We start from the raw sequence: 122811 nt of genomic DNA on the forward strand, positions 1-122811 counted from the left end.
GAGCATCCCCAAAGCTGCAGCTCTTGTGGGGTGTTCCCGGTCTGCAGTGGTCAGTACCTACCCAAAGAAAAACGGTGAACCGGCAACAGGGTCATGGGCTTCCAAGGCTCACTGATGCACGTGGCCTGTGTGGTCTGATCCAACAGAACAGCTACTGTAGCTCAAACTGCTGAAAAAGTGAATGCTGGTTCTGATAGAAAGGTGTCAGAACACAGTGCATCACAGTTTGTTTTGTATGGGGCTGCGCAGCCACAGTCTGGTCAGGTTGCCCATGCTGACCCCTGTCCACCGCCGAAAGTACCTACACTGGGCACATGAGCATCAGAACTGGACCACGGAGCAATGGAAGAAGGTGGCCTGGTCTGATGAATCACGTTTTCTTTAACATCATGTGGCTGGTCGGGTGCGTGTGCGTCACTTACCTGGGGAAGACTTGGCCCCAGGGTGCCCTATGGGAAAAAGGCAAGCCGGCGGAGGCAGTGTGATGCTTTGGGCAATGTTCTGCTGGGAAACCTGAGGTCCTGCTATGCATGTGGATGTTCCATTGACATGTACCACCTACATAAACATTGTTGGAGACCAAGTACACCCCTTCATGGAAACAGTATTCCCTAATGGCAGTGGCCTCTTTCAGCAGCATAATGCGCCCTGCCATACTGCAAACATGGTTCATCTGCGGGATGTGCTAGATAAACAAGTCCGATCCATGGACGCCCCACCTCGCGACTTACATGACTTAAAGGATGTTAAAGGATCTGCTGCTAACGTCTTGGTGCCAGCACACCTTCAGAGGTCTAATGGAGTCCATGCTTTGACAGGTCAGGGCTGTTTTGGCCACAAAAGGGAGACGTACACAATATTAGGCAGGTGGTCATAATGTTTTGGCCGTTCAGTGTATGACTTGACACTGCAGTAAAATCGCAGGTGTTACTGATTAAAGTAACGACACCTCTGTTTATTTAAGCAATCAGCTCAATAGGATTCAGCCATCGTTAATTTGATCATTTACACCTGTGCTCTTCTAACGAGGACGTATCAAGACCATTGTATAACTAGAGCTACTTCAAGAAAACAGCCTGACCTGGTGTATTTATTGTGAGTGGAGCATATCCGAACAGCGTAGAGACTGGTCGCAGCCCCTTCATTATGTGCCACATATACCGGCAAAATATCCTCTCAGTTCAAATACAGCTAATCATAGTTCAAAGTCCAATCAGCCGCTGCCACGTCTAGTGACAATATGCTTTAATTTCACTCGGTCCTGACCTGCAATCCACGACTCTGGAGACAAAATTTAACAAAGTGCACAGCAGGAGTTCGACAGCAATTGCTAACTGAGGACTGTTTTTTTCTTTTCATTGTGATGAGTGTAACCAATCAGCAAACAGATGTCAATTGTGCATCAGCTTTATTTTCAACACAGATAAGCAAAGGCCGAGGCATAAAAGAAGCAGGTCCACATAGCTTAAATACAATATGAACAGACTTGTTGATTCATATGACTTTCTTTCCCAAGGCTGGCAGAATCAATAGACTTTGTGTCCAATTCAAGTATGTCAACAGACTGCTGTCTAAAGCTGAATAAAAAAAAAAGGAGTTTTCATTACTGTTTTTTTTATTTAAGCTTCGGCCGTTCTTCTTGTATATGTGTGGCAAAACACTCTGCAGGCGCACAAAAGGCCAGGTTATGGTCTTAGTACTGAATTAGTTGTTTGTGAGTTCTGCACACTCGGTATGAAGCCGGCTTTGAGTGGTTATATAAATGGTTTTATTAATAATACTAACAGGTATATTAATACTTTTAGAACAACAGTAGCCTGAGTAATTCTTTTGGTTTTGAGGGTTGTTAAAACTAATATTTCTTTTACATTTAAAACAATAGGATCCATCTCATAAATCAATAGCTGACTGTAAACAGATGATCAACTGAGTAACAAATATAAGCCAAAGAGCTCAAATATACTTTACACAATGGTGTCAGTTGTAGCCATTATCTGCCAAGACTACGTTTAGCTGTATAAAAGACGCATCAGGCTTTTGCGACACAGCCAAATGCATAATAAAATAGTGTGCTCTTTTAAGGTCACTGGTGTAACTGACTGGCTGCAACACAAAGCTGAAAGCTTTGAATGTTGTGGCAACTTGGCTGTGAATAAGATCAATATTTTAACTGTTAAAAGCAGATTCTGATCTCAAACTCCAATGGGAGGAAGCTGTTAATACATGAAGCTATTCAATGAAGGAGCAAGTTATTTGGATTAGGGAAGCTACTAATTAAGTTATTAGAAATTATCTATTTCTAAAATGTAAATAAAGGCATTAAGAAGGAAGAATGTGTGCAGAAACTACACACTTGAAAGTTTAGAGTCTTGGCAATAGAAATCGAATGAGAAGGGGACAGCAACTGTCAAGATATCGCTGTGCTCCAAAGCCCGCTCGCTGCCTCAGTGGGCTCTAACAGCTTATCAGACTTCCTTTCGATGTTAAATGCAGCCTCGTCTCAAAGTGAATTGCTGATTCTCAGTTTTGACTGGGCCTATTACAGAGAAGGACTGGTGTTAGAGGGAAAACACGGACCAGCTGAACTGAGCTGTCTGTAGGGTCCCATATAAAGCCCTCATTGAGACACTTCAGGCCACTCATATCTGATCAGGAGTCTGTCAGGAGTCGGTTTTTTCAACAGAAATTGTCTCCTCTTCAAGTAGAGCACTAATAATTAATAATGTATAACTATAAGCGGTTGGATGTTAATGTAATACAGCTTCCAGCTAATTCAACTCTAATAGACAGCGCCTTACGAGAGCGGGTACAGTCTCATGAAGCTTAACATCCTTACAGCTTATTCCGAGTACTTCATTCTAGTCTATTAATTGTATTTATTTATTTATTTATTTACCAGGAACGAGGCACATTAATCAACATTTCAGTTCACACATCAATTTTAATCAGCCATCAGATTTCCAGGGGGGCCCAGGCCACCCTTGGCCACCCTCTGGATCCGCCCCTGAGTGCATCCCGCAGACAGTCAAACATCAGTGACATGAGTGAACACAGCATGAGCGGTGGAAACGCGAGTTTATTAACCACTACTAAATTTGCATCCTTAATTGTTGAAATGAAATCCGTGGTGACGGACTAGTTGCTGTTGTAGCGAGACTGCACACGGGCTGCACAAGCGAGACTGCACACAGGCTCGTCTGCGCCAATTAGACGCACAGAGGGTTGAAACAGCCGTGCTCTGACAGCCGGGTTTCTTTCACTCATTACTGTGATTTTTAAAACGAGTTTGTACCTAGCAACATCACTGATATGAAAACAGAATAGTGGTGATGACGGTGACTGGGTCCAGCCCACGGTTGGCGTCACATAACCGCAGTTACCGTGACAACCCTAATAACAATTATATAAAAATCAGTTATTATTATACGTGAAATTATGGTTTTACAGTTCTGAAGTCCTTAGAGTCAACAAACTTAACTTTTCAATAACTTAATGCATTCCCTGACTCCCTGACTTTAATATGACGCAAACCCCACTGGCACTGTGTCAGACTGGTGAGTGCCAAGATGCTGTGTAAGACAACCAGCACCACACAGCAGACGCACAGCTGACACACCACAAAAACAAAAAGTGAGGACAGAGGCAGAAACTAAATCCACAGATACATCCAAGACCAGACCCAAGGATTCAATCTATATCTGAGTCAAGGGACTCCTACAGTGCTCACGCTCTGGAGGCAGGAAACACCATGCCTTATGCAGTCTGCTGTGTAATCAAAGATTTGTATCTTAGCATACACGAATGAGGATGCAGCAGTTAATACTACACTAACTTCTCATCCAGGAGGGAGATTGTCAGAGTAGAGATAATCTATAGTGCTGACTATTAGCAAAATCCTATTTAGAAATGACTGAACTGTTGGGCAACATTTAGTCACATTGAGCAAAGGGTGACTGACATTAGCTTCAGCATAATAGTGCATTATCAGGTGGGATTAATTCAGTGTTATCTGCAGGCAAATTCCTTAAGCCATTAAAAATTAATAGTACCTCGTTATGCGGTGTAAAGTTAGTATCTGGAGCAATAAAATAGTGTAGTTATATCTTTGGTAATATAATAATCATCAGCTTAGTTAATGGGCCTGTGCAAATGTGTAATAAATGCAGTGAAACTGTTGAGCGGAAAATGACGCAAATCATAAGCTGTATTACGATTCCCCATTGAATCCTGCTTTCTAAAACACAATTACCACTCCTTCCAATACAGTGATGGTTTTACTGCCCCAAATCTCTGCTGATGACATTGCAGTCGCACACAAAAAAACTGAATCCAGGGGCCCGCGCTAAATCTGATTACAGCCAGCCTTGGTGAGAGCGAGAGAGCAAGGGAGAAAAAGAGAGGGGTTTGAAATCACTCACTTTTTCTCCGTTGGCCCGCAGCCAGGAAGTGGGATCTACAGTACAAATGTCAAAGACTGGGGCACAGGCAGGAAGTGAGGCCAAGTTATTGCTGAGTTTTAGGGACTCTACAGGCGAATGGAGCGTTGCTTTGATCTAAAAATACAGAGAAGACATGAGTAGAAAACACTCTTCCTTCATGTGCAGTACAATCTTATCTTATCTGCACTGACAAGGACTTCTGAGCATCAAGAATGTGAAGTCTCACTCCACTTAACATTCTTTCTGAAGGAGAGAATGGGGATGTGGTTAAAACTCAGCTGTAACCCATTGTTGTTGCAAACAGATGGTTGTTCAATCATACATGTCATAGCGGTCACTCTTACATGGCGGAGGATTTTCACAGTACCAAGAAGGCGTGCCTGGTTGCGGGTTTGTTTGGCCTCTGTCTGTCTTAACCCAGCCAGTATTGGGAGGCTGCTACTTCCCGGTAGTCAAAAGCTCCAGTGCTAGCCTTGAAGTATAAAGTTAATACTACCCCCGTGCTCTGAGCTTCCAGCTGTGGCATTCAGCCAGCTACTTAATGGAAACGACTAAGCAAGCTTTCCATCAGGAAACTCTACACGGAGTTTAGAATCAGCAGCCAGGGAAAACCAAAAAATATTTGCTCCATACAATGTCACCACAACGGTAAATAAAGTTAGAAAGTAGAATCAGTGAGGCTGGCCCTCTGCACAAAGCCACACTTTCTAATAAACCTTTAAGTAGTCTTTTCTTGAGAGTGTGCCTGCTTCGAGCGAGGAGGGCCAAGTGGCAACCTCCAGTGTTGAAAAATGAAGCCGATGCGGAAGTGCAAAAAAACTGCAGTTCCTCGAGTGACCACTCGAGGCTGGCTCCAGGAAGCAAGAAATAACATTACGGCGGATGGGAAAAGGCAAATTTTTACAGCAGAAATAAACATGTTTACAGCCTGGTACAAAAAACGGTTTGTTATAAATAGCTAATTATTCTGTTCAAGATAACTGTACGGTGGGTTTCTTTTATAACACACCTGTTTTAATTAAATTAGGCCTTAAATCATAGGGGCCAGCTCACTTGAGTGACAGGTGGGAACTGCTGGCAGACAGACACCGTCACTGAACTTGAGCCTTTTGGGGATTGTTTCATTCAAAGTTTGGACAAATAATTTGTCTCTCTCTGTGATTTATGGAACTTTCTGGCCGTGCAAGAAGTCTGAGCTCCAGCATTTTGGTGAGTTAACTCCTATATACTATATATATTTTTAGCACTACGTAGCAGGCCATAGCTGGCTTGTTAGTCTGTTCAGTGCTTATCAAACGTTTATTTAATCATCCACCAGTAACAAGGAGTCAGAAGTTGTTGGCTTTTCCCAGGAGAGATTACAGTGGACCATAGTGATGAGAGGACCAGTTATCTTACGTTTCCTGATACGTGTCGTTCACTCGCCGCTGTCTCACAGGGCGAGTGAGGGCGAGTCCACTACTTCCTTAGTCTGATAAATAAACAACTGCAGTCAGTCACTGTCACAATAAGAATCTCCTCTGTGGCAAACACAAAGTTAACCTAGCTCCTTCACCAGCTAATGAATCAGCCACAGACGCAGACTGTTTAGCTTTGGTAACTTGCCGTTTGCAAACCCCTTGCAGCTCCACCCTCTCATCCAAATTTGGTCACTTCAGGCTCCAGTAAACCAACATGGCGGCGGCCATATTTCAGCTTCATTTACGCAGTCGAGAGACCAATGCATGACGTCACGGTGGCTACGTCCGTTCTTTATACAGTCTATGAGGATAACACATGACCAGGAATTTCAACGGCAGTCAAATTACATTGACGAATAGCCAACAGTGAATTATTTTCATGCATTGTCAAAGTGGGGAACAATGTGGCTGATCAGTACTGTCAGGAAATGACTGTATGAAATATAACATTGTGAAAGTATACAGGAGTGGGGCTTATACTTGAATCTGAAGAATCCTGTCCAAACCACAAAGAAATCTTTATCTTGCTTTTTCTTTTCACATAATGCCAAACCACCTCCATCATTTCCACAATGCTGCTTTGGGAAAGTAGGTGTCAAGAGGATATTGCTGTACGGCTGACTCAAGAGCTGGACAAGGAGTAGAAATTGATTTTGTCTGGAAACAACAAAGAGGAAGTGTGTATCTATCTGGAGTCTCTGATTTTATGTTATTTTAGATTCAGTCCTGCACTGCCTCAGCTTTAATATCATTAGAGGTTTAAAACGGAGGGGAAAGAGGGAAAGCTAGAAAGGGAGTAAGAAAAAAAAAAGTGGACAGATAGATGGCATGCAGACGGGATAAGAGGTTGACGGGGTGGGTTGAGGGGTAAGAGAATGACACAGCGGCTGCCAGGATTGGAAGATGAGGAAATGCGACAGATGCGGTAAAAAGAACTATAGATGGCTCAATACAGAGCTGCCAGGGAGCACTGTAATGAGATGCATTTGATCAGAAGTACCTCCAAGAGTCAGGATGTTCATTCAGAGAGACAGGTAAGTTGGAGTGGAGTTCAACCAAGAGTCAAGACAGAAATATTGGCAGAATAAAAAAGTGAAGTCAACAAAATATGTCCTGGCCAAGTGTGTAACACCCACACGTACAGCAGGCCAACAAAAGTGAAGCTTAGAACCTGAAAGTAGTCTTTCCAGGCAAACAGTTGCCGCTGGTATAAGATTTAACAGTTACATGGCCTCTAGTCTTCTGGGGTCTGAGGTTTTTTTTTTTTTTTTTAATGAAAATACACATCTGGAGTAGGGATGAGAATTTCAAGCAAAAAAACTATTCAATATTCACTGGTAACTTTTCTACCATTATTCGAGGGACGAAGGAAGGTTTTATTTGTTCTCAAATGACTCGCAAAGTTTGCACTTGACCTCATTTCCATTTATTTTTTGGAAGGAGTCCCACACATAACTCTGACGGCTGCAGAAGTCTTTGCATTTCTTTTTGTTTTACTGGCAGTAAAGCTTTCTTCTTCTTTTGTTATTTAACGGTGGGTTAGCAAACAGCTTTTCTGCATAACAGCCACCGTCTGACAGCAGTACCGCATTACAACCCGGAGCCGGTAAAAACAATGGGAAAAATGTTTTATAAAGATGAGATAATAGTCGCGTGAACTCATAATGACCCATCCCTTGTCTGGAGACAACCATGACAGCATTATGAATCTCATTCTGTTCTAATTATCTGTTTTCTTGGTTTCCTTAGCTCTCTAATATATTGTAAAACAAATGTCTCCAGGTTTTGAAGATATCACCTTTGGGTTTCAGGAGTATTTTTCTGACTTTGAGATTATACCTTTTTAAAGTCTGTCAAATATCAGCAAAGACTTTCATTTAAATAAATGTCTGTTAAGTCACTATCTATCGCTGAATGAGGTAACACAATGGCGATTGAACCTATGACCCACTCTTGCAAGCCTTTGGATAATTTGCAGTATATTGTATTATTATGGACTGGGTGTCATTTGCGACAGTCACAGGAAAAATCACAAGCGGCGCCCAGTTAGTGACACGTTTTCCATCACCCAGCAGTGGTTGATCTGCCAGAGAGGGTAGGCGGAGCTAAGCGGCTGCTTTACTGGTCTCTGTAACTGTTGAAAATCCAAAGAAAAAAAACACATTTGACGCTCAGATGAAGGCAAACAAGCAAACATACAACCGTAGAAAAGGAAGCCAAGCGTAGACGTCTGGTTATCTGGAACGTAAGCGCCCGCAATTGCTACTTATTGCCATAAGGTGCCGCCAAATAGAACGAAACTGAAAACTTCGAGATCATCAGTTTAAGGATGACTCAACTAAATCATTGACAGAACCAAATAATTGTTTGTTACAATAAGTGTATGCCCACCAATAAATAACTAGAATTTGAAGTACAGAAAGATATGTTTATCACATTGTAACCGTAACATGTCTCACTGTACACACAGGTCAGTTAGAATTCCTTATCTGGCATTTGTCTGTTAATAGAAATACTGTTTAATCAATCATTATCATATGTTTTTGAACCTTGAATACAGATATTATCTGTTGTGCTCTAGTTACAACAATACCCAGCAGAGAACATATGCAGCTGCCACTACCCCATCAATTAATTGCACTGCCAGCCCAGTGATGCCTGCTAGGGCAAACATGTCTCATGAGGAATGTTCATTATCAACACTTGCAGTGTGTTCCCCATTAATATGACACGCGTCTGCATAATTTACTGAAGTCCATAGTGCTGACTTTTCACTCATACTAATGGTGTTAATTAACCGGGCATGATGTATTAGTTTGAGCATCAGCTACACAGTTCCTTAAATTGGTTTGGAGATTTCACTCGTGGTTCACTATGTCATTGTTCCCACACACATTTAGGCCAAAACACACAGCAGTTATCCCAAGACATGTGTACCTCTGTAGCTGGCCCCTCCACATAGCACCCCAGGCCGCCATCCAGACTGCTCCCATTAGTCCAGGCTGAGGTCCAACAGGACAGAGCAGAGACCCGAGCTCACAGGCTCCCTGCTGCCCAGGAACAGCCTCTGAGCTCGCCTCATAATTATTCTGTGGCCCTGTTAAGAAGCCAAAGACTCTCTCCCTGCTCCATTACTCACACACTGCCAGAGACGCTGCACAGAGGCTCCCCAGGCTGCATCATCACACAGCTACGACTGTGTAGGAAGTGGCACACCTGTAAACAAACAGAGCAGACCCAAGTTGTATTTTAATTTCAGGCAGTCTCTCGTTACTACACACAGTTGTGGGAAGAATGCTTTTCTCACAACAGCCTAAAGTTCTTAGGCTAACTGATGATAAAATGTGTTGTGTTTTACACATATCTGCAAATGCTGAACAACATCTAAGTACAAAAGCTCAAGTGGCTTTATGAGCAATAGGGCTGAGCTGGTGGAACAAGAATGAATGGCGGTTTGCAATTACGAATTCATTGGAATATTTGGCGAGCACTTAAAGTCTTTATTATTATTATTCCACAACATGCAACACATGGATTCAGCACTGTGACACTGTAGGTTGCTGATAATTACTTTTAATTTGTCAGAATGCTTCATAGTGACAATAGCTAGTTCTGCCACCTTGCGTTAAATCCACCCTTTGAAAGCTTTTACACAATATACTGAAAATCAACCCATGCACCTGATACGTAGTGGAAGTTAATCCAGAAATTTTTACTCTGCATTTCTAGCAAAGAGGGACATTACCAACCAAGTGAGTAACCCCACTATGAGTAATGGCGTGTGGTTCTTACTTTTCATGTCTATGAGTTAAAGCTCCTGTGAGGAACTTTTGGTTTGTGTTGATTTTGGCGCCCCCTGTGGACAAAGCTGTACCTCTTATCTCTTTGCTGATTTTGTCCTGTACGTGCTGAAGTGGTTGTTTTTAACAAAAAATCTCCTCCTGCTTTCTTTAACAGTCACTCAATCACTCTAAATGTTTGCCCTGGAAAATGTAAACAAAAGCAGCGTGCAGTTAATCGCTTCATCTGACACCTACCCCCCGCCAGCGGTTTCAGACATTAAAAAATACTTTAAGGAAATAATCAATCTTGTCGCTGATTGTCTGGTTTGTTTTTGTAGGTCATATAGAGACATCAGAATTAATTTCAGTCAAACCAGCAAAAAAACTCCTCAAAGTAACTTGAAAACGTTGGAAGATTTGTTTCACAAAAAGGACAAGACAGTCAAGAAAATGTTTAACACATAACTACCTGTAAGACACCGCATCATTTCATATAAAGCTTTTAACGTAAGCGGTCTTGAATACATGCTTGCAGATCGAGAGATGTTTTACGTCCTGATGGTAAAGTATAGAGTGATAATAACCCTGGTATAGGCCAAGATGTTGACATTATCAGAAACCTAATTCTCACACATTAAGCATCCTAACCAGCTGCTCACATGAACACTGAAAAAGCGGCAATTCAAAGAGAAAATGAGTCACAAGCTGTCAACTGCCATATGTTAACCTGTCATCCTGTCATCTGACAGTGACATGGAGGGAAAAAAAACTGATTGCAACATTTACAATCTGCTACATGTCATAAGGACCCCCTGTGGCTCAGGAGGTACAGAGAGTCGTCCACTAATCAGGCGAACCAAAGATGGACGATTCGATTACCAGCTCTGCAGTCCGATCAGGAGGTGTCCACGGACTACTGAACCCCAAACTATTTCTGAAAGCTGTACCATCAGTGTGTGAGTAAGGATAACACTGTAACCTGAGGAGCCTTGAGACGTCATCAGTGTATGAATGGGATGAATGGCATGCAGGATAAAGTGCTTTGAGTGGTTGGATGGCCAGAAAAGCACTATATAAGTGCAGTATATTTACCATACATAATAAAGGGAATGTTAAGCCTTGGTGATAACATATCTAAAAAGTGTAATTGAGAAGGTATTAAAATTGTTAAACCCCAAATTACCCTTGAGGTGGCCACTTGAATCACCCTGTAGAGATTGATGTAGGGGTAAGGCCACTCTGTAAGACACTATATGTTAAGTAAAGACTACAAATGTCCTCACTAGACATACTGTGTTGAAAAACAGACATATATTGACGTCTGAGTTATTTAAAGAAAGCATTTAAATAACAGTCTCATGCAGTAACCCAGTTGCCTGTGAACTACACCTTCTTCTTCAGTGTAGAAATTATAAATGCAGTTTGGGCTCCCACAGCACTGCAGAGTGTCAGACAGGAGGACATCAGGAGAAGGGACTGCACTAAAAGGGGTGTGGGCAAAAAAAGGAAAACGCATACAGGCACAGGAGAGCCACAGAGTAGTTATTCAAACAACAGCTCCATCTAGTGGAGCAGGAGATTCAAACTGCAGCAGTGAATGGATGGGAGGTTTGGGTTTCTGGTGTCATGCTTTAAGTTACTATTCAGAGGTTTTGGTTTGGGGTCCTCACTCCCATTTGGGGTTATTTGGGCTTTAAAAATACCCTAATGTCTAGTTTTGTGTGTAACCTTTTGTGTGTTTGGGGGTTGGGGAATGTATGTTGTGCTCTTTTAATGTCTAGTCTTCTTATAATGTCTATGTCTTCCTACTATTTTATTATTTTACTGAACTGCCCAGGGACTAAGGGTGGAAAATAGCAATTTGCTAAAACCTGGTACAATACATCTCTCTTTGATAAATCTCTTTGAAGATTTATGATCTTTGTACATTGTCCCTCCTCAAATAAAGACACATAAAGACAATGAGCGTGAAGCTCTACTGTAAAACCTGTATCAAAAAATAGGAATAGTAAGGTAAAGGCTGAAAATACACCGAATTCTCATAGTAACTCATGTTTTAGGCATTAAAAATAACTATATAGAAATAATAAATCTTATAGCTGATGGTCTGGTTTGCTTTTGTAGGTCATATAGAGTAATCTCAATTAATTTAATAACCAGTGAAAAACTCCACAGGAGCAAAAATAGAGGATAACATACCCGTCAGAATACTGGTAATTCACTATAGAATATGAATATGTCACACTATTACTTATTAGCTCACTCAACAACATAAATAGAAGTTTAAGATTTAAACATAACAAACACAAGAACAATGGCTGTCATTTATTGCAAACATTAAGTTATGCTTTGCCTGTTTATGGTTACATTTGAACCAATTGCCAGCCAGACGAGCATAATGTTGCACCTGAACACAACCCTCGCTGAATGGAGGCGACAGGTAGCTAACAGGTGTCTTCATGATAAAAGTTAGCCATAAAGCTGTAGCTAATGTAAGATGGGACTTGTTGGAGAAACAGCCCGGCAATGTATTGCTTTCCGTAAGTACAAAATTAATAAGTAATTTAACAAAAAATAAAGTTAAAACGTAGTAGTTGAGATGCTCAAACTACATTACTAACGGCTATATTAACCGGTACAAATTTGGTGTTTAAGCTAATATTAATGTGCATGCTAGCCATCTCACATAACTTAAATTTGTTTTTTTCATTGAGAGAATGCAAAAGCTAATCCCAGACATTTGTAAACAACACTTACCAGTGTTTTGTAGAGATTTCCAGACTGCCGCATCATGTCACTTCTCTTTGAAGACTTTTAAATTGTGCTGGAAGTTCTTCTGACTTAATTGCTGCGTAAACATATATGGCAGCCGGAAGTGACATCATATTTCTTGCTCGTCTAATATCATGCAAAACCACAGTCAAACCCCCAGATGCATCGCCAAGACCTTTAAAACTTTATAGTGCATAATCTAATAATTATTACATATACCTCAATTATAATTAAATATTCTCTTTAATCTTATTTTCTTTGTCTCCCTTTTCATTATAACATAATCATGCTTGATCACCTCCATGCTACCAACTTTATTTGGTTTAAGAAGTCAATAACTTAACTTAGGAAGCCATTGAAATTTCAATTGCAGAGCTGATGGAATACTTATACTAATCTGAAGGGAAACCAGAAAGGCGCACACGTAGCCTTGGTCCTGTTAAGTTGTGTGAAATTTGGCAATAAAGACATGAACAATCTCATGCTTAGTATTACAGGATTCTTTTGATTAAAAGTACTATAATGCTAAAATTATATTTGCAGGCTATAATTGCTCAAAATGTCTAGAAAAGTTTCTTTAAAAAACTACTCATTTAGTTGTCCATAATAGTGCTGAAATTGACAACTAAGGATTAAAGAAAGGTGCAAGCCTGCATGTATTTAGAAAGGTATTATCTGTTTTCCATTTCGTATGATTGAAACAAAAGAAGAAAATTAACACCATGCACCGGACATAATCTTACTCTTACAATGAAATGTATTTCTATTCCATCATCTGTTATTTCCGTCTTGAGTTCCCATTCATTATTTAAAACCATAGTGAAGAAACACAAAGCATGCATAAGAGGTTGGATTTTATTTAGTCCACTTTTAAAATTTACATTTTCTGTCGAGATTCATTAAAAAAGATAAAGCATCATCAGCTTTGCAGACCATATCACAAAGAGACTGCAAAAAGGAAAGAGTGAAGTAGAATGAAGATGACTTATTAGGCACATTTTTCAAATGATACATGTTAATCTAATTGATGGCAAAATATGTACAGCAATGATTTTACCTTGTGGTAGCACATGCTTGAGACTTCTGAGTGACAGTTCACAGGTTAGTAAAGCAGAGATTTATGCAGACATAAGGCCTTTTTCACTGTATACAAAAGATGTTGACTATGTGAGGCAGCTAGTTTCCTAAAACTGCATGCCAGTTCAATTTGAAATAAATTAAACCAACAAGGAGAGAGAAATGAGGACTACCAATGAACGTGTGAAACAAATTGACCAGCTTGTGAAACTTAGCACTTTGAGTTTAGCAAAAGTTCCTCCATATGAATAAAGAATACTGAGCTAAAAGTGGACACGACATCCACCCGATGAAATAACTTAAGAAAAAAATTAGAAATGGATAGTTGTTAGTTTGCATTTATAAAGAGTACCTGAATTTTCTCTCTCTAGCCTAAGTTTGATACCTTTGCATAACTTATAGAAAACCTGTCACGTTCTTTTAAAAACTCACAGTAATTCATTCATTAAGCACAAGTCCTGATACCACCACAGACAGGCACAGGATTCTACCCTGCAGAATCCACATACCTTCAACTACACACTGGATATTCCATACAAATAAAGGACACTTTTCCTGTTTATATACATAACACTTTTGTACAGTCTTTGCACTTCCATTATAACAGATTGAAGCATCTCCACGTACAAAGTTAATGGAAATCAAATCATGTTCAGTGGATTAAACCTTGAGTGAATCCAAAGCTTAAATTAAGCACTTGGTTATATGTGAAATTAAGTTCAACTGCCTTTGCATTGAAAGAAAAAAAGTTATAAAACTCTGTCGTACGGGGTTATCCTAGGGATCAGGTTTGAAGTTTGCCTTGGACACAGCTCAAGGTCAGTTTCAGCCTTCCACCATAACTTTAGTTTAGATATTGTAAAACTGACCTGTGAACGGTTCCCATGGAAACTTCAACCTGTTCAAACAGGAGAAGCTGAAAAATCCCCATTATTAACCAGCTATGCTAACTAGTCGAGTGTTGCATTGATAAAGTACTGTGACCATGTTATCAAGTGATTTCACTTACACTCCAAAACAACATCAAACAGCATTATAATTTAAGGAAATGTTAAGTCTGGATCAGCCCACCGGCCATTGAAAGGTGAACAACAGAACAAAAAAACTCTAATCCGGTATAGGAGGCAGTGAATGTTCAAAGTTTGAGTCCGCTTTAGTCAAACCCCGTTGACATGTCCAGTCATTCCACCTGCTTTCATACTGCATTCAGCTTATTCCTGGCTCACACACCATCCTACAACTGTACACACAGTGCTGTCCTAGGCCTGACAGCAGCGTAAACTTAACACAGTTGAGTGGCTATGAAGTACCACTGGCCCCTACACACTAAGGATCTTGCTGAGGTGGAAGGGGACTGCTGGACTGTCCAAAAGCACAAACCAGAGCCTTCATCGGTGTGAAAGGCCCAGCAGTTTGGGGGTTTGGTGGCTGGGCTTGGTTTGTGGACGACAGGGTCACTTGGGTCCTTTGGAAGGGGTGTCTGTCTCTGTGGATTGGCGGCCATCGTTCCAGGCCTCCCGGGTGCTCTTTAGGGCTTGTGTCCTTTGCTGGTCCACAACCACGTAGTCAACACGCTCATCTGATGCAGCCATGCCAGTTCCATTGCTTTTCATCTGAAGAACGATAAACTAAAAGTTAGTTTTAATTCTTCTAAATTTCAGCAAGTGGTTCAGCATGCATGGGTTGACAAATTCCTACCTTCCGAGGTGGGGTAGACTTGCCGGAGTCAAGATCCAAATCCAGGTACTCCACCTGTTTGTCTCCCTTAGGCTTCACCATTGGGCTGCTCCCACCATCCGCAGTCATGGGCGCACTAAGCTTCATGTTCTACAGGAGCCGGGAAAGGATGCTTTTATTGACAGAAAGATAAACACTGAGGCACTGTCCCAGTGACACAAAGCTCATATTTAAATACAATCTAGCATTGTCACAATAACCAGCGTTTGCTTTGATTGAAACAGATTTGCCTCGTACTGCCTGATATATGAGCATTTGGTCCCCTTGCTGGTCCAATTTCTGAAAGGCAGCAGACTGAGTTAGTTAGTCTCTGAATGTACCATTTGGCTAATATAGCCAACAAAAGTGGGCACCAATGCATCATGCCAAAAGCTCCAGTTGCTTCAAAGCTGTCCATTTGAAAGTTCTTTTTAGACTTAATTTCAATTTGTGTTTTTTTTCCAAATTATTACGTCTAAAAAAGCAATGGTTCATTCACATTACTTTGTGTTTTCCCTTCTTTTTGCCATGAAATGTTAAGACCAAATCTAATAACAGGTTAAAGAGCTTTTATGTTGGAAGAAAAGTCAAACCTCTGGTATTGTGACAACACTACAGTACATGTTACCTATACCTATAGGTCGTGTTATTTTCTAACTATAAGTGGGGTGGAGTTATTAGAACTAGGATGGTGACAAAACTAGGAAATACTAATCACATCATAACATCAAAAAATCACTGCAAACTGTGCATCCAAGCCAAAGTTTCTACATGGTGTTGGAGAGTTATCAAACGCACAGCAAAGTTTGTTCTTGCTGAATTTCTGATCTGACAATTACATCTCAAACTGGCAACCTCTGGTGTGCTGACAGGGCAGGCCATGCACGTCTAATCTGGCAACCCTGCTCACCTCCTCTATGGTGTCAAGTTCCTCCACCTCCCTCTTTACAGGGGTGATGGGGACTGTGCAGTAGAAGGACTCCTCTCTACACAGAGTGAGAAGGAAGTGGTGACAAAAGGAAAAACAAGAGAAGAGCAGATGGTCAAGAACAAAATGCAGGAGAAAGAAAAATGGAGGAAGAAGCCAGAGGAATGAGGAGCTAGGAGAAAAGGAATAAACATGAGTGGTAAAAGAACAGGAGGTTAGCAGACAATATCGAAGCAAATGTTGGAAATAGGTTAAATTGTTACAGAGAGAAAAAAAGAAAAAAGGTACATTTAATACCCAAACTGTGAGAGAAAGAATCCCTTTAGACTAAAGGTGTGCAGCTGATGTGACCTATATCATTTTGGGTACACTAACGGCTTGTGTCTGTTTGACCCCCCAAAAGCGAGTCAGTTTCAACCAGAGCCCAGATAACAAAAAGGGATATTTTCAACTACAGTCAGGGTACAGATATGACAAAGCGTACATTTTTTTTAAAGTGATAATCTCGAAGATTTTCATTTAAATAAATGTCTGTTAAGTCACTATCTATCGCCGAATGAGGTAACGCATTGGTGATTGAGCCTTTGGCCCACTGATGAAAGCCTTTGCATTTGCAGTATATTGTATAGTATTATTATGGACTGGGTGTCTGTGGCGACTTTTGTGGAAAAAAATCACAAGTGGCGCCCAGTTAGTGACGCGTTTTCCATCACCCAGCAGTGGTTGGTCTGTCAGAGAGGTAAGGCGGAGCTAAGCGGCTGCTTTTCCGGTCTCTACAAGTGTTGCGAGTAAACAGTAATCTACTATGGCTGAACAAACAAAGAAAAGATCGATGACTACAGATTAATTAATCCAAAAGGCAACTGGACTTGGTTGAAGTTCTAAAGTTCTTCAAGAACTTCAACCAAGTTGATTAAGCTTAGAATTACCATGACCTGGATGACTGAGAACCTTCTCAGACTTCAACAAATTCGATGCTCAGATGAAGGCAAACAGTCTAAAAAGGAAAGCGACCGTCAGCGAGGAAAATCAAGTTTGAGTTACAACCGGAGCCAACCGTGGACGTCACATACACCGCAATTACCGTCTATCGCCCTAGGCGCCGCCAAACAGAATGAAACCGAGATCTTCGAGATTACGAATCCAAAGAAAACAATACCTGAAAGGAATAGGAACAAAAATAGAGAATAAAGGAAGCAGAGCAGCAGGACAAGAGAAAACTGCCAAAAGAAGAGTTGAGGTGACGAGGAGTCCGTCTGCGGCGACCAGTATTTTGCCCACGCTAAGTTCTGCCTTTCTTTACAACAACACAACTTCACATTCCAGGTTGCTTGGTGTTCACACTTTTTCTGCCATGTATTTGTTATGCTTCTGTTATGAAAACTATCTTATATGATGACATAAAATAGGTTCAATAAACCATAAAAACACATCACAATAAAAAAACAAAGAAGAAATTTGGCACATTTTCTCTTTAGCTTTGATTATCTGTGATTTGATAAGTACAGCAAAAAATAATGATGCAGCTTCTTATATCAGAGGATAGTTGTGTGTTACATACTGGTTCATCTGTGGACATATTAGAGACCATGGCTACATAATTCTCATCACAGTCTTCGGAGTCAGTGCTGGAGGCCGTACTATGCACTGACAGGGGTCTTGACGGCATTGGAAACCTAGAGAGACTGAGCAGCATTCACAATGTTTACACACCGACTTCCAGGCAAATGCAGTCTCTGATGAACACAAAGTTTAACACACACATAACAGGAACAGCTTTAAACCACTGCAGCCAGAGGAGCCTCTGCGGCAGTAAGCACAGAAATAGACCTCATCCCAGATAAGCCAACAAGCACGTTCTGTAATGTAGCCCTGAGACACATCCCAGACTGGTTTGTATGAGCAGTGCTACGTCATACATACATACATCGAGTGACTACAGTAATGCATGAAGTGTTAGTGCCTACTTCTTAAGTTAATTGTATCTACTACAAAAGGGAATGTTCACACTATACACCCTTTTTCCTGTTTTGTGTTGGTAATGTAACAAACAGGACATTAGCCGCTTCAGTAAGGTAGAGATGAAGTGCAGCAACTTATTTTATATTGTCCCAAGCCTATTTGTCCTCTAAAAAGTTGCTTTTTCTCCACTTTGAAAAGCATTCAGTGTCTTCTGAGTCATCCCTCACTTGACTTCAAACTACACAATAAAAAAACAGGGCTGATAGGAAAGCAAACTAGTGTGAACACACCCTTAGGTGTTAGCATAATGTAGAATTGCACAGAAAGATTTAGATACTCACTCCCGAGCGAATGACCGTGTGACAGGTGAGCGGACAGGCGTGCAGGGCTCCTCCCATTCAGGCAGTGGTTTAATCTCCAGTGGAGCGGGTTTTGCTGAAGGAAGGTAAACATGACAGTCAATCACTCACACAAGACACATAGTTAAGCCACATGTAAGTAGAGCTAACCAAGGTCAACGACAGAAAAGATGTTAGGGTAGCCTACGTGGTATTTTTGAGTTTTAAATGTTTAAATTGTTTTTAAGGCAGATCAAGACTAATGCCAGCAACATGAATTAATATGTAGAGAACACAAGCAGCTCATTCTTTTCAGCTTTAATTTTGAAAAAAAGAATCTGAATATATCTGCTTAAGAAGGGTAAAAAATTACACCCAAACATTGCCTTGTGTACAATTGAAGATTGTGTGTAATGTAGCAGTTTATCTGTTTTCAGAGCCTAACGTGGTTACTCACTTTAGAGTAGAAGTTCACCATAAATGCTCATTATTATAGGCGCCTGAAGAGTTTAAAATTACACACTTAAAGGGAGGGTATCATGCTAATTTCAAGCTTCATATTTCACTCTCTGATGCCTGTGGAGTAGCTTAGCATCATTTACAGTTAAAAAAAACTACTCATTTTTCTCACACTGGTGCTCTGCGCAGGCCCTCATACAGCCTCTGCCTGAAACGACTCAGTCAGCTCTGTCTCTTTAAGAAACCCCGCCCCTAAAAGCCCAATTTCTTCTGATTGACCAGCTCTCCAAAGCCTGCTTTTGTGACATCACAAAGTGCAGCCTAAGCAGGCTTCGGAGAGTTGACCTACAGATTTGAAACTTCACCCAGGTTTGGTCTGGACAACATTGTAACATTATATATATATGTGTGTGTGTGTCTTAAAATGTGAAACAGCATAATACCGCCTCTTTAATAAAAATGTAGCCACTGCTAGTGCATGGTGCATGTACACAAGCTGGAGAGTAGATATGGTCATTTCTATGAGTCTGTCTTTCATTAGATGATATCGTTGTTCAATTTCCTCCTGGAGAGGTACCTGCCGACTCTCAAAGACGTGTGAGTGTCTTTGGGACAATAATTCGGTCGTGGCCGTGTTTGTTTGGGAAGCACAATATGTTAAACTGAAAACACAAAAAGAAATGTTTGGTGTGAGGTATGTTAGTAAGTTATCTAATAGACTGGACTGTATAAGAAGTCACATCAAAGTAGGAGGATATTCATGAGCTCCAGAAACTGTATGAAGTGTAATCCACCATGCGTGAGGTGCACACTCATCCCCCCTCCTGCTGGGATTAAAAATAATAAGACTGGATTAATGCAATGGCTCTGACACCCATGTTATATATTAAACCTATTTTGGGAGCTCTGAAAATATTAAAGGTACAGTTTAATTGATTCTGTTTGCAGTTAAATCCCTTACAGAACCAGCAGACCTGAGAAACAAGAGAAACCACAGTACACTTCTACCGCATGCAAAGAGTCAAGATGAAGTAGAGAAGGGGACAAATCAAACAATTGAAAGTTTTCACACACAATGGCGGTTCAATGCAGAGTACCTACCCTTGCGTCGTCCCCTCGGGAATTCACCTACGGTTTGAGAGTCGGTTCGCTCTAAACCAACACCTTTTGCTCTTATTATTTTAGGACTCTGACCTGATTGGTGAAAGAAGACTTTGCTTATTACAAAATTTTTGGGGTGATCACAACAGTTCAGCCCTACAGTAACAGCTGCCCTGCCATGCAAAGCAACAGACGAGACTTTTCTGAATAAACCAAACTACACCATCGCGTAATCCCAATCACAGTTTTGTGCAGCACAGTTATCAAGAGGATGATTGTCATGACAACAGCAGACCCGTACTGCCCAACATGCACCTCGCTCCATGCACCACGGCTTCCCACACAAAGACTGACATCACAGCTGTGCATGCACGACGAGCTGTGTTTAAGCACTGAGAGATCACTGAGAAATCATGTTGAGAAGAGCACATACAAATCCACAGAGAAGACTTCCTGATGTAGCAGAACACACTGATCTAAACTTGTTATTTTTTGCAGTGCATACAAGAGAAAAAAAACTTAAATGTGCCACAAACTCAAAGTAAGTTAATTATTTTCAGTGATTGATTTATCAGAGGGTTAATAATTAAGTTAAAGCAGTTTGCTGGCCTTGACCACGCAATGTCAAAGCCTTCACACTAACGGCTGAGACAACCGAAGCAGAGACAAGTGTACAGAAGATGAACATAGCTGTTAGTGAGTCAGTACTGAAGAAGTTTGCATGGCTCATGGTAGATACAGAAATGATACAGAACACACTCTCGAGTTTCAGATGATCAGCAGATGTTTCTAAAACATCCAAAACTGTGGCTATACTAGACATGATGCAGTAATAAAACCAAAACAAATATGGCAAAGACACAGTCTAATAAAATGACGTGCTTAAAAGTGCTAGAAGTTCATTTAAATTGAACAAAGAAGAGGGAAAAATTGGTTTTCTAGACAAAAAGTAGGTGATAGATAGTATAAAAAACTAACAACAGCAATAGTTTTTTCTGTCTTGCCTAGGGGTGGGAATCGCAGAATAAGTCAGGATACCATAGGCGATACGTGGCTCACGATAATATCCAGGCGTGGACAGTAACAAAGTAAATTTACTTGAGTACTGTACTTAAGCAAAGTACAGATACTCAAAAAATGTACTTGAATATTTTTTGTTTGGGAAACTTACCACTTTGACTCCGCTACATTTGAAAGACAAATATCGTTTCCCTTTGCTCTGAAGTCAGCTGATGAATTTCTTTTTCTTTTCTAAAATCCAAAAAACAACAAACTGCGTTCGTGTAGTTGTGCTTTGGGTTTGTCTAAGCGGTGTTGCCGTACCTGTACCTCGCGCGTCTCCATGGTTGAACATACAGCAAACGCAGAGCAAACATCACTCAGATCATTCAGTTCATTTAGTGGTGCTAATGACGGCTACGGCTGACATTGTCCCTGGTCATCGGGTATTTTTGGTTGTTCCTTTCATTGTTTCTATTATTTTGGAGCTGCAAATCTGGAAATCTGTAGCATGTGAGTTTAAAAATGTAAATACTGATTTCTAAGTAAACATAATGTAGCAGAATGTGCACTCATGTATTCTTGACTGCACACGTGCGTTGTAACAATACAATGTTTTGAGAATTTTTTCAATGCCTATCGATAATTGTATTGCACGAGTCAGAACGCTGAATATATATTGCCGTATCGTATATTATAGAGGGCAAACCCAGTTCTATGAGCAGTGGATTAAGACCCTAGCTGGCCTGTATTAAAGCAGATAAATGGTTTGGAGTTATACAGTTCTTTTTTTAACCTGTTGGCATGGTAGTCCGGAGATGATGCATGCCAAAATTGGAGATGACTTCCTCAAAAGGTCACGGAAAAAAAAGACCACAAGTCGTGCATGGGAGGACTCCCTACTGGGAAACATAAAACTCCACAACATGTCCTATTTTGTTCAGTGACAAAAACAACCTTGGCTTTTGGTTTGACTACGTGATGACTCCCTGTCCCCCTGACGTTCTTCAATTCTTTCTCCCTTTTTGCCCACTGCTCAGCCTTTCAATATGCCCAGAGTGTAATTCCCCCTTGCTATTAGGTCTTTCATCAAAGAGCTCCATTCAGACGAAGGGAACAAAGGGGATGGAGGTGACCACTCCGGGCTTCGGTCACTCCATGGCACAGGGACCGGCCCCCTCCAAAACGGTCTACAGGGCCTCTTGAGCTCGGGACAAAAGTGCTTTTGACAAGGAGCTTACTGTGTTGGATGTAAGAGGATGTAGCAGGCGCTAAACTAATTCATCAAGAGGTGAAATAAACTGGTCAAGGACGGGCGAAAAGGAAGATTGTGTATATAATAAACCAGACAAATCAAGGGAGATTAAATGAGAGAAAACGCACGGAACACATTACTACTGGCAGCTCAAGTACGATGAAATAAGACACTGCTCGGAGAATGATGAAATCCTGTACAGATTGCTTTATGACCATGAGCCAGCACTGTGAGAATAACAGCTGAGTGTGAGACAAAGCATCGTCAGTAGTTGCATTAGTGATTATCGAGCATACTGAAGGATGTTAAGTGCAACAGTAAACTCCAGCACACATCTACCCCGCAGCAAACTGGACGAACCTACCAAAAACTGAACGACGTCACAGCTACACATGCATGCACACCCGCCGTCTACTCACCTTTGCGGTCAGGTTTGAGATTTCGGTCCACAGGCGGGGGCTGGCAGTCGCTGAGCATGGGCCTGCGAGGCGGGGTCTTCGGACTGGAGCGAAAGCCCATGTGGGCAGGAGGGGGGACCTGCTTTCCCAGCGAGGAGAACTCCATGGTGCCCGGGGTCATGGGCACGTAGTTCGGTTCGTGCATCGGCTCTGGCAAACTGCCCGAGTGATGATGTGACGGAGAGTTGGCACTCATGGGTACGTAGTTCTGGTCTACCTCCTCTGTGGACTGGCTACCAACTGGCATCATTCCTTTGTTTTTCTGAGGGTGAGACGGCAAACATGTTCAAACACTGAGGACAGTCAAGGCTGATATAGGGATGTGTCTAAACACAGGTCACAGGGGAACAGTAAAGATGTCCAACAATATCTTTACAGAATAGCTGTCGTCTCATGGGAGTCATTCTAGGATGAACACAACGAAACCACCACTGCTAGAACGTACAAGTCTGTGGATTTAGATACCAGCCAGCATACATTACACCAGCAAGAAGTTGCAGCACAAGCAGTAAATCTAACCAGATGCAACTCAGGTTGGAATAATGATGACAATGCTGTTATGTTTAATTTAAAGAGGGGGTATTATGCTGTTTCACATGTTAAGACACACATATATATATATATATAATGTTACAGTGTTGGATGTCCAGACTAAACATGTGTGAAGTTTCAAATCTGTAGGTAAAAGTATGTTGGAGTAATCCCCAGGCTTCTCAGCTCAGTCTGCAGGCTGCTGTGAACGCCAGGTTTCACACGGGTTTTTCTACACGCTGCACTTTGTGACCTCGGCAGGGTTCGGAGAGCTGGCCAATCAGAAGAAAGCGGGCTTGTAGGGGCGGGGTTTCTTAAAGGGACAGAGCAGACTGAGTCTTTTCAGGCAGAGGCTGTATGAGGGCCAGAGCACCAGTGTGAGAAAAATTATGAGTTTTTTAAACTGTAAATGATGCTAAGCTACTCCACAGGTATCACAGAGTGAAATATGAAACTTGAAATTAGCATAATACCCCCATTAATGAACATCTTTGTATGAATCTAGCAGTGTACTAAGACTTTGTTACAGTATTTCTTTGCTCTCTTTTATTTTTCATGGTTTCTTTATCCCCACAAAACTGATAGCATCTTCTGTGCTCACAAACGTTAGAAAAGACCTAGAAATACTGCATGTAGCAGGCTTGTTTATGTAGCAGTGTAGCAGTGAAAAACACATTCATAAATGGCTTTCCCTGCCACCCTAAGCAGGTTTTTATAACTACATCGTGGTTCTATTTCGCGTCATAGGGCACTTGCAGTTAGTTTTGGGTATTGTGGGATTAACTGAGAAAATCTGAACCTTATTGCAAACAGAAAGAAGCCTTTCCTTAGCTGATTTGTGTGATTTGAAAAGGTTACATCTGTAATCCATCAGCCCTAGTAATAACATGAAAACTTCCCTTTACGCAGTCAGCCAATGCTTGAAAGCAGGCCAGTGTTCTACAGAAATTTGAGCGAATAAAGCAGAAAAACGTGGGAAAACACTTACAAAGTAGCTGTTGAAACTTTCATTGAAGTCAAACGAGCAGCTTTTGTCGGAGGGGAATGATCTCGGAATGTCATAGCAGTCCTGGGAACCAAAATCTGCAAAAGAGAAATAAAGTTACCAAATATTGACATGGTTTGTAAACCTTTACTGCAACTTTATGGGACTTTGAAAATCAGTAACTTGATTAGTAAAAGAGGATTAGCCTTCTTTTTTTCAGGGCTATATGCTAAACTTAAAACCCAGTGATGCACACAGTAGAAGCCTAATAAAAATGCTGTATGTGTTTCCATGGGAGATCATTTTCTTCAGTGGGAGTTCAGCAGCTATATGAAGGGCTTTACTGTGGAGCATTACTTTTGTTTCTTACATTCTCATTAGGCACTGATGTGGTCGCTAATGCATTTCTCTTATGGCCATATGTCCTCATGAGGAGTGCTTGTAAAAGCTTGTAAGGCAAATGAGAGTGTCAGCTGAGTAAGACTTAGTGGGGGGAAGCCAGGATGGGGGATAGTTGCAAAGAGGGATGCGGTTTCTTTGGACCGGCCAAAAGAAAACAAATTGTTTTATATGGGTCTGAACAAGACCTGTGCTTTTTGCAGCACTAATATTAACTGGATAATAATGGGAAGAGTTACAACTTTTTAACAGCTTGTTTCATTTTGGTTACCCTCGCAAAAATCTGAAGCAAATCCCTAAACCCAATCACATACTGGGAAGAAACAGTCATAACTCCATTCGAGATAAATTCACACCACACACCATCCGATGATCTTGGGATATGCACAGACTGTTTGCGCAATGACTGCTAGTTTGAAAGCTTTCACAAGAGTCTAGCACAGGTAAGACTACTGAGGTCCACCAAGGATTAGAGACTCTCTTGTGGCCTTGAAAACATCCTGTGTTATCTTGCCACTAATACCCTTGTAATTACATTTGTCACCACAAGAGGGAGGATTTAGTGGAAGACTATATTAAGTTATGTATATCCTTCCTCCAAAAGTTTCCCTCTTATTAAGAGCAAGTCATTTGTTGTCATTAGTGGTAGTTGTTTTAAGCTTTTCTACAAAGGATGTAGTGTGTCAATTTAAGATGTTAATTTTATTGTTGGATGTACTTTACTTTCTACAGTAGTTCTAATCCACTGTAGAACACATGATGATGAATCCCAGATATTATGTTCTATGAACTTATAACTACCTACTTTAATAGATAAAAACGACTTCTCAACATCACATGCATGTGTCCAGCTGGTGTTGTTTGATTTAAACGACAGCACTAATGCTCCCAAGGTTAGTGATGTTATACAACAGTATTATTACAACAAAGAAGGCTGTGATGATAACTAGCCAGCTGTTTCATAGATGCAACAGAGTGCACACTTGTCACCAAGAGATGACATGTGAAAATCATTGGTCATGTATCAATCTTGCTTTTAAATGTGAGAACTATCACAGATATATATTTATTATGCCTTATTTATGAGGCAGTTCTTAACTTGCTTCCCCCTTACTTATGTAATTTTATTCTTCTGAAAAATGCAGTAACCTGTGACCCATTCACAAGACTTAATTTTGCTATCTGTCCCCAAAGTGCATCTTGAAAAGGGGGGAAAGGGTTTCAGGTACGCTGCTCCTGCTGCTTGGAAATCTGCTTCAGGTGGATTTGGGTCTGGGGGAGCTGATCTCTTTAAATCTTTTTAAAAGAAGAAGGCATTGGAGGAAAGTGCACCAGGTTGTAGATGCTTTGAATAACGGCTCTCTGCTATGTGACCCAGAATATGACTTATTTTTGTAACGGTTACGTGTTGTACGTCTGAAACTTTGTTCAAATGTGCTGCTGCTGTCTTGGCTAGGACACTCTTGTAAAAGAGATTTTTTTTATCTCAATGAGGCTTTTTCTGGTTAAATAAATTTAAATTAAAAAAATATATACGATTAGAATTGCTGCACAAAGTACAATCAAGTTTCTTAATCCTAAAGACCCTATACACATCTTTAGGATTTCTGCTCTGCTCTGGATTTCTGCTTCGAGTCGGTTGTGAACAGGAAAGGAGAGTAAATTTTAAAATGAGCTTACAAAACAAAGAAAAGAAGAAAACAGGCTGACAGCTCCGGTGATGTCTGCGTTCATTCCAATGACCACAAACAGCTGCACAGAAGCCTTATTAAACGGTTCAAATCCTGTCTGGTTGTTGAGAAATATCACTGCACACAAAGGGCAACATTTTATGAAGTCCTATTAAACACTTGGAGGTTTAAATATTTCTAGAGTAATTTGTCTCATTTCCAAGCAGCGTTCCAAAGCAAAGGAAATCTCTACTCAACAACAAAAGGAAAAAAAAAACTACTTTCCCCGACACAAACCTTTGCGGAGGCGTGAACAGTCCACAGTGCCAATAGTGTTGCTGCGTAAAGCCTTATTCCCAGCACTAGTAGGCACACAGTAGTTCCCGTCTGTCTCTGACGCTGAGCGGGGCACATAATAGGTGTCCGTAGGTGAGCGCTCAGCAGGGGGAGGTGGGGGTCCTGAGGTGGAACTGAGCGAAGGCTTGGGCGGTCTGGGAGGGGGGACTACATCTCCCCCTCCCTCTGAGCCTCCTACCCCTGTCGATGTTGACAAAGTGCGGGGCACCTGATAGGTAGAGTTTGCACCGGGCGTAGGTGGGATATCATAACTGATGGAAAGGTTGCGCATCTGTGTCTCCATCGAGGCCTTCCGCGACGGTGTGTTGAAGACGTAGAGCTCGGGGGCTTCCCCGCTGTCGGGATGGGCCGAAGGGGAGGAGGCTGACTTTGGGAGCAGCACAGTGTCCTGGGAGTAGCTGCGGGGAAGGTGGTAAAGACCGCTGTCTGTCGAGAGCGAGGCACCGCGTGATGGAGGCGAGTCGTAGATGGAGGAGGCGGAGGCTGGAGCCGGGTGCTGCGGGAAGAAGCCGTTGTGCGAGGTGTGTTTAGCAGAGGAGGTGGAGGATGTGGGCGTGCGGTGAGAGGGGAGGTTGTCGTTCAGGTCCGTCTCTGAAGAGGTAGACTTGGAACACTCGGCATGGGCTCTGAGAAGAAAATACACATATTAAGCAGAGAATTTAAAGTCCACAATTGAGTTAGAGAAACTGGGAAATCCACTCTGTCACGGTGAGACTTCACAGCACTGTCTGCAAGCCAAAGTTAGGTCATAAAACACACACCTCTCGCTATATTAGCATCTCTTTTTGGGTCAACTGAAGGACTGAGGTAGCCTGTGGATGAGTAATTTCTAAACATGCAGGTAATGACATAATCAGTACAGTGTTACGGTGTACATAACTCAGTCTGTTCTCATATAAAAAGGAGGGCTAGTAAACATTCAAGCACCACAAATCCAGCTCTAACAATCTTCTACAGACGCCATGTACACTCCACAGAGCAGCTTATCAAGTGTTTGTGCGTCTCTTTTTAAACACACGTGTCGCACTCCACACAAGCAAGCAGTTCCAGCTGGACGGCTGGCCACTCACAGACTAGCCTGGGGAGGAAGAGTCTTGCTCTCACACTCCTCAAGGAGCAAATACTCCTGGTCTCCCTCCAATGGAGAGTGAAGCTGCACTGAGCTACACAGCACACAGCAGAGACAAGGACGAGATTGGCAGTACAGATGAAATGTGCAAGAAGAATAAATGGGCTGGAAAAATGTACAAAAGAAAAAGCTTATACCACAGCATAACGTCAGTATGGAGCTTCACACAGTGTCACAAACAAACTCACCTGTTTGGTTCAGGCTTTTTGCTCTCACAGTTGACCAGCCACAGGTAATCCTGGGGCTCCTCTGAACTTGACTGAGAGTCCAGGTGTCGCACGCTGACAGGCTGATATGGAGGGGGCACATTGGTCAGCACCGCTGCTGGACCGACAATATTACCCAGTGCTGGGTGTGGGGGGGTATCCACCACCAGGCCACTGATGACTGCCTGGTGAGCGGCTTTTGCTGCCTCTGAAAGAAGAGAAACGAGAGGGCTGGTGTTAACTTCCTCAGGACTGTTTATGTTTATGTGTCATCTCCTTCAGTATATGAAACCGTGTCGAGCACTAAAAGGTCAAATATGATTACAGGGTTTTCCCGCAGCTGACGCAGGAGGCTGCTGCTACTGAATTAATTATCACCTCCAATGACAGCAGAGGAAATAAATACACTTCTATTAAAAAAAGCCTCAACCTTCAGGTGCACAGAGGCGGTATGATGAGTGAGATAGGTAAATGTTCCACCATGATTTAGTGACTAAATTGATTACAGAAGATGAGATGCCCTCAAGATGTGTCAGACTCGGCTCAGCTGTGAATGACTGATCGGGCCTACACTGTGGACGGAGGCATTTTGTGAATTAATCAGGGTAGCACAAAGCACACATGAGATTCACTTATGTAAAGCATCAGGTTGATGTCAGCTGATGAAGGGACATAACAATTTCAGAAAGCATTTCATTGGTCCAAAAAAAGAATGCATAGGCCATGAGTGCAGGGTGAGTCATCAAAAGGTTTCATCGTTTCAAAGATGAATGACTTAGGGGACATATTTTAGCTCTGTAGTCAATTTGTTTATGATTCTAATGTGTTTTTAATTCATGTTTAAAAATAAAGTTTGTTTCGTTTTAAAAATGATATACATATTTTAATATTACATTACCTTAGCCACGATTGGCTGACAGTATTTGGAGTGACCGTGTAGCCCCTCCCCCACGCTGGGGAGCGGCCGCACTGCACTGTCACTCCAAAGTTGTAGAAAACATGGCTGCTGTAGGATCGTTTTTTTGGCCTTATATGTACGAGCCAGAATCGCCAGGAGGTATCAGAATGGTAAGTATAAATCTTGACGACGACTTGACTACAAGCGAGTGCAACAGGGCAGCCTGAGGTGACTGACGGTAAATGGCGATTGGTTGAAAGCAAGGTTCTACGTAGAAACCTGCAGCAGTTCTGAACGGCCCGTTTCAGAGGCGACCTTTTTAAAAATGTAATTCTGGAAAAACACGGAATTATGCAGTTTTCACTTTTTCACTGTGAACAATTAACATCCCCAAAAAAAATGACACCCATGAGAATATGAAAATATCAATTTAAAAGACATGGCCCCTTTAAGAACCTACGTCGTTATACATTACCGATCCATGGAAGAGATATGTGAGAAAATATATTCTGATTTGTTTTCAAATTAGAAATAAAAATAGACGTTCAAGTGAAGGTGATGAACAGGATGATATTTGCCACGTTTGCCAATGTCAACTCACGGCATGGCAAAGTTGCACCCAAGCTGTTTCCTATAATCTTCCTTCTAGGATGGATTCTTTGTGGACATAAAACCTTTTCATAAACACCACACTGCTCAGCTTGAGGGGATGGACATGATACATGTGTGACAAGATTCCCTAAAAGTCACTGACTGCCAATTTAAGGTTGAAGCACAGTGAGTATTTCATCATTCTAATCATGTCTACAAATACACACATGAAAGCCACTGAGGAGCTTAATTTGTGAGTAATGAGTGGGAATACGGTGTTTGCCTTCAGAGCCCACACACTCCCCCTCAGACAGCATTTCCTTAAGGTCTCTGCTTTGTCACAGTTTTCAAACATCAGAGTCCTTTTCAAACCCTTCTGCTCGACCTGATTGTTGTGCAGCTCTCAGAGCCAAGATGGCTGATGCGTATGCTCGCTGAAATATATCTATGTTTTCACTCCTCATCTCTCTACTTTTTTCACAGTTCTCCTCCCACTCTCTTCTATAACTGACATGATTTTATCTAGAAAGGTCCCCTTGTTGTGTTCTTTGAAGAGTAAATTTCTATCTTTTCAGAGCATCATTTGCTCCTCTCCCTCCTCCACTATCTTCTTCCTTTTTTGCCTAGTTTGTTTGTTGAAGCTTTAAGTGCTGATTCATGCAGGAAAAAGGAAAAATCCCCTCTGCTCATACTCAGCTATACCTCCTACACTTTCTCAGTGTCTTCGCTCTCTGGCCCTCCTAATGTTCACCCCCTCTTCTAATATCTGCAGAGACATGAAGCACTCTAGCGTGGCCACACACGACAGAAGAGTGGGAGTTGGGTCTCACATGCGGAGAACTGCAAGTGAGCGCAAAAGGGAGAGAGAGCCAGGGACATTCTTTTATAAGAAGAACTGTGAAGCAGGCTATGTGCAAGGAGAGTTGTCTCTCGACCCAGTTTCTCCTTCAATGCGCTTACTGTTTGTTTTAACAGCTAGTTCCAAGACGTCTGCTGAAGAGGTGACATGGGTGTTGTTATCAGGTTTGCCCTGCAACACTTGCAACGTAACAGAGGCTGAGGCAGAGTCACAATACTGAGCAGAGGACGACCTTGGAGCAGCATAATCAGTGACTCAGTTGCCAGCTTGGAAAAGCACATTCTTCTACTGAAAGAATCTCACTGGCTTCATATGTCAGACTGTAAATGAGTACAACTTTTTGCCAGTTCTAATCGCACTGAAATGCTCACACATTCAGTTAAAAACTATGGACAGAGATGCAAATAGTCAAGCTTGAAATCAGGCTTAAAGACAGAGAGACTAAGGGAGAAAACAGGGTTATGCAGCCGAGATAGAAGAAGAATTAGATAAGAGGGAAAGAAGGAAAGCGGGGCAGTGAGAGCGACAGGCACACAATGCTTTGATTATCTAGTACTGGGAACAAGAGTAACGTGAGCCTCAACACAACACATGGATCAACACATGGATCGTTAGACCTTGGTGAGAACGATGCTGAATAGAGGCCTTCTGGCACAATCAGCTGGTTTACCTAACTGCCTCAGAGAGAAAGAGGAAGACATCTGAGAGGCACAGCAGCGGCTTCAAAAGAGAGACGGATCACATTCAGTCATTAGCGTATAAAATAATCTTGAATTTGATTTATTTGATGGCTGCTGGTGAGGATTCAAAACACAGGAATATGGTTCTTCCTCTGTTTGTGTACATTATAAGACGTGCCAGTTCTGGGGGGCTGGTTTAGCTCAAGTGGTAGACGCAGCGGCCGCAGGTTTGACTCCCACCCTCAGCCCTTTGCTGCATGTCACCCCCCGCTCTCTTCTCCTCATATCGTCTGTCTCTCTTTACTGTCCCATCAATAAAGGCAAAATGGCCCAAAAACAAAAAAGAAAACATGTCTCAGCTCTTACCGTCATCAGTGGGGTTGAAACCACAGATGTCGCAGATGCAGCGGACCCACTTATTCATCTCCTCCTCAGTGTCAGCTACCAGGTAGAAGACACGGTCGATGGTCTTGATGTCGAATATGAAGCTGTGCTCCAAGTCCTTCTTGTTGAACGTCAGCCCGGCGTCCACCTGAAAGGGACAACAAACGAGTCTTAATATGGATATTTCAAATGGAATCGTTGGGGGTGCTGGTTCAGCTCAGCTGGTAGAGCAGGCGCCCCATATACAGAGGCGCACTGATCGCATGTTCGACTCTCGGTCTGCTGATCCATTTGGTGCGTGTCATCCCCCACTCTGTACTCCCTACATTTCCTGTCTCTCTTCAGCTGTCGAAAAAAGTGTTTTTTGTTGTTGATCAAAATAATTAATCTTTAAATGGGAAACTACATTCAAGGTGCACCTATTAAATCAGCGGCCCAGGTACAGAAGTTATGATCCTCGAAGCGGCGGCCCCGGGTTCAAGTCCCACCCTCAGCCCCTAGCCGCATGTCATCCCCCATTTTCTCTTCCCCTGTTTCCGACACTATCCACTGTCCTCGCTCTATAAAAAAAGGCATAAAAGGCCCCCAAAAAATCTAAATATATATATATATATATATATATATATATATATATATATATATATTTTTTTTTTTTAATTTGTCTAAATGTGTTTGTATTTGAGGAAAAGAGCAGCTTTAATCTCTGTATTTAATGTTATCATTCGTCAGTGCGGGGAAATGGGGAAAACCGGATTTCATGAGGAACATATTCTGTAATTAGTTAAAACTGGACTGATCATAAAATGTATCATAACCAGAAACAGGGCTCCTGAGCTGTGATGAACCATACCTGCTCACACAAGTTGAGATCAATCACGCGGATGGGCTTCTTGGCATGGTCATTCTTGTAGTACTCCAACACGTCTGGGTCGCCTGTCAGACGGCCACTGCGAAGAACAAACCACCGCTTCTTCCATGCCTGCAGGATGAGCACAGAAATGAGGCCAAAGGTTATATGCGTTTTCTCACAATGACTGCTCCGTTCCCAACCGACCACAGGCTGGCCCAATGCTTTATATTTTCAGTTTAGGCAATGTGTCCTAGCGTGGCTTATGTCTCTGTGTGCACTCTCCATCAGCTGCACTGTCCTCGCTGAAGAGGACTGCAGAGCCAGAGGGAAGAGGCCCGCAACCAGAAATATGTGTCTGGGATAACCAGAACAAAAGCCACATAGTTTGGTCTAGCACCCTGACTGGCGTGAATGACCAAATCTAAAAAGAGAAACAGGCAATTAGGTGTGTTTTAAAAAAAAAAGGATGTGTTGTCTGTGAGAAAAAGGCACCACAAAGAAGAGAGAGAGAAAAAATGATGTAAGCAGAAGAGAGGTCTGACTTGCCATTAAATAAGATTATACACTAATGTGGGATTATCTATTATGTCAAGCTGAAGAAACTAGGAATGCACAATATTGGATTTTTTACCGATATCCGATATTTTCCAACCCTTTTTGCAGATTGCCGATTTCGATACCAACATAGAACACATTTTTTTCCACCTAATAGCAGAGAACATCAAGCCTCCCCTGTAGAGGAATTGATATCATGCCTACTCTTATTGTAGTGGCCAAAACCTGCCGTACCGCAGACATCTTCTGCAACCTTCTTCGCACTCACGTTTCTGAGCGTTTTGACGTTAAGTCCGGTAAAATGTTAGCTAGTTAAGTATTGTGAAAGTTGTTTAACTTCTATTAATTGACTCGAGTATCTGTGAATTTTTTTTCTTTATTTGTATTTGCACACTCGCGCAGAGTTAATGTCGAAGCATTACACTTTATATAAAGCGTTGTTTATCGGCAGAAAATATCAGCAGAAAAATGCTCACAGCTGTTTTAGTGGCTGAGAAAAACAAACCAAACAGCTTCTGAGCTTGTTTACATATCATGCATAGCAGTCATATCATGGATTGTTGTTTCAAAGATAAAAGGTCAGTAAAAGTGAGAAGCCTCTTGTGACCTTCAAAATAAATCAGGAGCCATTGGCAGAATAGTTTCAGAGCACCAACACAGTGTTCGCCAACTGATGGTTTTATTTAGAGAACGATTCATTTAGCTGCAAACTTGAGGAGTTCATGAACTCTTAATTTGGGAGAGTTATGGAACAATTGGTTTTAAGGGCTCTAAAATATCTGCCCACAAAACACTAGCAAGACCTGTCTGAGCAAACTGCAAGATTTTATCAAAAGAAAAAGAAATAAACCAAAGATCATTTATCCACTTTGTTGCATAAGCTGGAGCAGGTATGTAGTGAGTACGAGAAAGTTTCCCTGTTGTTTGAAATGAAAGTTTGATCTCACTGGTGGTTGTTTGTCTATCAGGCCTTGTCTATTATTTCAATCAGATCAGAAGGCATACCAACAGATGCGAGGAATGCAAACTGGAGCTGTGTCGCTGTTGTTTTGGGGTGTTATTTTGACTGTATTAATAATGCTGTGGGCTTGGGAGGTTTTTTCTCTTGGCTGTTTTTCTCTCTTCAGGGTGTCCTTTTGTTAGTGAGCCAAGCCCGGGACTGAGACAGCATGGAGAGCATCGGACCTTTCCCTCCACAAACAGAATGAAGAAATAAGCAGACCTGCGGAGCCCCCCTGATTTTACCCTGCACGCACAACACACAAGACGTACAGGACTCACATGCACAGAAAACGCAGAAACAATAAACAATAGAAGGAGAAACACTGTTCACATCCCACACTGACATATTGCACTCACACATGCAGCACGTTTCACACGCTGCAGTTCAAAAGGACTATTATATAATCGCACACCCACACAGTCCAAATGAGGCTTAAACCTATTAAACCTACATCCTTTGAGGAAGGCCAAATTAAATACCAAATTTAACCATAAAGTGTAAAAACAACACTCATGTGTCTGTGTTGTGCTGGTGGGACAAAGACAGTGGGTGTGGAGAAGGAACCTCTCTCTCTCTCTCTCTCTGGCACATGACAAAGCAATCTTGGGTCAAGTTACCCTGTGGGGAACAGAAGGACCCAGAGCTTAGGTTACAGGGAGGCCAGGCCCGCCCAGGCCGAGTCTGTTGACAACTGGGTGAGTAGCACATGCTGAAAACAGAGGCAAGAAGTGAGACCTGTTTAACAAAACTGCTTACAGCCGAGGAGGAGTAGGAGTTCCTTTTAAAATTCATGAGTAATAGCAGGTCACTTACAGAGAAGGAGGAACAGAAAGAAGCGTTCACAGGTGTCAAACTGAGGGTTCACACACTGTACTGAAACGTCCGAATGAATTTATTATTGAATGTTCTGCTCTTCATAGAAGGTGTGATTAAATGTCAAAGTGCAGACCAGGCAATGTATACAGCATTTATAAAAACATACATCAAACAGGCGGCTGAGATGTGCAGTTTCTTCATGATTAAAAGACAAAAAACAACACTAAAACTAAAAATGTGCCTCTATTTACAGAGTAAGGAGTGTTCTGGTTAGTGTTTGTAGTACGCTCGTAGTCCAAGTAATATTGATCAATCATGTATCAGCAGGCTGCGGCGTATGCAGGACAAACAGTCCATGTTGAGACGAAAAGCAGGAGGAACGTAACGCAGCATAATGACATCCCGTCTCCCATCAGCGTCATCTGACGAAGATTTAGCTTCTCTCTATAAACAGACATCTGCATGCTAACAGCTAACAATCCATTCTAGATCTAAAATTCAACTTGAGATAGATTCCCTTTAGGCGGTGTCACGAAAGCCGTTCAGTGTTCAGATTTCCCGACTTCCTCGAATGCATCATAAATGATCGATCCGACCTCCGTTCAACAAACGAGCATTTTAAAGTAGTTTTCTTCTCCTCCTGAGGACAGACCTGACAAAGCTTCATTTCACTTTTTACATCATGATGTTGAAATTTCGGCAAATTTACCTGTTAATTAAAGTCAATCACAAGAAAAACGGGTTCTTTTTCTGTACACAATGCAGCACGTGGAGAAGGAAGTCTTGACTGGAAGTCGTCCATTGCTAACCGCTGGCTACACACCCAACATGTTCACTGTTGTCCCCAGAGGCTATATCGTCGTCTGACTACAGCCGTTGGGAACCGAGACTATCAAAAACAAACTGAATCTCTTACATCATACAAATGTAATCAAAAGGAAGCAATTCTCTTAGAGAGTAATAAAAAACAAACGATAGCAGACAGAAACAAAAGACTAAAGATTAATAGATACAATTAACTGTATCTACAAATACAGTTGCAAAAGATTGAATGGGTCAAAATGACATGAAGGAAATAATCAATATGATGGAAAACTTAATAGAAAAGAGGATGTATCAGGGCGCTGGTGTAGCTCAGCAGTTAAATCAAGTGTTCCATGTACAGGGGCTGAGGCTCAGTCCTCAGCCACAGGTTCAACTCTGACCCGAGGCCCTGTGCTGCATGTCATCCCCGCTCTCTCTGCCCACATTTCAAACTCCATCTACTGTCCTATCTAATAAAGACATGGGCCACAAACCTAGTATTTAAAAAGAAAAAAGGGGGCGCTGGTTTAGCTCAGTTGTCCCGGGCGCATATACAGAGGCTACAGTCCTCGACGCATTGATCGCAGGTTCTGCTGATCATTTGGTGCATGTCATCCCCCACTCTCTCCTCCCCACATTTCCTGTCTCTCTTCAGCTGTTCTATCAAAAAAAATCAGTTGTTGACTCCTAGAACAGACAGCCAGAATGTATTTATCACTGTATGATTTTTACATTATACCTCATATCCCCAAATGGTGCAATGTGAAGGGTCAGTCACAGTTCTAAGCATTGCTTTGCAGCCCTAAAGAGAATCTACATCCCCTGTTTCTGCTGTGTCACATTAGCATGGTTCCACAGTTTTAGCTCTAACATGACAAGCTGTGTGGTAGCTTGAGCATCTCTCCTCCATCTGTGGGCTTTCACACAGCTTTCCTCGTGAACAATTACACACACTTGCAGTGTTTGATACCACTGATTTGTGCCACTCATTCAGCACCAGACACGTGCATAAAAGCAAACACCTTTTTAATGAAGCACAAGTGAAAACACGAATCTGCAGAACACTATTCTTTACTGCGCTGATGGCCGTGCCAACGCAGCGACATAAACGCACAGAGCGACATCCACCGGATGCAAGTGGTCTGTTTTATTGACATGCACAAAGTTTTATATACACAAGACATCAGGAAAATGGCAGAAATCAGGTTATGGCAGGAAGTCAGAGAACACATTTACATTAATCCCAAAAACCTGCTTACTGGAAACTCTACATTTTCCTGCAGCTGTTAAGTAATCAGATTTCTCCTCTACCTCCCACCATATTTCTTACCCAACAGGGGCAGGTTTAAAGTGTATTACTGATGTGCGCTGCAGCCTGGAGTGTTCTTATTTTTCTAAATCATTTGACTGACAGCGCAGTGGGAGAACAGGCACTGTTTTTTTCTAATGTGCGAAGGTGTCTCAATTTAAAAACCTACAGTTCAGCTGAGTAACTTGGCATGTAGTTTTATTCTATTTTTAGTTGGCAACAAATTTACTTACTACTCTTATTACTCTGCTACATGTTATACATCTTTTGTCTTTCATCCCTCTGATTTGCTGACCCAGCAATATTCTAAATATGTGAACTTAATGATGCATGTAACCTCTGCTACACTCGGTTACATTCTTGAAAGAGAAATCCGATTTCTTGGCTGAGGTAACCTGGTTTCTCTTAGCTAACTAGGTTACTCGTTTACATGGCCTTACAAGACCCAACATCAATGAGAATGAATGGGTTAAAATAAAGTACATCGACTGCTCCGAATTCCACCAGAACTAGGGATGGGTATTTCAAGCAAAAAAACGATTCCATATTCACCGGGAACTACTCAACTATTATTCTAAGATCACCTCCCCTTCCCTTTGTGCATCGTCCCAATATAATATACAGACATGGATAATTTATCTTAAGGTGAGAATCAGCCTGTCGTACTGTGCTTAGTTGTTGTAGACTTTTGATTTGCTAGTTTTACCTGGCAAAGATTGCACTTGACCTCATTTTCCTCTATTTGTTTGAATGAGTTCAGCACAGACCTTTTTGAAGACAGAAGTCTCCGTTTTTTTCTAATCTCACAGCGCCACACCCGTTTTACCGGCACCTATAACACTAATTAGTGTTGTGATGTTTGTGAACGATCCAATTCTTTATAACGGCTCTCTGGTGCGAACGACAGGAACCGAGTCGTACGTCAGAGCCGTTCTTTTTATAGCTGGGCCCAAATTTCACTGCCCGTCCTAGATCCACTCCGCTTTATGCTGAATTACCACAGGCAGCTTCTTTCAACTGCAGCTCCGCTATAAGAGGGCATGTGGAGCAGAATCATGTCACCACAACATAGTGCCGGCGGTGAGCAACATTATAACCCTCCGCCAAGTCTTTTGTTTTTTTGTTGACTTCTATGTAGTCATACAGAGTTAAACTAAATAAAATTACGAATTATTATAAAATTATAAATTAAATTATAAATTATTATTAAATTATTGGCAAATCAATGACGTTGATAATTGTTCCTACATTATTCTACTGTTTCCTTTTAAATGTTAAAAGCGCAGAATTTTTTAAATATGCGTGTTGATACGGGAGAATATAGTGCAGGAACGTTCGCAAGTCTGAGAAAAAAAAAAGACAGATGGGCCGCTAGGAAAGGAACGGAGCCATAAGATCCAGCCCTTCAAAGAGCCCAACACTAGCATTAATGCTTTCTTCTTCTTTTGTTATTTAATGGCGGTTCGCGAACAGCTTTCAAATGCACTTCAGCCCCCGCCTGGCGATAGTACCGCATTACAACCAGGCACCGGTAAAAACAACTGAAAAATATATGTTTAAGATGAGATAATAGTCACATTTACTTTTCAATATTTTATTAATTAATGACTATTGGAATATTCGAAATTCATGACCCATCCGTACTTTAAATGAGTACATGGACTGCTCCAAACTCCACCAGAACTCATGCTGACAGAATAGTTTCATATGATTTGTTTTTTTGGTTTTACGCAATAACACGACAAATGTGTTTTTTAACACGCTGAACATAAACATGACAGAACTCATACAACAAACACGCACTCAAACAATGTGTCCACATGAATAATGAGTAGCTGACCATCGTTACATACCTCCTCTCAGAGCTCATGAAGAACATACTGAGGCATCTAGTCCTGCTTGTTGTTTTGTATATTCCATGACAGCCAGTGTTATGTTGAATTAATCCCAAGTGGTCAGAACCAGACCGCAGGATACATCCCCTAAAGTCCTCTTTAAAACCTATTCTGACCCACTCAGTCAACAATCAGAGCCCACTTCAGCTTGTAGGAGTCCTGTGTCCACTGCCCCGGGTTGGGAATGGGACAGCATGGGACGATACTTGACTGGGACGGGGAGGGCTCCCCTAGCATGGCAGCTGTCCCCGCCAACCCTTCTCTACCCCCCCCCTCCCCCTTTTTTCTCCAAGCGTCCAAGTGTCTTCTGATAGGGTGAAACACAGGAAGTCACCCTCTATTCGCCCACCCAGGACCTACATCCTATGGGGGCCAGACAGAGAGGGCATTGAGGGTCTGACTAAGACGACGACAGGGGGGAAGGAGGGTGGGAGGGTTGGGAGGAGATGCCAACTGAGTGGAGTCACGCTGCCGTCAGAGGTCTTCTGACCCAACATCACTGGAGAGTGAAAAGGGCAAAGGATGAGGCAGAGAAGTAGGTGAAGAGCAAAGGAGGCAGAAAATACGCACAAGGGACGATTTCACGTGCTCAGAGAGAAAATAATGACGCTATGGAACAGAGACAAAGACTGGCTGCATCAACCAGCACCAACCTCTTCATGTATAACAGACATTACAGAGAAATCCAATGCAATCCCATACAAAAGCCCTGGAGGACAGCGGGTTTGTTAGACATGTGATCACTCTTAAGATCCAGGTACTGTGGTCGAATTGAGCTCTATGCTTTGGCCTACAGCTGCTTAAAATAAAAGTCTATGGCCGAATCAGACTCCTATTACAAGAGTTTGATCGACTGTGTAAGTCTAAATATGTTGCTGGTGAACCATCCTGCCAGCCCAACTCAAGCTCCACCAACTCCAGCTTTACTGCACTCTAAAAGCTAATTGTGCTTCATGGTTTGGATAGCTTAATGCAGCCTAAAAAGCCTTTGAGTGAACTAATTGCTAATGTGAATGTACTGTCATCACAGGCTGTTAAACTGCATACTTAAACTCATCCTGCATGTCTCTAATGGTAAATGATAGAGAGATGGGCGGTTGGTCTCTATATTCCTGAGGCAGCAGCAGCTGTTGGGACAGACCATTGTGTCTTCAGGAAATGGACAGGTGTGTCTTTCTTTGACACTATTGTTGTCATTTGTGTGTCAACGTGTTCATTTATTCCAGTCTGTGTTAATGCAGGAATGTGCCTGCTTCGCACATTAAATGAGTGGAGCAAAGACAAATGAAGGGCATTTAAAAAGGACACTAAATACTGCATAAGCAGCTTTACAATCAACCCCAATAACCTGTGACTCAGATTGTGTTGTGCAGCATTTATATGGCAGAAAATACCATCAAGACATCTGCACAACCTGCAGACACAATGAAGAGTTAAATGCATATCTAGGTCAAAGTATAGCACCTTAGACGAACATTTCAGTGTATGCAGTGCATGAATAATTTTTTGAATATGCATCCCCAACTTTGGTGCATGTAACAAACGTATAACTGCAATGACTCCTATGTTTTACCATTTTCCCTCATGCATCATTCATCTCCTTGTACCTTCTTCTAGAACAGTCTTTTGTTGCATTACCTGAGCCTTCTTTGGATGTTAGCATTAGCTTAGCTCACAGAGTCTGAAAGCAAAAGTTAGCACTTAGCAGCATGCGAGTGGTCGGGCCATCTGTCCCCTCTGAGTGGGCTGTGGGTAAATGACCTGCACCCCAGCTGCACTGACTCATCCTGACTAGGACAACTTCTCTGTTTGTTCCTCAGAAAAACACGCACAGGGCCAGAGCGAGGGAAACACAAGGCGCCGGGTGAGGACGGGGGAGAGAAGGTCAAGATTTATGTGATAAACGACAAAAAAAAATAAGTATGTGCTGTGGTTTAATCCGCCAGATATCACCACCTGACAACACAAAAATAGAGCACCTTATATTGACATTTGATAGGATTATGATTAAAAACAAATCTCTCTTGCATCGGCTCTGCTCTCACACAGCTCATCTCTCCAGCAGGAAATTAAACATATAAAAGTGAGAAGTGTGTCAGTATTTATCTGTGTACTGTTCAGGGTGGTGTCATCAGAGAGACGCTGAGAGCGAGGTGGGAAAAATGTAAATGAAGCATCAGGTCATGTGGACAGATATACATGAAATTCATTACTTGGTGCTTTAGCAGAGCACATTTTGATATTGATTTAATCTTGATGTTAAAATGGTCAAGAATGTCATGCATCTAAACAAATTGTTCTTCAAATGTCAACATGCGTAAACCCACAACAATGAGGCCAGTAAACATGTCGTGTTTGGAGATATGTAAGGTTTCAAGGGCGACGAAAATGAATGAACTTCAGGGATTGCATGTGACATTTTTCAGTTATATGAGCAAATACTGGAATATTAAATAACAACATTTGCTGATGCAGATAAGCAACCAAAACCACAAAATATTTCCATGACACTGCAATCCGACACCAATGGTGTAAACAAACACGCAATCCTGTAGACCACAGAGCTTCCCTGAGCCTTATATCGGCAGCCTCAGGACCGTAGGACTATTTTGAACAAAGGATGTTCTAAGAGAGGAGCGTCAAGAGCGTCAGAGGTTTTGGCGCTTATGGCCTTGGTGACGAGGTCTGCAGAAGGAGAAGGAGGGGAGGGACAAAAGCTCCTCTATGCTCGGCGCTGCAACTTGTATAAATCCGTCTTTGTTAGCCAGACATGACTTGGATTCTTGCTAAACAGCTATTTTTACATCCGTGAGCACCACAGAGGGCAGTTAACGTACAAGTAAGAGTGCATGGCCTTTGGCGAAGTGTGGCCGCTCAGCCGACGTCATCAGCCCTCCTCCGCCTGCTGGGAGAAGAGGGGACTTCCATAACAGAAGTGCATGTCTGAGGTCCGGCATCCTGGACAGTGGTTAAAGGTCGGCAAATCTTAGACCAGTTTCTGACCTCATGGTTACAATGACCGCTCCTGATATTTGGCTTGACCTGACATGAACGTCAAAAGCAAGTGGATGCCCAATACTGAAGAATGAATGACGTTAAAACAAACTGGCTAGCACCATGTTGATTGGTTCTGCTCGAGGTTTCTGCCTGTTGAAAAGGAAGTTTTTCCTTGTAAATTTGCTGAATGTTGCTAAGTGCTACTCATGGTGGATTCATGTCGGGTCTCTCTCTTAATAACATAGTACAGTCTAGACCTGCTCTTTTTGTAAAGTGTCTTGAGATAAGTTTGGTTATGATTTGGCGCTACGCAAATAAAATTTGATTGAATTTGATTGATCCATACATATGCACATAAACCTGGAAGTGACTCTAGAGGACTATGAATATGAGGAAACACATTTGTACAACACAAATCTAACATAAAAATGTCTATAACATATGTCGGTGTTCAGTAACTAGTCAGGTTCAATATACAATACAAACATTACCTTCTAAAACATAACTGAGACAACACAAACAGTACAAACTAAACCACTGCCAGACAATTTGGAAATACAGTATGCTAAAAAATTCATTTTAAATAGTGTATCTGCTGCTTGCATGCTCATTTGGTTGAGATACATTACGCTGATGTCCCACACTAGCTGATTCCCTGCCACGCACACAGACCTCACGCACTCCAATAAAAGACAAGCATGCTGCTGTGAAGAGAATTGGTTGCAACGAGGTAGAAAGAGATCTGCACGCCTCAAATGTAAAGATGTGGTGTACAGTGGCAGTTTAGTTAGGCTTACGACATCACTGGGGATTTTGAAATCTCTACACTTAATGTCTTTATATTTAGTCGATTTCGGACATTTGTAATGTCATACTATTTTGCTAAGTGCAAAATAAATATTCATCTTAGTTCAAACAATAATCAGTTTTGGATCCAGTCACACAGGTGAAGCAAATGTGTGACCGGATGCAAAGCTAAATGGAAATCAATATGGCAGACTTAATACACCTTGATGAACTAATGCTCACTTTGCTGCGGTCCGACAGCATCATTACTGCTTTCATGTAGGAAGAGAGACAAGGCTGCACGAGATTAGCAGGTGAAAGTGTTCCAGTTAACTTATCCAATACACCAACTGCCATCACCATGACTGGCACAGTGCGGCACAAACATCATCACGACAGAATAAAAGGCTTTTCAATTTACACACAAGATTACAGAATATCCACAACTGTTTTTTCCCAACACAATGAGCCTACCTTGCAAGCTGTGTATCCAAATGAGCTGATTTAATTGCGTCCTGTAGTATTTCTGTTTAAGCAAGTGTAGTGTTGTTTGTGTTGCTGTTCGCGCCTTTTGACTTTATCGTGTGCCGCAGTGTGTGTGTGAGGGTCTGTAGTTTGTGACCTCTCCCTCCCCTGACTTCCTGGTCTATGTAATCAGGTTGCCACAGACCCTCTTAACTGCCACTGTGAAATCAGAGGGGGTGGGACTAGGGGGTATGTTTACAAAAATGAATTGGGAATGTACCCCAACACAGGATGATACAGCAACTTATTGGGGTTAAGTTATTTAGTGTTTATTGCAAGCTGTTTTTTTTTTCCTTTTTCCCGCCATTGCTTTTAACAATTACTTAATTCCTATTTTACTTTCCAGTGTCATTGCAAAACCACAGCTTTAAAAGGGCTTTACACTATACACAGCATAAGACACCCTCTTTCAATTATTGTGGCATAGGTAACACTAGGTGATCATCTGGAGTGTCCTAACACTTTCCCCTCCCTAAATGAGCCTGATTGAGAATGATCTTTCTCTCTGTTATTCCCTAAACAACATCCTGTTTCAAAAGGAGGTAAGGAGTAAAGACAGCATTTAATGAGGGTTTTAAAACCTGCGTCGTCTCACCCTAATTATTCTAACAATGCAGCTCTGTCCCCAGAGAACAGGCAGCAAATTATTCCTTTCTTCATTTCCATTGCTAATCGAAGGTCTGTGCAGCATTTCTTCCTCTCGCGTTGCATCTGAAGGCCCCCGTCCTCTTCCCTGGATTTGAGCCTCCCTCTGCTTCCTGTGGAGACTTTATGATTCTGTGTCCCATCTGCATTCTAAATAAAAGGAGGTCAGAGATGCCACAGCATGGACAGCTTCCTCTACAGGCCTGCTCCACAAAAGCTCCCCTTTGGCAGCCCACTGACTCCAGACACTCTGCTAGCTGCAAAGATAGCGAGTCACAGAGACTGGAGGTCTTTAAAGCAATGAGATAAGAGGGGCTTAGAGAGTGCATAATACCCAGATTTCTACCCAATAGTGAGGCACTGCAATGCAATCCAGTCTCCTGCTATGTACTCTACCTTAGCATGCAGGTTTGATGTAGTTATTTTAACATTTCAGTGACTTATGAACTATGTTGGAGGCAATGATGTGCTTCTAGTCATGTTGTTTTGTCATAACTAAGTGCACACTCCTGAGCACAAACACAAGCTATGTTGCCAAGGAGCCCTGAGAAAGCTAGGTCACACATGAGAGCTGTGCAGGCTGCATCTTTCTGCATTAATACAAGTAACTCCTTTTTAACCCTAAACGCAACAGTGTGAAGCTTGAAGGGAAGAAATCAACGAAGCAAATCTACCAATATTTGATTATCTTTGTCCAACAAATTTCCAGTGTCATCAAAATTTCATTCTAACATTAAGCTTAACCACATCCGAAGTACGGCTGAATCCAGTCGAACTATTGACAGAGATTAACGCTCAGATTTAGTAGGAAATATCTAAGTGTCCCTTTCCTTGCAACAATGATTAAATTAAGGCTGATTACAGCAGATCAAGTTAAAGAGAAAGGCTTGGGAACAAGCTGAGGACAGGACCACCTAGGTAAAGTCTGTAGCAACAGCAACACAGTCTAAGGTGTGCCTGCGTGTGTGTGTGTCCTACTGGACCCTTACATGTCCATATTAAAAAACACCCACAACAAAAACTGCAACTCCCAGCTCGCTGTGAACATATCAATCGCCCTTAGTGTCTGCAGCGCGGCGCTGATCCCGTGTGAGACTCACTTCTCTTCTTTCCAAGTGGAAACAAGAACAAATCTTTGTTAAACTGAAACATCACATCATTGCTTTGTGTGCGAGCGCCCCGTCTTCCCACACAGGTCAGAGACACAACAGTGAGGATTTTAAGTCTCAATTCTTTCAGAAGAGCCAAAGCTCAAGATGGAGAATTCCTCAGAAACTAGACATCAGGTTTTAATGGAAACACAAGGGCCTTCTTACTGTATGTGCTCTTATTTACCCATTCTCAACTGTAAGTCAATAATCATCACAAGAAGGCTGAAAGACGAGTAACGATAAACACACGTTACGACCAATTTAAAAGGACTGTAAGTGTTGATATAATTTTACGAGTTCGCCACTTCCTCATTCTGTGGCTGCACGTTGTGCCAAATTTCAATCATTAAGAACGTTAACTCAAATGTTTTTTGTCTTGCTTGCAGTTGCATCAACTGCTTAAATCAAAGTGCAGAGTAAGGGTGGAGACAAGGACAAACTTAATAGTTATTAAGAGCACTGTAGAGGATTGTAAAACACTAAAAAGCAAGGTGACTCGAATGAATTCAACTCATACCATGATCCATAATGTGTGTTACAAGATCATAAATTCACAGTTGCACAGTTGTGAACCACAATATTTCAGTGTATTTCTTCAAAATGTGATTTTACCATAAGAAATGACCATAGTGAATTTTTCCGAACCCAGGTGGAAGGTTAATGGGGTTCGGTGCACACACAGGTGCAGCAGTGCAGCCAGCACCAGCCAGGCCAAACAGCCTCACACCACAAAAACAGAGCAGTTGTTTCATGCAGCTGGGCACACACTGTGGAGGTAACACTTGTGCATTCCTACTTTGCTGGAAATAAACCGGCAAAGTGACATCTGCTGTGTAATGTAAAGACGGTGTGCATGTGACCCAGGTTTTAAGTGTGGGATAAAAATAGCCCAGTTTGTGCCTGGTTCTGTTTGCAACTTTTAAGCGTCTTCATCTACATAAAGAGCTCCTCCTCAGAGTGTAGGATACATTAGCATGCTTGCATCCTGTATGCATGCTCATAAACAGTGATATTGATCCATAAGGAGCACCTATGATCAAAACAAACTTCTCCCTCCATCGTCTACACAACCCCAAACTCTCTCCCTCAATTTACCATCCCACAGTCGCTTCTCTTTCATGTGCAGCTGTGAAATTCTCACCCCGCCAGGCGCCATCTGACCCAAGCCCTAACAATCTACGGTAACTGTCCAAAGAACACAGACTTTGGTAGTCATACTGCTATCTTTGCAAACAGCGCACACAAAGAGCAACATTCTCACGAAAGGTCGTCTGAAAGGCAAGCAGGTGTTCGTAATTTATGGGCTTTCACAGGTGACCTAATAACAAGACAATGTCATGATTCTTCAAACTATTGCACGTCTAAAAGTTAATATTCAAGCTGAGATCAGACACTGAATCACCCTGTTATTTTGTTGACGCATATTCTGGAAGAATTTAACAAAGTTAAAACTTAGAACTTTTTGGAAAATTCACCTTTTGCAAAAGAAAAACAGAAGAAGAAATAGTGATGCTTACCGAAGTTTCCAACAGTGCTAACTATATTCTCTCAGGTCTTGTTGAAGAGGCATCAATGTCTATAATCCCTTGTACCTTTTCCATACAGCACAGGACCACTGTCATGCTTTTACTCCGGTGTCTTGGATAGGCAACTGTGTAATTGCTTTCATTGCTGTGCTAACTCTCTCTTGAGGGGCGGGGCCAGGAGCTCTTAGTCAAGCAATCATTCAGTATCATTCATTCGATTATCAAGAGGGAGGGAAAGACCAAAAGAGAGAGTGAGGGCGAGGGAGAAGGTGAAGCAGATGACAGCACGAGGAAGTAAAGGACGGATCTGCACAGCTTAAAAATGACTGGAGGTGCTGTGGGTCTTCATAGATTCAACAGATCCAATCCCTTCTCTACCAAATCTAAACGTCTGCAGCTCTCAACAGCTACCCCCCGGCCTCACTGCCGAGCTTTCAGACATGGTACGTTCACACTTAAACCGTGCTCGCAGGGTAAAGCATTAACCCACAGGGAGCCGGTTTAAACATTAACACGACTACCTCCCATCACGTATGACTGAAGGAGCACACAAGCGCCAGCAGTTGCGTATAATGTAGGAAAACTCACAGTGTTCGCTTTTTCATCAAAACCAAACCAACTGCCTCTTGCTGTGTTTTCCAGGAAACACGGGGCTTTGTGAAACAGAGAAAATGAGAGAAAAAACACACACAAGGCAAAATAACATCCCTTTGTGGAAGTTTCCACTTTGTTAGCGCTTTTTATCTTCCTGGTCATCTGGTCCCAACACACACTCTCGGCACAAAGATTTCCTGTTTTGCCTCCTTTTGTCACTGTGGTTGTGTTTGGGGGTCGGTCGGGAGCTAACTTTAGAACTTCTTCTATATTAACATTTGCTGCTGCAGCTAATGTCTCAGAAGCGGACGTGAAAAGTGGGGATTGGATTGAGACCCCTGAGCAAGCAGAGTTGACAGTGATAATGTCTCCTTGCTTTGGACAGTGGATGTTAGGCTCAAATAATGTTACCATCGAGCGGACAAAGAGAGAGGGAAGCACATAATTATTGTGAAAACAAGTTTTTGCAGACTGTCTGACCTATGTTAGAGGAGTTATTTGAGTCTCTATTTGATGTTAATGTGTGAGTGAAACAGACCTTCTTTTGTCTAAAATCATCTGTAACATCCTACTGCATACATAGATTTTAATGCAACAGCATTCCTCTAGCTCCACGGAAACAACCACCAAACGTGTCGTTTTTTGCAACTGTTTAGTTGTGTAAATAGAATCAGATTGTAGTAGTGCAATCATGTATTTTATGGCTAATGCAAAGTGCACTGTGAAGCAAATCTGCAAATAGTGTACAACATTTTTTTACATATGGCCCAGACCAAATTTGAAAGATTATATCCTGGGTGCTACCTGCTAACAGCAAGCATTGGAAATATATCTGTAGGAATCAATGTCTACTGTTGTAATATATATATGTTTTTTATTGATAGTAAGAGCAACAGAGTTGAATTATGTAGCACTCAAACAGCTGTATGTGAACTCTACACAAGCTGGTAAAGGTCTTAAAATACATGAGCACAACAACCAGGTTATAAGTCTGTTGCTACCTGTCAGCACATCTCATCCCATCAAGTGGACACCTTATTGCACAACAAAGACTTAGACAGATAGAAGTAACTATTTAAGGAGAATGAACCCGGCTACGTCCACCAGGTTGACACGGCCCGACGTTTTCTTATTGAACTGCAATACTGCAAAAAAAGTTCTCTTCACACAAGAGTTGTCACTGCTCTTGCAAGATGTACAAGGCGGCCCTCTCTTTGCATAGGTAAGGCTCCCGTGCATCTTTATAGGTTTTAATACATCTTACTTGAACACATGGGGTTTTTAAGATGGACACACCATTGTGTCCTAGCATGTATTTAAAGGCTGTTATTCTTTGATTACAGTTACTTTCTCCATGATTCACTAAGTTCTTAATCTTGCAATGAATCAAAGTGCAGCTAGCAATGCCCTTGGCAACACAATCCCCGTTAACACAACTATTAAGGTGCCCTACAGGTAATATAAGAGTCAACAAGCCTTGTGCATACTTTTGGTGGACTATTGCGCAAAACCAACATGTCTATACTGATGAAGAAGAACACATTTTTTCGGGAAGTCCGTCTCTGCTGAGAGTTACTAGCCAACGTTATGCTGGTAAAAACATTGTCGATATTAGTGGAATAAAATCAAAATGCTAAATGACAAGTTCGCTGGTTATCACAAAGCAATTCATGGCGTTTTTACCTGGTTCTGTCGAGTCCAAGCTTTGCGGGGATCAAAACAAGAATCATCGCGAGAGAAGCGAGGTAAGCAAGCTGCTGACCAGCCACTGTTGTCGAGTGAGTCTGTCCGTTTTCCTGCCTACCCTGCTGACTTCCCTCCCCTCCGCTTTACTCCGTGAAGTCTGCAACACCCTGCTCCAATAACCCCTGACCCACAGGAAGTAGACACAATGGACTGAAAATAACGCACCACCTCCCCCTGGCAACAACTGCCCACCCCAGCCCCCATTGCACACTGCCTTCTACACTACAGTGCACCTACAATACGCCGGCCCAAGATAGGTGGGCAGAACCAAAAATATCAGCCGCTGTTGAACGCGCCATGCCCACATGCCTGAAAGTGTGCCGTCCCACTTTGAATTCATGACACGGCTAGTGACTCACTCCTGTGTACACACACACACACAAGTCTTTACAAAAGAACATTTATAAGATTTTACACTTGTATGTTTGACCTTCTGGGTATTTTTGAATGTAATGTTTCAATAAGAGCCTTCAGTGGCTCTGCTTTGCAGCTCTCGGAGAAGCAGAGGATTTCACACTACAGCAGGTTGTGGGCTGAGCGGCAGACTCATGACCGTTCCACTGCTTCCTGTAGGGAGACCGCTGCACGGCGAGATGGATGACTTGTCTGTAGTCAGGCCTGAGCAGCATCTGTGGGTGAGTGTGTGGCTGAATGAGCGTGTTTGGCTTTGTTGTTAAATGAGTCCATGTTTAAATAAATTGTCTTTATATGCACCAATGAAGCAGCATAAAGTGTAGTGTATGTTGGATACTAGGTACCTTGTTAATTCTTTGTTAGTCCACTCTGTGTGTGTGTGTGTGTGTGTCTAACCCAATCCTTATCCATGCAGCGAGCAGCAGCGGTCTAATCCAATCAGCACAATGAAAATTATTCCAAATCACATTTAGTGGCCAGTGAGAGGTTGCTTTAGACATGATCTAATTAGCCCCTCTTTTGCTCCAAGGAAATGGCTTGGATACCGTTCACATAGATAAGGAAATGGAGTCTTATATGGGCTTCTGTGTTGCCACCGGTGTTGCCGTCGAAAAGAAACGCCGCCTGGTTAGTCAGCAAAACAGGAGATGGGACAAGACTCGAGTACATGTGCTGCTGCAAATGATATTTTGATAAGGTGTCTTTACTGGGTCCAGAATATAACATGCTTATTCTTAGTACTTGCATTAAGCCTGAGCTGTCAAGCATGCCCAGGCTTGTCAACTTAAAGACACACCTCCTTTTTCAGCCAGTCACCTGAAACTGGTACACACCTCCGCTCTCTGTTGTCACATTCAGATGATACTGCTTCACTTTCAGTTGAAAGGGAATGTGCGTGGTGTGAACGCATACCTCAGAGGCCGTGCGCTGCGTGTGTGTTCATGCGATTCCCATACAGTGATTCACATGAAGGGAGGAATGTGTGGAATCCCTCGTACACATTCATTTTAAGCCGCCAATACAGGCAGTAAAGGTAACAATGCTAAATATTTTTTCTAACTCAACTATTACGCAAAGAGGCCCAAAACAATGTCAGCAAAAAAAAATGTCCTCTCTCTTTAGCTGTGGGTTGGATTCTGTGGGTGTGTGCTCGCCGGCATGCCTGGAGATCTGTTCTAACAGCTTGCACTCATTCGTACTTAGCTCACCTGCACTTACCATCTCTGGTGCACACAGCTTCTCCTGAAAGGTTTCATTTCCTAACTTTAAAGTCTGTGAACCAATGTGTTATTAAAGTCCATAAAGTCGTATAATGGATTTATCCATCTGTGCGTTTAAAATGTAATAGCCATCTAATGCATGGACAGAAGAAAAAAAAGCAGGTTTCGTCTAATTGTTAACACCACAAGAGTTGTCAGTGGTAGAGTCGGTCGTCTCTAGATTGGAAGGTTGGGGGTGACTGCAACAGTCTTCATGTCAGTGTCATATCCTTCTGTGTACACATGTGCTTAGATCCTGAGATTGGCAGAGTAACCTCTGCCATCAGTGTATGAATGCGTGTGTGTAAAAGGGTGAATGTGACATGTAGTGTAACGCTTTGAGAGGTTGGAAGACTAGGAAACCACTATATAAGTGCAGTCCATTTACCATTTACCATATATACCCATTAACTGCCCTGACCTCTTCAGCAGAGTAGACCACAACACCCAACCTCCCTAAAAAAGGCCTGACCACAGCATCTTTCCGTTGTTACCTCTGAAAACTCAAAACCACATGGAAAAAGACCCTTCCTTCATCATCATGAGATCTTCAACAACACACACAAACTGGAACACAAACTGATGTACTCTGCTGACGATATTAATTAAATACTTGAAAGATAAAGGAGCAGTTCGCCCCTGGAAAAATCCACTGGTGTTCTCTGTAATCGATAGAAGCAACATTTGAAATTGGCGCCATAGCTGTGGAGAAAGTTGCACAAACAGCTCGTGGTTTCGCCCATTCTACATTCCTACAACACCCAGGGTGCATTGCGCCCCTCCCTCTGAAAGGAACGGCCCAGCGAGAGAGAGTTGTCGAGTGAAATACTACCGTTTTCCAGTCAAGGACATTGATCGCCGCAGGCTATGGCTCAGAGCGGTACAGAATCCGAAATACGACGAGAATATACCGTTGGATCGTCTAAAATAACTTCGGGTCTGCAGTCTACATTTCAAACCTGACGATTTTGAACAAGACATTGGAGGCGGGCATCCTAGATTGAGGAAGTGTAGTTTAGCAAGCTCCCTGGCCTCCGCCAGATTACATGTTTTACGTAGTCTGGTGGAGGTTTTCCAGGGCCTATTGGAGAAGCGGATAGCGTGCTCCAAAGGCACACAGCGGAATTGCATTTTTTTCCCACCATAATATCATTAGCTCCCCATAATAGCATGATAGGACTGAGGCTGAGGTTTCATCAGATTTACCAAATGATATCCATGGCCCATTAGGGCTCCATGTGGTGGTGCTGAGTGCGAATGTATTTATGTACATTAAATGTATTTTGTTATCATTATTCCCGTATTACTTTACTCAGAATAAAGTCTAACTGGAGATTTAGATGGTACAAGATGAATAACTCACTGTCACTAACAAAGCCAACATGCTTGCCAAGATGTCATAGCATGATGAAAGGTATGTTGCTTACAACTACAGAAGACAAATGCTTTGTGGTACTAACACAACAATATTCAACTGACTCTACAGGTTCAATAATGCAAAGACGGACAATATAATCTAAATATAGAATCATTAGAGTGAGAAGTTACATGGCAAACTTTCATCTGCTGTTAAAGGGTTAATTTTGCACCTTCAGACAAAGTGCTATTTGTCTTATATGGCGCACTTATTCTTAATGAGGTCTGTAACATGACGTATTCTAATTCTGACTGAGCTTTTAATCTGATTATTAGGAGAATAAAGACTCAGCACAAACCCTGCTAATGATAAGTACGGTAATATTTGTAAACAACACAGCAATACAACACAAATGAGGTTCAAATAGGGATACTTCATGACGGGAATGAAAATGTAGACGGAGCGTGTGGGAGATTTCCAACAAACAAATCAGGGCCAATTAAATTAGCTCTATGAGCAAGATTTCTTTCTTAGCTTGGTCATGTTTTATAGTTATTGGTCCTCCAGCATGGCGACAATGCACTCACATTGCTTTGTGGTGGCGAGGGCAAAATCCAGGTCACCAATCATTACCTATTACTCTGCAGAGTAGGAAATAACATTAAGCTCAGGGCATGGAGAAATGGAGGTTGTGCATCCATTATGTGTATTCTGCTAAATCTAGTCGATCCAGTTTTTGCTGAATCTGTAAAGACATCAATATGTTCTTTTATACTCTTTTCTTGCCCACTTCATCTTAAAATCCTGACACGTGAATGCATGAAACTGACTGTATACTCAAAAGACACCAGCTGCTTATGAACAAGTATCTGACTGTCTTTATATACATACAAGAAGTCAGTGTTACTCTCCGATACATTAACGCCACATCTACTATGGCCCTTTTATATAACCAATGGGAATCTTTGCTGAAAATGATTCCCAGCCTCAATGTACTTAATAACCCTTGTTCATACAGTGCCCTATTCAATCTGCATACTCTGAGGACGGTTTGTGAGTGCAGATGGCAGCCCACTCTCAGCCATGAGAACCAAAGCTGTACTGCAGATAAAGACCGGCTCATCTGACTTCAGGATATGTAACTCCCCAAAACGCAACATTATCACATTCCCACAGTATCTCCTTGTTGTTTGGTCTTTGCTCTTTAATACTTTCTTTTCCAGATAAGCAGGAGGTCAAAACGTTGCATGTTTTTCTCCTCCATAACCTTGACACTTAAATCCAATGCATTCCTTTCTTTTGATTGCCTGCCCCTCTACCTTCTCCGCCTGTTTTCATCCTATCTGCCTTTTCCGCCTCTCCGGCCCTCGTACCAATCTGAGCTTTTGCACCGAGTCACATGCACTTGTCAAAGCTGCATGGTTAGAATTCAACACATTCCTTTGGCATGGCAGACTTGGTTCACATGATCACGCTGTTCCTTGACCGCTGACGAGAGAGGCTTAAACAATTCTCCTTTCAGCTCCAATTGGCCTGCACACAGTCAAACAAGCGCGGTCCAGCCAAATGTGTACACAGACACAGGAGAACATAGACTGTGGCATATAATAACTTTATAACTCATGCAACAGGTTCTGATTTAAGACATCTCTGACACTTTGATGCCTTAATATAAAGCAGTTTCTTCAGTTCAATCACAAACAGCTTGTGCAACTTATTAGTAAGTTATTATTTGTAACAGAAATTATTAATATTGAAGAAAAACTATCCGTTAAAATCCTTAAATCCCAGCTAAACTGCTGATGCATCTTTTAAACTAAACACCTGTCAGTTAAACTTCTGATCAAATCATGCTTGTGTTGGAAATGTGCATAATGCCACAGAAGACTATTACTTACAGACATTACAAAAAAATGTATGACATTTATATTCCTGGTAGCAAATATTCTCCCATAAAAGTTGATCTGGTTTCTTTTAGTGTTTGCAAATTGTGTTTTTAAGTCAAGTAAGACAAATTACCAACCTTGAGCTCTGCCTGGATTTCACACAGTTTGTAATAAGTTATCCAAAAGCCATGGGCTTAGAGCTGAGACAAAGATGGTGAAGGTATTCCACAGGTTTCTAAGACGCACCCGTAATGTGCGTAAAAAGAAGAGCAGAGTGCCAGGGAAAAGTTCAGAGAATTGCCAAGAAAGTAGGTGGAGAGGGGGAGGAGGTCCTCCAGAGTCAAAGCTCCCAATCAGGCTGGAAACGAACGCTCAGTGAGAGCGGGGGTCTCAGCTGCATCTCTGTGTCTCTATCATTGCGTGTGTGTGTGTGTGTGTGTGTGTGTGTGTGTGTGTGTGTACGAGTTGAACAGCGTCCTCTGGCTTGAGTCCAGGCCAAAGATATCAGGCAGCACCATAGTAACTCTAATGCAATCAGGGACAGTAGCCCCAGCAGGACCGGTGGTGAATAGCAAAGAGCAATCCATCTTTCTCTGTCCATTACTGTTTCTTCTGAGGATTCCTACTATAAAGCTCACATAGAAACGTATGTTTTAAACCTCATAAGAAGACAAATTCAAGGTGATTAGATTCAGACAGCATCAATTTTATTGAGGGCCTGTCTGACTCACAGTAACTTGGGAAATTACGCAGGTCAGTACCAATATTTCACAGCTACTCTCCAGGCTGACACCCCAACACCCCCCTGTGTAACTCGGCCTGTCCTCCAGCTGGGACAAACATGCACACATATTGGTGCACACACAGCACAGAGGCAGAGAAGAGGGGGCAAAAACTACCATGACAGCAGCGGGCTATATTAAGGGGCTGCAGACACAGCGGCTGGGGTCAGATCACAGAGCACCACATAACTGAAGTGCCAGCTGCATTAGGGTGTGTGTGTATGTGTGTGTGTGGAGGGGGAAAAAACAGGTGAACCTTTGGAGTTCAATATGAACACATACAGTCGGACATTTTTCTATCTTCAAAAACCTGATCTCTGTAATCAACCAGCTGCTAAACTTCTCCAAGATGTCAAATTAATCAGAGAAATACAACAAAAGCTCTTTGGCAAAGAATCTTCTCCAAAGCTAGCATGGAGAATGCAAACAGACAACACTTTTTTTTTTTCCCTTTTGGGAACTATTTGGTACCCTGCATCTTGCATGTGCAATTTTCCTTTCAGGCGCACAACTGGTAGTTTTTAACACAGTGGAACATTTCTTCTGAATATCTTTGACATTTCAAAAAAAATCCCTTTAAAGCTCAAGAAGAGGAAGTTTTTTTTAAAGGCCTTGATCACAAGACATCTGACAGAAATAGCTTCTTTTTCTGCCTAATTTGCTCCAAAACATGACTTTTTTTTTTTGTTTGATAACCCTGAGGCAAGGTTGCATTAAAAGCAACTGTGGTCCACATGTTAATAGGAGGGGAAGCACCACCAATTGTACTTGCAGGATTCTGACAATTTCATGCTACTTGCATAATACTTAGCATGCAATGTGTATGATGCCTCTAAATTCCTTTGTGACCATGCACACGCTCTGGAGACTTGGCCAAAGAGTTAATGGTGGTCTCCATGTGTAGTGAGTTTAGGGGGCCTCCTGTTGGTGAGGAGCGGGCTTTCAGAGTGACTAGACTGTTCACATGACTTCTGGCTGCAGCCTGTCAAGCACCACATGTGCACCTCAGCCCCTGCTGAACAGGTGTCAGCAGACTTCTATGGTGACAGCAGCTACAGACACAATAAAGTTTAATGTTTGAATGTTAGTGGTGGTCTTTTAAAAAGGGAGTGTGCGTCATAAATGGGCTTTCAAAGTATACTATTCTTCAGTGAGTCATGATCACAAGTGAGTCATGGTGTCATCTTTTGTGTCTGTGGATATGTAACACCTAGAGAAGCGCAGCATGGTATATAGCCTGGATACAGCAGAATCACATTCTGCATCACTTTCCATTTCATCCTCCAGATTCAGAACAATGGAGGAAACGAGGCAAAGAAAGATAAAGAGAAAGAAAGCGAAAAAGTAGACAAATTTTAATATAAAATGCTGAAAAAGATAAAGAACAAGAGGGAGAGAGTTTAGGACCCCTCCTCCTCTCTTTTTTCCCCCCGCCATCTGGTAGCCATCAGCGCCTCACACAGGAAGGGGCGGCCGTGCCTTGCTGGGGCGCCAGGGAGCGGCTCCTCTTCCCTCCCCGGTGCTGCTGCAGAAACAACAATCGGCCAGTGCATTGCATTGCAGTGCATTGCAGTGCATTGCAGCGCAGACTAGCCCATCCTACCCTGAGCTGAGCGGCCAGCAGCAGCCCAGGACCGGGCGCTCACACCCCAGCAGACCAGCAAAGAAGAGCACAGAGCAACCTCACATTCCTGCTGAGTGTGCCTGCCAAGAAGCACTGGGAACGGAAAGAAAGAGGCAAGAGAACAGAGAGCTGCTGTCACTGGAGGCTGCCTAATGCCGTCGCTTTGAGAAGCACTCCAGCCTTTCTCATCCTGTTTTCACTCTCCTCAACGATGATGACAAAGTTATTGATCGCCATTGTGGTATATCCCATGTATGCGTGTCACTGCATACATATTCATGGTCCCACACCATTAGCCTTGAAGAAGTTTCCCCTGCATTGCAAGAATCCTGGGAATGCACATTATCATAAATTTGGCCCAACTTCTGTTTGTTGCGTCGCTCTAAAACAAGGCACGCATCAATCTGATGGGAGCAGAGACCCCTGCAGCCTTTTTGTTTGGTTAGTGTAGACCATCTTGGGCCATCTGTGCTCTCCTACTAGCCCTGTTCTATGTCCAGAACAAACTACAACTTCTGTGGAAATAGAAAGCAGCTTAATGACACATTATTTCTACTGCCAAGAAGTTAAACTACAGAAACATGAGAAACATTTTAAGTATGCGAGACTTCTGTTTAAATTGTATCTATGTCATTTCAGTGTATATGAGAATCGTTCTGAGCAATCATAAGAAATAGAAATAACACATGATGACGTGTACTTTTAACCTTGGCAAATAGTTGAGAGGTTTCTGTCATCTGCCTTTAATAATAGCCGCACTTGAAAACTGTTCGACTTGGCACCGTGACAAGTAGCACAAAAGCATCAGTTTGCAATTCAAGAGAATTTGACTTCGACAGAAAACACAACTCTTAATCTGTTCCCAAGCTTCAAACAGGAAAACCAAGTCCACATGAGAACCAGTTTTGTGCAGTTCCTCTACGAGCTGCTGGTGGATTTGGCACACAGGATGGTAAACAGCTGCACCAGGGAAAAAGACACATCTGTATACAAAATGCTCTGTCAGCGTTGACCTAGCAATTTAGTCCAACAATTTCAGGGCTCATATAAGAGCAGGCTAAATTTAGAGGAGAAAATAACACTTTAAAAAAAATGTTAGTGCCTTCATACTGTATATTTCAACAAATAATGCAGCTTGTTAAAAACATATTCCAGGGGCATTTTCTTTACGATACCTCCTCCATTGTGTCCTGCAACATCAGCTTTTAGCTAAAAATTAAATCACAAGCAACTTCATCTTTGGTTTCCACTTTATTTTGAAACTGTAAATGGTTGCGTACTGGTATAAACAACTCTTTACAGTTCTGTTGCTCAAGAATCTGCATTAAAGGATAACAAACAACAGATGAACTACTAAGAAAGGTGCAGTGAGTGAAAAGTGAGAGTCTAGCAAAAGCTGGACTTGACTTGAGTTCAGTTTTATCCACCTTTTTGCCTTCTAAGCTATCTGTATTGCTCTGATGCAGACAGCCAGATGCAGCCAGACAGCGGACTGGTGACCACATGGCAACAGAGACAGCAGGAGCCAGATGCATGACAGTAATAAGCACATGCAATCTTCCTGAGGAGAATAAAAGAAAAATGGCTGATTTATTTTTTTACCGGACAGCCCCTTTGGCAGACCATTTCAAATTTGATATGACATATTTACAACGTGTCACAAAAAAAATCTATGTACTGCCAACTCTCAGACGCCTTTACTCCAACTGGCTGTTTTGTTTTTGTGGCTGTGTTTTCCTTTGTGATGCAATGAGATAATTTCAGGCTTACTACACTCTATAAATATCCAGGAGAAAATGCAGGCGCTTTTCACTCCTATTGTATTTTAAAACAAAGGCCTAAACAAAGATTTCAACTACGGAATAAAATGCACTCAGTGCTTTCAATCAAAGCTCTGCTGGTAGAAAGATCACTGTGAAAATAAAGTAGTCGAGAGTGTGAGGAATCGACTGTATGATTTGTACGTTAGTGGCCTAACTTCAGGACTACATTTGCTACAATGAAACTGACACACCTATATATAACACAATGACAACTGTCTGTGTCTTGGACAAAAGTGGGCCGGTAAGGATAACTATTGTAGTAGCACAGATATTAATATTTAATGGTTATTTGTTTGTAATGGACATTGAATAATTAATGGCACATGCAATCCATTTTCAAGCTGTGGCAGATCACACAACAGTAGTCTGCTCGCTCCAAATGGAGAGCTGCGTTGCTGCTGCTGCTGCAGTCAGGACACGATCCAGAAATGTTTTCTTTGTTAGCCTAAGAGGCTAATGCTACACAAATAGCCCTCTGTTGCATCCTGTCCGGGTAGCTTGTTTGTTTGTTTCTTCAAGCATGTGGGGAGGGGGGGGTTGGGGGAGTTAACAGAAAGTGAGTGTTTGTTCTCTGTTCCACTTGCTAAGCAGATTTAATGAATCCTCTACTTAATCAAAGAGCTATGCCTTTGTTTTCGTTTGACGGCGTTTGCGGTGCACATATTCCCCTACACTTTGCAAAGGACAATTGTTTCCAGTCAGGCACATACAGAAGTAATGGCTGACCGCCACAGTAGTGTATACTGTAAATGCATTTCCCCCAGATGAGAGGTCTCAAGACTGGCTTGGAGTTTATCCTCAGTCTCCCTTTACAGCCATCAGAGGAGGACCTTCAGGGTTCAATATTTTCCTTCTTCCGGTCTCCCCAGCAGCTCTGCAGCACTGAGGCCCTATTAGGGGCTGGACAAAGTGTATAACTAAATGCTTATCTGTTTCCAGTGCGTACATGCCCGAGAACAACACTGATTATAATAATCCATACAGCAACGTGCCGTGGGAGAATAGAGCTGACAAAGTGCCAAATGTACCTTACTTATTCCCAACTTTCTAACAATTGTGCACTGCACTATATGGTCGAAGGAAACATGGGGCTTTACATATACTGAACCTAACTACTCTAATAAAGCATCAGTCCTCGTTGTGACATACTCTTGTTGGTAATAAGAGATAAAAAAAGATGAGAGCATGTCACTATGATGAATGAGAACTGCAACACTAAAAGTAACAGCTCTTGAAAGCAGCTGGGAGACACTTACAAACATACAGACATTAGCTAAATTGGGTTGGGGGGGCCACCACTAATGTAACGCCAAGACAGGGTCATATTCCTTCACTTACAGCAGCATGTTTCTGCCACTATGACGAAATATATTTGCTCTTGTTATAACGCGTCACTTCTCATGTTACATCATTTGCATGTTATAACAGGATATTTGCATATGTTTGCAAATCTTATACCAACATTACAAGCTGATGTGTTTTTATAACGAGAAGAAGAAGCTTAGAAAAGATACAACCCATCTATTGCTGCATCCCCGTTCCAACTACAACTACAGACATGCTGTATCTCTCTTGTTCAGGGTTGCAGGCTGGAGGCTGTTTGGACAGGCTGAGGTGAAGAGGTCAGACACGGACAGATTAAAGATTAAAAACTATATGTAAAACTATACATGGAGGGGTTGGTGGTGAAGACGTGGTACTTTGCACTGAATGTTATTAGATTGCTACATGCCATACATGGGCTTAAAGCCTCTTATGGCATTGTATGAGGTCAGGAAGTTAGGCATGTATTAGACAGAGGTCAGGAATTTATGCTTTGGCGCTGATGGGAAAGAGGAACGTTGAACCAAAAGCACATTTAAGACACCATCATCCCTTATGTCAGGCATCTGGCTTTGTGAGTATTGCTGTCACTGTCAGGAGATGGGAGGTGAGGGGATGTGGTACATCTGTGGTATAGTATGCATGTATGCACAGACCTGTCCCAAGTCAGAGCCTGGCCTAAACAAGCACTGAAACAAAAACATAATTGATTTACCCCCAGAAAAGTCCCTGCTCGGGGGATAGTACTATCCAAAGAGCCAGGAACGTTCAAGGCGGGGCCTGCAGTGCTGACTGTTCCTGATTGGTTGAGTACTCGCAGTGTTCACCTGTCATGTTTAAAAGACTGCAGCTGCAAGCACACTGTTATCATCGTGCTTCGAGATTGTTTATCACCGTGCTTTGAGATGGATGTGCTTTGAGTTCCTGGAACTTTTGGTCAAAAAAGCATCTTAATATAGCTATAATATATGACAAACTATGATGTCACATGTCTGGATTACCATGTATATATGTATGTATGTATATAAATCTTGTTATAAAGTATAAATGCTCAAGGCGAGTGTCTCTTCAGGCAATGATGGCATTTCTTTTTAAAAGGCAACATACCTGCGAATCATTTTATGAGAAGAAAAGTTTGCTCTAACAGTGAGCGTAAGATGTGATGTGGCAACTTACTGTCACATGCAAACTCAGAGAGTTCGCTGAAAGCAGCCTAGCACCTCCCACTCTGTACTTTCTAAGGTTGCTGTGATAACATCACTGCAGATGACGTTGAGATACCAGTCTACAAGCACTTCCTTTGAAGAGAGTTTTTACAAGCAGACCTACACAGAAATTCACAGATTGAAATTTACAAGAAATGAGAGTGAAAAATGAGAACAAGATGGAAAATGCAGTGTCAATGAAATGGGAAACCACAAAGGATACAGTTATGACAAAATCTGGCTGGGAAAAGTCCTAGACAAGCAACTGTGGTTGGATACCTTCATACTGCCCCTAAATGAGACATTAAGAGCAGGAACTGTTGAGTCTTTCTCAGAGTATTCTCAGGATGTTTTTACTGAGAAGTCAATAATCATTGTCATAAAATCTAAATTAAATGTCTTCCTTGTCTTGCATAAGAATCATATAAATTGGCAGCCGTGTTCCTTCGGTCAGGCAGTAAACATTTTTAGGTTGGCCAACATTGGGTCAAACTGACCAAAAATGTTCAGTCAGAATTGCGTTCTCACACTTATTTCAATGGGAAGGAATAAAGATGGCAACATTTTCTAGTATGTGTCAAGCTCATGATGGCTGCGGCTGTTCAGACGCAGGCAAGACGGCTGAACTACTTTCACCTTTGAGCTCCAGCGATCGGCAGCAGAGCCTCAGGGGCAAACTTTGCCCTGAGTGGTTAATCAGGTAAGCAGGGGGCCCGGCTTCTAGTCTAATGCTGCTCAGTCTGGAGGAGGGGATCAGAACGGTTCATCTACTATAGTGTGATTATTAGGAAAAGACATGACTACAGGATTAATTTAAGGAAAGTTGGCTATGGGTTTACCAAAATTGAAACTGAAATTTAAGAAGGTATTCAAAAATGTGAAATAAAATAGAGCCAAGCCTGAATATAATGTAGTAATAGGACAGTATCATGATACTGACATGACAATGATAGTTTAACTTGCATGTATCTACTATCTAACAGCAGAGAAAGAAAAGTAGTGTCAGCAAATCAAACATTTCCTGAGAGACACAAAGCTAAAGGGTTAATTCATTTTCTCATAAGGCTCATTGGGTTCACTTCTGCTCTAAAATGTATGTGATCCCAGGCCAATGCAGTTTACTAACTATATAGCAGTCTCAAGGGAAAATACTGAGAGCCACCAATTCAGTTTATGTTCCAGTGACATAGAGACAGTATCATCTGCCCTAACCACAAGATTTTACTATATCTGATATCCAGAGCGGTAATCACAAGCCATCGTAACTTCTCAAACACACCAAATCATATGACAGCCACCGAACACAAAACACATACAACCTTGGATATTTAGGAGTCTAACTATATGGTTACCTGACTAGTTCACTAGGCAAGGAAGAGTTAAAAATGCAGGTACTGTAGCCCGGATATCTCACAGGTATCACACAAACAAACAATACTTTGCCCTAATGCTAACACTTTGATATATAAACAGTGCAGCTAAAACACTGACCATTGCCATAACATTAAATGTTGTGTCATCCAAGGAAGTAATGTCCTTTTCAAAATAAAACGTTAATCAAATGAAAAAAAGTCAACAAATGATTCAAACAACTCCTACAACCTGCCCTAAAATGATCCCACTAATCCCTTTCAGCCTTAACAACAATGCCTCATTAGCAGCTGCATGATTTCTAATTTAGAAAAGAATCGACGTCTCTATTTATTTTGGGCATCAACTCAAACAGCTGGGGGTAAATTCCCAAATAGGTAACGGTTGAACAATTCGTCACCCACCCCAAAAAAAAAGGACAGTCAGCGCTTCCATGGATTACACAGCCTCATGTGACAAAGCACCATGATCTTTCACAAGGAGAGGGAACCATTCCTCATCCAACCCCCTGTTTTGCTAATGAGTATTTTTAGACTTTATTTAATGATAGACAGCTTGATGGGAATTGTGAAATTTCAATATACACTTATGTGATTTCCTGCTTTGCTTGATATTAAAATGGTGGGACACATTTTCTCTAACGTCAAATATGACACAAACTCTACTTTTTATATGGATGTGTTCAGAACAATGGCGATACAATCAGAGTATACCCCAACCAATAAAGTCCGGAGTTATATTGGCCAAAGTTAATTTTCTTTACATAAGTCATTTAAACAAGTTCAAACTGATGAACAGGATAATAGGATAATATAAATAGAGATAATACAAATCTACTCAGTAAAGTGTATGGGGAGGTGAAGGTGCTGGTAATGTAAGTCGCTAAAAGTTGGAATGTGGTTTCTTTGTTTAAAGGTGGTGCGGGTATTATGCTAATTTCAAGCTTCATATTTCAAAATCCTCATACAGCCTCAGCCTGAAACAACTCAGTCAGCTCAGTCCCTTTAAGAAACCCCGCCTCTACAAGCCCACTTTCTTCTGATTGGCCAGCTCTCCGAAACCTGCTGAGGCTGCACTTTGTGACTTCACAAAGTGCAGTGTTTAGAAAAAACAGTGTGAAACCTGGCGTTCACAGAAGCCTGCAGACTGAGCTGAGAAGCCCGGGGATTACTCCAACATACTTTTACCTACAGATTTGAAACTTAACCCACATTTAGTTTGGACATCCAACATTGTAATAATATGTCTTAAAATTTGAAACAGCATAATACCCTCTCTTTAACTTCCACCATAACCATAAATTAATAGAGCAAATGTTCTCAATAAAAGATGACAGAAGAACAGACCACTGTTGTTTGTATTTTAGGAAAAGCCGTATACCACTAGAAATCATCCTTATAAAACCATCATCACAGCAGCTCCCATGCTCCTCACAACACACTGCGAGATGGCCTCCTGGCGTTTCTATGCTGCTGTGTCCAGAAAACAGTTACAAAACTGGAGCAGCTAGCCTCCATATCCCCTTGAGAACAATTAAGTCCTCCACCGGCTTTGTGTTCACTGAGAGAGAACAATTTCAGGTCATTATGGCTAACCCTTGGTTTTGGGGATTATCTCAAGTAATGCAGAAGTGAGAGCATCCTGAAATGGGATTGTTAAGTTCTGAGCAAAACGTACAGTAAATCTTAGTGACCTCTGACACTCAAAATAGTCAATTCTTACCAAAAATTAGGTCAGTGTCCTGAAGCTGTGAGTGAATACCACTTCTAATGGCATACACTATTTTAATTATTATTAAAATTAGGTAGTGAATTAGGATTTTGACTTCCTCCTCAAATCAGACCTGTTGTAAACATAGTGAGAGCTCTGTGAAAATCCTGTCTTTGTGGCTAGGCTTTAGTTGTATTGCTATCCGGGAAAAAAAGACTCCATTGGAGCTGTGGTTTCTGCAAAACCAACCCTCCTCTCAAGTTGCAGGCCTTGTAATTCAAATATCAATAACGGGGATATCTACCAATCCACAAGGAAAGAAAGAGACCTGACAGCTCATGTGCTGCTAAACTATTTGTTTTTGCATCGGCTGCCAAAGTTCACAGCAATTAAGTAGAGAAAATCACACTCACAATAGAGACAATTCACAGCCAGTGTGAAAAATGTATGGCCGAGAAAGAGACATGTATTGTCCTCATGATGAGTGAGTAGCATGAACAATTAGTCAGTGAAAGGCGGTTAACATTCATAGTAGTTCAACACTTCATTACGCACATCTGACAGCTTTCTACAAACACTGTTTGCAATGTACAGGAATGGGGTCATCCTTTCATGTAGTCCGCAGAGGTTTTGTAAATCATTTAACCCTTGGCGTGACCATCCGCCACCTTTGACACGGTGCGTTCTTGACTGTGACTGCACAAGCATTACTTCCCAGGGTGATCAATGTATTGTGTAATCAGCGCAAGAAAATCAAAGCCTCAAAGGACGGAGCCATAAGAGCCAAAGTAAGAGTGGTCAGTCCTGTGTCAACACACACGCATATTAAAAATTAACTTCAAAATTTAAAAGGAAACAGCAGAATAATGTAGGAGCAATTAATCAACGTCATTGTTTTGCCAATCACTTACTATACAACTCTGTATGACTACAAAGATGTCAACAAAAAAACAACAAACTGGCGGAGGGTTATAATGTTGCGCACAGTTGGCACTATGGTGTGGTGACATGATTCCGATGCACGTGACCTAGTGTAGCCGAGTTGCAGTTGAAAAAAGCTGCTTGTCCTGTACATGCTTAGGTGGTGTTTTTTTAACAAAAAATCTATTTATGTTTTCTGTAACAGTCATATGTCATATATATCACTTTAAATGTTGTGCCCCGGTAAATGTAAACAAAGGCAGCATGCAGTTAATCGTTTCAACTGACACCTACCCCCCGCCAGCAGTTTGAGGCATTAAAAATAACTATATAGAAATAATCAATCTTGTCGCTGATTTTCTGGTTTGCTTTTGTCATTTGGTCATATAGAGTAATCAGAATTAAGTTCAGTCCATTTCATAACCACTGAAAAACTCCTCACAGGAGCTTTAAGGAGGCCGTCTTATAATGAAAATATCTAGGGTTTGACCCAAAACAACAGCAATGTATCTTGTTTAGAAGCAATTTGGTAAAACCATAGCATCCTGCTACCTGCTAATTAATGGTAACGTGACTCTTATAGTAAGGGACTACAAGGCAAACTAAGCTCAGAGGAGTCACACGCTGTAGCAGGAGCAGAAATGCACACAAACCGAGGCCTACACGTCTATCACTGCGCCCAGCGGTGCGCTTGAAGTGTCAGGGGATTAGTTGGCATATTTTGTTTAACAGGTTACTTTATTACAATGTAACAAATAGGATATAAAGTGCACTTACGTAACGTCTCAACTTTTTTTCAGGAGGAGACTTTCTCAGCCACCCTGAGCACACCACATCTCCCCCACTCATATCTGCTCCTTTTTGGCTCTTTCTGGAGTTTGAGCGCAGATTTCTGTTCGGCTTCGTTGTCTTTTGGGAGTGCCTTCTTCTTGTACCTGAAAATAAAACAAGTTCGCACAAAGATCAGACGGCGAAGTTGAAATATAAGTTCAAATGTAGTGCATTTGAGAGCGATAAATACCGTCACTCCTTCTTCGAAAGTAGACTCGCCGACAAGGCAGCTCTCTGAAATGCACAGACCAGATTTTCCACGAGTTGTAGTCAAATACACGGGGATATCCTGAGCTTGGAGTTCATATAAACCTCCGCGGCACCGCCTTTTGTACAAATATCAACGCTGACTTGTGTATTTTGTACAAAGTGGAGCGCTGTGGGGACAAAAAACAGGCGCAGGCAGCTGAGAGTCGCTAAGTTTTCTGTTGTTATATGTGACGCTCCATGCTAATTCCCGTCAAAGTGGAGAGATTCCCAGTTGGCGAAATTAGATGTAAACGTCCCACAGTGCACCGGTGCATAGTTGTAGTTTCTGCGCAATTTAAAACAGACCTCACCGTAAACACAGTGGTTCCGACGAGCTTCCCTACCAGTTTACTCCCATGGTTCCTTAATTATGATTGACAGGGTTGCTCCGTCTTTCCCTCAACTCACCCTCCTCTGGAACATGGCGGTGTCAAGATAACAGGGCTGACCACACCAAACAGGAAGTTAGGAAATACTGCTTTCAAAATAAAGGAGAAATTAAACGTTAGTTTCAACCGCTGCCAACGTCAACTGCCAAAACAGAGCTCTTCAGTTGAATCACTTGTGAATTTGCCAGTTTTTGACTGGTTTTACTTTTTATTTCATGTCTTTTATTGTATCATAGTCACATATTTAGCGCTATGTTTGTATGTATGGCTGCTCATTGTTTGAACATGATGCCACTATACTGTTCCCAATATGTGAAATTTACTTTGAAAGTTCATACCGGATGTTTCTTTCCTGCAGCTCTGCTCGCTTTAATACTATTGTAGAGGACGGAATGGGGAGGCGGCGGCATACAGGGACAACTGTAAAGCTTTCAACATGGGACATGTAGTTCAAAATTCGTTTGTATTCCCTCCCAGGGAACAACAAATGACTGCAGAGCGGGCTTACAGATATAAGACGGTGTATGAGAGTTGTATCCACGTATGGTGAAAACAAAAGTGGCCTCAGAGAGTTGAAGAAAAGACAAAGAAACGACCCACCTCATTGTGAACCTAAGGGTCCCAAGAAATCATTGCGCGTCTTAACTACAACAACCATAATGCGCGTTTATTAGAGCGACTCACACAAAAAGCATTGACCTATTCTTAAGTGTACTTATCGGTAATTATCTTACCTGGTATTAAAACTTTATTCTTAAAAGGGAGTTATGCATTGTGTGTTTAGAGCAGTACAATCCAGTTGGCTCGCTAAGATTTTGTCACAATAGGATTCATTTTTTGAGCTCTTAATATAATAGATCAGTAGTGTTTTAAAGACTACTGTCCCAACACTAGTTGTAAGGAAAGGGTTGTATTTGTTGTTGTACTATGGATCTTGTTTACCATATCTGATCTATATATTAGACTGAACAACACTGCTGTAATTGTAATCCACTGGCAAAGAGGTGTTTCCCATGGATTTAGAAAGGTATCTGTGGAATCTTATTGGAATGCCATTGTAATGGTAAACACTTCCCCCAGAGGTTGTTCCCTGTTAGTCTGTGATTAATGACTTTGCCATTGTACAGGCACATTAGCTCTTTCAACAGCCGTGGTATTGATGAAGAAATAGGGACCAATTAAAGGCTATTGACACTATACACCAATTCCAGCTAATGAATTATTACTCACGGTACCATATAATTAGCAAAGCAGTCTAAGCGTTACAAAACAAATAGATTGTGTGGCATGTTCTTAATGCTTTCGGTATGTGTGCATTTGTGCCTGTGATGCTTTAATCTTGTCTCCTTTGCAGTGCTTTACAGGTGCATAAATCTTTAGTTTATGTGGGTTCCACTGCATCCATTATAATGCAGCTGAGGATGCCCGAGTCGAAGTGCATTATTTAATTGTACACACATAAGATGCAAAGACTGCGCCGCATTTAGTGTCAGTAAATGCCAAATGAATGAGTACATACAAAAACCCCACACTTGAGTAAATAATATAAAAGCCAAAAACGGCATTCAATTTGAAGAGATGATATCATACTATCCCCAAGAGTTAACAATTCAACAAAACTGAGGAGAAACAGGAAATCATTTTGGTTGATTAATAATTAAGAATCATTGATTTTTTTATTTTACCCCAAATGCCCTTTAAAAGCTTTAGTGCTACTGCATTGTTTTCACCGTACCAACTGCTGATTAGAAATAAATGCCACTTTTGCAAGTAATTTGCGACTGCTACATTACAGCTGTTATTTGTCTCATGCCTGTTGGCAAATTGTGTGATTGCATGTGATTTCCCAGTTCCCTTTTCAGTCGGTGTTTGGTCTATATTCACTTCCATCCGTGCAGAAATGTTTTGCAATCAAAGCAGAAAATAGGGACAGTACATGTGCTTGTTAAGAGGAATTTTGCAACAACTTAAAGTTCTGCAATTTTGTAATCAACACTTACAAACTCAACATTGGATAGTGTCTAGTGGACTTATTTAGGTTTTGTAGTATCAAATATGCACAGAATTTAACATTTAATCATTTTCAGTTTTTAGTATTTAATACTCGAGGTGGCTGCTATTGGTAAATATAAATGATCTGCAAATCAAACGTGGAATTAAAAAATGCGACAAGCACTGAGGCACAGACATTAACGTACGTTTGAGTATAACAACACATTTGTAACCTTTGGTGTTTGACTCATTTGCAGATATGAATTTAAGGTTTTCTAGAGAGCACCTGCTGCTTTGACATGCCATCTTTCAATTGAGTATTTATCAAATTTCTATAATTTTTGAACATTTTTATGATCATGTTCTAACCCTATACCTGTATAGTGCCCCAACATGCTACTTTGAATAACTTTACCTTAACCTACTGGCCTGGTTAGGTGAGACAAAACAACAAATACTGATCCTTTTTTTTTTTACTGTAGGTAAAAGTGAAGCCTGTTTGAATATTAACACAGTACAGCTGAGGTGTGTATCCCAACAAATCCCTCTTCAAAAATCTGCATTAAATATCAAAAGGCACATAAAATTAGCATGAACACAAAAGTCTCCCTGAATGATCAAATCAGAGGAATACATTAAAATATGCTTTCAAAAAGTTACTGTTGTCAAACATGTTTTAACAAGCAGTATGCAATTTAGTTGTCTGTAGATCACACTGCCTGTTAGAGGGAGAACATTAAATACTCATATCCAAAAAATGCCTTTGTGTTGGAGATTTCCAATATATATAGTTTTCAGTTTTCCACATATAGTTTTGTTCTCCATGATTATTTGGAAAGAATATTTTAAGTCATATGTACATTTATTGCATGAAATATGAAACCTATAAAACACCAAAGCACACATCGAAAAAGATTCAAATATCTTGAAAATCAAACTCCACAGCTCGTGAGGAAAAGCCGCATGCAAATCAGAAAAGTAAACAAAGGTTGTGAGCTGTGTGTTCACAAATATGACAAAGTCTCTATATATATTACAGTTGAATGCGTTCTTCTGTACTGTGCTCTGCACATGCATGTATTTGCATTGGTGTGTTTGTGTGTGAGGTAATATTATAAACACTGACAAACCAGATATACATGTTTCAGACTGAATCCGTCTTACATGTTCAGTCAACGTATGTAAAAGTTTGTAGTTGAAGTTACGTCTATAACAATTAGATGTAGCCACATTTCTTTCATTTATGGGCGACAATACTTTCGCACCTTAAGTATCGTCAACCAAGTTTATTTTGGAAATTTGGAGGATTATCGAAAGATTACAATGCCGAGAAAAATTAAAATGTATTAAAAAAAGATTAGATTATGTCAGGAGGTCTTTAACAAACTCAAATGTAAGATCAGAATTAGCGCAGATGTTTTGTGTGTGAGTGTGTGTGTGTGTGTTTTGAGATCATTTCAGTGCTCTTTTTCTGAGGTTAAAACACATCCACCGTTTGACGCTTCAGGCTCCTGTATGTATCAGTTCAGGAGTCCCTTCGTGTCCGTTCTTCTGGGTTTCCTGCTGCATTTTTCTCTTTCAGAAGACCAGTCTACTAATAGTATTGAAGCCCCCTCCCCCTCCTCCTCCTCCTCCACCAGATGGGCCGCAGCTCCCTGGTGGGTTATTGTCATCTGAACCGTTGGGCCTGAATGAGCAGGAGGATGAAGGGGCCTGGAGCGCCTGAGTCCGAGCGTTGAGCTCCTGCTCCTGTTGAAAGTTCAGAGAAACAAAACGAATAAAATAAATTTTAAAGAGTTAAAACAACTAAAAACAGCACACACATAACTTAAGTATGCTATTCTAAAAAGTGTATTTAGCATTTTCTGTGACTAATAGTCCATCAATGTTATATTATTACAGCGCCCTCTAGAGGTGATCTACTTCAGACACTTACAGATTTGCACTGAAAAGTCAACTCAACACAGCACGGTCCAATGACTTGTGAAATTACACCTCCCGTCTTATAACAGGACACTTCAGATTTGGTCAGTCACAAAAATGAAATCCAATACTCCGCAGGCTCTTAGTTATCTGAAAAGTACAGTCCGCTTTCCCTCAGCTCCCCTTCACCTAAGTGAAACTTGTACGGTCCTTGACTTTCATAAAAACCTCCCTCTTAGAGGGGTTAGTGGTAATGATGTTACGTGTCAGATGGAAAATAAGTCAATTACCCATTGAACCTCTTAGCAGCTGATTAAATACTAATGCTAATTACTTAATGCTTGATTTTCATTTATATACTGATGGTTTAAACAGGTACCATAAAGCCTTTATGTGGGAGAAGTGTGTCTTTGTTCACCTGTAAGTACAGCTTGTTGTCCTTGATAATAGCATCCAATAGTTCTTTCTGCAGCGGAGGCTCTGCACTCACTCTCATTCCATTTGCCATCAGGCCCCCGTTTACGCTCTGCCCTGGTAGGTCCTGTTTCCTGTACATGAGCACATACGCTGTGTCCTTGGGGAAGCGGTTAGTAATGTTTTGCACTGATTGGAAGGATGAGAATGTCACTCTGCTATCGTTGAACAGCAGCCAATCCCTTGCCTCCTGGCCACTGTTAGATAGCGCGTCTCCTCGTTCAGGTGAAATTGAGAGAGCCGAGCAAGTGGAGGGGCTACACTCGGCCTGGCCGTTTCCCGAATCCTCCTTGAGGGCAAGGTGATTGGCTGGATGCTGCGTTCCGTCCGCTCCGTTAATGTTACGACCGTAAGAGTAGTAGTGGCCGCTCTCGGACGATATGCCAGAATGCATCACCACTGAGCTGAGGACGTAGGGCACGGACTGAACTGACATCTCGCCCCCTCTGTTTATCAGCTCTGCTCCATCTATCCACTCTTTCTCCTCCTCCTCTTCATCTTTCTGGGATGGTTTCAGCTTCTTGGCCAGATTCTCACTGCTCTCAGGGGAGTCCACTTGCAGAGGAGAGGAGGTAGAAGAGGAACATTGTGTATGCATTGAAGCAGAGTGGACAGGAAGTCTCATGAGAGGCGGGATGGTGACATTGTCCAGAATCTTCCTGCGCACGTGGCATTTGGCATCGTATGAGAATCGCAGCAGGGTGAGGATTAAGTATTCAGGTGCCGACACCAGTTTCATGGTCCTCTCGGCCCGCTGCAGGGAGCTACACTTCTCGCAGAAATACGCATTCTCTTCGTCAAGGATCTCTGGTGCCAGGAAATAGTTCACAAGGTCAGGCACAGACAGAGGAGGCCCATTCGTCACTGGCACTAAATTAACATTGCTAGCTGGGGTTTTGGCTGTGCCTGGCTCGGGAGTTTCACTGCCGCCATTCACAGATCCTTGACAGAGTACCTTGGGCTCCTCGGAGGGGCCCTCAGGTTGAGAGCTGTCCTGAGACGTGGCAGACGGACAGAAGGCCAAAGACAGGTCGGTAAAAGGCTCCTCTTTCTCAGAGATGCAGTTACACTGCATACAGCGAATCCCTGTGATCAGATTCCCACCAAACATCCTCTCTATCATCGTCCTCCCGTCACTCACAGGTTTGGCTTCGGCTGGAGACAAAGATGACTCTTCGGCGTCCTCTGGAGAAGTCTGACCTGTTGAGTCTTTGTTGCCTGTGTCAACAGGGGAGGCGACCTTTGGCTTAGCTGATTCAAGGACCTGAAGTGTTTTCTCCTCTTCATGCAACCTTGAGATCAGGAGACAGGGACATTAAACACACAGGAGAAAACTGTGCACTGATTTTAGTTTGTGCAAGTGTAATAATGTAGCACAATGATTTTACGAAACACTAAAGAGAGTAGTTTACATCATTAAACCCCAGACAAACTAAACTCTAACAATGCTTTATACACAGGGAAGCATAAAAGACACCATCTCAGCACTACCCAATACATTGATTCATCATTCTGCCTGGACTGAGGCCGTACCTGTCTAGAAGGAATCTGAGGTACTCAGAACAGTCCTGCTGAGAGCCAACATTGAACCAGGGCGGCCGAGACACTTCCAAGAAGTTTCTGGGAGCGTATGCTGCCCTCTGCAGGAAACGGACGTGCACCGCACACAAAAAGCAATTAATTATTGTTGTCAGCATTAATGAAATTCTGTCATATCTGTTAGACGGGGCGGCACTCACCTGAGTGTGTGCGAGGAAAGCGAAGAGCAGCTGCAGCTTTTTCATTAATGTGTTGGAGCCATTCAGATGTAATGATAAAACATGCCGCCTGAAACTGAAGGGAGAAAACCAGACACTCAGACTGTCCACGTTTATGCCTTTGGTTCAGTATACAGATGAAGTTTGCAGGACTCTGACTCACTCTGTGGCCATGAAGAGGGTCTGGATGATGCTGTTCATGTAGCAGGTGTTCCCCAGGTTGACCAGGCCAGTCTTTCCGGTCTCAGACTTCCCAACTTGCCTCAGCAGCCCCGAGGCAAATGAGTTGGATTGGGAGGTCCAGGCACTTTGATTCAACACCAACTTGATCTTTTCCTCTCCAGGTTTTGGGAGATCCTGAAAAGAAATATTGGAAAAGTTACATATAAACCACACTCAAGTTAAATCGTTTATAGTATGACGTGCACGCCCACTCTTTTACCTTGATGGCCTCGATTATGTGGTCGTAGAGGTCAGGGAAGCCGGAGTACTGGTACATCATGCAGTGTATGAGCTCAGTGAACTGCAGCAAGAAAGCTTTACTGGTGGAGAGACCATCTGTCCTCAAAGACTGGACTAGATGCACCACATGTGGAACAACCTGGGACAGGGAGAAGATGAGACCAAATTATTGAGATCACTGTGGAGCTGAACACTTTGAAAGGTAATACTTAAATTGAAATCACACAAACTTGCAAGGTCAGCCAGAGGGTAGCTGATCACCGGGAACCCTGTAGAGTATATTTAAAACTATTCATGTTTTTAGATACTAATGAAATTGGCCAACTCAAGGGCCATTTCTCCGCATTTAAGTGCTTCACACATCATTAGTGAGAGAGCGGCGCTGAGCCTGGGGTTCTGGGAAAAGAAGTCTACGCGGCTTTGAAGTAATTTAAGCCAGAAGAAAGAGAAAAATGAGAAAACCAATAAAGTGGCCATATGAGAGGGAAATGGGCTGTGAGGAGAGAGGAGATCCCTTACCAAGTGAAAGGCCTCGGGAGAGTGCTGGAAACTCAGCAGCATATGGGAGAGCACAGTGAGCGCCCCCTGCCGCACAATTGGGTACCACAGACGACTGAATACCTACGGATTAAAAAAAAATATATATTTCATGAATACATTTGTATAAACTCAGAAATTGCTTTGATAGTTCAAGTGAGTCATTTAAGCAGCTTTAGGTCAAATATCTTACTGCAACTATTACTGTCTAATCAGCTTTTAAAGTGACAATCTCGAAGGTTTTCATTTAAATATACGTCTATCTATCGCTGAATGAGGTAACACAATGGTGATTGAGGCTATGGCCCACTGATGAAAGCCTTTGCATTAGAAATATATAGTATTATTATGGACTGGGTGTCTGTAACAACATTCGCGGAAAAATCAGAAGCGGCGCCCAGTTAGTGACAAGTTTTCCATCACCCAGCAGTGGTTGGTCTGCCAGAGAGGGTAGGCGGAGCTAAGCGGCTGCTTTTCCGGTCTCTGCAAGTTTTGCGAGTAAACAGTAATCTACTATGGCTGAACAAACAAAGAAAAGATCGATGACTACAGATACAACTTCAAAAATACGTGAAAATCCAAGAAAAAGGAACAAATTTGACGCTCAGATGAAGCAAACAGTCTAAAAAGGAAAGCGACCGTCAGCGAGGAAAATCAAGAGTTACTACTGCAACAAATGTATATCACTATTAGATGGCACTAAAGAGAACAAGACTGAAATCTTCGAGATTGTCAGTTTAGATACATATTATTACTATCAAGCGTCCTTTTGGCATCCATAATACTTAAAAACGAGGAATTCTCACTACGAACCAGCTCAATTTTAAGCAGAGTGACGTCTATTAGGATGGTGAACTTCTGAACTGCAGCCAGTCCTTTCAGAAGAGCAATGACCCAGGTATCAACATGTTGGGCCAGAGGCCAAGAAAGCCAGTTGATCATCCTAGACAGAACGAGAATGATTAATTAAGGTGTAAATAATGTGCAGAAAAGTAGTAACATCATGGTAACACACACACAAAAATGATCACATGTAAAGAGATAGCAAAGCAAGATACAAGCAAAATTAACAGAGTGTTGGGTGTGTGTCATAATGTGTATGCATAACACATCATTAAAATAACACCATGCCATCTCAGATGACTAAATGTGTAAAGTCACCTGCAGAGTGCTTTAGTCATGCTTGCGTCTTTGACATTTTGGTCTGTGGTGAGACTCTTGATGAGCACTGTGATCATCTGGACGGGGATGTGCTGGACCAGGCTGGCCAGAGCGATGGATGGGTCAAAGGAGGGGTCTGTAAAACATAAGAGTAGAAATAGAACACAATTACACAACCCCACCTTCTGTTTTTGCATCAGCGGACAGTAAAGCAGCATTAAAACTGGCATTTCCGCTCCACATAGTTTATATATTATTGTTTGGTTAGATTATATTGTAAGTTGTTAGTCCAGCGCCTGCCAGGGCATGAAAATTGTTTCACTAGGGACGTCTAAATCAAGCGCAACAGCAGCATGTTCGAAGCACAGTTCACCTGAAAAACGTCAATAACAAAGAAGCAGCGTGACCTTTTAACCCGCAGCGGCTCTGCTCCTCGCATTGCTCACTGACGCATGCTGTCGGTGTGGCTATTCAATTGAAAGTGCTGCCACTGTTTGTTTATTTTGTCCCTGCTTCATAGTTCAGTCACTCGCAACACTGCGCAGCAGGCTGAGGACATCTCCGAAATGTACCATCGACAACAGACTTCAGCTTTGATTTGTGTTGGAATATTCTGAACTCTATTATATTTTCTCAGCAAATGATTTTAAAAGTTTGCCCTTGAGGAAAGTTTGCTCCTCGAATCAGTGGGTTTGAAAGCAATTGCCAATGACAAGTTTGTTAAAACGAGGCCACTACCTCCCAAATGAAAATAATCAGTGTGCCAATAATACTGAATACTGTTGGATGAACATTCACCTATAAAAATAAAGAGAGTTAAGCCAAGGGATCAAAGTCAGCTATTGGCAGAGTCCTAAAAACTAAAATAAAACAAGGTTACTGTTCCCAGGTGATTAATCATGTGCTAAAAACCCCGGTATAAATGCCAAGATTTAAAGAGGGAGGGGAGTAAGTCATGGGTCCCTGCTGCCAAATGCAAAGACTCTTTTTTATTACTGGTAGATAAAAATACATCAAGGAATAAATTCCAAATTTGTAATCCTTAAGGACAACTTCAGTCGTCTAAAACTTGCCCTTCAGAAGAGAAAGTGTGAAAATGTACTCTTTTTTTAATCGATGTATTATAGGTATTTTGTAAGGAAGGAAGGAAGACGGGAAGAGTCTCACCTGTGGAAGAGATAATGGCAAAGACTTCCTGCAGCGAGGGAAGCAGCGTGGCTGGGTCAGCCTTCCAGATATTCTGCAGCAGCGTGCTGACCTTCGTCACCTGACCTACATACTCTCTCAGCTCCCTCTCCTGGCTGGCAAAGCAGTGGAAGTAACTGATTGTCCTCACCAGCTGCTGGCAGAACAAAACGCCTGACTTGTCCCTCGGGATGCACTGCACAAAGTCCGACAGCAAAGTGTTCAGGCGGGCACAGAGAGCAGGCTCTGGACGTTCGCACACCATCCTTAAAACCTCCACCTGGATCACGCTGAAGATCTCCAGCACCGAGGGGCAGCTGATGAGCAGCCGCAGGCAGCAGTGAATGTAGTCTATAATGGCGGGGTCTTTGCGGTCCAGGTGGCCGTAGCCCTGCTGGAGGAGACTGAGGACAAAGTCTTTGCTTAAGAAACGCTCAAACTCTGGGCGATGGTAGCGTGCGTAGGCCTCCAAAACCTGGAGGCCGATCTGCCTCTGAAAGGCATCTTCACCGAGCAAGATGAGGCGGGTGGTGAGAGCAAATAGGGACTGACACTGCTCCTCAGTCACTTCTTTCTCTGCTGCTTCCACTACCTTCTTTACAATGGCCCTCTTCACTGGAACAGAGTGATCGGAGCTCACAAGGCCCTCCAAAATCTTGTCCATGATGACGATCTGTAGAGGGCAATTGAAGAAGTAATTAGCTTACACATGCTTAAAGGGTCACACAACTTCTATATGTATATATAAATGTGTAGGCTACATTTAATAGGCTATATCAAGGTTTGAGTTTTTGTTTTAATGACATGAAACATATCAGTTGAGTCTGGTACAATCCTTGACAGCCCTTTTTACACAGAGGGCACTTTTGCTGGCCCACTGTCTCACTCTCAATGGTATGTTCGCTTATTTGGAGGAAAACTAGCCTGTTCCTACTCCAGCGTTCAGAGTGCAGTCATTGTCTAAATTGACTGAGTGAACAGACTGTCAACATTCAAAGGCATACCATGACTTTTGCTGCAACAGGAATGTAGTATTGGTAGACTTTACTGTGTTGCAACCATTGAATACGTTTTTTTACAGCATTTGACAATTGGGCCTTTAAGTATTTCACAAACATACAACATAATTACAGTTTAATTACCATACAGCTGTGCAGTGCAGAACACAGAAATGATGACACAACAAATTGCAGTGACTGTATCTCAGTTTGAACAAACTAATCCTGTTCATGATGTTTGAGTATAATTATTGTGTAGATAACATCTTTTAATGGATGGATTTTATGGATTTGGCTTTAAACATTAGAAAATAGTGGGAAATGCAGTCAATAGCCACCAGCAGCAAACCTTTACATTGTAAAAGCTGGAACGGGCAAATTAACTTTTTTGGCGTTTAAATTACTTTGAAAAGTAAATGATTACATAAGTTGTTGTTGACTGATTTGCTGATGATTAGACATTTAGCTATTCTGATAATTGTCCAATATTTTCTGTGTTTAAATGCACAATTGGAAAAACAGTGAAGCAAAATTGTTTGTTGTACAAAACTGTCCCATTAAAGCAAAGTAATACAAAGTTGTTTTTTCTTACTTAAAGTTCCAGTGAGGAGTTTTTCTGTGGTTTTGAAACAGACTGAAATGAATATTTATTACCTCTATATGATCTACAAAATGTGCAAACCAGACCATCAGCGACAAGATAAGGGGTACGGCTTTGTCCACAGGGGGCGCCAAAATCAACACAAACCGAAAGTTCCTCACAGGAGCTTTACATTTCGAAATATTTCTAAATATTTGACAAAGGAACCGGTTTAAGACAGATCATGAAGTTTATACAATTGGAAAAAGTGGTGTTTTCTATGTTGGCCAGTATTGTGTAAAAATAAAAGACCTCCTGCTCTTTCTGTCCTGTTTTTTTATTTTTATATTTGCTGACATACTGACTCGTCTATTAGATAGCTACTGTAATGACGTGAGATCAACGCAAGCGAAAAGATACATTTAATCACGTATTTAATACCAGATTTATACATGATTTTTGTCTCTCTCATTTATTAAGGAGAACAGCGACCAGCCGCTGTCTGTGCTTGTTGTGTCTAGCCTGCTAGTTAGCTAGCTAGCTAACGCTAGCTGTACCGGTTTCTTTAACAAATGTATCTGTAAGTCCGGCAGGTTAAATACGGCTCGAATGCTTAATACAACTTAAACGATGGAGCCAGTTGTCCCTCTTAACAGCGACAGCTGTATCAACATCTTTTAACAACGAAAATATGAACAAAGCAACAACACAGGCCTGGCGTTAGCTGAGTATCGTTGGGTCCCACTGACTGAGCATAAATACCGCTTTGTACAAGTGCGATTCAGAAGCTTTATGATCTGTCCTTACCCCAATAAAGCATGTCAACAATGTCCCACCAGATAATCTTCAGTTGTCGATAGACGTAAGACGCCTTTTGACAGATAAAACCGTGTTATTTTGGTTGATTTGATCTCTCAGAATCAGCTGATTAACCGTTCACAGACGTCATTCCTATGGACAGGGTTGCTGAAGGACCCTTGTGTACAGCTATTTTCGGCTTAGCATTGCCTGTTACACAGTTGTTACATTTTGTGCAGTAAAATCAATGGTTGTCCGTGAATGGTGTTTTTGAACGTTTTGAATGACCGGATTGAAATGAAGTCCAATTTTCATTAAGATATTTGGGAACTTTTGGGCCGTTTCTGTGCAGTTGTTTTGCTGCATTCAAATACTCCTCGTCCATCCCCCCTTTTGAAGTTTTTGGGAAAGTTGACTTTCGGTAATGAAACGGTTTTTTTTGGTCATTTTTGCTATTAAAAAACACGAACATCTGGAATAATCTGTGCTGTTTTGTATTATTACTGTGGGAAACTTTACATTTTCTGTAAAGAGAAAAAAATAAACCAGGGACCAAACTGTGGTAATCTAAGGGATATTAACAGGGAGTCACTCCTTGTAGAAATAAGTGAATATATTATTGAATCTACTTTAGATGTATGGCTTTACAGAAATGTATTCAAAAAGAGTGTGAAACTTATTTAAGACAAAACTTTTTGCAAATGTTACAACCCTAGTTATTCAACTCAATCAATATAGCATAACATGCTGTTATAGTAACCTACAATAGTTTTTTGAGATTTAATTTTCTCATGCAGTTAAATAATACTCACTGTCAATTTAATCATTCAAGTCCTTTTACAATTGATGGAATTATTAATTGCATATATATATTTTTTTTACTTTTAGACTGATATTGTAGTCCGTTTTAACTATACTAAAGTCTTCTGTGTGGTCCTTTAGGCTTTCTACCATGGATAATAGAATTGGTTTGATATAAACTAGCCTTCGACACCTGAAGACATATTCTTGTTATCGTTGTTTGGTTTGTATCTAATTAAGATGGAACTGATGTTATTGCTTACTTATTGTAGGTGTCACTGTAGAGAAGGTTTTATACAGACCGACTGGGTAATCGTCAAATCCATGTGTATCCAATTAATGTTTATTTTGCTATGTAATGACATTGTTCAGTGCATGTTATCCATTTACATCCTCTGGCCATTTCCAACAGTTCCTGAAGGCCGCATTACCAAGTCTCGCGATAGAGCGCACACACCGGGTAACGTTAGCGCGGGTGCTCGAGGAAAAACCTTGCTAGCGCGAACGTGCTGCCTGTGACCAACCGGTGTGTCTTTCATTATAAACAACAGGATAGTTTTCATTTACTATAAAAAAGTTCGGAAAGTCTTCAACGGTTCTTATTCGTGATCACATAGGGCATCAAATCACGGACGATACATCTGAATCGAAGAGGAAATTCGTTAATAATGTCGGAAAGCGAAACCTGCGTTGAACAGCGGGAAGAGCCGACTGAACTTGAAGAAGCCGGAGGAGCGGAGGTAAGATTGTTTTAAATGGGCATTGTTTCCTCTTTTGTACCGCTAACATCTTTAACAGACCTCCACAATCTTAAACTCTGACGCCCCCAAGTCCCTCACCCACTGGTCTCTCACATCCCGCCATGTTTAACTTCCACTTCTTCACTGTGACTGCGGGATGTTTGAGCTAGGTAGCGAGTGGTGGCTAGCTAGCTCACAACAACAGCAGCTCGCGCTCATCCATTAGGGACTGAAGCTAACAGAGAGCAGAGCAGCAACAAGGCCAGTCTGTTTCATAAGCGCTCATAGTACTAGCTTAGCCCCACTAGCCTCTCATTGATTAGCACAGTGAAAGTCCAAGCGTGTGTTTTGTTTATTGCCGAACAAGATTCACCTCGGGAGCTGTTTTTGAATGGGATGCGGCTATTGGAAAACCTCGTAAAAACAAATTCAGCGCAGCAACTCGCTCAGCTGTCCCATCTGCGCCTTTGTTTTCAGTGAACAGTAATGGCTTTTGTAACAGAGGAGGAATGATGCTGCTGCGGCGGCGCTGCCTGCATGCAACTTCTGCGTCACTTTAACTTGGGTTTTGATTAAAATTAAAGGGGATTTCGACTCGGGCAGTAAAATAACATCAGTTGAAACAAACTTAATTGAACCCAAGCAGAGAAATTGTCACAGTAGTGGAGGTGCAAGAACTATATAAGATAATATTTATGTACTTGCATCGTATAAACCTAAAACCTTAAAAAGTTAGTATAATAAGCTATTACATTACACTATGAGCACCTACTACACACACAATGAACCTAAAAACGACAATAAAGCTACATACCTGTTTAATAAAAAAGTAGTAGGTATAAAGTGTACTGTAACAAAAATAGTGACAGTTGTGAAACGAATTAAGTACAAAAATTGCACTTGAGGGGAAAGATATAGTCTTTGCTGGGAGGATGTCATATTTGTAACAAATAAATGCAGCAAAAAGAGAATATGTACCATGTGTCTTATAATCAAATCTTTGTTTGTAAAGAAGCTATAAACTAATTGCTAATCGAACTGATTTATATCTACCTGGGTTTAAGGAAAGGCGTAATGTCGGCAGTCCCTTTGCCAGCTGTTGTTATGCTTTTAGAAAATGGAAATAAACCAATATATGCAAAAGCATAAAACGAATTTTAATCTAGTAAAAAGTAGGGATGCATGTTATAATCGGCATGTTATTGTTATCTGCAGATTATGGCTTGAAAATGACATCTGCAATGGTAGATATGTCATTTTTCGCCTTTAAAACAACGCTTCAATTATGCCTAAATGCTCGATGATTCCCTAAAAAAAGAAGAGAAAATATTACTTACAAATAAATATGGCATTTTGTACATAACCTAAGTTTAAGTACTTAAGTAAAAAGCATATGGTTAAACATCACCAGCAGACAAAACAGCAGATGAAACAGATATAGTATGATTTTGTGTGAATTAAAACAGCACCAGTATTAACTTTAATAAAAATGCTAATAAAGCAGTGTAGAACTGTTGATTATAGTGATTTATTTACGATCCAGTTGTTTTGGCTCACTGAAAAGAATAGTGTTGATAGCATCAAGGACTAAATAGTTGGCGGCAGTGCTCTTCATACGCAGTGGGGTGAAGGAGCTGTCATGAAGTGTGTAAGGTGTCATGAATCAAATGGCGGGTCTCTCTGAGGGCATCCCAGAACGGAGCCGATGATTTTTCCAAGTGTGTTATTTATTAATCTGCTGTGTTAGGAAAAACCATTGGAGAGTAACTAAACCAGATTGACTTTTTCTGCTCAGGAGAAGTCTGATTCTTCAGATGCCGGAAAAGAGTCATCTTCAGATGCCGGGCCCGATGGACAAGATGCGTCATCCCCCTCCTCATCCAAAACTAAAGAATCAACTCCAGGTTATGAGGAGAAAGTGGTAAGGGCAGCTTTCCTCCTACTTACAGTACATGTCTCACCACTCTCCTCTTGGATAAATAACTTAACACCACCGCCTTCTTGTGTGAACAGCAAACAGACCGGACCAACAGATTTGAGTACCTGTTGAAGCAAACAGAGTTGTTTGCTCACTTCATTCAACCGGCCGCTCAGAAGACCCCCACCTCCCCCTTGAAGATGAAGCCCGGACGCCCTCGCATCAAGAAAGACGAGAAACAGAACCTGCTGTCTGCCGGAGAGTGAGTACACGTCCACACAGCAAAGATTTATTTTATTGTAGGTTGTGCGCTCCCATGGTGATTGTTTCTTTTCTGTGTTTGACAGCAACCGCCATCGCCGCACAGAGCAAGAGGAGGATGAAGAGCTTCTGAACGAGAGCACCAAGACTACTAACGTCTGCACTCGCTTTGATGACTCTCCCTCCTGTAAGCGGTGTCTTGTTTTTATTTCAGCTCAAGGGAAAGACATATTGCATTCAAAAAAACTAATGTTTTGTTTTCCCCTCTTTCCCAAATAGACGTCAAATCAGGAAAAATGAGAGACTACCAGGTCCGTGGTCTGAACTGGCTCATCTCTTTGTATGAGAACGGCATCAATGGTATCCTCGCTGATGAGATGGTCAGTAGTTTTTAAAGAGTCAAAACTGTTCCGTCTGCATTAATAGATGTCTGACTCATATTGTGATGTGGCTGCTGGCCCAAATAACATGCTCTGCTGTTCCTCAGGGTCTGGGGAAAACTCTGCAAACTATTTCCCTGCTAGGATACATGAAGCACTACAGGAACATCCCCGGTCCTCACATGGTGCTGGTGCCCAAGTCCACCCTCTACAACTGGATGAACGAGTTCAAGAGATGGGTGCCTTCACTCCGTGCAGTCTGCCTGATAGGAGACAGAGATCAGAGGGTGAGCTGAGTGTGTTTATTATGACACAGGAAATACATCACAGTGATGTCGATATTTGATGCTTAAATGCTTCCTGTTTACTAGGTTTTAATGTGCTTGTTGTACAAGTTGGTTTGAGATACTCTTCAGACAGAAATTAAGCTATTTATTGTTGGTTAAAAACAAACAAAAAAAGGTGCTAAATATTTTTCTTCAATTTCAGACTGCCCTGATCAGAGACGTGCTGCTGCCTGGGGAGTGGGATGTGTGCGTTACATCCTACGAGATGCTCATCATTGAGAAGGCAGTGTTCAAGAAGTTCAACTGGAGATACCTGGTCATTGATGAAGCCCACAGGATCAAGAACGAGAAATCAAAGGTCAGGAAGTTACTGAAATAAAATGGGTATTTATATTTCTCCGAACTTTTTACAAGTTTCCTTAATGTTTATTTTTATTTCCCGTAGCTGTCAGAAATTGTGCGAGAGTTTAAGACCACCAATCGTTTGCTGCTGACTGGAACACCCCTTCAGAACAACCTGCATGAGCTGTGGGCTCTGCTGAACTTCCTGCTGCCTGACGTCTTTAACTCAGCAGAGGTAAGAATCACGAGAATGAAACACCTGCTTAGTCCTCAGTCCTTACATGATCTAGTCTGATATTTAAAGAAAAATGCTCTATTTTCTGGTACTAACGACATTATTTCCCAAAGGACTTTGATTCCTGGTTTGACACAAACAACTGCCTGGGTGATCAGAAGTTGGTGGAACGTCTTCACACTGTAAGTATTGAACCCTCTAAACTTCCAACTCGTCCCTCGTGTTATCAGGGTTAAAGCTCTGTTTTGATCCTCCATTTCTCATGTAGGTTCTGCGTCCTTTCTTGCTCCGTCGTATAAAAGCTGACGTAGAGAAGACTCTGCTGCCGAAAAAGGAGATCAAGATGTATGTGGGCCTGAGTAAGATGCAGCGAGAGTGGTGAGTATCCTCACTTACAAGCTTAAATTAAAGGTTGATTTAACCTGAAAACTGACATTAAATAGTCATGCACTGGTGTGTAATATAAGCTCATGTCCCAACCCGTCAGGTACACAAAGATTCTGATGAAGGACATTGACATCCTGAATTCAGCGGGTAAGATGGACAAGATGCGTCTGCTGAACGTTCTCATGCAGCTGAGGAAATGCTGCAACCACCCGTACCTGTTCGACGGCGCCGAGCCCGGTCCCCCCTACACCACTGACCTCCACCTGGTGGTGAACAGCGGCAAGATGGTGGTGCTGGACAAGCTGCTACCCAAGATGAAGCAGCAGGGTATGTCGATGTTCCTGTGTATTTTCTTGATGGAATAACAAATATGTGACGCGGTGCCTCAGCTATACGCAGATTTTTCCCAACAATTAAAAGACTGCTTTCCTTCTTTCCAGGTTCTCGTGTGCTCATCTTCAGCCAGATGACCAGGGTGCTGGACATCTTGGAGGATTACTGCATGTGGAGAAACTATGGCTACTGTCGCCTGGACGGCCAGACGCCCCACGAGGAGAGACAGGTGTGGTGCTTGTTGCTTGTATAAGAGTATAAAGTTGATTAATAACCTTAAAATACGTTAAGTAAAATAAAGGTTGTTTTCACGTATCTTTATGCGGTTTCAGATCTCTATCAACGCATACAACGAGCCCAACAGCTCCAAGTTCATCTTCATGTTGAGCACCAGAGCTGGAGGACTGGGTATCAACCTGGCAACAGCCGACGTGGTCATCCTGTACGACTCAGACTGGAACCCCCAAGTCGACCTTCAGGCCATGGTTAGCAAGCAAGCAGTCACAAAAAATGAGCACGGTTGCTGTGTAACTTTATACGCAGGAGGCTTGATGAGTGTTTCTTCTTAATGTAGGATCGAGCTCACAGGATCGGTCAGCAGAAACAGGTGCGCGTCTTTCGTTTCATCACTGAAAACACGGTGGAGGAGAGGATTGTGGAGAGGGCTGAGATGAAGCTGCGCCTGGACTCAATTGTCATCCAGCAAGGTGTGTCATCTTTCCTGACGTATTAGTGCCCACAATTCAGGCGTTTGTTCAGAATTTCAAAGACGTATAAAGTTGGTTCTGTACAGAAAGTACCATTAGGAGGTGAGAGATATTGCTAATCCACTAAGTTGTCGTCCAACAGGAAGACTTGTGGATCCAAGCGCGAACAAACTGGGGAAGGATGAGATGCTTTCCATCATCAGACACGGCGCCACACACGTGTTCGCTTCCAAAGAGAGCGAAATCACAGATGATGACATTGATGCAATTCTGGAGAGAGGTGAAAGGAAGGTGAGTCTGAGTGCATTAGAAAAGGATCCAGGGAAAATCTCATCTTTATAATTGCCATTAAAACAAATGTTGATCCTGTTGTATGATAGACGATGGAGATGAAGGAAAAGCTGTCTTCACTGGGCGAGAGCACTCTGAGAAACTTCACCATGGACACAGAGAACAGCAGCGTGTACACATTTGAAGGAGAAGATTACAGAGAGAAGAAAAAGGTAACGTTTCACATCTGGATTCAGTCTTTAATATTCCAACAACATGAACGTTTGGGTCTTTACCTTGTTTCCTTCTCTTAATTCTTCATTCAGGTCATTACCAACTGGATCGAGCCGCCGAAGAGAGAAAGGAAAGCCAACTACGCAGTCGATGCCTACTTCAGAGAAGCTCTGCGAGTCAGTGAGCCCAAAGCACCCAAGGTAGGGACGGATCGATCTACAAACACCTTAATTATAAAACGCATTATAGTCCTGCTCATGGCATAACATTTGTTTGACTCCATTTCCCAGGCTCCTCGTCCTCCCAAGCAGCCAAATGTCCAGGACTTCCAGTTCTTCCCTCCACGTCTTTTTGAGCTTCTGGAAAAGGAAATTCTGTTCTACAGAAAGACTATTGGCTACAAGGTAAACAGATGTTTTTCAGCAGAGAAGTACAAAATATATTCACTTTTTTAAGTTATAAATATCTTTTGAAAAGTATTTAAGTCAGTCTGTCTCTTCAGGTTCCCCGTAATCCAGACATGCCAAATTCAGCCCAGCTCCAGAAAGAAGAGCAGGCCAAGATTGATGAGGCGGAGGCTCTCACAGAGGAGGAACTGGAGGAGAAGGAGAACCTGCTGCAACAGGTACTGATTATCCTTGCTAACAATCACTTCAAAATACGCCATGAGCAATAATTAAACCTGCAGTGCCCGCATCGAGCTTTGTTCATATTTTGATCACCTCCATTGCAGGGGTTTACCATCTGGAACAAACGTGACTTCAACCAGTTCATCAAAGCCAACGAGAAGTGGGGAAGAGACGATATTGAGAACATCGCCAGAGAGGTCGAGGGGAAAACTCCAGAGGAAGTCATGGAATATTCCGGTAATGACTCCCATTTAGTTTGATCCCCTTTTTCACAGGCAAACCCAAACTCTTGACTTCTTTGCGTATTAAGTGAATTTCTGTTTGTGTTTGTTCCTCCAGCTGTATTCTGGGAGCGCTGCAATGAGCTGCAGGATATCGAGAAGATCATGGCCCAGATTGAGAGAGGAGAGGCCAGGATCCAGAGGAGGATTAGCATTAAGAAAGCACTTGACTCAAAGGTAGCTGGCTGTCAAACATTGAGCTATTTATTAGTTAATTGGCTTTATCTCATTAAAGCTGGTGTTTTAGTCTTTCTCATTTCCCTTAATTTCCCTTGATCACTTTATCTGCTCCTCCTCAATAATTAATGGCCCCTCAATATGTTTCTCACCTCCACATCCAGATTGGTCGCTACAAGGCTCCCTTCCATCAGCTCCGCATCTCCTATGGAACCAACAAAGGCAAGAACTACACCGAGGAGGAGGACCGCTTCCTCATCTGTATGCTTCACAAGCTGGGATTCGACAAGGAGAGCGTGTACGACGAGCTGCGCCAGTGCATCCGCAACTCGCCTCAGTTCCGCTTCGACTGGTTCCTGAAATCAAGGACTGCAATGGTACATTTTGGCTTCTTTATACTATATTTTTTTTCTCCATTTCTTTTGTTTTTGTTTATAATAATCGAAGAAAAAAGACAAAAAAAGAAACATTTTGTTTGTGTGTGTAGGAGCTCCAGAGGCGATGCAACACCCTGATTACACTGATAGAGAGAGAGAACATGGAGCTGGAGGAGAGGGAAAAGGCTGAGAAGAAGAAACGAGGCCCAAAGTCTGGCTCGGTAAGTTACAAACTCATCTCATTTTAAAGGAAGTAAACACTTTGGACACATTTAAATGGGTATAAATAAGTGTTAATGTTTGTTTCCCAGCCCTGTCTTCGTCTGGTTACTGCTTGTGAAATCTCTCTCAATAATTATTTTCTTTTACCAAGGCCCAGAAACGGAAGTCAGAGGGAACCCCAGATGGCCGTGGACGAAGGAAGAAGCTCAAGTTGTGAAGCCGTTCACCACTTGAATGTACTGCATACAGAGGGCAGCAGCCAGCTCTGGTGTGGTTAGTCCTAGTGTCTGTGTTTGTTATACAGGATGTCATAATGTACTGTTGAAAACCCTCGGATGGACTGATTTCATTGTATTAGGTTTCAGGAAGTGCTCCTTCACAAGCCTGCCTTGTTGTCACTTACCTAAACGCTGCAGCTGTGCTGGTTTAGTTGTTTGTTTGCTAGTCTTTTTTTTTTTTACTAGTACTACATTGAAATAATTGTATTTATGCCTGTTGGTTGTATTACATTCCATTGCTCTAAACATGTACCCTTTTTATTTTGAAGAATACTTTTCTTTTATTTTCCTATGTGAAGTAGAAAATGTCATTTTGAACATCACAAATAAACGTCCCCTTTTTTTAAAAATGTGTGCACTCAGAAATAAGACGCCGATTCAAAAAAAGTACATTTATATTTGGCAGTTGAAGTGTAAATACATCCAAACTCTTGACACAAATTAATAAGCCGTAGAAGTCTACTAACAATTGGCACATTAAAATATACTGTCAGCTTCAGGAGATAAAAATATAACTTTTGCTGCACTTGTTTTTTTTTTTTCAGGACTTGGATAAACAAACCAGAAAGACATCGTTCATATTTCAAGTTTTACCAGGGTGTCATAATACCTTTTCTCATAGTCCTACATTGATATGTACACAGATAGTTTTGCATCTGATTTCAGCCACATAGACCTGAAAAATGTTTTTAAAAAAGTGTCTGCATTATCAGAAGACTAAAAAATGACATTTACAATCCCTTTCAATGAACCCATATTGGTAATGTTACGTTATTCAGCAGTGGGTAGGTTTACTGCAGGCTTTTTAAAGCACAGCAGTAAAATAGCAATATTATAAAATCATCATTCATTAAGGTCAGCTTCAACTAACATTCAGTCCATTTTTCCTCTACGCTCCACACAAACAAAACATTGAATTTCAGTAATAAAAAACTTATTTTTAAAGGAGGAACATAGAAAATTATTTTCTTTCATGAAATTCGATCAAGGTTGCCTTTTTAATGAAATAATTGCATTCATTAAAATTGATTTTCATGCATTCACAAACGCAGGGAAAACATTCTGAGGGGCTTCCACATACATCCATGAATCAACATAGGCTGCAAAAACCTACAGTACATTAGAGCAAGGGCTAACGACTATCAGAGATCAATACATCTCTGAAGACTCTGGTGCATTCTCTGCATTAAGGCCCCAAGCACTGATATTTTGTGCTGTCCACAGGTTGTACTGGGCTCTATTCAGTGCTACAAAAGTTGGGCTTTGAAGGCACAATGGTGGAGGAGACTATCGTAGTCTTTTTTAATAGGGTGCAGGTGTTTGAGGAGGATGGGGGTCCACATCTAGACCTCAGAGTTGTCTGAGCCGCCCCACATGCTTGCTGATCCTTGGCTGTAGCCATTGTAGGCAGAAGAAGAGGAGGTGGTGTAAGGAGGCAGCTGGGTCTTCTTTTCCCTCCTTTTACGCCGCAACAGCAGAATAACGATGGTGGCGATGAGGCAGATGAGGAGGATCAGACCTGCAAGGCCCACTAACATGGGCAGGGTGGAGGTGTCAACCGGCTCTCTGCCAGAACTCTCCAGCAAGGGGCGCTCAAGAAGGGGTTCACGGTTAGGGGACCAGGGCTGGCGCTGGCTGACCACCATGCGGTCTGCTCGGTCTAGAGAGATGTGCTGGATGTTGGTTCCCCGGTTGTTATCAACACCGATGTCCTGGGCGAGAGAAGGGTTAGAGAAAGCAGGGGCGGCACGGCGGTGTCGGTGGGTGGCCATATCGGAGGTCTCAGGCTGCTCAACAGAGGACATGCTGTGATGCAGGTACTCCACACTGCGCTTGCCAATGTTGCGGTTGGCATTTTCTTTGGAGCGGACTGTGTAAATAGTGTGGATGAACCATTCTCGACCAGCAGCCACCTGCAGGAGAAACAACATGAGTCTTACTTTCAGTTGTGTAAGCAATAACCAAACACACTTTTTTTTTTAGAATCATACAGACCTGGAAAAGTGGAGACGAGGAGAGTGTGAAGCCATCTGATCCTGGCTGTCTGACTAAAGGTAGACCTCCAGGTGTGTCCTGAGCCAGTGTGGCCTTAAAAGAAACATCGCCAAACACTGAAGCTTGAGTCTCTGGTTGGGCTTTGTCCTGCAGAGGAATACAAACAAATATCAGACATAAGTTCTATTTCTTTCGGCCCTTTAAACACTTTATATTTTGGATTCGCATCTTACCAGGATCTTGAATCTGTAAAGCAGAGACGGAGCATCGGCCAGGCAGCCATACTCCTTGTTAGTGGGGTTGTACTTGGGGACATAGCCATCTGCTCCAGTGCAGAGGAAGACTTTCTCAATGCTGCAGGAGAAGGAGTCGCCCAGGTTCTGGACTGGGTCCACCATCACACGACCGTAGATAGAGGAGCCTGAAGTGAGAGAAGATTAATTGTGACATTAGACTATTATTCCTGGAGGATTTATGGTTTTCAGCTGTAATGCTTTCTAAGGTCCAGTAGGTGGCAGTGTTGTTGTACCGTCTGAAAAAGCAGTATCGGTCCCTTCTCCGAAGCCCATGGAGCCATCAGACAACCACAATTCCTTCTTGGACAGCAGGAACATCTGAGTGTTGAGGCTAAACTCAGCTGCAACTGGGTCGCTCACCTGTAGCACAAAGGGAGGGTTAGCATACATATCTCAGATTCTGAATGTTCGTGAATGTGGGACACTGAGAATCTAACTTTAAGATGAGATCATGTTACTCGCTTTGTGTCAAATCAACATGCCATAAAAAAAGAATCTTCCTGAAGTGGTTAACTGAGATTTGTTTGCAAGTTTCTCGACAAATGTAACTTCCCTGGAGACGATTAAAACAATGGTATTATTGTTGTGCCATCTTAAAGAAAACCATCTGTTATTTCACCGTGATCCTGACTATTGTGAACCTAGGACTCAATAATGTTACAGGATATTTGACAGGATATCCAGGCTAACCTGCTGGAAGCGAATGTCCATGTCAAACGTAAGTGGTTCTCTTGGGTGGCAGACAGGAGGGATGCTGAACTCCCCGTTGGGTGATGCTATGCAGGGGATCATCTTCACTGTGTAGGTACCAGAGTAGTCTCGCACCTAAAGGTCACACAGAGACAATGTTAAGACCTTTACGATCAGTCATCAACATAGCTGGAAAGTTCTTATTGCCTTTCAACTCACGGCAAAGTCTGAGACAAAACTCCACTGCTGCATGGGCTGGTTGTAAGTAGGCTCAGTCCTGACCAGGGCGAGGGTGAACGTCAGCCCTGGGTGGTCAGCACACATCACCATGGATGACACGCTGGTTCCTGAAAACAAACGTGTACAATCATAAATCTTTAAAGCTGTATTTTGTCCGAACTAGACCTTACTATTTGTAGAGCGGCCCTCAACATTGTTTGCGCCACTTGCTTCCGAACTGTTAACGCTGCAGGGTCAATTTCACATTTGCTGAAATGACCTCTGGCACTTTTACACAGGAAGTAACCCTAATGTAGCACTCCAGAAATAGATGAAAGGATGAAACAGAGGAGAGGATGTGGACAGGGTAATCCAATAGGAGGTCGCTGTATAGAATGACCACACTGGATGGGTGTTTAGCGTGTGTGTGTGCGTTGGCGCCACCCTCTTACCTGGATGAGACATAACAAACTGTCCCCTGAAGCGAGCCTCTGTCTTGAAGTTGACCACCAGACGTCCCTCCTCATTTATGCGCATACTGGTCGGATACATTGCTCCTAAAAGAACACAGAACAAAGTTTTACCGCGCTTCACCTTTCTGTAAGCACCAGCAGGGAGCAGCAGTGGTCCGAGAACATACCTTGCAGCTCAGCCTCGGGTGGGCTGCCGATGCCATCCTGCCACAGAATTGCTGTATCATACACAAAGGTGAGTTTGAGCTCTGACTGAAGGTCAAAGTGCTGCCAGCCTCCCACAGCCACAGGAGAGTGGAAGACGTAGGACACAAACAGAGGAACGCGCAGGGTGACGTAGGACTGGACCAGGTTTAGCACCTAAATAGGAGATAAATCAAACATTGTCAATTCAACTTCAGAGATTGAAGGGATTGACATCATGAAGAAGCTCAGTGAACGTCTTCTGCATATCTTTGCAAATGTTTTGGTTCTACGATCTTGGTGAGAGTGACTTAGTGAAGGGCTAGTTGGAAAACTACTGTAGCTGCTAAGCTAATCAGTAACAAACTAGCTTGCCAGCAACATGCTAATCTCACATTACTTTTTCTATTTTAGCTGCTTCATCCCCCTTCATTTTATTTTATTTTTTGATTGTACGTCATTTAAGAGTTTACTTTATCATAGAAACAGGAGGGAAAACACCTCCTGAGGTAGCTAAGTTGCTAACTACCCAACAGACAAGTAAATGGTGCAACACAGCTATCAGCTACGACAGCAACCTCCATTTTTGACCCTTTTCAATTGGTCAATTCCATACATTTGTGTGTCACAGTAAAAGTTGGACTCACATGAAAGAGTAGCATAGATTTTCTGCGACCCTCAGAGTGAATACACTGCTCAGTAACTGCTGTTGCAACTGGGCGTAAAGAATGTTTTCTGGCATTTATGTACGTCCTACCTGTCCATCAGTGCCAATGGAGCCTCCACAGTCATTCAGCAGCTCTGACATGTCGTAGTAGGTGGTAAACTCCCAGAGACAGGCCTCTAGGTTGAGGTTTCTGTAGAAGCGAAGAGAGTTGGCCGAGCGCATGATTGTGCTGTACTGGTAGGGGGAAGTCTCGCCAATGATTTCAGGGTTCTTTGTTGCATCCGTGATGAAGCCATGGCCGGTTTGGATCTCATTAAAGTCCAGCAAGTTGGAGCAGCGATGGTTGCCGACACGCGTGCCATCTGGGCTCAGGGTGAGCTCGAAGTTGGACAGAGGTCTTGTGGAGATCACTGGTAACATGCCTGTTGAGAAAGAAAAGCTTGTTAATTTCCTTGTCTAGATTTCTAAACAAAAATGCCTAAATATCCATGGTTGCATGAGTGTTTGCTGCTCACCATCCATGTGAGGCATGTTGACAGTCAGTTTGATGAGGTTAGGGAAGTCTGGATCTTCTGGACCAGTGTAGCGGATCTTGGCAGAGAAAGGTTCAGCTCCGACAGTTCCTTGGACCCGAGGCTGACACATACCTGCAAAGAGTTAACAGTCAGTTAAACCAAGAACTCTATACGGAGGATACATTTGCGGCATTCCTTCATCTCCCATCAATCCTTCACTCACCTTCCTCCTTGCTCATCACAGCAATGGGGCTGGACAGCTCCAGGCCAGCGTCTCCATTGGCGTTGAAGGCTCTTGCTGCACATTGAACCCTTGAGCCGGCCTGGAAGTAGATGGAATCTAAAGTGATGGACTTGGTGTTTGTGAAGAAAGTATTAGTGTCCACCTCCCTCATGGGGCTGGTCACTCCATCGGATCCAGTTGGAGCGCTGACAAGCCAGCGATACTGGGTGAGCGTGTCGTTGATGTTCTCCGCAGAGCAGATGGAACCAGTCTTGTCAAAGTCGTTGTACTTAGGGTTGCAAGCCTGCAAGAGACGACACGGGACAAGGCAACTGAGGAATTAAAGAAATCTGGATACGTGTGGGGCTCTTCAAAGTAGCAGAAATGTTACACTTACCGTCACACACACGACAGGGTATCCATTGGGCGGGTTGGGCTTGTCTTTGGTTTTAACCGTGTCATCATACATGAGCAGGGAAACCACCTGGGGCACGGCAGGGAAGGTAACATCTGCCACACTGTCCATCTCCTCAATGTACACGATGGCCTTGTTCATCTAGCAAGAAGACAAAAGGTAAGTTAGGCAAGGTAGATCGATACCAGAATTGGTATTAGCCTCTGATACTGCCTAAAATTTGATATTGGCGATATTTCAGCGAGTATGCAAGTCAGTGCCCTCAAAATGGCCATTTTTCATACTGACTTCTGGTATGTAACCTATTTGGATTTGTCACGTGATCAGTGCGTGCCTTATGTAGAGTATATGGGTAGAATGTCGCAGTTCTGTTTATAGGTTGGTCTACTGTTTGGCTCTGCTGGGACATTCCCTTTAGCATCTCATTCCACAGGGAAAAGCTTTTTATAAGACTGTGGTTCGGGGCATGCTGACAGCAATGCCAGCTGCTGCTTGGCTATTTTAACACGGCCGACATGACACGGCGCATGCTCACGTGTGTGGATATGCAGCACTGTACGTGTGCACATAATAGGCCTTTCTGCTGGTTTATATTTGTTAGTGTGTACGTGCCCTTGTGGCCTTTGTGTCACCTGTATTTCAGCCACCATGTTGTCATCCGGCTTCATGTGCACAGTGAAGGCCTCTCTCATCTCTCTCTGACCGTCGTACAGGATCTCAATCTCCACAAAGTGCTCCTTCTCGCCCTCCTTGAACTCAACATCTTAGACACAGAGACGGTAAAGTGAGATATGATTAAAAAATATCCAACATACAGTAACTTCATACCAAGAGGCAATATGCACTAAACCAGGTTCTTACCCTCTGACAGTGGGTTGTAGTCTTCTCCAGAGGTTGCAGATCCATCTTTGGTGTGTACTCTCACCACTGAGACCTTTGAGGTGTCTCCAACACGGAGTATAGGAATCTTCACTATTGCCAAGTCGCCTTTGACCTGAGGTTCACGCACACTGTACTTGATCTCAGAGAAACGGATGATGGGCTCTAGAAGAGGAAAGAACATTATACATGAGCCAAAACATGCCAATGCTCAAGGGCGTCTCATCTTTCATCTCATAAGCAGCTGCCATTTTTAGGTTATTCAGAATATTTTGTGTTGTAAACTTTAGATATTTTAATATGTGTAGGTCATATACGTACTGTCTTTCTCATCTGTGACTGTGACCAGCGCCTCCTTCTGCTCCCCAATAGAAGCTCCATATGGAGACTTGCTCTTTGGAGCTCCCAGGACCAGTCGGAACTCCTCATCGTCCTCGTGAACAGAGTCGTCCATCAGGCTGACCACACACGGCTTCTCAGTTTCACCTGAAGAAAGAAGGATACTTTGATCAGTATCTGCAGGATACGGAGGAACAGAGAGATTAAGAGGTAGAGGGACTTCTCACCTGGCAGGAAAGTGATGATTGATGCGTCAGTGTTGGGTCTTTCGCTGTAGTCCATCATGACCTGAGCAGAGCCTTGGCGAGTGTAACAGCGCACCGTGGACTTGAGGTTGATGTCTCCACTGCGGTACACTATGGCTGTCACCTCCCCGTCTGACTCGTCCACCTTGTAGCTTCCTTCCTTAAACTGAACCTTCGGCACTGAAAAAAACAATCATAAAACTTGACATCATCTAATAAAGGATATACTGTAAAGTAACTGTGGGCTTGGATACTACACAAAAGGTTTTGTATGTGTCTTTGGCACTCACAGTCAGTGACTGTATCGTTGATGGTGATGATGGTCTTGCTCGGTTCTCCCAGCACTGCGTTCATGGGCATCCGCAGCACGAGGTCAAAGGTCTCCGGCCCTTCCAGCTCCGGCTGTCCCAGATCATCCAGGATGGTCACTCTGAACGTCTGCATCGTCACTCCAGGAGCAAAGTCCAGGTTGCGACTGATGCCGACGTAGTCTAGTCCAGCTGCCAGAAAGAGAGGAAACCATGACTTGACGCTGTGCTACAGGATCATACATAAAGGATATTGATCTTTTTAACTGCTGATTTTACCTTCTGCCGAGACGGGCTCACTCTTCCTGGAGCGGACGGTGACAGTAGCGGTCTTGGACAGGTCTGTTCCTGTCCTCCAGACCTTCACCTCAACGTAGCCCGAACTCTCATCCACGACGTACTCAGGTTCTCCGAAATACAGAGAGGGCTCTGTGGGAATGAGTAAAATTAAAAAATTGGGTTTAAGCTTTAGATATGTTTTTTTAAGAAAAACACAAACGACTTTCCAGAAAATGTTCGGATGAAGCAACATTAGCTTTTAATAGAGGGTGGACATTTGAATGTCTTTGGTTAATTTCAGATTATTTTTAGACAACATATTTTGCATGTTTGCAACCAGGTTCAGGGGTGAGTTGGCACGAATAGTTGAGCAAACTCACTTCTGACTCAGCACAGGAAGAGAGCTGTCATCTCTCTTATCCTCTTCTCCTTTAACCTTCCTCCCCCACTTATCTAAATCCAGACAGCTCTGTGTGAACTCAACGCCAAAGGGCTGAGGATACACCTGAATAATAAGGTGTGTGTTTGTGTGTGTGTGTGTGCGCACAGTAAGTTGCACTTGCGGAGGGATGTTGCCAGTTTCTGATGATAGAGCTGCAGATAAGCAGTGTGGTGAGGCTTTGGCATAGACAGAGAGGCAGCCTTCGACTTTGCAAAGGCAGAGGGCAAGAATTCAGACTCCGAGGACACACAGTCAATTCATCTGTCCTCACTTCTGTATAAAGTGGGTTTTCATCACACCCTGTCCAGCCAGTGCTCTTAGAGATAGACTGATAGAAGTGCAAATGAAGGCCTCAATCCTTTTTGGACTACAAACTCTGGCAAAACAAAGATGGTCAGGGTTTTGCCGCTATAGCTTTACTTGTTCAGGGGTTATCCCTTTTTACCCCATGGTCCTGTGTTCACTATTATTACAAATTATTAGTAAGGGCTATCGTTGCAGCTCTAATTGCAAAATAATGAGGGGAAATAGACGTTTCAAATGCACTTTGAATGGTTACTTAAGTCACTGTTTTACTTGTTGATCTTCAGGTTTCAAGAAATTTAACATTAATCAGCTGTAAATGGGCAATTTCAACATACTTAGCAAGAAAAATATTTACAATTTGACCTGGGGGAAAAACATAGATGGGTATATATATTCCTTTGAATCTTAGTGTTTCATTAAATGGAGGATATTAAACTTTGGAACCCCCTGGGAAATATGCTCCCTATTTATGAGCATATAATAATGCTAGCTAAATGTGGCAAACGTTAGCGAACCAAAGATGTTGATGGATATAATTAAGAACAATAACAAGTGAATACACCATAAATCATATTTATTGTGCTTATTTATGTTTTACCATTTACCAAAATCAAATAAATGTCACCTGTGGCCACTCAGCTAAAGTTACACACTGTTGCATTTGGGTCCCATCAGGGTCATTAAACAACACCGGTCACATGTACAACAAATAAACATGGCGATGGACTATTATCACACCTAGATCATATGAGTCAATGAGTTTGAGCTATGGTCATGTGACTTTTCACCAGTCAAATTAACGTATGTGACATTTTGTTTATCTAAAAGTTGTGTCTAATAAAAAGTAGCGTTTGATTGGCTCATACAAATTAGCTTCCCAAAAAACGTAGCTCTCAATTATTAGCGCTTGAGCAGAATTAGCAGCATCTTTGGTTTCATTTAGAGATTTGACTGATGCTTCAACACACAACCGATGCTGAAGGGAGGATATCTGGCACGCTTTCAATGCCTTTCAGCCTCTAAACCAGCTATTTAGTACCAGGGAGGATGAGAAGGGGGGGGGGGGGGGGAGTGCGTGCCAACATGGCAACCTTAAAGATCAGTGTGAGGAAGAGCCAGACGAATACAGTAACAATGGAAGCTCGATGCTGGCGAGAGTCCAAACCACAAGTTTACTCAGGCGGGCAGATGGTTTTACACACACACACGCACACACACACATTGAATCAGATTTATGGTGGGGTGTTACTTCAGGACCCACCAAGAAGAAGAACCACAATAGAGGTTTACACTGAGGAGTCTTCTTTTGTCTCTTTGCATGTCTGGGAATGCACGCTGATTATTTATACATAAAGTTCAATTGTACTCCTGTGCCAAGTTGGTTAGGATGGTTTGTCACTAAAACACACAAGGGAATTAGCTTTCGTGAAAGGTTCTGAATATAGAAGAATATGAGGAGGACAAATTGTGTTACTTCTGCAAAAGAAAGACGATTTTAAGAATTGAAAGGCGACTATTTCTCAACATTTTTAAGACGTTTTGTTTGACAGATCAAATCAAACCGAGACGCCTCTGTGATTTATAGCTTTAAAGCCGAATTCCTTCTCAAGTTGAAAGTGAAGTATCTTTAACAGGAACAGACAACACGGCCCTAAATACCATCTAACGGGGAGAAAGAGTAAAAACATGCCAGTCATTTGGATTCCTCACACAATAGCCCCTCTCTCTGCACCACCTGCCTTTTGGTCCCTGCAGACAAAGGGATGCCCTCTGTTTCCCCTGAGCTCCCCTGAATGCCGACGAGGACGAGGGGTCGCTGGAGGAGCACGGAGAGGTTTAAAGCCCCTTTTATCTGTCAGACAGTCTACAGCGTAGCATAACATCCACTGAGGCCGCCGTTCTCCCTCTCAACACCTGTCTATTGTTATCTTGTTTCTAACACGGAGCGACAGGAGTGTGCTGGAGAAATGAGGCAGAATGTGTAAACAGCAGTTAGACAGGCACGGGAAGGGTTAATGGAGCTGGGAATACTGTAAAGCCATTAAGGCAAGTAGTGTATGCAGAGACAGTATGTAGGGCTTCATGGTGTGAAGATACCAACATGGTAATATAGAGCAATAAAGGGACACAGAGCAACAGGATCACCCACACCTGCTACTATTGCCACCAGACAATAGGAACACATTACTTGACAATATGGTGACAATATGGTATTTTAATCAACTTCTGATGCATAGTTATTATTATATGAGAGGTTTAAATATTGCAAAATGTTCAATTTTGTGATACTTCTCTATGCGTGAACTTTTATTTTGCCTGCATCAAAACTTCATATTGTTCTGTCTTTTGTAGCAAGCAAAGGTCTGCAAATCACACCCAGACATAAGCAACAACATTAATATTCAAAGTAAATAAAGTAAGTAAGTGAAAGTACTGGGGATGACAGAAGGAAATGGTTGTTAATCTTTCATTCTTACTGGTTGGCTTCTTTTGTTTCTATAGCTTGGAACAGCTCAGGATGGTTTGTCTCTTTGATATTATTCGTAAACTATCTTTGGTTTCTGGTCTCTTGCTTAGTAATGGTAAACTAATTTGGGCAGGGGACATTATTTACGAATGACTCAACAATAAAATGTAATCATGTCACTATTTTGCCGGGGTTAGCACTGTCCCTCCACATCGAGAAGGCTGGTTCGAATCCTGCGTAGTGGGCCTTTCTGTGTGGAGTTCTCTCTGTGCATGTGTGGGTTCCCTCTCGGTACTCTGGCTTCCTCCCACAGTCCAAAGACATGCTGGTTAGGATCACTGGTGACTCTAAAATTGTGAGTGTGAGTGTGACAGGTTGTGTGTCTCTATGTATCAGCCCTGTGATTGACTGGTGATCAGTCCAGGGTGTAACCCCGCCTCTCGTCCAATGACGGCTGGCATAGGCTCCAGCCCCCCTGCAACCCTAAAAGACTACTACCCCTCTCTGAAGTTGCAATGTTGCATATGATCATAAATCAGCTCATTGCTAACTTGCTTGATCTTTAAAACACCTGAAAATTTAACGAGCAGATGCACGTCTTCCACACTTATAAATCTGGAAATGCATTCAGTGACGTGTTTGAAATAAATATTTGAAACAAGCAATAAACAAATCTCTTTCTATCTGTTATCATCTCATGAGGCTGTAGCTTCTATGCATTTATCCATCCACATATCTGTAGTATCTCTCCCTCCTCCCATGTATCAATCCTCTGCTAAACCGACCCTTCCATACATGAAGTATGCTGGGATAAGAAAAGCACGGCAACAGGTTAAATCCCTCTCCACTCACCATCATCGCTGTCTGCCAGGATGGTGACCTTGGCGGTTGGGAAGTTGGCGCCCACCTGTCCGCCCATGGGCATGCTCAGGCTGACGTTGAAGCTCTCCTCCTCCTCGTACAGGGAGTCGTCGATGATAATGATGCGGCAGAGCTTCTCTCGCTCGTCCTTGTCGAAACGCAGCACGCTGGTGTGGTCCTCGGGGCGGGTGATGTAGTCAGAGTAAGACAGCACGGTGCTGGGGATGGTGCCGGTGGCCGTGGCTGAGGGATTATGGGTAACAGAGAGGAGATTAAAGATGTGCACTCGTTTCTTTTATTGAGAATTAGCAGTGGAGCTTTTGATATCTTTTACTTTTGAAGTTTTTATTCCTGTAAAAATAGGTTTTCCTCACCTTGCTGAGTGAAACAGACCACCATGAGTTCCTGGCTGGCGTCTCCCGAGCGTCTCACCGGCACCAACAGCTCTCCAACATCCTCCTCGATCTTGAACTCTGCCTGAGGAATAAAGACTGTCGACTCTGTTCGGGAGGAGAAAAGCGATCACGCGTAAGAAAGGATTTCAATAAAAAAGGCAGCATCCGAATGTTTGAATAACTTGATTATTAGATTCCCACCATCTCCTGGATCCACAATCTCGACCGTTGCAGTGTCGGGGAACTCCAGCACAGCCATGACGGGGTCTGAGAGCTGGATCTCAAAGGTCTCTGAGGTCTCGAACTCCTGGTCTGTGAAGATCTTCACCTTCCAGGTAGCTGTGGTCTGGCCCGGGTTGAACTGGACCTGCTTCTGGGCTTTTCCGCGGAAGTCTTTGTCCTTCTCGGCCGTCCCATCTTTAGTAGCAATACCTGAGGGAAAGCGACGTTCAAGCTTTAAGCTCCAAGAGATTTAAATGCGGATTTAGGGGTTGTGAGACTTGTAAGACTTAGGCCGGAGTTTTTGTTCTGCAGCATATTTCTCAGGTTTTACATGGTTAAAATCACCTGTAATGGTATTTATGGGCTAGTTTGTTCCTTTACAATCCTCCTGCTTCTTCAAAGACAGAAAGGATCGCGCACGCTAACATGTGTTGTTATAAATCTGTCGCATGCAAGTGTCTGACACATCCAAACACACCAGCATGTTGACATTTCCTCGTGACCTTTACTTTGAAAGGTTATATGTGCTCTCAATCAGACCTCTTTCAGACAGGACAGGAAGTGGGGGCTCCCACCGGTTAAACGAGAACACAAAAGATTTGCAGCTTTAGGGACACAAAAGTGTTTTTAATTTTAAGATTTCTTCAGTTTAACTGTGGGGATAAACTGCAGCTTAACGTGAATCTGCATGGGTTTTAAATGACAGAGTAATGCTGATGTTTTATAGCAGGGCTGGCCTTTGAAATGACACATTAATAATATAATAAAGTCTAAGGAAACAGTTGAATGGGCGATAATTCATTGTTAAATTGTCAGTTTAATAAGGGCATGCTGTGTAGTGCCATCATCCTTCATATCCCAAACAGAAATACTACAGAAATTCTGGTGCCGACTCTAACAGGAAGCATGAGAAAAAATAGTAACTAGTAGTTGCAAACTATTTAGTTTTAAAACTTAAAATATAAAGAACATTCTTCCAAACATGCCGTGACTTACTGACGAAGGAGGTCTCCCCCAGGTAGCCTCTGCGTTTGAGCGTCACCTCCAGGTATTTGGCGTCCTCGTCCACTAGGTAGTATTCCCTCTCCAGAGAAATCCAGGACCAGTTGAGCCGGAAAGGCTGAGGCTTTAGTTTGTTTCCCCCTAAAAGACAGAAAACAAACTTTATCTTTAGCTTAAGACATCTTCCGTTTGCACTGTGGAAAAGTAAAATCTATTTTGTTCGTGTAACCACAGAGGCATATAAGCTGCAATCTGTTGTAGGCTTACAGATGAAGGCCTTCCCTAAACATCATTTCACCTTCTGCCTCATGCTCTTTTCCAAACCCTCAATAGGACACACACAAACATAGATACGCATGATCTGCTTGTGGAAAAACTCTGTCATAGTATAATGTCTTTAATGAGCTGGCCTCTTGGAAACCTTCCTCACCCTGCCATGTCCACGCTCTGCCGCCCTCCCTCTTTAAGAGTTTTTTAAGTCTTTTTGCCTTTATGTGATAGGACAGCTGAAGACAGACAGGAAATGTGGGGAGTAGAGAGTGGGGGCTGACATGCACCAAATGGATCTGCAGACCCGGAGTCGAGTCTGCGATCAGTGCGACGAGGACTGTAGCCTCTGTACATGGGGCGCCTGCTCTACCGACTGAGCTAAACCAGCACTCCCCAGTGTGGCTTTTAACTCATTTAGTAACCTTAAGTGGTGATCTCATAGACGTACTCACTCATTAAACATGTATTTCACAGCAGTTTGTTCAAACCAAGATATTAGAACAAGAAGCGTTCCATGTGTGCTGATATCAAGTATAACAGCACAGGGACTGTTAACTTAAGTATAACACCACATCAGATTTCTTCACCCTTAATTAGCAACAAATAACAAACATTACAACAAGTAAGTTGTCTAGGTTGATTAAGTTGGTCTATCAGAATCACACCAGAGCCTGTCGTGCTGTTGTACTGAATAACAGAACGGCAGCCATGCTGATATTCAGTACAACAGCACTCCCTCTCGTGTGATATTGCTTCTCACTGCAGCTTTTTGTGTGACAAACTGATAAACATGTTTTAGTGGCTCTTTATATCTGTGGAAGAGTCCGTTCTCACAAAACATCTGAACAAAACTTGCATTTGAAGCTCAGAGTCACCGTCCACTGATCCACAACTTTAGACCCAATCCTGTCCTTAATCCACACTATCTCATGACTCATGTAATCCCTCAAACTGTCAGCTCAGCTTTGGTCATTGACTTGGTACTTCAGAGATATTTAAGATTATAGGTTCTCCTACATAATCTGGATGTTTTTTTAACAACAGCGTCGAAGGGCCCTGACGCCTCATCCCTCACTGAGACAAGCCCGGTGACCTGTGACTTTTGATGTGAAATGGGTCAAGCTTGGCGGGTTCTTCGGATCAGGGAAGTCAGAGGAGGGCCGTCTCTCTTTAGTCTCGCACGACTGGCCGCACTGACAGCGGCCCTGTTGACCTAACGCTGCTGGAGAATCTTGGAAGGAACTTCAGTGGGTCACAGGAAAAGTTCAGCAGTTTGGTGGGACAGTAAATCTATTTTTAAAAATTAGAAATGTTTTATTCTGCGCGAGCAACGTCTCCAGGCAGAAAGGTGAACACGACATCACACATGGTAAAGTATGTGGGTAAAGAGAACAATGCATACGAGCGCCTCCCTGTCCCGCACAATAAACCAGCATCAGGCTCAGTTTTGCCTCAGTGAGGAAGAAAGAGGCTGCACTTTTTATGCTATGTGACCGAAGAGAATGAAACACTGGGGGGTTGAATGTGGGTATTCTGGAGGAGGTGGGTACTTCCTCGAAGCTGCATGTCAACACTGAAGCCAAACCAGGCCGAGTCACACCAGGGGCAAACCACACACACCAAGACCGGGAGCGTGTCCAGATGGAGCTGATAGCAACAAGTGGATTTTCTGGGAGGATGATTGTACTTCATCACATCTCTACTGGCATCAATCAGCCGGAAAATTTAAAGATGCGGCATTGCACATGAAGGCCTTTCCTACAACGTTAAAAAAAATCTGGGTACCTCTTATTCTAACTGCCATTTTTTAACACATGAATGCGAGTTCTCCACTACAGCTTTCGCTTGGGTAAATGCAGGCACCATGGAGCAGCGGAGCCCGGCGGGCACAGCGACCCTCCACCAGGCTCCATGCTCAGGTTTCCAACAGTCGCGGCTAAAAATACAGGAAACATGTGTCATGGCTGTTTTTTTGCTTGCCCCAATTTCTGTAGGTGTTGATACATTACATGAATAAAATGATGAATTGAGAAAATGCATAATATGACTTTTCTGAATTCTGTGTTCTTGTAAATGTATATTTTTCAGACTGATGTGACTTTTTCTCAATCTGCACTGATAACCAAGAGGGAATTAAATCCTCATCTCAGCTAGAAAACTCCTTGTTCAGGCCTGTTCAGGATTTAAAGAAAGAAGAAAGTCTTTAGGCTCATTAATCAGATTGTTTCTGGAGAAAGTGTTTCCTGGCAGACGTCCCTCTCTGCAGCCGATACGAGGAGCAGCTCAGTCAGCGGCTATCGTTGAGGATTATCGAATGAACACGGCAGAGACAAAAAGCTGCCTCTGTTTTGGCATTGAGTAATCAGGCTGCTTTAAGTTTCTGGCATGGCTACAAGGAGTAAAACAAAGGGGGGTTTATGGATAAGAGAAAAAAACACAGCTTTTGAACTTGTATTTCACAGACTGCTGGTCAGCATTGCACTGAATAAGAGGCACCTATAGTTGATGCAAAAACAACAGATTTTAGGAGGTTCAAAATGCAAATGGAAATACATTACTGTTTCTTTTTTTAAGATTATTTTCTGGCCTTTTGCCTTTATTAGATAGGACAGTGAAGATGGAGAAAGAGTGGGGTTGGACCTGCGCCAAAGGGCCATAAGTTGGAGTCAAGCCTGCAGCCGATGTGTCAAGGCCTCCTCTACTAACTGAGCTAAACCGGCGCCCTGCATTACTGTTTCATCATACTTCTTACTGTATATTTGATCACTATACCCAAAATTCAAGGTATCTTTTTTTTTTTTAAAGGAAAGAATGTTGTCAAAAATATACAAACTTGTCAACTAGAAGAGGACTCAGACCTCTGCCAAGACCAAATCTGCGAGCCAAACCAATATGTGTTTGATCTCAGATTGGATCCAGTGATTGTCTGTGAGTTGGATCAGCTCTAAAAGTTAATGGGTTCTTCCTTTTCCCAAGCTACAGCTCTCATCAGGCCTGTGGTTTTTCCTGTAACCGTGCTGACAACCAGACAGCACCTGTAACATCACTTCCTGGACCCAGTAATAATTGACTCCCTCTGGAGCTGCAGGTGTAACATGAATGTGACATGAGGTAATGGGACTGTGAAATTCTGTTCCCTTATTGGACAAAAGTTAAATAACCTTCAGAACTGAATGAACACCACTCTTTAGGCAACATGACTTTGAAGACCCTTGAAACACTAACATCTGCTATCTGCTTTGACCTGTCCTCTCAGTGGGTTTGTTCCACTGTGTGGCCAACAGGTGCTGCTTCTTTGCTGTCCAAGCGTACAGGTGGGTACTTTTGTCCGGAAGAACTTCTGTCAGTGTTTGAAATGTCACTTTTAAGCACTGTATTTAATTTTTCCTTCTTCCTCATCCATCAAGACTTTTCAGTGTGTCTCAATCACGGTAACATAAAGTGATCTCGCCCCGTCGCTCCCTGTCTTTGTCCGTCCATCTCTCTCTCCTTGATTCCCACCAGACTCCCAGATTATATAGGGCAGAGTGACAGCTGTAACTGCACAAACCCCCTCCTCCTCCTCCTCACTCCCTTTCCTCCCTGTGTCGGCTTTGTTCGCCGAGGGGACAGACAACTGAGAGGGACAGCAGGCCGCAGTCTGGGTGGGCCCGATCCGCCACCATGGCATGCCTCCCCTGCGTGCCTCCACATTGTTCACACCAGTGTAAGAGAGGAGGGTCTTCTCTGTTCTCTGGTTTCTATTGTACATGTTGTCAGACACCAAGGCTGGAGCCGGCATGAATCTCAACAAATAATCAAGAAATAATCAAGATGCCGGACGTGCTGGGTTAACAGAGGCAGAGTAAGAGAGAGAAATACAAATTAAAGGCCTTTTTGGAAGTCAGAAAAATCCACTTTGACATGATTTATGGCCTACTTTATCAACATTTTTATGACTCTTAAACTATATTAGACCGGCCATCAAATCCAATACATACAGTAGCCGCCTGGCTCGGCTCACATTTCCGTTAGCTAAAAAAAAAACTGCCAATCATCATAATTTCTGCTGAGATGAAAAGCTTTATAGGCCCCACATGTTTCTTAATGTCCCTGTTAGCAGCTATTTCATAAATTAAACCCCGTATGATTGATGCTAATCGCTGACAAGGACAGGCAGGGAATATTAAAGAAGTATGATCATGTTTCCCTGTTTTAGCACCTGAGCGAGACCCAGCGGGTGTCTACTAGATCTTTATTAGAAGGTGATTGACTTATTCATGTGCAGAAGGCCACACAGGGGCTATAAAGTTGCAAATATAGGTGCTTATTTTGCTAATAACTAGAAATATGTAGCTACAGCATGACAGGATGACTCGACGAAAGAATCTATCCAGCATCCTGCATCAGCAAAACAACGCGAAAGCACACACAGGAAGCTATACCAAATGTTTTTCCCTGCACACCCTCTGACAGCACATTCTTCATCAGCTCATATTTACACAGCAGTGCAGCCTGCTCCATACATAGATGCAGCGCGGATTGTGGGTCAGGCCGGAGATATCACTGGAAAGGAAGGTCAGCGTGAGGCTTTGACGTTCGCCAGCATGATGCAAGGAAGAGCAACCTTCTAAGAATATCCTCATCGAGTGACAAGCATCGCCTTTATTGCATGTCCTCATTAATCATCCTGTTGATATAAATACTGCACAGGTTACAGTCAGCTATGCCTGGTATTTAAATATCAGTGCTTTTAAAGTATGGTCTGTTAAATCATGGAGATGTCAAAGTTCATGTAAACATAAGAACTGTACCTGTTTTCATTCTTTAACACCCCGATTAATAAGATAGAGAAAGATTTTTTCAAATAGCGAAAGCAATAGCTTCCTCTCTGCGCTCCAAAGAATTCGTGTTGGGAATGCTGCATGATTACATGTATTAATAACACTTATCAGTCCGCAGGCAGCAGCAGCATGTGCTGTAAATCGACACATTACAGTGGGAAGATTGCTGCTTCAAGTTCATGTCAGAGACGTGCTCTCTGCAGGATGTTGTGAATTATCATTTGACAGTCCTAGCATGTTAGCTTACTTACATCTGCTGATTAGCATCTAATTGACACCTGATGCTGATAGATATGGCTTTACTTTAGTTAATATTTGGTCATAAACCACAGTAACAAAGTTTGGACTTGATGATGGCACTAGATTGTTAAAGTTTTATGAAAATCTCGGTTTTGTTATCTTTGCCTGCAACAATAGCAACCAGCAGGAACTGCAGCCGTGTTTTTGTAGGCTACATACAAGGTCTTCAGTGGGCCACAGGCTCAATCACGATTTGTTTGGGAGGGTGACATTACAGAGAATAATTAAGTGAAAATCTTAGGGATAATTGCTGTAACTGATGAAGAAAAAAGTATATAACTATACTTCCTAGGAGGCACAGAAATTACGCACATAAATTACACGTCAAAAAGTCATGGAATCCTCAAAATCAGCAGGATACCCCATAAGGTCAGCATGTTTGTCTGTACCAAATCTCATGGTCATCCATCAAAGAGGTGTTGCGATATTTCAATGTGGATCAAAATGGTGGCTCAAAGGACAATCTGACACACCAGCATCGCCGTCCCTCAAGCCACGCTGCTAGTGTGGATAAAAAGCAAGGGACAAGGAAAGGAGTCTAAGAAACTCAATGACAGCTTGGCTTGGGGCAGCAACAGCTTTGCCATATGAGAGAGCAGATAAGAATAACTGGTGCAGCCATACATCATAACTCCCCACCCCTGCAGGCCTGCAGCCACCGTAAATCAAGGCTGAGGAAAAAGGGACAAAAAGGGAAAGAAAGACAGAGAACTAGGTTAGAGCATTGTTCAATGAAAAGGATATGGGAAACCCCTGTGAGGAAAGAAAATGGGAAGAAATGGAGAAGAGGTCAAAAGAAGAAAACACCAAGGAAGAAGAATAGTAATACCATGGAGGGGTCTTAAAGGAGAGGGGAAAGTGAGAACAGAGTGAGGTGTGGTGGAGGGGGTCTAAGAGGCCACTGCTTCTTCTAGTCACAGGGGGCCCCGGCTGTGGCACCATTAGTCAGTAAATCTCTCAGTGACTGTTGACATGGGTGACAAGTAAGATCCCCAAACACAGTTCGGAAGTAGGGGTGTAACACGGCTGAGTCAGTCAGAGCACGGGCCCACTGTACAAAACTCTACACCAACCGCACTGAGTAAAATGCATAAAAACATCTCACTATATATTAAGACTTATTCGGTCTCATTTCTGTTCCTTTTTGGGTATCATTGCACCCTCTTGGGAAGTGCCCCTTCAACGCAGGCACCTTCACAGTAAAACTCTGCAGGTTATCGGGCTATCAGGGATTGGGTTGGATTTCTGGGGACTTGGAGTGGGGCTGACGAGGGGGTTTTGAAAGGGGATCCCCCTGGAGCCTTCCCTCTCACATACACACCTGTCTGCACGGGATACCACTCCACTTCCAGGCCCTGCTCTGTCTGTGGCCCTGGAGTCTGGAGTCTCCGAGGAAGTGCATTCCTCTCCCGACTCTGAATGATCACATAACACTGGGGTCTGTGAACCCTCTCCAGAGCTGGAAGACTATATTGTTGCAATTGGAAAACCCACAGAGAGCGAGTCAAGTAGTCTGAATGCACAGGCTCAGCTATCTCTTTTCTCTTGTCTGTTTATCAGCAAAGTTTTATTAGTACATCAGTGAAATCTGACGCTATCTTGCACCAAAGAGAGGCAGTGTTTCTGAAGACCAATATACTTCAAAGTCCAAACATGTGACATGAATATATTGCCCTAGTTCTAGGACTAAGTAACCCCTAAACGTCTCAACCTGTCTGAGAGTAGGTAAGGGTTTTTTACTTTGGCCTCTGGCTCACTGACACCATGCCTGCTAGACAAGGATGTATGCAAACTGTGTATCGACTTGTGAAAAGAAGAATTTGTAGCCTCAGTATTCGACTCTTTGAATGGCTGTAGGCAGCGCCTGACCTGGTCACTTTCATGTAGGTTATTGCTTTTCCAATAGAAATTCCCAGCAGACGGTCAGAGTGACTTAGGTTGAACTACAGTTAGCATACACCACAGTCTGCATTGCAGCTTCTCAAGTTTATTACGTTAATGATTTATGCACCTCTAACACATTTCTGCATAAAGGTCTCAAGACAAAAATGCAGCTTGAGGTGTCCTGACTTGATAGAGCTACACTAACTCTCTCCTCCGAGTCTGGAATGTAACCGCTGACCAGCAGGTCGACTCTGAGTCTCCTGGTGTGAAACTGAACGTCCACTCCTGACCTCTTACCGAGACACACTTCAGCTGTGCCTGACCACACACATGCTAATGCTACTTCAGACTCTGTCTGCACTTTCAAACCTCCGATTAAGGTCTTAATGTTTCTGCAGATAAATATTCAAAGCTGCAGAATAACAGCAACTTTTGAAATCTATAAGCTAACTGCATAACTACTCTGTGAGGATACGTTAATGATTTTCACTGTGTGTACTTGTGTGTGTGCATCTGTCTGTATTCTTGACGTGTGAAAAAGATTCAGTGAAGTGCGTGTAGTGGCAGGTACCGTTTACAGGCTGCTAAGACCCTTAAGCAGCTGCCCCTATCAGTGCATCTGAGGGGTTGTTTCCTAAATTGAGGTCACGCTCAAGCTGTGTCGAACATAAGAACTTACTAGAGCTAAAGAGTTTTGAAATGCTATGTCAAGGAAAACGATTAAGCTTCAGTTTACTGAGCTTCTTTCCATTGCCTTGGAGCAAACATTTCCTTCAAAACTTAAATTCAGTGGTATCACATTTTAAAATAAGGTAAAATGTCAGTTTCAGGGAATAATGTGGGAGAAAATCTCTAATGACCCAGAGTTTTCCTTTCCACACAAACAGCTCACCGACTTAGATCTAAAAGAAGATAGACTGACCATCAGAGCGCTCTCCACCTGCATGCCCCTACATGTCCCGGATAATTTAACATCCCCCAGGAGTCACCTCTTCAACACTTCACTTGAGTGATTCATCAGTCGGCTTGGATTGCAGTTATCTTCTTTTAATCTCTTTCCGGATGTGTGTGTGTGTGTAATTGTTTGTGTGTGTGTGTGTGTGTGTAAATGAACGTTGGTGGGTTAACAGGCGAGGATGTCTTTAGCGTGTGGAATAATGCATGTGAATGCTTCTTATTCTATGTATTTCATGTATGTTGTGATATGAGCTGAAGGCGGCACTGTGTGCGGCCTCTCCATGTGAACCGTGGCCATGCAGAAACAGGGTCTTGTTTTATGTCCCAGCCTGCACCGCTGCACCTGGTTCAGCTGAGTTGGCTGGAAGCTTAACAAATGTACAAAAGCAAACAGAAGAGGGGCTGCTGAGCTAAGTGAAGCCCTTGAGCTCCCCTAAAACCTTCGCTTAAAGACAAAGATACCGACCAGCTTAGCTCCAGGCAGATTAATAGGTCACAAATGTGAGGAAGAAATATTAATCCCAATACTGGTGAACAGTGTAGGTTAAGGAATAATAATGGCTGTGTTACCAGCTGCAGTGTATGTCAGTGCTGCCAACCCTCATTAAAAATAAATGATCACCTACTTCACTTACAGTCTGGGGGAAAAGTTAATTACTGGGATCCAGTCGAGGTTAATAAGAGGCTTCACTTTGCTGACAGAAAGACAGTAATTAGACAAAAAGACACATCCTCTGAGTCCTGCCTTCCCAATGGCCCTGGTGCTGGTATAATCACCACCATGGCCCTCAATCGAGCAAGCATAGACTAAACTTTCTCTGCTGCATCGTTTCCAAATCTTGTTTGCATTTAAAAGCCGCAACTAAAATAGCAAAGGCCACCTGTTGCATTATATTGCTTTGCATTTGCTATATTTATAATGCTGTACAAGTAAATCTACCTGTGAGTTAGAGGTGGCAGGCCACAGAGCTTATACATTACACGGTCATGGCTGCACCCTGCATATCTGGTTCATTTAGGAGAATTCTTTAGGATAAACGGGATTTGACATACCGGTAGATATTTATAACATCCTAAAAGTGAAGCTTATATTATATTATATAAGGAAACATAGTATTTAGAAAATGCACAAAGCTACAACCAGGAAAAAACAGGAAACAGACACTACAAAACAATATATGTTGGTCTGAAAGAATTCCTATTCCACATTTATCATGTGCTGTTCCTTAATGCAAGTTTTTATAACCATTCGCACACCTGCTGGCAATCGTTGGAAGATTTCAAGGCCAGACCAAAACATGTTTTGTAGTGAGACAGATTCCTCAGAAGAAGGAATCAACTGCTTAGCCCACATATCTTTACACATTTCACAGTGTTGCTTCAGAGTCAGTCCCCTGGGCGAAAGGATCCTATTGTTCTTTAAGCATAAAGTTTAGAGCAGGACCTTGTCTCCACTCTTTCACTTGTGAACCAGTGTTTGGCCCAAGTCCCCTTTGACCCCTGTCCTTTAAACGTGCTTCTTTTTTTCCAGTTGGGTGAAAAGAGAAGGCGGCTCTATACTGGGTGTCAGTCATGGCCAACTGCTTTAAGTCTTTGTGATGCAAACACTTGTGGGATTGACAGGGAGCAGGAAGTTTCAATTTTAAGAAGCCATTAAAAGACAGATAAAGTCCTGAGGACAGCTCGGGGGCAAATGATTCCTCAGAAATGGGCCCCAGTTTGGTGTCAGTGCGCACAAGTATGACATATTGAAATATTCCTACCGTTGTCTTCGATTGTGAAGTAGAAGATGTCACTTGTGGCGTTGCTCCCATCCAACAGCACGTAACAGATCTTCATGTCATCGATATCGGCTGTAATACAAATTTAGAGTCAGAGGGGGTTAGCTAAAAACGTATGGTAAGATAACTGTGACGACTAGGCCAGTTTTACAAGGTTTTAGTTACAGCCCTTAGGCTGCAATTAAAGTGATATAGGCCACAGGAGACGTCTAAGTTGAGTGTTTAAGCAAATGTAAAAGTATCTATTACAGAAATCTTCAGTGTTATAATGATGATAAGAAGTAGTAGTCATATGCATGGCATGTTACAACAATAGTAGATGCTAACTTGTCGGCTATTTGGGGCTAGGCCTCTTGTGTATGTTTGTTGAATGGAAAGATTGAACCAAAACAAAATCAACATGCTTAAATGCTTAAAAAGCTGATATATTATAATCACATCGTTATTTAATCCACTGTTAATGTAGACATATCTATTACTGCAGCTGAACTGTGTTGGTGTGCCATGAGCTTACCTTGTGTGAAGGTCTTGATGCTGTCATTGCCCAGGGCTGTGTTTATGATGAAGCCATGCAGAGGAGCCTCAGACACAGTGTACTTCAGGACCTTCTGGGCGCTGTCTCGGTCCTCAGATCGAAGGGCCTTGCTGGTAATCAGGAATCCTAGGTGGCCTGTCTGGAGCACCTTCAGTGAAGCAGCAGCTTTGTTGACCACAATCTGGGGCACACCATTGTCCACAGTGTTGATGTGGATGGTCATCATCTGGGGCTTGCGTGTCTCGTACACGGTGTCGGGAAAGACGTAAAAGTCATTATGAGTGCCGTCTGTGACAGTGAAGGAGAAGCTGTCTTCGTTAGTCTCGGTGCCGTCGTGCTTATAGCTGATGAGGTTCTCGTTTAGGTCCTGCTTGGAGAAGGTGGTGATTGGCTTGGTATTGTTGAATAGCAGCTGCCCATGTACTGGCACCTGGGTGACAATGAATCGCAAAAAGTTGTCTGGAGTGTCCCGATCCTCCGCTGTCAGCTCAAATGGTGTGATTAGCTTGGTCTCCCCCTCCTCCACAAAAAGTTTGCTTATCGTCAAGACAGGTTTTTTATTGTCTACATCAGTGATTGACACTCTGAAGGTACGGAAGACAGGGTTGAAACCGTCTGTCACCTCAAACTCAAAGCTGTCCATTTTCATTTCATCATCAGAGGTGTGGATGTAATAGATCTTGTTGCCAGCAAGCTGCAGCTGGGTGAAGGTGGAAATGGGAACACCTGGTTGGTCGGTGCACTCTAAGTGGCCTCTACTCGGTGCTCTTGTTATGCTAAAGCTGAGGTATTCATCCGGACTGTTAATGTCAGTGGTGCTGAGGAGGTCAGTGGTGAGAGTTACTTTCCCTCCTTCTTTTAGAGTCACACCTTTGTTGATAACATCTGGGAAGACCATGTCAATGCTTCCAATGTTGATGTAAAAGTAACGGTCAATTAGGGGATTGATGCCATCTGTAACATCAAACTTGAGCAGGTCACGGATTCCCTCCTGGCCGGTGTGTACATACTGGATGAGCTGTTTGTCAATTTCGTCCTGTGTGAAGTTCATCCCGACGGTAATGTTACCCAAAACATCACCAAACTTGCTGATGCGCTGAAGATAGCCTTGGCCTGGGCCGTAACGTACAACGTATATCAGCTCTTTGTCTTCAGAGTCTAAATCTGTCGCTTTCAAAACCCTGTTGCTGATGACTTTTGTCTCTCCAATCTCAACATCAAGACCATCATTTATAGCCATCCTTGGTGTCTCATCGTCAACAGGAATAACCATGATGAGAACAGTTTTTTCAACTGTATGTTTCCCATCTGAGAGCCTGATTTCAAAGCTGTCCTCTTTGGTCTCTGAGTCATCATGTTCGTAAACGATGTTGGACGCCTCTTTGATCTGTTCCAAATTGAAGTTTTCCACAGGGATGGTGCCAGTGCTGAGCTGCTGAACTATCGAACCATGTTTGGGGTTTTTGATGATCTCAAAGTGCAACTCGTCCCCGGGGATGTCGGCATCAGCCGCGTTTAGAATTGGGGTGTCAATGACCAGACTCATGCCCTCCATTACCACAAACTCACGGATGAAAATCTCAGGTTTTTCATCATTTGCAGGAATGATGACTATGGGGAAGAAGTGGCGTTCGGAGAAGTTAATACCATCTGAGCAGCGGAAGGTGAAACGATCCTCAACAGGTTCAACCCCTTTGTGGATACTTTGGACGTAGTAGATATGACCGAGGGCAACATCTTTAATGCTAAAAGCAGAGATTGCTGTTCCTGCCCTGGATTTCTCAGAGCCTGCAGCTGGGGAGATGTTCTCCACATAACCAGATGTTGGTTGGACGATAATAGTACACAGGATATCATCATCGTCAGTGTCTATATCTTCAGCTTGGATGTGGTTTGGAGTAATGACATTCTTCTCCCCTTCCACTGCGACAAACTGCCCTACAACACTGACAATAGGAGGAATGCTGTCAACAGGAAGGATGGTGACGTAAACTGTAACACCATGGACCTTGTTGCCGCCAACAACCCACTGATCAGACAAATCAGACAGAGTGAGGTTGAAGGAGTCGTGTTCCTTGATTGGTCCGATTTCACCGGATGTGTGAGCGTACACCACTGCCCCATTAATGATGTCTTCCTGGGTGAATCTTTCAGCCGGAGCACCATTAACCAGGATTTCACCCAGCCTTGGTGGCTCTTCAACAATGAAAGTGAGTATGAGGTCATCTGTGTCTTCATCACGGCCCTGGATGACATTACTGGTGATCTCAGTCGCACCATTCTCTAGCACATCGATGGACGCTCCAAGCAGACCTTCTGGGAGCATAATTGTAGGTGTCTCATCATCAACTGGTTCGATGGTGATCTTAATGTTGATGGGTACCTCATGAAAGCCGTCACTGACATCAACTTTAATGACATCACTCAGGGATTCCTCGCCACTGTGGATGTAAGCTAAGCGACCATTTGCAATGTCTTCGAGCACAAATGTTTCGCCACTTGTCATGTCGATCCCCAGGTACTGCAGCTGCCCGTACACAGGGATCTGTGTCACGGTGAACACAATATTTTCATCATCTGTATCTGTGTCTGTGGCATGGAGTTCTTTCCTGGTGATGATATATGTGCTGCTTTCCATTACAGTAAACCCTGTGTTGGTGATAACTGGAGGTTTGTTGTCAACTGGCTGTAAGAAAATGGTAAATAGTCCATCTACTGTGTTACCAGCAGTGTCTTCCACAATAAATGTGAACTGCGCCACTTTGGGAGTAATTCCCAGCTCCTGGTCTGGAGGCCTGTAAGCTACTTTGTGGTGATTAACCTGGGCCTGTGTGAACTCTGTAATTAGAGTGTCAGGGCTGTCAGTCAGGACGATATCACCCAAGGGGGCTGGATTGTTCTCATCAGTGTCAGTCGGGGTTTTAATGATGGTGTACTTCAAGTCCCTGTCATCTGAATCTAAATCAGTATAGCACAAGAATTTCTTCTTGAAGTGCGTGAGTTCATACTCCTGAACCGTCATGTGAAGGGTGGTGCCCGGAAGAAGCTCTGGAGCAAGGTCATCGACAGGATGTATTTTAATGCTGAACATGTGTTCGCCTGATTGATTAGGTGGGTCATTATCATCTTGGACCCGGAACACAAAATGATCGATTACAGTGGTGGTGCTGTGAGGGCCAATGTGACGATAGAAGAGCTTTCCGTCAAGAATATCCTGCTGGAACCATTCAGTCACCACCTGCTCAAACATCTCATCTGTCTCGCTGAACTTCCAGAGAGATGGGTCAGAGGGAGGCTCGACTTGCCTGAGCAGGAGCTCCCCTACAGTGGAGTAAGGCGCTTCTAGGATAAACTTAATAGTGGAATCTTCTGAATCAATATCAGTGGCGCTTAAGATGAATGGAGAGATCTGCATGACTTCGTTCTTGAATAGCACCAGGCCAGTGTTAGCATTGATAATCGGTGGCTCATCATCAGTGGGAGCAATGGTGATGGGGAACAAAAACTCCACTTCATTACTGCCATCAGTCATCCTAAAAATAATGTTGTCGCTATAGGTATCACTGCCGTCATGCTGGTACACCACAATCCCAGAGTCTAGATCGGCAGGTGTGAAGAATTTCCTGCGAGTGCCAAGCACGGTCAGGTCTCCATGCCTTAAGCCATCAACCACAGTTATTCTGACATCTTCCAGGTTATCCTCGTCACTAATCTCTAAATTCTGGGAGCTGGAGAGGGCTCTGGACTGCCCTTCAAACAATAGCTGCCCTGTATTTTTGGTCGCTACAGGAGCCAAGGTATTCATTGGCTTCACCACAATCATAAAGGCAAACGTATCGGACACAGCGCCATCAGTGTCTACAATTTCAAGCTCTAGCTGAAAAATCCTCTCTACTTCTGAGTCCTCAGAGGGCGGCTTATAAGCTATTTTAAGATCTCTGATGTCTCTCTGATAGAAAGAGGTGATGGGCAGGTTCTGATCATCTGTGCTGATGATATAACCCTGCTGAGGGCCCAGCGGGGAAGTTATGTTGAAGATTAAATCATCTGGGTCAGATTCAACATCTTCAGCAGCCAGCATGTCACTTGTAATAGCTGTCATCACAAACTGATCAACCTCCATCATCATCATAGCTACAAAGCTGGGTTTAGGAGCGGTGTTCTCTGCACCCTCTCTGATTCTAATCATCATTTGGAAATACTCTTGCATTATGGTGTTGCCTTCGTTATCCTGCAGCTCTACCATCATTGGAACATAGTCTCTGTTCGGTGAGTTGGTTTTAGCTGTATGCTTGTAGCGAATGCCCTGTTTCACAAACTCATCACAGTCAATCATTTGGCCATTTGAGGGGCTATTCAAAAGGGTGCCATACCTGGGAAGACCTCCAGCGCCGACCAGAGTGGTGATCTTACACTGTGTGACGCCGTCCTCAAAGGAAAACTCCAGGCCCTTCTTGTCAATAGGATTGCTGTCACCACTGAGCTTTTCAACATTAAGGGGCATATTCCTTGTGAGGATCTCAAGCTGCTGGAAAACCACCTCCACTTCCAGCATGAAGGGGATGATAACTGTGTCTGTCTGGGAGTCATAACGAAGCTGCAGCTTCACGCGATCCCTGCTGGGGCTCCGAGATCCAAAATGAGTGTATTTCACCTCATCTGGTCCAAAAGCACAGGGGAACTTTTTGGGGCTCAGCATGCCAGGTTTCTGGGCCAGTGGGTCATTGTCCAAAACTGTGACGTGGCAGCGGTCACCAGGCTGCACCTCTGTTACCAGGTCAGTAAAGGGGTCCAAAAACACAGACCTCCCAAAAGGTACCCTGATCCCATTGTTAGCGATGATAATGCTGTCTTCATTAGGTCCAGATCTGTGGTGATAAAGGTGAGCTGGGTCAAAAGGCTCTGCGTCTATTGAAGCAAAGCAGAGACTGAGAGAAAATGTCACAAGCAGGCATCTCAAAAGTTCCCACTTTTGACAAAGTGGGGAACTTTGCAGACAGCCAGCCATATTTACAGCCAGATGCCTTGCAGTGTATTTTACAAGTCAGCAGTAGCAGGCAGGTTTGTGACCCAACTGGGGAAAAGTCATGAAAAAAGAAAAACTCTCTGTGATGGTTTTGCCCTCGGAGTGTGTCCTCTGTGTGTCTCTCTGTTTCTATGTGGCCACACTGAGACACAAGTGTGGTGAATGCTTCTGGGCTGTGCAGGTAATAATGAAACAGTAGACAGTGACAGGCACAGGCTCCACCTTCTGTCAGCACAGGGTGGGTGCCTCCTGCCCCCATGGCTAATTTAAGAAAAACCATTGGACAAGACTGTGAAAGTGCTCCCCCAGCCAGCACCCACCCCTCTCTCCTTCTCTCTCTGAAACAAGTGAGGGATAAAATCCAGTAAAAACTATTCTGGACTAATTCAGGGGATTCTCTGCGTTCAAGTACACAATTTTTATGAGTTGTAGATTCATGAAATAGACATACCATGATTTTTTTTTTATTATCCACAATCTAAAATATAATTGTTTACTAGGTTTTACTTTTTTAAATCATTGCTCTGATGATAATTTAAAGGATTAGAAACTTTATGTTGGACTGTGTTTGGAATGCACACACAGGTTACCTTTATTTCGGTGCATGTAAGATGATATTAAACAATCCATAAATAGTCAAGCTTGTTGACAAAAGCACTTTGCTGAGAATGAAGCTGACTTTGGTCACGCTTTTTCTTTTGTGCATTTTATGTGGACATTGTGGGAGGGTCCCTGACAACAAGAATTATTTTGGTCATCCGACTCCTGATTCGGTTCATCATTGTTCTTTGTGTTTTATTACAGGCAATTAAGTCACTTTGAAGTCAGCTCTAGGATCGGATGTATCATCACTATGTTATTTTGTACACTTTCAGAGGGTGTAAAGGGCCCCTAAGTAAGAGTGCTAAATGAATGAAGTGATCAGTCATTAATTTCTGAACCTTAAAAGCCTCCATGCCAAGGTCAAGACCAGGGGAACCTTTCTGCAGTGCACAACTTCACCTCTTACAACTCTCTGTTAAAAGAAGAGATGCACATCACCATATTGTGGATATTTTTTCCGGTTTGTTCTATAATTTAAATAATGTAGTTTCAAAATAAATCATGCAACGCATTAAACATTGATATGATATTTGCTAAGACTTTAATTAAGGAAAAAAAAAAGTACCATCAGCACAATAGGACAAAACGGTCGGAAGGCTTTTGTTTTCTGCTCTCAAGGCTGAAATCGTTTCAGTGGGACACCTCGGCACCGGAGCGGCCGTTAGTCCCACACTGAGGGACAATAATGTGACATCAGCTGGTAGGACAGGTGTATGGGCACTGTTTGCTCTCACACTCACAGAGAGAAAACACAACACAGCTCAAAATACTGCTTAGATGTTTGTTAAGAAAATCTCTACACAAGTCTTAATTTTAAACTATATAAAGGTCAAAGGTCAAGGGCAGAAAGGAGATCACTTGATTTCAGATTTATGGAAATCCTAGGAAATCCCAGTTTTTTATTATGACAGCATCTAATCACATATTTACTGCTTCAAATATGTATAAAACATGAAACACAGTTCTAGTGACTCAAGAAATTTGATCTTAAGAAGCATACATTAAATTTATGAAGAATTTGCAGTGAATTTGTTTTCTTGCAGTGATACTGACAAAGCCCAGCGAGGAGGAATCAAGCAGTCAGTCACTGGATGCAGTGAGAATGTGAGAATGTGTACTCAGTGTGGTGCACAAGGTCATGTTAAGATAAAAATACCTAGTAGCCTTTTATGGATCATCTTTTTGAGTCGGGCCTGACACTTGATGAAGCGATCCGTGAGTGCTTTGCTCGCACGATTTCACGCGCTTCTTTTTCAATTGTAGAAGTTTTTAAACTTTTATCCACGCTAAAGTCGGTGATGATTTATTACAATAAAGAAGGGAAAATCTTATATCCGGATAGATTTCGTAATAAAATAAATATTCGTGTACATTTACCAAATTAAGAGCCGCTACATAAAAGGTTCATAATTCAGATTAAAGTCTGCGAAAGGGAAATATTTGTAACTTTAAAGTAATTAATCTAATTAGATCGTGTAACTACAACAATTTAAAGCACTATTCTGTTAAAGTTCCTCTCTTTATTGGACATAAGAATGCTTTGGGGACAACGCTGTGAACCCCTCAGCAACCTTCCCCTAACTGTGGGCCAAATAGCAGACATGCCATATGCATCCAGGCATTCTGTATCACACTTTTCATTGCATCCTCTAAATAAATCTTTGCCCTCCTCACTTGACCAGCCAAGAATAAAAAGGGGACACACACACACTGTGGGGTGTAACTATAGAAACAAACACACCAAGCTTTTTATACTCTGGATTTCACTCACATTCCTGCCATGGTGAAGAGGTGTACTGTAAGAAATCAAAGGCCATATAGACTGAAAAGTCAGACCAGGATCCAAAATGTCTTTTAAACGAGAAATCGCTAATACTGATTGAAATATGAGAAACATGGTAACCAGTCAATAACAGCAGCTAAATGCATCCATCCTCAGGAAGAAATAATGTCATTCCTTAAGCAATTAGTTCGACGTTGTCCGATGCAGATATTTAAGACATGACATGCCTTTTAATGAGCTCCAAGGTAAACAGAGAGAGAAGCTGGGTCGACGCCAGGCCCTGCTGCCCAGGATCAACTCTTCATCCAGGGGCAGCTAATGATGACAGCAGCCAGTAATGACCTCATGATAGATGGAAAACAAAGCCCGAGTGGATCCCGTCACTGTATCGCTAACAGCCACCCAGGGAGAAGTCAGGATTTACTCTCTTTCCTCTCTGTGCAGTTGTTACGTCTGTCAAGATGAAGGCACTCTAACATCCAGATCTCCATAGTTTTCATATGATTTAATATGTACGCCCTAAATGAGACAGATCTCTGTCATAATGTGACATGCTTTCGGCACCTCATTAATCTGATCTTGAGATCTGAATCTGTCCTCCACGTTGGTTCAGACAGAAATGCCCTATGAACTGTTGGATGGAGCTGTGTCTCAATTCAGGTGCTGCATCCTACGAAGCTGCATCATTCCTTGCCTGTGTAGATCGCTAAGGCTGAACTGACATGAGACGGTCTGGTCAACGGAGGATTTCCTGTTTGCGTCACCAGCTGTTCCCACCATTACCCCTGCATCAGAAAGTGCCCCTCTGGTCGCCAAGCAACAGGTAGCTAGCTGGCTAACATAACTAACACCACGTAACTCAACCTATTATTTTAAAGATAATTTAAAGTATCAAGGACCCTTTTGTTTTGTTTAACATTTGCATCGCTAGCTATTTGAATGAGTTAAACCAAAAATGTTTATATTTTAAAATGTATGAGTCATGGCTTAGACCCTAAAATCTGTTTCAGCAGGAGCCACAAAAATTAAATATAGAATGAAACCAACCAAGGGGAAACAGAGAAGGTTAGCAACATCTTGAACGTTGTATATCTGTGTGCTGTCAACCAAAAGGCAAAGAGATAATTTTTAAAGTAATAAGAAGTATTAATCGGTCCACATCAATTTGTGACATTATATGTTCTCAGCCAAGTGTTCAAGGCTTAGAGCGGAGAGCTAACATTAGCCGCTAGCTTACTACAACAGCTAATGTGAAACCATTCTAGCCATGTTACTACAACCAGACACTTTTCAAGTCACAATAACGACCGATCTGACCCAGTGCTCTCTGTTAGAACATTTAGCAATTTTATTTGCTCACGTTTCTGGTGTTTATATTCTGCTCCTTGACCTGAACTATTTTCCGACTATTTCTATTCTCCTTACTCACGTGGTACGCTGCAGCCTTAAAGGCTCATGTCTCTCCACCTACTGTGCCGGAGTGTGTAACATCGTGACGTTATAAATAATATTGGATATCAAACCTTTTAAATAAAGCTTTTTGAATCTGTGGTTTTTCAACCGTCTCTAACAGATATGTTTGTAAAACCTAAAAAGAGAGGACTAAAATGATTTTGGATAAGAATGATCATTATTGTTATTTCAGGGGTGCTGAGATGACATTTAGAGGTGCTTCAGCAAAAAGGTCTAAAATCGCCTGTTATTTATCATCCTGTACCACTTAAATATGACCTCTTTTGAATATACGATATAACATTTTGCTCGCTATCATTAATTGTAATAGAACAATAATAAGCTGTAGTTACAGCACAAGTTACAAGAAGACAAGCGATGACTGTTCAAAAGTTACATGACATGAGCAACATTGAGGCTTACAAATAAAACAAATACTATAAAAGAATAAGATAAACACTTAAGAAAAGAAAATATACTTTTAATTCAGATAATTCGGGTTATGTAACCTAATAGTTTAAAAATCAGGTCAGGAAATAAGACTTTCCACATTCCACCACTTGGCACGCTGACAGAAGCTGTAATGGATGTTTCCCCCTTTTACAAAAGCAACAGTTTTAGTGATCATTCCTCACATTCTGAGCGTGTCCATAAGGGTTATCATTTCAGGACATCTCAACCGTTCATACAGCTGATGAACAGCTCCGTCCAGCTGTGCAGCACACTTGTAGATCACTGTATCACTGTCAGGGTGTCAGTGTGTCGGCGTGTGTGCTTCTTGAGACAACAGAGACGGTCAACTGCAGGTAAAAGTCTGCAGCAGCAGAACTGCACTACAGAGCAAACATATAATTATTTAAGTGCAGTTCCACCTCCACATATAGTTCAATAAGTAAATGTGTAATTAATGCTAAATACATTTAAACAACATGGAACGCCCACTATCTGCATACATCAACTAGTTCACCTCATATACCTCATCTTCCAGCGACTCACGTTTTATGATGCTCTTGCTTTGGGAAAGTTTGTTTCTGATTTGAGTAAGTCATTCAACAACGCTCCGCACTTACAAACATAACCATCACAGTATATATATTTCTGTGCATCATCTGTCTTCATCCTGTTCTACCTGCAAATAACTAGTCCGCATTAAGCATATACAACAAATACTCTACAACCTGTATACCAGTTTGATCTTTCATTTTATTCTTTTAAATTATATGATATTCCTTTATTTAACTTCTGGACTATTTATATCTTAGATTTTAATTATTTTTCTCTTTTTTTGCATTTTATATTGCGATTTTCTTTTGTACATTATATGCGAACATTGTGGGACGGTCCCTGAGAAGAAGAATTTAATTGCCAAAGTCTATTTTTTTATATATACGTATATCATTTTTTTGTGACTTTCATGCCTTTATTTATTTATTTATTTTTTTAAGATTATTTTTGGTGGCCTTTCATTCTTTTATTGAGAGGACAGTGGATTGTGTAGCCTCTATATATGGCCGCCGATTTAACCGCTGAGCCGAACCGGCAGCCACATTTATGCCTTTATTGATAGAGATGACAGTGGATAGTGGAGGAAACAGGAGAAGAGAGATTGTGGATGAAATGCGGCAAAGGGCCGAGGGTGGGAGTCGAACCTGGGCCGTCGTATCAAGGACCGTAGCCTCTGCACATGACCCAATCGCTGAGCCAAACTGTTGCCCCCAACATATGTATGCTACCACGCTTACCTAAGAGGCTGAACGTGGTAATCATATCTGCTAAACATCAGCAAACTTTTATGCCTTTATTGATAGAGAGGACAGTGGATATCATAGGAAACATGGGAAGAGAGGATGGGGGATGACAGTCGAGCCCAGGGCCACGGCATCGAGAACTAGAGCCTCCGGTCGCTGATCTAACTGCTCACCTAAACCAGTGTTTTATTTTGGCCATGATTCCATTCATGATTGTTCTTTGTGTTTTATTGCAGCTAATTAATGTCATGCTCTTAATTATTAACTATATGAAAATGAAGAGATCAAGAAGAGAGCTAAGTAAAACCCTTTTTATTCACTTCATCAGGATTTCTTATTGAAGTTTAGTTGATATTTAACATTGCCCCTGATTAAAATTACTGTTCCCTGCTAGATGTAAACACAGGCTAGCTTCAGATGGTGACTATGTTACTAGAGACAGGTTTCTGCTTTGATTACGTTTCGCAGCTTGTCTCCTCCTTGTATCTTTTGTTCTCTGGCCTCTCGTGCGATAGTGATCTCAATCTCGCTGAGATCACATTATTAATAAAGTACAATTTTAAAGGTTCAGCTGCAGAATGTGTGAAGTGCATCAGATAAGCAGCTCTGACGGCTACTTTGAAAACATGCTCTGACATCAGAGAGGTGGCTGACCCCTGATAAACTTCTTGTCTCCTTAGAATAGCCGGAAAAGATTGCCCCTACATTCTCCTCACTACACGCTAGCATCCTAATCACGCGGGGCCTGTTGTAAATATACACAGCGTATATATAGAGGACACTGAGACCCGAGACATTTGGATCCAGTTCCGAGGAGGAACAGGTTTGTGTTCTGCTGCACTGGATGATTTGGTGCAGGGTGTCCATGACTGCGGTTAGGTTTGAGGGGCCGGCGCACAAATTTTAGATCCGCTCCTGCCGTCACTGCTGCACCGCGGGCTCAGGGCAACATTTCATCTGCTTAACGGTGGATTAAAGCATCCTGCGGGCGGATTGATATAGGCCGGTGCTATCACTTGTCTTTAAAGGAGAGAGGAAGCCCATGGAAACAGGCTGGATATAGCAGCTGGAGCAGGCCCAAACACCGGGCAACACTTCACTGTAGATGGAAATTATAAAAATATTATACGGCTCATGAAATGAAACAGGAAGTTGAAGGCACGTCCTTCAGTGATGAGATCAAATCCCACACAGCAGATGATTAGCAGAGGATGGTTTTAACCAAATGGAAATGTCAGTTATGATAGAAACCACTGATTCATCCTCTATGTTGTCCTCTGTTTACAGTTATATCAGATCACCAATAAGTGACCTTAATTCACATCTATAACTAGACATCAATGGTTCCACACTCAGAGGTGTGGCGGCTGACCCAGGAATGCGGGCGGCTCTCAGATCTCTTCACACCGTCACTTTGAACTAAATGTGTTTGCACCTGGAGCTCATGTTTGCACTTACAGTAAAACGAGTCGGCGTGATCTTAAAGAACAGCCGGAGGAGACACAGTATGGTGACCTCAACACTGGTGATTGACCTAATAATTTGTCATGTCAATATTTTAGTGGGTGACAATGGTCGATTAATATACAGTATATGAGAAGATGCATTTAAAGCAATCGAGCTGCAACGGCACAAACGGTTTCCATCTGAAGAAACAGGCTGCAGAAATGTGTTTTCTGTATTCGCAGCACGTTTGATGTTAATGCATTTGTTTCCGCCTT

General features: G+C 42.4%; 4 protein-coding genes across 6 annotated transcripts; 1 reads left to right on the top strand and 3 right to left on the bottom strand.

Moving 5' to 3' along the window:
• Nucleotides 1-13299: 13299 nt before the first annotated feature.
• On the bottom strand, nucleotides 13300-65766 carry gab1 (GRB2-associated binding protein 1). Of its 2 annotated transcripts, XM_069665830.1 has the most exons (13): nucleotides 65334-65766; nucleotides 65090-65247; nucleotides 32286-32414; nucleotides 31418-31583; nucleotides 28006-28231; nucleotides 26629-27314; nucleotides 24266-24360; nucleotides 22708-23008; nucleotides 20035-20127; nucleotides 18478-18571; nucleotides 17736-17859; nucleotides 15229-15357; nucleotides 13300-15143 (listed from the first exon to the last, which is right to left on the bottom strand). In XM_069665830.1, the coding sequence occupies exons 2-13, from the start codon at nucleotides 65159-65161 to the stop codon at nucleotides 14985-14987; spliced, it is 2274 nt and encodes a 757-aa protein (XP_069521931.1). In that variant the 5' UTR covers nucleotides 65162-65247; nucleotides 65334-65766; the 3' UTR covers nucleotides 13300-14984. The 2 variants fall into 2 exon arrangements, with proteins under 2 accessions (XP_069521931.1, XP_069521932.1); XM_069665831.1 differs by lacking the exon at nucleotides 20035-20127.
• Nucleotides 65767-67118: 1352 nt separating this feature from the next.
• On the bottom strand, nucleotides 67119-77788 carry usp38 (ubiquitin specific peptidase 38). Of its 2 annotated transcripts, none has more exons than XM_069666712.1 (11): nucleotides 77687-77788; nucleotides 75255-75945; nucleotides 74088-74223; nucleotides 73740-73869; nucleotides 72909-73010; nucleotides 72370-72528; nucleotides 72091-72284; nucleotides 71910-72003; nucleotides 71704-71810; nucleotides 70115-71462; nucleotides 67119-69522 (listed from the first exon to the last, which is right to left on the bottom strand). In XM_069666712.1, the coding sequence occupies exons 2-11, from the start codon at nucleotides 75934-75936 to the stop codon at nucleotides 69352-69354; spliced, it is 3123 nt and encodes a 1040-aa protein (XP_069522813.1). In that variant the 5' UTR covers nucleotides 75937-75945; nucleotides 77687-77788; the 3' UTR covers nucleotides 67119-69351. The 2 variants fall into 2 exon arrangements, with proteins under 2 accessions (XP_069522813.1, XP_069522812.1); XM_069666711.1 differs by having other exon boundaries at nucleotides 77658-77788.
• Nucleotides 77789-78938: 1150 nt separating this feature from the next.
• Nucleotides 78939-87002, top strand: smarca5 (SNF2 related chromatin remodeling ATPase 5). The gene is made up of 24 exons (XM_069665364.1): nucleotides 78939-79189; nucleotides 80985-81110; nucleotides 81203-81369; nucleotides 81455-81555; nucleotides 81648-81748; nucleotides 81856-82035; nucleotides 82238-82393; nucleotides 82481-82612; nucleotides 82726-82794; nucleotides 82881-82990; nucleotides 83100-83326; nucleotides 83440-83561; nucleotides 83665-83817; nucleotides 83907-84039; nucleotides 84182-84330; nucleotides 84420-84542; nucleotides 84636-84743; nucleotides 84834-84947; nucleotides 85046-85168; nucleotides 85277-85409; nucleotides 85512-85630; nucleotides 85795-86007; nucleotides 86118-86228; nucleotides 86381-87002. Exons 1-24 carry the CDS (start codon nucleotides 79118-79120, stop codon nucleotides 86444-86446), a joined length of 3108 nt encoding a protein of 1035 aa, XP_069521465.1. The 5' UTR covers nucleotides 78939-79117; the 3' UTR covers nucleotides 86447-87002.
• frem3 (Fras1 related extracellular matrix 3) lies at nucleotides 86901-115486 on the bottom strand. Its single transcript, XM_069665363.1, has 24 exons — nucleotides 110458-115486; nucleotides 109926-110015; nucleotides 99923-100069; nucleotides 98906-99136; nucleotides 98684-98809; nucleotides 98301-98552; nucleotides 94234-94383; nucleotides 93937-94146; nucleotides 93629-93826; nucleotides 93384-93548; nucleotides 93045-93227; nucleotides 92816-92946; nucleotides 92166-92324; nucleotides 91769-92072; nucleotides 91546-91677; nucleotides 91121-91452; nucleotides 90348-90540; nucleotides 90160-90264; nucleotides 89708-89835; nucleotides 89489-89623; nucleotides 89032-89158; nucleotides 88736-88923; nucleotides 88503-88649; nucleotides 86901-88420 (listed from the first exon to the last, which is right to left on the bottom strand). Exons 1-24 carry the CDS (start codon nucleotides 115484-115486, stop codon nucleotides 87851-87853), a joined length of 9432 nt encoding a protein of 3143 aa, XP_069521464.1. The 3' UTR covers nucleotides 86901-87850.
• Nucleotides 115487-122811: the final 7325 nt, after the last annotated feature.

This window comes from Semicossyphus pulcher, unplaced genomic scaffold (assembly GCF_022749685.1).
Source record: "Semicossyphus pulcher isolate SPU_LCO1_2020_fin unplaced genomic scaffold, fSemPul1.0.p SCAF_17, whole genome shotgun sequence".
NCBI classification, from domain to species: Eukaryota; Metazoa; Chordata; class Actinopteri; order Labriformes; family Labridae; genus Semicossyphus; species Semicossyphus pulcher.

Coding starts and splice junctions, on each gene's coding strand:
- gab1 (XM_069665830.1), bottom strand. CDS start 65,161: ATGAGTGGGGGAGATGTGGTGTGCTCAGGGTGGCTGAGAAAGTCTCCT. Junction 31,584..32,285: donor ATCTCAACTTGTGTGAGCAG/GTATGGTTCATC, acceptor TGTCCCTTTCAG/GTGGACGCCGGGCTGACGTT. Junction 20,128..22,707: donor TCTCAAACCTGACCGCAAAG/GTGAGTAGACGG, acceptor TTCACCAATCAG/GTCAGAGTCCTAAAATAATA.
- usp38 (XM_069666712.1), bottom strand. CDS start 75,936: ATGGACAAGATTTTGGAGGGCCTTGTGAGCTCCGATCACTCTGTTCCA. Junction 72,004..72,090: donor ACCCTCTTCATGGCCACAGA/GTGAGTCAGAGT, acceptor TTCTCCCTTCAG/TTTCAGGCGGCATGTTTTAT. Junction 71,811..71,909: donor CTTTCCTCGCACACACTCAG/GTGAGTGCCGCC, acceptor CGTTTCCTGCAG/AGGGCAGCATACGCTCCCAG.
- smarca5 (XM_069665364.1), top strand. CDS start 79,118: ATGTCGGAAAGCGAAACCTGCGTTGAACAGCGGGAAGAGCCGACTGAA. Junction 79,190..80,984: donor AAGAAGCCGGAGGAGCGGAG/GTAAGATTGTTT, acceptor TTTTCTGCTCAG/GAGAAGTCTGATTCTTCAGA. Junction 86,008..86,117: donor TGAAATCAAGGACTGCAATG/GTACATTTTGGC, acceptor TTGTGTGTGTAG/GAGCTCCAGAGGCGATGCAA.
- frem3 (XM_069665363.1), bottom strand. CDS start 115,486: ATGGCTGGCTGTCTGCAAAGTTCCCCACTTTGTCAAAAGTGGGAACTT. Junction 110,016..110,457: donor CATCAAGACCTTCACACAAG/GTAAGCTCATGG, acceptor TTTGTATTACAG/CCGATATCGATGACATGAAG. Junction 89,159..89,488: donor TGGACATTCGCTTCCAGCAG/GTTAGCCTGGAT, acceptor TTTGTGCTACAG/GTGAGCGACCCAGTTGCAGC.